This window comes from Xenopus laevis, chromosome 2L, assembly GCF_017654675.1.
Source record: "Xenopus laevis strain J_2021 chromosome 2L, Xenopus_laevis_v10.1, whole genome shotgun sequence".
NCBI classification, from domain to species: domain Eukaryota; kingdom Metazoa; phylum Chordata; class Amphibia; order Anura; family Pipidae; genus Xenopus; species Xenopus laevis.
Window position 1 is genome coordinate 52,472,393 of NC_054373.1, and position 143,898 is coordinate 52,616,290.

General features: G+C 38.7%; 3 protein-coding genes and 3 non-coding genes across 6 annotated transcripts; 3 read left to right on the forward strand and 3 right to left on the reverse strand.

The window, feature by feature from the left end:
• The first annotated feature begins 1,361 nt into the window (after positions 1 to 1,361).
• On the forward strand, positions 1,362 to 1,433 carry trnap-agg. The gene has a single exon. It is a non-coding gene; the product is annotated as a tRNA-Pro (tRNA).
• Positions 1,434 to 8,220: 6,787 nt separating this feature from the next.
• trnap-agg lies at positions 8,221 to 8,292 on the forward strand. The gene has a single exon. It is a non-coding gene; the product is annotated as a tRNA-Pro (tRNA).
• Positions 8,293 to 10,510: 2,218 nt separating this feature from the next.
• trnap-agg lies at positions 10,511 to 10,582 on the reverse strand. The gene has a single exon. It is a non-coding gene; the product is annotated as a tRNA-Pro (tRNA).
• Positions 10,583 to 23,328: 12,746 nt separating this feature from the next.
• On the forward strand, positions 23,329 to 77,728 carry XB5951253.L (provisional ortholog of Mov10 RISC complex RNA helicase L homeolog). The gene is made up of 22 exons (XM_018246336.2): positions 23,329 to 23,844; positions 28,296 to 28,395; positions 29,947 to 30,101; positions 32,146 to 32,381; positions 34,114 to 34,360; positions 39,673 to 39,807; positions 46,666 to 46,825; positions 49,387 to 49,541; positions 50,360 to 50,533; positions 50,791 to 50,938; positions 54,290 to 54,451; positions 55,558 to 55,661; positions 59,231 to 59,328; positions 60,418 to 60,537; positions 62,122 to 62,224; positions 64,937 to 65,054; positions 66,457 to 66,648; positions 68,619 to 68,684; positions 69,852 to 69,977; positions 73,094 to 73,182; positions 76,379 to 76,497; positions 76,764 to 77,728. The coding sequence occupies exons 1-22, from the start codon at positions 23,711 to 23,713 to the stop codon at positions 76,826 to 76,828; spliced, it is 3,006 nt and encodes a 1,001-aa protein (XP_018101825.1). The 5' UTR covers positions 23,329 to 23,710; the 3' UTR covers positions 76,829 to 77,728.
• Positions 77,729 to 95,305: 17,577 nt separating this feature from the next.
• On the reverse strand, positions 95,306 to 99,432 carry LOC108707461 (olfactory receptor class A-like protein 1). Its single transcript, XM_041581244.1, has 2 exons — positions 99,429 to 99,432; positions 95,306 to 96,255 (listed from the first exon to the last, which is right to left on the reverse strand). The coding sequence occupies exons 1-2, from the start codon at positions 99,430 to 99,432 to the stop codon at positions 95,306 to 95,308; spliced, it is 954 nt and encodes a 317-aa protein (XP_041437178.1).
• Positions 99,433 to 117,853: 18,421 nt separating this feature from the next.
• LOC108707462 (olfactory receptor class A-like protein 1) lies at positions 117,854 to 118,951 on the reverse strand. Its single transcript, XM_018245466.2, has one exon. The coding sequence runs from the start codon at positions 118,790 to 118,792 to the stop codon at positions 117,854 to 117,856; it is 939 nt and encodes a 312-aa protein (XP_018100955.1). The 5' UTR covers positions 118,793 to 118,951.
• Between the last annotated feature and the right edge of the window lie 24,947 nt (positions 118,952 to 143,898).

Consider the following 143,898-nt stretch of genomic DNA (forward strand, 5'->3'; position numbering starts at 1 on the left):
TTAGTGTAATGTGATACAGCCTGTACTGCACATATGGCACAGAGCTACAGATCTGGACCTTTGCCCATTAACCAGTTAATACCATATTTAAAAAATTTCCCTACTTAAACAATATAAAAAAATGTTTAGACATTCTTTGAAAAGTTTTTGCCCTATTTACTAAAGTTTTTTTTTTGGATTTCAGCATTCATTTTTTACAACAAAAATGTTAAACAGGAACGCTGCAAACCATTTTCTGTATTAAAATATTATCACCAATAATAGTAAATAACTGAAAACGCATAAACATTTTTCCCTCTGCTTAGAAAGAGTTGAGAAATGTTATGGCTTTTTATTTCTTTATAAATTCGTACCTTAAAAACAGATCGGTGAATCAAGAAACATGTTGCTGAATATTGCGCATATGAGATTGGGCTTGGTTTTGTTGTAATTCAAAATTTCTTGCTTCAATTTTGTTAACAAGATGTTAACTTGAAAACTCAAATAAATGGAAAAAGTAGCATATAAACAACGTACCAATTGCTATGAGTGAATCTTGGATGCTTTTAACTTCTCAATATTAGCAAAACGCTCTGTAAGAAAAACTTCCCATGGATTAAGGATTTTCTATAGTCTTATAGTTTTTGAAGTTATTTTTAGATTATATCATTTACAGGCAGAATTCCTTTCTGCACGGCTTTCTCTGTATCACTCCTGCCAAGACTCCATTTGCTAAAGTAACTGCCGGCTTTTTCATAGGCCTGTTAATCAGCTAGCTTCTTCTACTGTTTATATAGTCAGAAGCAGCAGTGCACGCAGCAGCCAGGTGCAAATGCAGCTTTCAGTAACAACCCAATTTACGAATAATTTTAAAACCATTGAAAAATTGTATCTTACTGCACATTGCTATTCTCTGCATTGCTGGTTCTGACTACTTGAACAGTAACAAATGCAAGCTGCTTAACAAACCTATCATAAAGCATACATTTACTGTAGCTAATGCAGTCTTGGCAAGGCAAGAACTGATATGCTACATTCTTGAATCCATATTGGAGGCAAATCAATCCGCTTGGCTTTATTTAATATTTCAATTATTTTTAACAAACTTAACGATGAACCAAATTACAGAAATACTGTATCCCTTATATTTCCCTTACCTTAATACCTGGAAGGCATTCCAGATAATAGATCCTATACCTGTATCATAGAAAACTTTAGAAGGAAGCATCTCACTCTCCTGTAACTTCTTCTGTGCAAACAGTTCCAGCTTGTGCTATGTGTGTGTGTGTAGCTGGAAGCACTGTAATCTGATGCAGCTCTGTTCCTTGCTGATGTGGCAGTCAAACATCTGGAAGGTTTCCTTTTACTTTTCTAACATCAGTGGCTCGTTGGTCTAGGGGTATGATTCTCGCTTAGGGTGCGAGAGGTCCCGGGTTCAAATCCCGGACGAGCCCTTCTTTTCCCAGCTATTTAGCACTTTTGGGTGACTATCATAAGGGGCATAAGTGATTTTGGGTGTTTGGGTATGTGTGTTTTGGCTTCCAAAATGCTGCTTTAACAACATGAAAGGCACTTTGTCAGCCTTGGTGCAGATAGATAGAAATGTGTGCCATGTGTTTGCACCCAAGCAAACACCGTGCCCATCATTGTGCCCATCATTGCAAGCAGTGCAACTAGCAAGTGTAGGCCAGCAGATTGGATGTCTCTCAACCTGCTTATAAACAAACTATACTATACAAATAAACAATTTACAAGCAAAAACTTATTGCACACTCAGAAGAGTGACTTTCAATGTGTATGCATTGTCGTATTACCTGCAATCCATCCATCTCTGTCCCTATAGGGTGTTACACTGGAGTTATTCAGCCATTCCTTCATCTGGTTCCATATTGAAATGATTCTGGGACTTGAAGTCCATCTTATCTACAGAGAATCTGAGCACCACCAGTCATGGAATACAGAGCGATTTCAGGCTCAAAATGTTGAGGGAAGAGTTAAACGACTAGGCCAGTCTAAGGGAAGGGGGTGAAGAAATGATCCCTGTATGGTAGATTATCATGGCTCCTTCTCCATCTAACCTGTCCTAGTAAAAAAAAAAAAAAAAAATGGTAATGATTTCAAGTAGTTGGACAAATAGACCTTTGCATACATTTCCAGACACCCAAGGCACAGACAGTTAAATACAGTATTTAAAACTTTTCCAAATATGAACAAAACACAAAATACAGAAAATAAAATCCTAAACCTGTCTGTCTCTACCTAATACACAAGTTTCTTCCGTTTCACAATGGTTAATGTACACTATGCACAATTTAATTTTGCAATGTAATATTTATAGTTTTATTACATTTCTCCCTAAAATCATCTATGTATGGTCCATGCAATATATTCTATATAGCCATCCAAGAGTCACCTATAGTTTTCTATGTTTCCCCAGTTCTCCACTGGACACTTGCAGCAGCAGAATCTGACAGCAAGGCTAAGAGAGAAAGGATTTACTATTCTACTACTGATCAGATTATGCAGCAATGCATCAATCTTGCGGTAGAGGGATAATGCTAGCAGAGTCCTAGATTGAATCAATATATGCTTTATTTTCTATTAAAATGTGTACCATATGCCCAAATGTGTCCAGGCATGTTTTTAGCCAAATGTATTTGTACAACCCATCAACGGAAGATGTCCTTAGATGTAACAGTCTGAGTTCCTAATTGTCTTTAGAAATCAGAAGACGTCACAATAAGAACTATTTATAGGGATTTTAGAAGTGTTCAGAAGCAAACAAACCCAACTTTATCATGTGCAATGCCAAGTCTTGTTTGAGTGGTGACCACCACCATTAGACTGGAGCAATGGAAAACATTTCCTTGAGTGATGAATGAATCACACTATAGCTGCCAATTTAATGGACAAGTCAATATTTGACAGTTGATAGTCTAAATGCATAATGCCAACTGTAAATGTAAAGTTTGTTGGATGATGAATAAGGGCACAACATTATGCTACATTCTTGGCATTTCTGTGTTTCTTACTGTGTGAAAACAGTTTTGGTAAAGCTCTTTCCTGTCTCAACACAGTAATGCCCTAATGTACAAAGCAAGCCCCTACCTACTATCCAAGTTAGTCCACCCTCCCTGCTTCCCCCCCGCATAGTTGATAACCCCCTGAAAGTGTCCCTAACACAGTACTCACATATTGGTGAAGAGGAAGCGCAGCAGAGCTCATGGGCGCATCTTCTGGGTCTTTTGTATTCTTCCATAAATGAACGCTGTATTGTGCCTTCCAGTTTGTAGCAACTGTGCATGCTCCAAAAGTGGCGTAAATTGCTGAATGGAAGGAAGAAGACCCGAAGAATACCGATGAGCCAAGAGTGCAGGTGGTTGACTACATTTTAGGGCTATTCCACACGGGGAGATAGCCACGCGTTTGCGGTCGCGGCGACAAAGCGCCGCGCCAGTCGCCGCGACCGGCGCAGGCGACAGTTTTGTATGGGCGCCTATGTAAAAACGCCTGTGCTAACCACACGAGGCGATGCGCTTTTCAACAGTCGCCTGAAAATGCCTCGCCAGGCTTTTTCAGGCGAAAAAAAAAAGCGCATCGCCTCGTGTGGTTAGCACAGGCGTTTTTACATAGGCGCCCATACAAAACTGTCGCCTGCGCCGGTCGCGGCGACTGGCGCGGCGCTTTGCCGCCGCGACCGCAAACGCGTGGCTATCTCCCCGTGTGGACTAGCCCTTAGGTGTGTGAAAAAGTGGATAATGGGAAATATACAAACTCTGGCAGGGGGCATTGAGGGTGTTCTCTTGTTACTTTTTTTATTGTTGGTATTTGGACTGACTGATTTGACTCGATATAATCAGTGGTGTTTCTGGGGCTACTGCCCCCTGAGGCAGCAGCTTCGCCCCCCCCCCCCCTCTGCTCTGTGCTTAAAACTTTAGCAACGAAGCGGGTGTGATAAAACAGCTTATTATATAGCATTTTGCTTAAAAGTATCTTAATACCCCCCTGCCACATTGCTCCAACAAATGGTATGCAACTGATAACCTTTGCCTTATCTAATGTTAAGGGTAGCCAGCCCACATTCTTTGGTATGTGACCCTCACTGTGAAGACAAATAAATTCCAGACCAGGCTCTATAACACAATACACAGTTGTTCCCAAGAGCTGTGCCCTTTCTTGTTTCTGTATGCAGACTAAACTGGACATGCTCACCAAATGGCACCCCATTGGCCCAGCAGTATTAGCTGTGATAGGGGCTGCTCCCTTTCTGGCTTACAAAGCTGGCTACCAAGAATTCCAAATTGTCAGTCTTTTTATACAAATGCAAGATCACAGAGACTGTCCAGCTGTAAACCACCACAGCTGTAGCCACATGTTCCAGTGACCAGCAGTAGCAGTGCCTAATCCTGGCATATTTCGCAGGCAGAACCACTAAGTGACGGCTGGCTAAAATTTAGACTCTGAGGAAAATCTGTGATGTTGAAGTTGCATGCTACTGTACAATAATGAGCTCATTCCCTAAAACGAGTTGTGTGTGAGTCCTACCCTATGCCCATGTCCTCTCACAGCTTTGTGCTGTTACAGCGGGCCAAAGGGGAGTCACATCCCTAATGCAGGTAAAGTTGCTGTACGGTGTTAGCCAGTAAAAATGTTACAGGGCAACCCCTTTGAAATAAAAAATAACAAACATGGTATAAAGGTGATACCTTTATTGGCTAACTAATATAATCATAGCAAGCTTTCAGAACATTTTAGTTCCTTTTTCAAGCTGATTACAATGAAGCTGTGGTATTCTCTGATATATACACAACATTCAGCTCATAGGTCAAGTGGCCAACAAAAAGGAATATCAATCTGTGTGTAAGGTTTCAAAGTAATTTACGAGGGGATCTGCAAGAGACAAGCAGATAAAATACAAGATAATGTGGATCAAAGAGGCTGAGTATAAATTAGGGCTGAATTATTGGAGTGTAGAATCAAAGGAATTCCATATGATAGTCCATAGCCAGACATGTTGGTATGTCTGACCTGGTGCAGTCCTTTCTTAGTCCACTTAATTAGCCATAAATTCAAGGCTCAGGTTTAGTCCCTCCCCCAGAGAATTGAAAGTTTCCATTAATTTGTATTCTCACACTTTTCTATCATCTGTTTTAAAATTGCCAATAAGAACCAATATTCTTGGAGTGATGAGGGACATTGAAATTATTTCCTATTGGCGTGTCCAGTTTTTTATTGGTTACAGTGAATCGGTGGTGTGCATTTCTCCTTCTCAGACTTTACCTAGTCTTTCCTATATAGAGTCCCCCTGTTATGCATTTAGTGCATTGTATTAAGTACACCACATTGGAAGAAGAACAATTGTAGTGACCATGGATGCTGTACTCCTCTAATGTGTCCGGACTTGGTATTTTGTCTGAAATCAGGATGTTGAAGGGTTAACACGCCTACATGCCGACCCTTGTAGGAATCTGTACTTGTTTTTCTGTACGCCCCTTTACTTGCTCTTCTTAGACAACCTTGCACAAGTATCATCATGTACCATAAACAATGTTATCAGCTTGCCTCAGCCAAAATGTCTTAGCTAATACGCATGCACATATTTGTCTCTTTTTTTCCTCTCTTGTCCATCCTGAATGCTGTACTTGTTACAGACATGTTTTATGCTAATACGTCACTATATTGGGATGTCTTTACTTATAACCTATATAACCATATGTTTGGGGCTTCTATAAACGGAACTTGTTATTCTGATCCACTTGTTGGTGTTTCTTTGTGCAAGTTCCCCGGATCCGGAATACGAGGCATTGTTGGACAGCTAGAATCCAAGGTTCCAGTGGCAGTCGGTTCGTTTCCCCAACAGATTTGTGGGCAGGTATTGCATTCTTTTTTTGCCACAGGCTCAAAAGCATTTTTCCATACCCACCACTCCTACCATTCAGACAGCCTCCCAACCTAAAGTCACTAATTACAAGAAGTGCCTTATGGTACCTCATCAAAGATGGAACATACACCTGTGGCAAAAAACAATGCAAAACAGATGTGACTTACAGCTTTAGGAAATAGTTATAATTAGTGATGGGCGAATTTATTCGCCAGGTGCAAATTCCAAGTTTCGCCGCGAATAAATTCACGAAATTGCAGCGAAAATATGCCGGCAAAATAATGATATTGCTGTTAGTACATGTATTATGTACCATTTTGCTTATTAGTATTAACTGAGAAGTTATAAAAAGTTGCACATGTTTGCACGCTGTTTCTTCAGATACTGACTCCCTTACATGTGAGTCAATAAATATTATATCAAGCATCACAAACTCTCCAGGTCTGCCATGTTTGAAGGTTTATTGCCTTATCAGAAGCATATCATTTGTACCAGGAACTGTACTAAAGACAGTCGCTAGCAAAAAGAACAATCTATTTGAATCTGTTTTGTTCAATTATTGGAAATGCTTGCAACCTGGGGTTTTCCAGATAAGGGATCTTTTTGTAATCTGGATCACCATACTGTAAGGAAGCTAAAAATCATTTTAACATTAATTAAACCTAATAGGATTGTTTTGTGCCCAATATGGATTCATGCAGCTCAGTTGGGGTCATGCAGCTCAGTACAAGGTACTGTTTTATTACATTAAAGAAAAAGGAAATAATATTTATAAATTAAGTTATATGTGTAAAACTGACTCTGGATAACAGGTTTCTGGATAAGAGATCACATTCCTATACAGTATCTAAAATTATTTAATCTTCTCTGTCCTCTTCACAGCAATCTGTCTCTCTCATGCAGATTTGTGTTGGAGTTGGTTATTTTGAAATAAGACATTTAGCTCTAATAAATTGTCTACGTTAGGCAAATGAAGCACATACCAGTGTATCTGACCTAACTGAGGTATTGAAGAGCAATTTGATTACAGAAATGATGGAGATTCATTACTTATGGAGATGAAGCTTATATTAAGTTTTCATGTTTGCCATAGCTGCTCTATAAGTATTATGTAATGTATTACAGTTGTCTGTTTCTTTGGCCTCCAACTACTTATGGAACTTTTTATTCAGAATGCTCGGGACCTGGGGTTTTCCTGATAATGGATCTTTCCGTAATTTGGATTTTTTCCTTAAGTCTACTAGCATATAAACAGTAAATAAACCCAATGGGCTGGTTTTGTTTGCAATAAGGATTAATTACAAACAGGTATTGTCAGGGCCGGACCAATCCAGCTGGGCGCCCCAGGCTGGCCACATTGCCCCTTCGCGCAAGCCACTACATGCGCGCCTACACGAGCGCACGCATGCACGCCTACACAAGTGCACGCCTACACATGCACGCTGACCCACAGAGTCACCCCCTCCCGGTGAGCGCGCGCATGCACACTGACACACGCATCATTCACTGGCAACAGCAAAGTCGGATTCAGAGGCCCGGACTGGGGTAGGCAGTAGAGGAAGGTACGTACCTGGTGCCCCCCAAGCTTTGCACCCTAGGCAGATGCCTACTCTGCCTACCCCTAGTTCCAGCCCTGGGTACTGTTTTAGTATTACAAACAAAAATAAAAATCATTTTTAAAAATGAATTATTTGGATAAAATGGAGTATATTGGAGGTGGCCTTTCCATAATTCAGAACTATCTGGATAATGAATCCAGGGAGTGAAACATTTCCAGGGTGTGAAAAACAATATATACTTTGTTATCAGTGGCGGAACTACTGGGGGAGCAGGGGGTGCGCACCCCCTCAGGGCCCCCCGGCAGTCCACGCAGTCCGCGCGCCGCTCTGCGGCGCATATTCCCGGCCAGTTTCCGGGTGTACGGAGGGGGGCGGGGGCCCGGCTGCGCCCCCCTCTAGTTACGCTTCTGTTTGTTATGGGTGACAAATGCCCCATGTTTACTTGGCCCTAAAAAATGACTTCTAAGGGTGACCCAAATTAGCTATTTTTATTTAGCATTTACTGATCACCCACATTAGTAGCATACCATCATAACAGCACACACATTAGAACAGTAGCATGCAAATAGTGTTAAAAGACTGATGTTCATATTTCATATACTTATATATTTTATATAGTGAGTCTGTCTTTTTATTTACCTTGCTTAACTTCCTTAGAATACCGCACTGTATGTTTAGTATACTATGAAACAAAGAAAATATCCCTGTCATTTCTACTCCAATAACCTCTAACTGTGTAACAGACTATGCACTGCTGATGTGGCAGTCAACTAAACATCTGTAAACATCAGGCAAGCAGCTGGCTCGTTGGTCTAGGGGTATGATTCTCGCTTAGGGTGCGAGAGGTCCCGGGTTCAAATCCCGGACGAGCCCTTGATTTTTAAGATACAGTATACTCCATTTGTAAAATTCATGCCATTTGTACAATATATCATGCTGTATATTGGTGTTGTTGTTTGCTTTGTTTCAGCTAATTCTTTTCTTTTTTAATTATGTAGATATATAAAAAAGAAAATAAAACAAAGGAATACATACAAATACGATGTAAAATTACATTATACAAAGCATCTCCTGAAGATGGAAATGATCGGAACATTCAATGACTAATGTGGATCAGAAAAGAAAGTACAACAAAAAATCCTTTCCTATTGTTGGATTTAATAAAGATTCAATAAAGAAAAGACCAAGTTTGTTGCAGAACTGATTTCTGTTGAGGCTGGAGTGATACAGGTGTGGGACCTGTTATCCAGAATGCTTGGGACCTGGGGATTTATGGATAATGGATCTTTTCATAATTTGGATCATCATACCTGAAAGTGGACCTGTCACCCAAACATAAAAAGCTGTCTAATGTAATAAATTCCTTTGCAAATCAAATTAAAACATCTATACCTGTTATCAAGGTGTTTAAATATCTGAGCTGTCAACCATATATTGCTCCACCTCTATGCTTAATGTTCGACTAAAGCTGGCCATAGAAGCAAAGATCTGATCGTACGAATCATCGTATGATCGGACTTTCCCATCTCCCAACCTGCCACTAACCATTCAGATCAAATAAAGTACAAAAGAACAGCTTAGCCGATGTTCTGCTCCTGACAGCAATCGTACGAAAGTTATGTCCGACCAAAGCTAGTGACAGTCTCCCTCTGAAAATCGTACGATCGGCAACACATACAGAGATATTATCGGCAGTTGACAGATCTCCGCCGGATGAAAAATGTAGGGACTCTCCACACAGTCTGAAAATCATACGAATCCTCGATTCGTACAATCAGATCTTTGCGTCTATGAACAGCTTAACATTATAGAAAAGGATTTGGAATTATTTCTTAGGGTGGCAGGTCCCCTTTAAATCTACTAGAAAATCATGGAAACATGAAATAAACCCAAAAAGCCAACTTTGCTTCCAATAAGGACTAATTATATCTTAGTTTGGATCAAGTACAAGGTACTGTTTTATTATTACAGAGTAAAAGGAGTAAAAGGAAATCATTTTTAAAAATTTGGATTATTTGGATAAAATGGAGTCTATGGGACACAGCCTTTCTGTAATTCAGAGCTTTCTGGATAACAGATTTTCCAGATAACGAATCACCAATTCATAGATGACATGCGAGTAAATCTCATTCATTATTTAGTGTAAGAGTTGGTGTAACTACTTGTTTCAAATAACTTGTTAGTCTAGAGGCTGTAAATATGTGAGTTTCCGTGGATTTTATTGTGTACAGGTATAAAATCTCTAATCCGGAAACTCATTATGCAGAAAGCTCCAAATTACGGGAAGGCAATTTCCCATAGGGTCTATTTTAAGAAAATGATTCTCATTGTTAAAAATTATTTACATTTTCTGTGTAAAAAGAAAACAATAATGTGTACTTGAAGGTAATTAAGTGCGTGAATCTATATTGGTGGCAAAACAATCCTATTGGGTTTCAGATACGAAGCAGAGCTCTGGGTTGTAGTGTAAGGCAACAGCCTTGGACTCACCAACACAAAGGCCCCACCCTGATTATAAGAACAGGGGTGCGTGTGAAGAATAAGCAAGCGTGCCAAAAGATTGAATTAAATCAGAGTTGACAGGCCACAAGTCAATGCAGGCAGCGATTAGCAAGGTCAAATTCAGGCTGGATTAAGGCAGATGGCAAGTATCAGAATCTTGGTCAGGCAGGGAGTATTAAAGTCAAGATTCAGGCCGAGATCATACCGGGAAATCTCTTTAGTCAGATGTGACGATTATGGCGCTTCCAGCTGCATGTGACACTAGGGGTGGCCATTGGGTCACTAACTCAGTCTCTCACACACCATGCACACAGGTTAGACTAGTGCAACAGCACTCCACAGACCAATCAACACCCACAAAACTAATACAAAACTTGCTGCTTCCACATACTTTACATTGCTAATGTAATTGTCCATGATATGTGTTGTATGTTTTCCTTTATTTTATTTTAATTTTGTATTTTTTCTCCAATAAAAAAAAAGAAAAGAATTAGCTGAAACAAAGCAAACAACAACACAAATATACATCATGATATATTGTACAAATCCCATGAATGTTACAGGTATTCTGTACCTTAAAAAAAAAGAAGGGCTCGTCCGGGATTTGAACCCGGGACCTCTCGCACCCTAAGCGAGAATCATACCCCTAGACCAACGAGCCAGCTGTTTTCGTGAGGTTTCAAGATCTTCAGTTGACTGCCACATCAGCAGTGCATAGTCTGTTTCAGAAAGATTAATAACGTAGAAATGACAGGGATATGTTCTATGTTTCATAGTGTAGTAAAACATACATCCTGAATCTTGACTTCAATATTCCCTGCCTGACCAAGACTCTGATACTTGCCATCTGCCTTAATCCAGCCTGAACTTGCTTGCCTGCATTGACTTGTGGTCTGTCAACTCTGAATTCAATCTTTTGGCACACTTGCTTATACATTACACACATGAATCTATAATGGTGGCAAAACAATGCTATTGGGTTTCAGATGTGAAGCAGAGCTCTGATTGTAGTGTAAGGCAACAGCTGCAGACTCGCCAACACAAAGGCCCCTGATTATAAGAGCAGGGGTGTGTGAAGAATAAGCAAGTGTGCCAAAAGATTGAATTAAAGGGGAAATGTCACCTAGACATGAAAAGCTGTATAATAAAAGTAATTTTCATATTAAACATGAAATCCAAATTCTTTCTTTTATTAAAGCATTCATAGCTGTTGAAAACTCATTTAAAAATCTCAGCTGTCAATCAAATATTGCCTGCCCCTCTTCTATGCCTTAGGCAATTACTTTCAGTTTCCATTCAGCACTTACTAGTTTCCCCCGCTCTTTTGACCATTTGATTGTGTAACCAGTGCATGGGGATGTACATCAGGTCTCCCCATTCTGGTGCACAAACACGATTTTGAGATGAGCAGACTTGCCTTAATAACAGTGTCAACAAAATCACTCCTACCTGCTTGCTATAATTATGAATTCCGAACTGGAAGGAAACAAGATTCAAATCATTTATATAGTGTAATTAAAGTTCATTTTGCTTGACTAATGTGATAAAATAGGATTTGGAGTATTTTTTTGGGTGACTGGTCCCCTTTAAATCAGTTGACAGGCCACAAGTCAATGCAGGCAGCAATTAGCAAGGTCAAATTCAGGCTGGATTAAGGCAAATTGCAAGTATCCGAGCAGTGTCGGACTGGGACACCAGGGGCCCACCCAAAAACCTTAGAGCAGGGGCCCACCAATTAATCTTAGACCAGGGGCCCAATCTTAGTACTATTTTTCTTCCTCTGCTTACTCAACCTCTATTCTCCTAGTCTATTTTCTTTACATACTATACTCTATTTTTCCAGCTATTTAGCCTCTTTGTTCTCATAAAAATATGGAATGTCCATGAAATAGGCCAAATGTTTAGCAGCATGAGGGCCAGTCCGACACTGTATCAGAGTCTTGGTCAGAAAGGGAGTATTAAAGTCAAGATTCAGGCTGAGATAATACTGGGAAACCTCTTTAGGCAGGTGTCACGATTATTGAATTTCCAGCTGCATGTGGCACTAGGGGTGGCTAGCAGGTCTCTCACACACCATGCACACAGGTTAGACTATCGCACAAGCACCCCACAGACCAATCAACACCCACAAAGCTAATACAAAATGTGCTGCTTCCACATACCTTACATTGCCAATGTAATTGTACATGATATGTGCTGTATGTTTTCCTTTATTTTATTTTATTTTTGATGTATCTACAAAATTAAAAAAAAGAAAAGAAGAGAATAGAATAAGATGAAACAAAGCAAACAACATAAATATATTGTACAAATGCCATGAATTTTACCAATGGTGTATTCTGTTTCTGTACCTTAAAACTCAAGGGCTAGTCCAGGATTTGAACCCTGGACCACTCCTGACCAAAACAAAACTCATACCCCTAGACCAACAAGCCAGCAGTCGGTTCCAGCATTAAGGTGGCCATAGACGTAACAATTACGATCTTTCTTGGAAAAGATCTTTCCAAGAAAGATCGTTCGTTTCAATACACACATGTAGACCTGAATCGTCAGATATACAGGTAGATATATGGGAAGAAACAATAGAATTTTACCTGTATCTGACGATTCAGCACTAGCAATGGGCGATGTTTGGGTCCCTTCAAAGGCACCCGATCCAAATTTTCCGTCCAGCCCGATCGATGAGCCGACCGATATCCAAGTCTTCTGCCGATATTGGTCGGCTCTTTTTCCACCATACACGCAACGAATATCGGACGAAAATTCATTTCGTACGATATTATCTGTGCGTCTATGGCCACCTTAAGACATTAATAGAGTTGAAATTACAGGGTTATTTTCTTTGTTTCATAGTATACTAAAACATACAGCCTGAATCTTGACTTCATTACTCCCTGTCTGACCAAGACTCTGATACTTGCCATCTGCCATAATCCAGCCTGAATTTGACCTTGCAAATTGCTGCCGCAATTGATTTGTGGTCTGTTGACTCTAATTTAATTCAATATTTTGACACATTTGCTTATTCTTCACACACATCCCTGTTCTTATAATCATTGACCTTTGTGTTGGTGTTTCCTTGCACTACAACCCTGAGCTCTACTTAGTATCTGATACCCAATAGGATTATTTTGCCACCAATATAGATTCATGTACAATTCCATGTAAAATATTCCTAGAAGTCACAGCAGGAAGGCACAGTGGCAATTCCATGTAAAATACCCCTAAAACTCATAGCAGGATCGCACAGTGGCAATTTAATCTATAAATACTTCCAAAACTCATAATAGGATGGCACAGTGACAAATCCATGTAAAATAACCCCAGAACTCGTAACAGGATGGTACAGTGGCAATTCCATGTAAAATACCCCCAGAACACACAGCAGGATGGCACAGTGGCAATTTCATGTATAATACCTGCAGAACTGTTTGCTTACCAGAATCGTATTATTAAGCAAGATTCTTTAGACTAACTGAGTTATTATTAGACAAAAATTGAAATCTTGGGAAGCTTGTTGCAATGTCACACTTAGCAAGTATGACAAGGAGAACTTCAAATATCACACTGTTCTGTCCAAGCTGTGTGCCAGTGGTTCCTAGCACCCGACCCCCTTGCAAGTGCATCCCACCCTTGTTAGTGTCTGCATGTACATGCGCCAGTTCGAGGTGGGGATTACACATGCAGCAGTGTTAAAAGGCTGCAGGTCGCCAGGGCTCTTAATAAAACTAGAATGCAGCTGGGCAGTGTGCCACTCCTTAAATTTTGCCTCCCTAGGCCCAGGCCTTTGTGCCCTTTCCACAAATCCAGGCCTGCATATATGGCAAAGAGATTTCTGCACCAGGGTAGGGACACATATTTCCCAAGCTAACGATTTCCTGAGTGCAAATGGAGAACAGCATGGAGTACATTCTGTTTGTGGCTACAGTCTTGTTTGTACTTTAGTTTAAGATAACTTTTTGACCTCTGGCAGCATGGTCTTGACATTATATGAGCACAGCCTTATATTATCTTAGTAGGCCACCATTAACTCGTTCCTGCCCACCTGCCCTATCCTTGCCTTTTTTGGGGGACTAGCAGCTCAGTTATTATTTTCTATGATTTCCCTTTGCACAGACAAAACCCGTCAACAGTGGGTTGTCTCCTTCAGAACTCATAGCAAGATGGCACAAGGGAAATTGCATGTAAAATACCCCCAGAAATCATAGCAGGATGGCACAGTGACAATTCCATTGATAATACCCCAATAACTCACAACAGGATGGCACTGTGGCAATTCCATTTATAATACCCCAATAACTCACAGCAGGATGGCACTGTGGCAATTCCATTTATAATAACCCCCGAAACTCACAACAGGATGGCACTGTGGCAATTCCATTTATAATACCCCCAGAACTCACAGCAGGATTGCACAGTGGCAATTCCATTCATAATACCCCCAGAACTCATAGTAGGATGGCACAGTGGCAATTCCATGTATAATACCCCCAGAACTCACAACAGGATGGCACAGTGGCAATTTCATTTATAATACCCCAATAACTCACAACAGGATGGCACTGTGGCAATTCCATTTATAATACCCCAATAACTCACAGCAGGATGGCACTGTGGCAATTCCATTTATAATACCCCGAGAACTCACAACAGGATGGCACTGTGGCAATTCCTGCTGTGAGTTCTGGGGGTATTATAAATGGAATTGCCACAGTGCCATCCTGTTGTGAGTTCTGGGGGTATTATAAATGGAATTGCCACTGTGCCATCCTACTATGAGTTCTGGGGGTATTATGAATGGAATTGCCACTGTGCAATCCTGCTGTGAGTTCTTGAGGTATTATAAATTGAATTGTCACTGTGTCATCCTGCTACAGGGCCGCCATTAGAAATCATGGGGCCCCGTACAACAAAATTTTTGGGGCCCCCTGGGCCCCGCCCACACTGACGACCAAGCTCCACCCCATATCCCGCCCACTCCACATCGCAGTTAAAAGACCACACAGACATCAGCGCTAAAAAAGTAACCCCCCCCACACAAGTTGTAAAAAGCTATTGATGGTCAGGGCCCCCTTATAAAAATTGGGGCCCCAAAAAAAAAAAATTTAAAATTTAAAATTTAAAAAAAAAAAAAAAAAAAACATTGGTGGCAAGGGCCCCCTTATAAGTTAAAAAAACTTGGGGCCCCAACAAAAAAAAATGTAAAAAAAAAACTAAAAAATAAACAAACATTGGTGGCAGGGGCCCCCTTATAAGTTAAAAACAAATTGGGGCCCCAAAAAAAAATTTGAAAAAAATAATAATTTTTTTTTGAAAAAAAAAAAAACATTGGCGGCAGGGGCCCCCTTATAAGTTAAAAACAAATTGGGGCCCCAAAAAAATTTTTAAAAAAAAATTTTTTTTTTTTTGAAAAAAAAAACATTGGCGGCAGGGGAACCTTATAAGTAAAAACAAATTGGGGCCCCAAAAAAAATTTGAGAAAAAAATAAAATTTTTTTTGAAAAAAAAAAAAAAAAAACTGGTGGCAGGGGCCCCCTTACAAGTTAAAAAAAATTGGGGCCACCAAAAAGAAAATTAATTTTTCTTTTTTTTAAAAAAAAAACAATGGTGGCAAGGGGCCCCTTACGAGTTAAAAAAAAATTGGGGCCCCAAAAAAAAAGTTTAAAAAAAAAGATTGGTGGCAGGGGCCTATAGAATATTAAAATAATACATTGGTGGCCAGGGGATTAAAAAAAAAACAAAACACAAACTGGTGTTCAGTAGGATTGAACTCATGGCTTCAGTACTTCAACTTCGCCTCCTTTCGTGACTTCGGGTCTTTTCACCGCTTCAGGACTTCAATTTCGGCTGTTTTCGTGACTTTGGGTCTTTGCGCTGCTTCAGGACTTCAGCTGTTTTCTGTGACTTCGGGTCTTTTCGGCGCTTCGTGACTTCGGCTTTTTCCGTGACTTCGGGTCTTTTCGGCGCATCGGCTTCGGCTTTTCGGCACTTCCGCATTCGGCAACGCAAGAGGCAAGACGTACGGCTCGGGCACTCGTAAGGGGGGCCCGGATCTTCAAAAAATGCAGCGCTGCCGGGCCCCCCTTCATGCCCGGGCCCGGTACGCTTGTCCCCCCTGTCCCCCCTGTCCCCCCCTGATGGCGGCCCTGTCCTGCTATAATACCCCAAGAACTCACAGCAGGATGGCACTGTGGCATATCCATTTATAATACCCCCAGAACTCACAGCAGGATGGCACAGTGGAAATTTCATACATAAATACCCCAGAACTCACAACAGGATGTGGGAAGTGGCAACATCATATTAAAAAACCATAGAACTCAGTGTAGGATGGGGCAGTGACAGATGTATAATACTCCCTGAACACAATATAAGGTAAAAACAGCCATTTTCTTTAAAATTACCTCTGCACATATATTAGAAATGCCTGTTCTGTAGTAGCATACCCTAAAGGGAGGCAGGGCTAAAGGTAGTGATGTTCCTCTTGCTACATTCTTGCTACACACTCTTCTCACCAAGTGTTTGCTGCGCCAAAGCTTTACTTTTCCCTCCCCTATGTGACGTAATTTGTGTGCACACATTTGTGCAGCAGGGGTTGCATATCACCCCTTTAAAGTAGGACACTTATTGAATACACATGCTGCAAGTTGAATGCATGGCTGCATGTAAATCAAGGTTTGGTTTGTGTGCATTAATGCATCCAATTTGCAGCATGTGTATTCTATAAGTGTCCTACCTTATTGAGGACTGCCACCCAGAAACAAATCCAACTTGATCTGTATACTGTATATTTATTCTGAGATTATAGGTAAAAAATGTTGACTATAATTTTGGGATGATGTTTAAAATTTTCATTTAACCAAGAATATGGTCTGTAGCTAGACAGTAATGTATAATATTAATCTTCACTGTGTATATTTGCCCGGAAACATTTCATTAGGAAACATATCTCACAACTGAATGCAAGTATATTATTCTATTCATTTCAGGGCCAATATTTGAAAATAAATTCTATGTATAGATACATAGAATAATCAGATTATCTGGCCTATCATTCTGTAATATTTTCACAGGCTTGCATTCAAAATTTGATATAAGTAAATGGTAAATAGTACACACTCCATCCACATTTCATACTTACCAGATTTTGAAAGGCATACTGGGTGACAATAAATGGGTTTATTTTATGTTGCTAAGCTAAATGCCACATAAAAGACAAATAAAGTGGACAGCAGGGTAATGTCATATTACTTTTCAGTTAGTGCTTCTCTTAGGTAAATAATATGGCAGTGGTGCAATGTTGGCAGTTTTGGTGCTATGTTACCTGATTTGTTATTGTCCCTACTCACTACTATAAATTGTTCCCTGGTTGCTAGGTTTGTTAACCCCCTAGCAACTAGATAATGAGTTCAGTTCCAAACCTGGACACAGCAAAACAAAAAACATAAATATTTCAACAACTAAAAAATGTAGACAAATTGTCTTTCTATATGAAATCAAATGATAAGAAATCACTGCTATGCTCAGCTTTCAGTACAATGCACATTTGTGTCTAATTATGTCTTCAACACATGTGATTGCAAGTGGGTCAAACATAGTTAGAACACCTAGTTAAATGAAAAGTTTTTACTGTAGTGACATACAATGTATTAATGCACCTTCAAGGCAGAGTTGCCTGAAGGCTAACCTTGGGGTCCACTTGCACCCTGATATACACACTCATTCTTCTCCTCTTTGTATGTCTGTCATGTGCAAGTTGCCTGGCACCACAAATCTCCATGTTCACTAGACTAACCTGAGTTCACTGCTATTACTATATAGAGACATGCTTGCTTGGGTCTATACCCCACTACATTTCATTATTAAAAGCTGCTTTATTAAGGGCTCTTACTGACGAGTGGTTGAAGCTGCGTTCCGTTTTTCTGCGTTCAGCCGCAGGGGAGCACAGGAATAGACGCATTTCGCTTTTTTCAATGGGGCTGTACTCACACAGGCGCGTGTAGGCGCTGAACGCAGGTTGAGACGCAACATGCTGCATTTTTCCTGCATTCGGCACCAACCGCCTGTGTGAGTACAGCCCCATTGAAAAAAGCGAAATGCGTCTATTCCTGCGCTCCCCCGTGGCTGAACGCAGAAAAACGGAACGCAGGGGAGCGCAGCTTCAAACGCTCGTCAGTAAGAGCCCTAATAGCTGCAAGCTAGCTTTCCTAGACAGTCTGCACCAGCAGGCCAGAGAGAGCTCCAGGTGTCTTTATTCAGTATTTTCTGTCAGTCCAGAGAGGTCCATGCCCCAACATTGCTTATATAAGATGAAAGCATTGAGAATCCCCCCATCCTCAAATGGAATCTTATAGGAGAGTTCTAATAAAGATCCAACCTTAGAGGCTTGTGCCAACTAGTGCTAAAATTAGTTTCTGCAAGCCTAAGCTGGCCATAGACGCAAAGATCCAATCGTTCAAAACCTCAAACGATCTAACATCCCCATCTCCAGACCTGCCACTAACCTTTTAAATCAAATCAAATAAAGTAGTAAAAGAACAGATCAGCTGATGTTCTGCCCCTACAGCAATCTTACAAAAGTTATGTCCCAAAAAAGCTAGTGACAGTCATCGGATTCGTACGATCGGATCTTTGCGTCTATGACCAGATCTGCTGTCTGCAAGATTTCGTGTTACTGATAGTGCACAACATTGTCTACAAAAGGCAAAGATTACAGGGTCACACCTGCAGTTCTCCTGTCACATATATTGCTTTTTTGTTTGTGTGTGAATGAGAGCAGCTTTCACAAAACTCTGTATTTCCTACATAAATAAACCATCAGTCTTGTCTCTAAGTCTTGCCCTATAATAAGGTTTTGGTTAGGTAGGTAAAATTATCAACATTAGGCACATTAATGTCTCTAACGTCACTGCCCAGCTACCTTTAGGTTGCACCCTTGTATTATTCTTTTGGGAATGCAACAATCCTTGATCTGTCAATAAAAGCTAAAACAGTAACATGAGCACATAATTCAGTTACACCAGCAGAGAGTTGAGCAAGTTAAAAAGTAACTGTTCCTTAAATATGGTATCTAGGCAAAAGTTCATTTTGTTACAGATCAAAAGCTGCTCAAATATCTAGCTATCCTGAAAATTAAACTTGTTTATTTGCTTAATCAAAATTACATCTTCACATGGCCCTTCAGAGGCAAGGTTATATTGATTTTCCAGTTATGCTCTTTTACCCTAAAGTTACCTAAATTATAGCATTTTAATTTCATTAAGAGCTAATTTGCAAGTTAAAGTAATATACATATTCTTATATGTTAGTAAAGTTCTTATAACCATATCAGCAGCTGTAAGAAATCATAAAACTCTATACAGGTACGGGGTCCTTTATCCGGAAATCCATTATCCAGAGAGTTCAGAATTACAAGAAGGCCATGTCCCATAGACTCTATCTAAATAAAATAATAAACATTTTTAGAATTTTTTTTCTGTAATAATAATGCTTATTTGCAAGTTAAAGTAATATACAAATACTTATATGTTAGTAAAGTTCTCAGAACCATATCAGCAGCTGTAAGAAATCATAGAACTCTATACAGGTATGGAATCCATGATCCAGAAATCCATTATCCAGAGAGCTCAGAATTACAGGAAGGTCATGTCCCATAGACTCTATTTAAATAAAATAATAACAATTTTAGATTTTTTTTTCTCATAATAATAATGCTTATTTGCAAGTTAAAGTAATATATATATTCTTATATGTTACTAAAGTTCTTATAACCAAATCAGCAGCTGTAAGAAATTATAGCATTCTATACAGGTACGGGATCTGTTATCCAGAAATCCATTATCCAGAGAGCTCAGAATTAAAGGAAGGCCATGTCTCATAGACTCGATTTAAATATTTCCGATTTAAATATTTCCAGGTCAGGCTGTGTGTTTCAACTCTGTCTACCTAGCCAAAGGGTCACATTTCCTATAAAACATTTTATCTTGACGTGTGCGGATAGGTTTAAAGGGGATTTATAATTAACAATGAAAAAAAAATGTTCTGTTTCACACACATAAACATATCACATTTACTTTTGTTAAAAATATGCACCAGCTTCCCCATGTGCCCTTAGGGCTGTTCATTACTATCTTCTGACAGCCGCCAGCTGTGCTGTTTAGAAGCAATGTTGGGCTCCACAGTCCACATCCGGGAAGGGTGAAAGCTGCACCGGTCTTTATTTCTCAGCAAAGCTTCTGTTGTAAAGCCAAACAAAATCAAATGTCATCCTGTCTGGCAGTGGAGCACGGAGCCACACAGTCCTTTCACAACAGCATGGCCAGCCACTGTCCAGAAAATAGCAAGGGATGACTCTGAGAGCACACGCAGAGAAAATGTATCTGTTATTTTTTAAACTGTGCACATTTTTTAATACAAGCATTTGCTGATATATTATTATAAGGAGCCATAAGTTTAAAGGCCCCTATGACTTCATTCCCTACCAGTGCCTAATTTCCTTGTTGCTTGGTAAAAGACCATATTATCATTTGTAATTATGTACATACCCAGTTTATTGTCCCTTAGGTTGATGACCATTTTCTGCATCACTGTAACATAGTGCTTTTCAATGGGTGGTTCTTTCTCTTTGGCCTGCAGCAGTTAATCTGGGTGGATGTCCATTGAGCCTGGGATTAACAAAGCCCCAGAAGTGTTAGGCCCTAAAGGAACAACCCCTTTAGAGAAGGTGGGAAGCAGAAACCCTGCAAACGAGGTTAGTTATTGTACAGGATAGCAACTGTTACAGCATTCGCTAGAGAGAGTGAGTCAGTAAGCTTTAGTTAGCAAGAGCAGCTTTGAGCTCCACCAAGGAGGATAGACAGGAGTACTGTAGCTCTCCCCAGGCTTTGATTTCTTACAGTGAAGTGACCACAGTACTGACAAGTAGTGATGGGCGAATTTATTTGCCAGGCGCGATTCGCTGCTGGCGAATAAATTAGCAAAACGGCTGCGAAAATTCGCTGGTGAAAATTGCCGGCATCAAAAAAAAATGTCGCCAAAAATGAGACACCGGCGCAGTTTCGCAAATTCGCCCATCACTACTGACAAGGGAAACAGGTTATTGTTCTAACCCTGTTCCACGTCTACTGTAGGGGATCTGAAAGAGGGTCGAATGAAATCCATGCTCTACTCTACTAGTTGGTATTTGCCTTTTTAAGCCAAAATAGGGTTACATTATTTGTGTGTGGAATGTTTATTATTTTTATTTACTTTAGACCCCCTTTAATGGTTCACTTACTAAGGGAGGCAAGATGCAAAGAACAAGGTACAAACATGACTTCATGATTTTGCCTACATGATTTTGCCCCAGATAGTGTGTAAAGAGCTGTGCTGGTTTGCCTGCATAGAAAGTTCTGATTCATGTCTAGAAAATGTATTTAATTTGTTAACACCTGTACTTTTGATTGATATGACATTCTTTAACCATGCCTTGAATTAGTATAGAAGGTGTGAATCATGCACCATTTTTGTGTGACATGATGGACAAAGATAGCAACCTGCAAAGAGAGACCAATATTCTGCAGAAAGCACATGTACTGAAATTAAATAGGGGCTTACGGTGGTCATGTCCTTAAACAACACAAAACCCTGCACCAAGTCTGCTAGCACAATGAATTACTTAACCATGCTGATATACAAAGTAAGGTTATTACCTGTAGTCTTAAGCTGCCCATAGACGCAAAGATCTGATCATACGAATCAAGGATTCGTACGATTTTCGGACCGTGTGTGGAGGGTCCAGGACAGGTTAAAATATTTCTGGCGGCTGCCGATAATATCTCTGCATAACTTTCGTACGATTGCTGTCAGGGGCAGAACATCGGCTGATCTGTTCTTTTCTACTTTATTTGATCGGAATGGTTAGTTGCAGGTCGGGAGATGGGGAAGTCCGATCGTTCGATGATTCGTACAATCGGATCTTTGCGTCTATGGCCAGCTTTAGAAAAGCAAGGGACCAGGTCAGTACAAAGCAAGTCCTCAATTTATACAATTCCTGCACTTATCTCTTCCCACCCTGAAAAAAAATGTAACTGGACTCTTTCTTATCATCAGGCAATTGTACCCCAACTCCTCCATCTCTCAGGCATTTGTGCCCTAGCTCCTCCCTCTTACCACATAATTGTGCACAGGCCCCTCCCATTTTGCAAGCAATTCTCTTCTCTGACTCCTCCCTTCATCCCCCAACTACTGTCACTAGGCATGCAACTGTACTGAGACCCTTTCTACCCATCAGCAGGGTTGCCAGGTTGGTGAGTTTCCAGCCAAATTGGACTACTAATTTAAAGCCCAGACGGGTTTTGAAAGTACAAACGAGCCAAGGAACAGATTTGGGCTATTTTGTGGGCCTTGTAGTTTGTACTTAGGAAACCAGCTAAGGTTGCCACCTGTCCAAATAAGGAAAACCGGGCAGGATTCCCTTGATTGACACGGCCCGCACCTTGATGTCACAGCAACTCCCATCTATGTCATGGCCCCGCCGACTGATGTCACGGACCCACCCCTTGCCCGGTCTCAGTCGTATGGAGAGGTGGCAACCCTAAAACCAGCCAAAGTTTTTTGTTTAACAATTTTCCGACTGCCAAGTTTAATTTAAGTTTAATGTAAGACTACAATACCCAGCATGCAATGGGACAGAAGTCGGGAGTTAGCAGATTTTTGGCTCTCCCGTCCCTCTTAAGCATTTTTGCGTTTTTTGGTGACTTTTCTCAATTTCAGACTCAATTTCAGACAATTTTGGGGCAAAATTCTGCAGGCCACCAAAATGTCTATACTGTAGGTTGACCTGTTTTACCAATATTTTTGTTAAATTGTTTATGAATTAGGGCCTCATGGGGCAGTAATGTTCCTAGAGGGGGGGGGGGCCTGGTGCGTGACGCGCAGCCGGGCCCTGCCCCCCTCCGTACGGCCGAATTTTAGTGGGGATTTCAGTGGCGTGCGGTGCTGTCGGGGGGCCCTGAGGGGGTGTGGGCCCTGGCCCGCTCGCACCCCCTGCTCCCCCGGTAGTTCCGCCACTGTCATGGGGTCCCTATACCTCCTGGGCTCTTCCTCTGTAGTTACACCCCTAGTGACGGGTGAATCTGTCCCATTTTACTTCATGGAAAAATTTGCAAACCAGTGAGAATTTGACATATTTCACATATATTTATTTTTTTAGATTTTTTTTCCCACTGCACATATTGTGCTGTTTTTGGGCTAATTTTGAAGTGACTCTTGGCTAGTTTTGTAGCTGATTTTGGCTGGTTTTGAAACTTAGACCTGGCAACCCTGCCCATCAGGCATCTGTACTAGACTCCTCTCTTCTTGTTACTTTACCCTTCCTCCTGTTTAGTCAGTTATACACTTCCTCACCAGGCGATTGCACCAGACCAGGAAATGCATTATCTGAAAAAAGGGGAAGCTGCTGAATGGATTTCTATGCACTTATAAATCACGTGATGTAATTCTGCCAATACTTTTTTCTTATATAAATGCCTCCCTATTTGTCTGTAAGCAGCTGTATATGGATGGGCAAGTCGATAAAAGCTCAGCTGTAGCCGCCTAGAGGACGTAAGAGCGAGACTGAGGCAGCAGAATTAGTATTAGTGACAGGAAAGCGTTAAGCCTGGCCAGGCACATCTAGTTTTACTTTCATTTCTGCTTAGTGGGAGGGGCCTGAGTGTCCGCGGCTCCCATTTACCCCGCTGGTTTCAGAGCTTACTATTCGCTCGGTACTTTGGAAACCAACGCAACAGGCAGCGCGCACGGACTTATAATGGGACAAAAACGGGGGGTCAGAGAACTGAGGGAAACCGGGGAGCAGTTCCTACAGTATCTCAGAGACACCCAGAGAGACGCCGTTACTAATAAAGACGAGCTGAAAGTCATTTATGAGGAATTTAAGAAGAGGTGAGAGAAAACTGACCATATAGTAATTGCATTTCATCCATGTACTGTCCATTGTTACTTGGTTACTTGGTGAGACACTTGGTACTGTCCATTGTTACTTGGTACTGTCCAGTTGGAGGGGAGATAATGCAACAGCCAGGGCACTTACAGCAAGGATTGTAACAAGTACTTCTCTGCTGTCTTGTAGTCTAATAGTGTATTGCTGTACCTGGGAGATAACATGCCCTAGTATTGCCCAGTGACAAGCTAACAATAAATACAATACAGCAAAATACCATCTCTTATTATCTGTGGGGGATAAATACAAACTGTATGGAATATTCAAGATTAATCACAACAGTCCCATTGAAAGGAAATTCTACACACACACAGCACCCAGCCTTATTCTTAATAATCACGCTGAAAATATAACTGCATACTAAGGCAGACAGATACCTATTGTTTTTATTATAAGCATAAGGTCAAGATAAACTCCTTAAAGGGGCTGTTCACCTATAAAAACACCAAGGGGCACATTTACTAAGCTCGAGTGAATGATTAAAATAAAAAAAAAATTCGAATTCGTTTCTTTTGGCTACTTCGACCATCGAATTGACTACTTTGACCTTTGACAACGACTTTGAATCGAAAGATTTGAACTAAAAATCGTTAGACTATTTGGCCATTCGATAGTCGAAGTACTGTCTCTTTAAAAAAAACTTCGACCACCTACTTTGCCACCTAAAACCTACCGAGGGACAATGTCAGCCTATGGGAAGGTGACTGTTGGGGAAACAAACCGACTGCCACTGGAACCTTGGATTCTAGCTGTCCAACAATGCCTCGTATTCCGGATCCGGGGAACTTGCACAAAGAAACACCAACAAGTGGATCAGAATAACAAGTTCCGTTTATTGAAGCCCCAAACATATGCTTATATAGGTTATAAGTAAAGACATCCCAATATAGTGACGTATTAGCATAGTACATGTCTGTAACAGGTACAGCATTCAGGATGGAAAAGAGAGGAAAAAAAGAGACAAATATGTGCATGCGTATTAGCTAAGACATTTTGGCTGAGGCAAGCTGATAACATTGTTTATGGTACATGATGATACTTGTGCAAGGTTGTCTAAGAAAAGCAAGTACAGGGTCGTACAGAAAAACAAGTACAGAGGCCTACAAGGGTCGGCACGTAGGCATGTTAACCCTTTAGTCCCCATAGGCTTTCTAGGCAAATCGTTCTATTCAAAGGATTTAATTGTTCGATCAAACGATTTTTCCTACAAACGAATTGCGGTAAATCCTTCGACTTCGATATTCGAAGTCAAAGGATTTTACTTCGACGGCCGAATATCGAGGGTTAATTAACCCTCGATATTCGACCAATAGTAAATGTGCCCCCTAGCCTAGTTGGCTGTAAATTGATACATTTACTAGATACATTTCTTATCTTTGTCCCTGCTGAGCAGAATCCCTGAGTTTCATTACAGGCAGCTGTTAGAATTGATACAATAGTTGCTAATACTCCAGAGATGCTGCTCAGAAATGAATGAACTTAATGTATCAACTAAATGTTGCAAAATTATAACAGTTTAGAGTCTGCACCTGAATTACTGAGCTGCCAGACTCAAAGAACAACTTAAAACTTAGATTTTGGAAAAACAGTTAAAAATAAATAGATCAAAAAGTCCCAAACCAAGTGTAGTCCCAGTTCAGTAACATGTAGGTTCTCTCCAACCTCCAAAGTCAAATACAGTTCCAAAAAGTGGAACTGATCGTACCTCAAAAGGAAATGGGGAAACCAGAAAATATATATAGTGTAGCGTTCTTTTTGAACAGATTCACACTTCTGTGCACAAACAAACACATTATCAGTGCTGTAATATCCACCCAAGGTTTTACGTGCAAGTGAATACATTTCAAACATACTTTGACACCATCAAATACTGTGATTATGAAAGGGAAAAATTGAATGAATTGGAATTTTGGCTTGTAAATTTGTAGTTGATATCGAGATTCCTCCTTTGGACAATAAAGAATAGCATGTGCGGAAACGTTTTATGGTTCTTAAATAGTAAAAATGATTGCACTCACAATGTTCCACTTTAAAATGAGTTTTAAAACCAAAGCCGGCTCTCTCTGCGGCGTTTCTCAGTCCTCACTGCGCATGTCCGTGTAGCTTTCATTTTAGTCACAGCTAACGCATTTCGCCGAATGGGCTTCTTCCTTGAGTGATGACGTGTGCTGCAATTGTTGCAATCTTCTGTTCATTCAATTTGTCCCTTTCATAAACACAGTGCACTTATTTGATGGTGTCAAAGTATGTTTGAAATGTATTCACTTGAACGTTAAACCTTTGGTGGACATTACAGCACTGATAATGTGTTTTTGTTTGTGCACAGAAGCGTGAATCTGTTTAAAAAGAACTCTATATATATTTTCTTGTTTCCCCATTTCCTTTTGAGGTACGATCGGTAACACTTTTTGGAACTTTAGTAAAAAATAAATAATGGAAAGTAATTGAAAACAACTGAACTGAAAAAAGTGTTTGGAAGGTGAACAACCCCTTTAAACGTAGATTCTGAAAAAAATCTCGACCCAACCCTAACATCACTACTGCAAAGAGCAGAAAATGTAAATGGCAATAACAGGAAAGCTTCTCTTCACCTTCTTATTTGCCAAAGCACTGGCCAACAAGTTGCATCAGCAAATGAAATTTTCAAACCTGCTGGATCCATGAACCATCCTATATCATTTGGTGGGGATTGGCAGATCCCTGCACACACACAAAATTTTGTTATAGTTACATTGTAGAATTTTCATATTTGAGTTGATGTTTAGATGTAAATTCAGTCGTTTCTACATACAATAATTAACTCTTATTTGTTCTTATCAAAACCTTGGTGCTTCATTTTTCCTACTTGTTACCAGATATTGTTTATATCTGGTATTTGTGTCTTCGCACATATAGCAGGCCATCTATAAAGGAAAGAAACCAAGCAACCCACAAACACTCCTACGTTTGTGGTTTTGGCCTTAATTTTGAGTTTATATTTTTAAAATGACCATAAACGCTATATTTGCACACAACGACCATGCATGGTGGCTCGTACAAACACCCATCTCATTTGTGAATATTTGTGCGAAATACACATCTAACCACAATTTGCAAAAAAAAAGCTGGTCACTGAAGTGCAATATTTGATTGTTTAGGGGCAAATAGTTTGCAAAACTACCATACACATTGACAAATGACCCACCAGTGTCTCTTATTTTGCTGGGTCACATAACTTATATTGCTGAGAGCACGTGATGGGACATTGTGTCTGTAGTTACCAGAATCAAGGGTGACACTAGTTGCTGGGAGTCATTTGAGTCACTGTTTCATTGGTTACTGATGGTTAACATGCTGATATTTATGTATCTGGAGGTGTGGGCCCTTGAAATCAGGTTTTTTGGTGGACCCCAGGGGCCCCAGTCCGACACTGCAGGCAGGCCCGGACTGGCAATCTGTGGGTTCTGGCAAATGCCAGAGGGGCTGCTATAAGGTCCCATAGAAAGTCAGTATTTACCAGGGCCTATTTTAAATGCCAGGGCCTATTTTAATTCTCAGTCCGGACCTGACTGCAGCCATGGCCCATCAGAGGGCTCCACACATGGGCCGATAAACTGCCAATAGGCAGTGTCCATTAAAGTCAACAAGAGGCAGCACAGGTGGTTTTGGTTATTTTCTCCTGACTGGAATACAGTATCTCAGTGACCTTCTTGTAACCTTGTGACCAATTGCTCTTTTTTCGATCATAAGTATTGTTCTTTATTTTCATATTTTTATTTTAGTTCGAGTTGGTTTGGTCGTGTACAGGCTCCCATAGACTCCATTTTATCAAATGAATCCAAATTTTTAAAGTGATCCCCAACCAGTAGCTCGTGAGTAACATGTTGCTCTTCAACCCCTTGAATGTTGCTCTCAGTGCCTTCAAAGCAGGTGCTTATTTTTGGATTCCAGGCTTGGAGGAAACTTTTGGTTGCATAAAAAACAATTGTATTGCCAAATAGAGCCTCCTGTAGGCTGCTAATGCACATAGGGGCTACCAAATAGCCAATCACAGCTCTTCATTAGCATCTTCGGGAACTATGTTCATGCTTATGTTGCTCCCCAACCCTTCTTACATTTGAATGTGGCTCACGGGTGAAAAAGGTTGGGGATCCCTGAGCTAGAGTCTATTAACCAGGGTATAAGGGAATAATAATGGAACTTATTTCCTTTTTAAAAATTTAAAAAAAAATTAAATATTTCTCGTATAATGTCTCGTATAATCTAATGCTGTGAGCACTCTAGAATGTTGGTGGCAAATGCATGGGCACAACTGGCAGAAATGTTGCACATCGTTTTTTTTTTTTGAAAAGTTACCCAGATTTAAGTGGATTTTTCAAAACTGTAACTATTTAATCTTTGTTTTCATTTCTAGAGATACTCAGAAGAAACCAAGTTTTTCCTCTGCAATTTATGGGCTTAAACTCTCAGGAAGGGCTCACGTGAAGAAGAATACAGTAACATTTTATGATGAGGTTTGTTTATTTCTGTCTTTTGTGTGTTAATGTTTTTGAAAAGAATCACTGTAAGAGTCAGAAACATGGTGATCAAAATACTCTTAAAGGACCAGTAACATCAAAACCACCAACACAAATTAAACTTTAAAATAGCAAAGCTTTTATTAAGAAATAACTTACCGAAACTCCACTTCCCCTCCTCTTCAGAAAAGGCGACAGGGCGACCATCCATCCTGCAGCGCTCGATTTCTCCTCCTGGCTATTGTAGTGACAGCATGTGAAGGAGTCCAATTTCCAGCTGTGTGGAGCTTTGAAAGGAGATGTGTCCAGCTCTTCTTCATCCTCCTCCCAACCGAGGCCAAACCGGTGCTTTTGAATGGGTCCTTTATTTGGCAACTTTCGGTGACTTTTTTTCTGCCTCCCCATCAGCTGGACCACAAGGTGCTCAATGAACGCACTGCCCTGGTCCAGCTGATGGGGAGGCAGAAAAAAAGTCACCGAAAGTTGTCAAATAAAGGACCCATTGAAAAGCACCAGTTCTGCCTCGGCTGGGAAGAGGATGAAGAAGAGCTGGACACATCTAACAGGGGGCACAGCTGGAAATTGGACTCCTTCACATGCTGTCACTACAATAGCCAGGAGGAGAAATCAAGCAACGCAGGATGGATGGACGCCCTGTCGCCTTTAATGAAGAGGAGGGGAAGTGGAGTTTTGGTAAGTTATTTCTTAATAAAGGCATTGCTATTCTAAAGTTTAATTTGTGTTGGTGTTTTTTTTTCAATGTATACTAATGAATTTTTAAAAATTTTTTTTTGATGTTACTTACTGGTCCTTTAAAGCACAACAAAGGCTTCTCTATGGTTTTACAATTTAGATCTTGTAAAAAAAAGTCTTTGAGGGCAGCTCCCATTGTGTATTATTTTTAGGATGGCAATGACCCAAAAGTAGTAGCTCAGCAGCATTCTTTGTAGCTGCCTCTCGGGTTTTCCAATTACCACAAACAACTTACTGTAGTACTTACCTTGGGACCTGGGGTTTTCTGGATAAGAGATCTTTCTGTAATTTGGAATACATCATTTAAGCATGAATTAAACCAAATGTAAAATTTTTAACATAAAATCACAATGTATTTTTATCGCAGTTACTAAACATATCCTAACTCTGCCTTTAGCAAAAATGGGTACTGATGAAACTGCCTTTTTGATCTGCTTATTGTAGAGAGATTGTAAGGTCAATGGGGTACGAACTGTTGATGAAATATCAATATGTCGGCACTATATCTATTAAGCTTACTAATTATTGCTTTGCATACGTGTTACAGTATAATTATAGTCTTTATCTAAGGAATGGTAGAGGAGCTACATTGTCTGACTTTAGCATAGTAGTAAATAACATTTTCGTTCCTTGTTAAGTATGAAAAAGTATTATAAAACCACCTATCTTGTGAATTTAATTACGTTGTCCAGTGCTTCTTGTTGCTTGAAGGGATTTCCCACACCATTAACAGTTTACATTTCGGGGACAGATTTTATTCAATGACTTAAAAGACTAATTTTTAATCTTTCTCAGGGCATGAGCAAAAAATGGTCACCTCTGACAGATCAGTACTTTGTTATGCGTAGGAGTAAGAGGGCTGAACCTGTCTCTGAGAAACCACTGGATAATGGAAACAACTACAGCAGATCTGAAGCATGGAGGATCTCTAAATGGATCAAGAATAACAGGTTCATATATCCCAAGAAAGATTTTATGCACATATCATATGCAGAGATTTTTGGGATTTTCTCTTCAGCTGTGTAAATTTAAATACCTCCTCAGATATACAACATTGTTGCTCAAAGAGCCTTCTAAAATGCGGCCCAAGCTTTTTATGTTATTTCATTCCTTACTTTAGCAATAAAGTTATCAGTTCTGACAATGTTTTTTATGGTTTATGTAAATGTGGTTAAAACTTCCAAATATTGAACTCAAGAACTGAGCAAATAATTATAATTATATATATATAATTATCTATAGTATCCCTTCCCTATTATGCATGTGGCTCCTCTTTGGATAGCTTTGGTCCATTGAGTCACTTTGGTCTTTCTTGTTTTCTGTGCTCTCCATGCCTGCCTTATTTGTATATGGCATAAAGCTTATTTTTCTATAAATGTTTGAAAACTGTTTTTGGTTATTCTGCACATGAGGATATTATGTAGAATGCTATAGCATTGGCCCAATAGTCAAGCACAATAGTGGGCTTGTCTAGCTTTAAAGGGGTGGTTCGCTTTTAAAAGAACAGTTCAGTGTAAAAATAAAAACTTGGTAAATATATTATTTACAAAATAAAAAATGTTTCTAAAATAGTTAGTTAGCCAAAACTTAATGTACTTTATAAAGCCTGGAGTGAGCGGATGTCTAACATAACAGAACCCAACTTCCTGCTTTTCAGCTCTCTAACTGTGAGTTAGTCAGCAACTTTAAAGGAACAGTTCAGTGTAAAAATAAAAACTAGGCAAATAGATGTGCTGTGCAAAATAAAAAAATGTTTCTAATATAGTTAGTCAGCCAAAAATGTAATGTATAAAGGCTGGAGTGACTGGATGTCTAACATAATAGTCAGAACACTACTTCCTGCTTTTCAGCTCTCTAACTCTGCGACTTGAAAGGGGGGGCACATAGGACATAAATGTTCAGTGAGTTTGCAATTGATCCTCAACATTCAGCTCAGATTCAAAAGGAACAGTTATGACCAATGTGCCCCCCCCTCAAGTCACTGATTGGTTACTTCTTAGTAACCAATCAGTGGAAACCAAGAGAGCTGCAAAGCAGGAAGTAGTGTTCTGGCTATTATGTTAGACATCCACAGGGCCAGAACTAGGGGTAGGCAGAAGAGGCACATGCTTAGGGCGTAAAGTTGGAGGGTCGCCAGGCACAGTACTTCTTCTGCCGGAGTCCCCCTAATTCGGACCCCTGTGCCCCCATCTGCGGCAGCTCGTAATACGATACTCTACGCATGCGAATGTACGCATTGTTGGTGCACACATGCGCACATGATTGTTCGTGAGCGGGTCCGTGCATGTGCACGCAAGTGTTTGTACACACTCGACTGTTAACGAGCGCGCATGTGGAGGGAGGGTGCCTAGGGCCCCCAGCCAACTTGGCCTGGCACTGGACATCCAGTCACTCCAGTCTTTACAGATTACTTTTTGCCTAACTAACTATATTAGAAACATATTTTGCACAGCCTATCTATTTACCCAGTTATTATTTTTACACTGAACAATTCAGTTCAGTGAGTTTGCTTTTGATCCTTAGCATGCAGGGCAGATTCAAAAGCAAATAGTTATGACCCATGTCCCCCCCTCAAGTCAGAAATCTGGTTCCTAGGGTTCAAATTACCCTAGCGACATGCATTGATTTGAATAATCTTTAGTAGACTGTAATATGAATAGTATGGAGACTGAATAGAATGATGAACAATAAGAAGTTGCAATAACAATAAATGTGTAGCCTTACAGAGCATTTGTTTTTTTAGATGGGGTCAGTAACCACCATTTGAAAGCTGAAAAGAGTCAGAAGAATAAGGCATTGTTTCCAAAACTATAAAAAAAGAATTCATGAAGGCCAATTGAAAAGTTGCTTAGAATAAGCCACTCTATACCATAGTAAACATTAACTTAAAGGTGAACCACCCCTTCAACTTGTCGATTGTAGTCAAGGGGTTAATCATAGCATCCCTTTATGTGTTATACAGATTTCTGGATATTAATCGTATTTTTATTACAGATCTCAATTCACTGGAAAGAATGACATTCACATTTCTTCAGCCCATGATCGAAGCGAAGGCCGTATCCGCTTTAAGTGCACGCTAGGTGAAGAGTTTATTTTCCCAGTTCTGGTGGAGAATAAGTCAGCTAAGCCTGTGACCTTTACTCAGTACACAACGCTGCAGAAAATGAATATATTTTCATTTAGTGATGCACAGAATGTGTCCAAAATGGCCCCTTTAATTCTAAACCCAGGTAAGCATAGTATGCCTGCTTCACAAGGTATTTATAAGCATTTAACATAAAAGTGTTGTTGGCTGGTGTACATTTGTTTATCCACTCTAAAGAGGTGCTGTTCCAGTGGCAAATTTATAATTTATGAACTGACCATGCAATCTGTTTTGAGTATTGGCAAGAGTGTGTTTACTCTATATATTATGTACATTGTGACAGTTTAAAATACTGTGGAATATAGAAACTCATTATAGCATTGTGTTTTTTAAAAACCTGGCATGTATATAGTGAAAAATTTACCCCCTACTCTAATTTATAAAGATACTAGAAATCATGTGGCTGTATAAATCCCCGTGATCTTAATTTCCTCATCATTGAAATTCCTGTTGTGTACCCTGTTTTACGTTAAGTGGTGCTGATCCAGCCTGTAAAATCATTAGATTATTCCATTTATCCTTGCGTCCTCAAACTCCGTAACACCATAATTCTGAGGTTATACTTTCATTTAGTAGTTAGGAAATGATAGTCTCAATATTATTGCATAAATACAGAAGGGTACAGGGAGTTGTACCTAAGGTCCCACATTTCTCTTGCCGAACGACCGATTTTAGTGAAGTCCGACCAATCTTTCGAAATTATCATGCGAATTCCGGGCAAATTGGTCTTTTTAGTTGATGGACAAATCACATGATCGTACGATCTCAACAACTATGGCCAGCTTTAGTGGCCCACGGGGCAAATCCTTGGTAAAGGGAATCTCCATCAAAAATATGTTTCTGCAGAATGAAAGAACATGTAATTGTAAACAAATTTCAAATAGTTTTAAAGTTCTTTGTAAATCTATATCCATTTGAAATCAGTGTTTGATTACCCTTTTCTCTGGGTCTGACTATGGAAACAATGCAGCAGAAGTTAGTTCTCCTCCAGGTGCACTGACTTCTGCTACACAGTTTCAGACAGAAACTGTTTTTAATATGAATTATAGGTACAAACAACTGTAATACTGTTGACAATTTTTAATCAGTGTATATTTAAAAAGTGGTTATTTAACTATACTATACTTTATCTATTCTCCTACAAGCAGTAGATGTTTTAATACATTCCAGTGCAGTATTTTGGCCTGGTGCTGCTCTAGGCACAGTATATAGTAAAACAGTAAAACTCACAATACAAGGCTGATTAGAAATAAATTCAGATTTACATTATATGGATATAGAAACCATTTAAATCTGCATTAGAATTGATTATTAATCAGTCCTGTAGCATCAGCTTCTATGTCAGATGAAACTCATTTTGCTAATGTTTAGGTGATTCCTATTTACCGCTATGCTTAGCATCTCAACAGCCCAAAGCACATTAAGCATTTGCAGTGCCTTTGCCACTCAAAGGTGATCTAAGATGATCCAAGATGGGGAGCTGCTAAAGACAATTTTGAAGGCATGTAATATAAAGCTGTTGAACATCTGGCCTGGTACAGTAAGTTCAGTATGTAAAATACAGCATTTCTAGCCCATTCCGTACTTAGGTTTAATTAGTATGAACCTTTAATTTAATTGTGCATATAGTAGAACCCCCATTTTACATTTTTCAGGGGACCAGAAAAAAATGGCGTAAAATCCAGGAAATTGTAAAATCAGGGAAATGTATTATGCATACTATATAGGTGGGACCACAAAACAACAATGTAAACTGAGGCACATTTTTAAATCAAGGGATTTAAAATTGAGGTTTCACTGTACTCTCTAAATTTTAGGGGACAGTTATGAGATTCGTGTTTCCTGTACACCAGCCTATTATGGATATTTTCCTGTCACCTTGGTATGTGAGTCCATGACTGAAAACGACACCTCTAGTCGGGGGATTGTTGGTAGATTCATATCAGCTGTGTGTACCAGTAAGTTGATGGATGAGCTAAAACCAACATCCAAATATGTTCCATATCAAAAAGACCTCTTTAAGCCATCCGAGAGAATTGAAGAAGATGGATTTCCCCTTGAACAGTAAGATTTTTAAAAAAAAAATTCAAAGTACGGGAATGGGATTGGTTATTAAGAATGCTTGGTACCTGGTCTTTTTTCTGTTATTTGAATCACTGTGTCTTGTACCATGAAGTACAAGGTACAGGTATGGGACTTGTTATCCAGAATGCTTGGCACCTGGGGTTTTCTGGATAATGGATCTTTCCATAATTTGGATCTTCATACCTTAGTCTACTAGAAAATCATGTAAACATTAAATAAACCCATTGACCTGGTTTTGCTTCCAATAAGGATTAATTATATCATAGTTTGGATCAAGTATAAGCTACTGTTTTATTATTACAGAGAAAAAACTAATAATTTTTAAAAATTTGGATTATTTCATTATAATGGAGTCTATGGGAGACAACATTTCCGTAATTCGTAACTTTCTGGATAATGGGTTTCCAGATAACAGATCCTATACCTGTACTGTTTTTTTATTAAAGAGAAAAAGAACCAATCTCAAGTATAAAGAAGGAATGTTGTATTGTGCCCATCTGCAAATATCTTGTTGTACAAACCAATAAATTAAAACCTTTAAAAAAAAAAGAGAAAAAGAAAATCATTAGAAAAAATTGAATTGCTTAAAATGTACTCCTTTCTGTAATTCTCAGCTTTATGAATATTGGGTTACTGATAGAGATACATACCCACAGATGCTACAGAAATCAAAATCATTTTAAAGGGATTCTTTCATGATATTTATGGTGTAGTTTTTATTTCTAAATAACACTATTTACTCAGTTGTAATATTGGTGTGTATGTTTTGCATGATCATGTGCTTTTAGAAAGAACCGGTGCTGCACTATGGAACTGCTTTCTGACAGCTATTGTTTCTCCTACTCAATGTAACTGAAGGAGTCTCAGTGGGACATGGATTTTTACTATTGAGTGCTGTTCTTATATCTACTAAGAAGCTGTTATCTTGTGTCAGGGAGCTGTTATTTGGTTACCTTCCCATTGTTCTGTTGTTAGGCTACTGGGGGGGATGATATCACTCCAACTTGAAGTGGAGTAGTAAAGAGTCAATGAAGTTTATCAGAGCACAAGTCACATGACTGCGGGCATCTGGTAATCTGCCAATATGTCTAGCCCCATGTCAGATTTGAAAATAAGGTATAAAAAATCAGTTCTCTTTTGAAAAAAGGGATTTCAGTGTAGAATTCTGCTGGGGCAGCACTATTTACTGGTGTGTTTAAAAAACATTTTTTTCCCATGACAGTATCCCTTTAATGTTATAAAGAGGCCAGTGCCAATGTTCTTTTTTGCAACAAAATGTCACATTCTACTTAGGGCTTCCAACATGTGCTTTGTACACATTGTACAGATAAATCAGACTTCAAATGGCAGTATGAATGAACACATTGTAGAGGGACACTAGTTGCAACAATGTAAATAGGTGTGTCAAAAATGTGTCAAAAACCTTTGTGAGTCAAATCTGCAGTAAAACCTCCTCTGTCTGTCTAATGAATATGTTTTATTCTATTCAGCATGCACAAAAGCATGCCAATTTTAAATAGGCTAAAACAGTCAGAGTGGGTGTGTTTGTTGGGAGGTGTGTTTGTTGCGAGGTTATGATGCAAAATAGATAATTTATTAAAGTGAAAGCAAAGGTATAATTAGGGGGTTGCTGATTTATTAGCCACCCTTAGTGACTGTAATTGCTTACCTGAGACCCCAGGCTGGCGCTCCAATTTGCACTGGCTTGGGTTACAATTAAAAAAAGTGCAACGTCACCATCTTCTTCTGTCTCCCAGGGTTCCCTTGTGTCTGATATGAGCATGCGCATCCCACCCAGGGCTGTAAAGGTATCCACAAAGAGGAAGACGATGGCCACATGTCGCTCCTACTGTAGTAACCTGAGCCAGTGCAGTTTTCATTTGGACAGGATCACTATAATAAGCAATTACTGTGGTGTTCCTAACACCTACTATTCCTTCTTTAAAAGCCATAGGGTCAAATATCCTAACCTCCGAAAATTCGCCAGCGTCAGCTTCTCGTACAGCACAACACTTCGCCAGGCATAGATTTGACAGGACAACGCTAATTCACTAAAATCTGAAGTTGCGCTAACGTTACTGCGCCAAGCTGTAGCAAATACATTACTACACTACACAAGCCCAGGGAACCTTAATAAAATAAAATAGAGTTGTTATAATGCTCTACACATGAGCCCAGTGTATAGTTGATATGCCATATGTTAGGAAATGTAGGGGGGAAAGCCGCTTACCCCAAAAAAAAAATTTCCACTATTTTTCAGCCTATCACCTTGAAAAAGGAAAAGACATAAAAATTTTCAACTATTTTTTGAGGAAATCCTATCTACTCTATTGCACTTCGCAGTGGCGTAACTACCGGGGAGCGGGGGGTGCGATTGGGCCAGGGCCCGCACCCCCTCAGGGCCCCCCGGCAGGTCGCGCCACTCTGTTCTAATGCGACCGTTTCCGGCTGTACGGGGGGGGCGGGGCCCGGCTGCACGTCCAGCGCAAGGGCCCGCCCCCCTCTAGTTACGTCTCTGGCACTTCGCCTGCTCTGAAGGCAAGTCTGGCACAAGAGGTAACGTTCGGTAAAATCCGCATCTTAGCGAATTTGCGTAGTTACGCCCATTTGCCAGAGCACCCCAGGCATTAGGGAGCGAAGTACCACTAGAGTCTATCTCCTTCGCTAGAGGCGTTAGTCCCTTCACCCTTTAGTAAATTTGCCCCATAGATGGGTCCTCCTCTTACGCTTTGGCACTCAATGTGCAATACATTTTACCATATTTAGTAAATACTGACATTTATTTGCATTCATGTTGTTTTTAGCAGTTTTTAATTATTTTTTGCATTAACAAAATGAAGAATAGGGGGCATGAGAATGGAAGAGTAGGAATTAAAAAACAGACGTTACTAGGAATTAATTCATATACTGTATATTCTTTCCACCTTGAGTTCAGTTCCCGTCATAGTTGCTGTCAGTTCTTCCTTTCACATCATGTTGCACCACTGCAATTCTGGGAATTATTGTTTTTTTCCAACCTACATGAAATAAATAGAGATTATTTTTTATAAATTTTAGTGATCTTGGAAGCATGGGAAATAATGTGGCTGCTGACTCATTAAAAGATGCTGTCTTTCTTTTTTAACATCTCAGTTTTCAGAGAAGTAGTTTGTTGAAACATCAAAGAGGTATGGGACCTGTTATCCAGAATGCTCGGGACTTGGAGCTTTCCGGATAATGGATCTTTCCATAATTTGGCTCTTCATTCCTTAAGACTACTAGAAAATCAAGTAGACATTAAATAAACCCAATAGGCTGGTTTTGCCTCCAATAAGGATTCATTATATCTTAGTTTGGATGAAGTACAATGTACTGATTTATTACAACAAAGAAAAAAGGAAATCATTTGTAAATATTTGGATTATTTGGAAAAAAATGGAGCCTATTGGAGACAGCCTTTCCGTAATTCTGAGCTTTCTGGATAGCGGGTTTTCGAAGAATGAATCCCTTACCTGTACAACATTGGATTATCATGTATATTGAGAGCACATCAGATCAAGGAGCATTTTCAAATATTTTATTTTTTATTTATTCTGCATGATGCTTTTTACTCTAGGTCAGGATATACAATAATTATAATTTAATGAAAGAAAATTTAAATCTAGTAAATTGTAAAGTAGGGTTACATCTCTAATTCCAGCAAGGATTCTAGCTCATAGTTCCCCTAGTCTTTAGATTTTATCAGTGGTGTAGCCACTGGCATAACTAACATACAGCAGACCCTGTGGTCATGGAGGGGCTTGGAGTACAAGGGTTATGTTGTATGGTAGTTTCCCCATCCCCACCTGTTTTAAACTTATCACTCGCATTCTCTTTTGCTGTGGACAGTGGCAGTTGGGGACCTGTGCTCCAATAAAAATCTTCAGAGGGTGGGCCTGGCATGCATGCCCTCCCCAGAGCTTGAAATTACCAAATGTGCTCATCGTAAGCAAGAACCAATATCTGGCTTTATTTGGATAAGATGATCCAATGCTGTTACCCAATATAGAGTCCTGTGCGGGTCCATTTTTGGAACCCGACCTGTACCTGCAACCCGGACCCGCAACCCGCATTCTTACCCGTTTCGACCCTCAACTCGACCTGCAAGTACCTTATCCGCAACCCAGACCCATGACCCGTTGACCATCAAGAATCAGGAAGTGCTGTCATTGTAAACTGGAAGTGACATCATCTGAAGTAGGCGTGATCAGAAAAAAAGGAGTAAAACAGTAAGTGCTGTCGTAAACCAGAAGTAGACATGATCAGAAAAAAAAGAGTAAAAATCGATATTGAGAAGACCCGCGGCGCAACCCGTGACCAGAAAACCCACAGAACCGCTGACCCACGTCTATACCAGCACCCGGAACTTCTGCCCCCAACCCGCAGTGTACCACAGGTTTTCCCGCAGCAGGACTCTAACCCAATAGACAAGTTAGTGGTGATGGAATTGGCATACCAAGGTCACCAGCCAGAGATGACAGATCAGACAGAGGGCAGGCCCAAAGCATAGGAAAAAAAGTCTGCAGCTGAGGAGTTACAGCAAGGACATTCATCATTTGGTTTTTCAATTTTGCAAGAGTGTTTGAATAAGTGTTCCTGGGACCATTGACCAGTAGAATTTGAAACAACCTTTTAGACCACTTGGACGTATTTGTTATATGTAAAATATCTTCAGAGCCAAAGCACTGGAGTTTTGAATTCAGAACTGAGCTTTGAAGACATGCCTTAATTGAAGGAATTTCTATGGGGGTGGGGGAGTTGGGTAAGCTCAAATTGCATATGAGAACTCCCTTGTACCTTGTGCTAGATTTTAAATCTGTTGAAAGGTACCAACTGCAGAAAATGTTACTCCCGGTGCAGCAAGAATTTTCATGGGCCTTCAATAGTGCATTTTAGCACCAATGCTCTTGCACCTCTGGGCAAATGGAAAGTAAGCACCTTCTATTATTCCTCATTGATAATCTCAATTTTACCCTAACTTAAACAATATTTTTACTATCCCAAGAACTCAAAATCCATTTGACTTTTCCTTTCATTAACACTTTATCATAATTTGCCACATAAATATCCCTGTCTCCTGTTTTACAACATTTACAAAACATTTGCAAAACTGCAGAAGTGGAATTGTTATCTGTTTCCCTATATTACAAAGAAAGATGGGGTAGCTTTTGGACTTGTTGCTAGAAGTCCAGTTAAAAAGGAAATATATAATTAAAAAAACATATAAGTTGTATAAAATCAATTCATATATAATTTCTTTTTTATTTTTCTAGCCCAAGGAATTCTTTACTAGAAATGGAAATTCCTTTAGGAAGATTCCCTCCACCTGCACATCTGAGGGACAGCATTAAGGCAGGTGTATTCTGCAATGGTGCAGGTGATAAAAGACGTTCAGGAAACCCAGACAGGTAAGTCTTGATTACATAGCACTAAAAAGGCCAGCAAGGAGTAAGAACTCATAATACAATCTGTCCTCATCCTGACTAGTCAAAGCCTGCATAACAGTCGAAAATTACTACAGACATCTGTAATTTGGCTTATAATTAGGTATGCAATGAAACCAGAATTTGGCTCATGCTCCAGCTGAATAACACTTTTTGAAGGATTTGGGTAAAGCATGACAATTTTTTGGTTACAGATAATTAAGTTTTAATTTATTCATATAGGGTTTGTTTTTGGTTTGGTAGATTTTTCTACCAATGCATCCTTACCGGTAACATGTTTGAAAAGATGAAAGCCAGTGAGGGGAAGATTTATAAAAATCCCTAAAGGATTCCCAGCAATGATATTTTATTTAATGTATTCTAAATACTGACCCGTCTGTCAGAAATTATTTCACATTATATCACATCATAAAATAGGTTAATGAAGTGACACATATCAATACAGATATTTGTGTCACTGCATTACTGAATGGTTGATTCCCAAAAAATGTAACGCATTGCATTAATATGGGGTTAACAATTTGAAAAGTTCAACATCATTCTAAAAATGTATACTGCTCAGTATGAAATACCAGTACATGATAAATCTGTCCCTGGATGTATCCTCTATTTCACTGCTTTCAAGAGAATCCACCCACTACATAAGGCACTTTTTTGCAATGGAACAAGATATAGGAAAATTGTTTCATACTTCGTAATTTTCTTTTCCTGGTCATCACTATGGCAGCATAATAATAACCTTTTGGTATGCTCTCTCCCTGTTGGATAAGCAGAAGAAAACAACACACCTCCCATACCCATAAGTACCTCCTCCTCCAACTCCCCTTGTCTTAGTACTAAGCACAAACAAGCTAGGGTGGGTATGCTGCCATAGGGATGACTAGGAAAAGAAAATTACGATAAGTATGAAACAATTTTCCTTTTTCCTGGTCATCCCTGGCAGCATAATAATAACCTTTGGGTAATACCACAGCAATAAAACACAAAGGGAGGGAAAATAACATGCTAAATATGCTTTAACCAACAAGCTGCAAGGACAGACTGTCCAATAGAATCTCTGAAAAATAAAATTAATTTATAATGCTTACAAAATTATGAGATGATGCCCAGGCAGCTTGCCTCTGAAGAGACTTCTGCTTCTCCTGGCCTTCATAAGTGTTTCAACCACCCGATCAGAGCAACCCTGTTGCTTCAGTCAAACTTTTCAATCTCTATATTGAGGGTTACTGGATCCGTGTGCAGGCACGATCTCTGAATTAATAAGTCTTGAACCACTGGCAATTTCAAAGGTGATTGGATCATCAGACACCTCAGTAGTGGGCCTCTGTGGCCAATATGGAAGGATTACTATGGCATCGATCTGAGAAAAAAAATATCTTCTTCAGGACTCTGGAATTAGTGGAAGATTTTCCCAACTGTGATAGAGCATCCACTGCTCTTGTTGATGGAAAATGGGAGAAGAAAGTCTTGATCTTGGTCTTGAATCCGAGGCCATCAGATCTATCTGGGGAGGCCCCAGTGAGCCACAATCCACTGAAATGAGTTCAGCTCCCATTCCACCTTGTCTATAACTATCCGACTCAGAACATCTGCCTGATAGTTCAAGGCTCCTGGAATGTGGATGGCTGTGATGTCCATTAAATGGGACTGCGCCCAAGCCATGATTGGAATAGTTTCTTTTAAGAGCATGATGCTGCCATGATGCTGCCTGTGCCTCCCTGCTTCCTTATATATGACACCGCTGAGGCATTGCCCAAAATGATCTTCACTAACAGGCCCATCAGGATTGGCATGAAAGCAGTCAATGCTTTCTGAATTGTTCTCAATTCCAAAATGTTTGATGCCAGGCGTTACAAATCTTTCTTCTGTATGGGCTCTCCAGCTTGTGCAGGATGCATTGGTAAAAACCTTTATCCATTAAGACACCACCAGGGGAAAACCCCCTGCAAAAATTCACTGGGTCTCGCCACCACACCAGATGAGACTTGAACTAGAGATAGATTTTCCAGTGAAAAGTCATAGAATGCTTAGATTCCAGTGAGCCAGAAATCACCTCTGAACAGGCCTCATTCTCCACCTTGCCCACTTCACAAGACTGATGGTAGAAGTTAGAAGACCCACAAAAACTCAGGGAGTTCCCTGGCTTGCAAAGAATTGAGATTCTGGAGACGCTTCACCTCGGAGGTAACTTGAGAATTCTCTGCTGTGGTAAAGAACCAATCCCAGCCTGGTGAAGAGAGCCCCCAGGAATATAATCATCTGTGTGGATACTGGTTGACTCTTCACTTCATTCAGGACCCAACCAAAATGTATAAGAGTTGACCTCATCAACAGTACCTGGATGTCTTGCTACAATTAGAAGATGAACTTCCAACTCCTCTTTCCTCCGTTTGGTAATGAGCACCACTAACACCTTGGTGCAGGTTCTTGGCAAGGTAGAAAGGCAGGCAATGAAATTGAAAATGAGACCTTCCCAGCGAAATACTAAAAGACGCTGATATTCCTCTGCCACAAGAAGGTGAAGATATGTTTCCTTTGAGTTGAGAGAAGCTAACTAATTACCTGTGTGGAATACCAACTTTATTGTGGCAAGTGACTCCATCTTGAATTTCTGATGTGTTCATACGTCTTAATCTAGAATAGGCCATAAATCTCCTGATGCCTTTGTAACAAGGGGAGATAACGTCTAGACCACATTGCTGAGGGGAAACTGGCAAAATTGCCTCCTCTGCAAGTAGGGATGCACCAAATCCACTATTTGGATTCGGTCGAACCCCCGAATCCTTTCGGTGCATCCCTATTTGCAAGTAGCTGAGATATGTAGTCCTGAAAAACTGAATAATCAGCTCCACTGTTGTTTCTCCCTGAAGAAATGAAAAATTGTCTTGACTTTTGAAAAAGTAGGGCGAGCCTCATCTCATTGTGGCTTTGGTTGAATTTTAGGGGATCTGGAATTCTTAGCCTTAGAGGCATGAAAAAAATCACAACTGACCAAAATGCCAGGCAGACTTGTATTCCTTCCCAGGCCTGGTCAATTATGTCCTTCATTCCTAACAGCTGAATTAGGGAAGGAATCAATTAGTCTCAAACATCCTGAACTTTCAGTTTCCTCCTCAGAGGAATGGGATTCATAATCCTTTGAAATAAGGAATCTTAAACAACAGATGTAGAACAAACAGGTTCTTTAGAAACCATAGGTTGCCTTAGTGTATCAGCATTCTTGATCCCCTGCATAATAGACTCCTGATTGAAGGATATAGTAGAAGTGGAAGCAGACTCTCTTTCTTAATTATGCACAGCAAATTCCTGAAAGAATGTCTGGCAAAGTCTCTTATGCTTTATAGCAGGATTGACACATGCCCTACAGGGTCTGAAATCTGCATTCTTCTCCCTCCTGTGCCACTTTTTAGAAGCAGCACGGACATAACAAGAGTAATAATAAATGAACAGCTCTTTTCGCAGAACCCTAAAATAAAATATAAGTATGCTGGTTGGGAACTCACCCAGTAGATTGTAAGGCAGCCTGATCCATGTTGTAGCACTGTAAGGACTACATAGGCACAGAACCCTGAAGCCACGCTGTTTGAAATCAAAAGACCTGGCAGTGACGTCACTTCCGGTATTGATTGCAGTTGGCACCAGAGCACCAAAAAGGTATGTATACAAACAAGCCTGCCCCAGCTGCAGGGGCCTCTGCACAGTAATATATCAGCAGAGATTCAGGTGGAGGGAGCTGTAGAACTGCACCCGGTGATTGGATTACAAGAATCCATGAGTGCCCTACCTGCAACTTCTACTTACCCACAGAATTAAACAAAGATGAGGGGAGTTGGAGGAGGATGTACTTATGGGTATGGGAGGCATGTTGTTTTCTCCTGCTTATCCAACAGGGAGAAAGCATACCCAAAGGTTATTATTATGCTGCCAGGGATGACCAGGAAAAGGGAACATTACTGTATAAATAACTGGTTCCAAGTGTTGCCTTTAACGTGCCTTCTGCCCTGCCTTTGTCCATAGAAGGCAAATATATTAGTATAAGTGAAGTAGAGCCAGGCACTTGCAGATTTACTGCAAAAAGTTTTATTTCACGACATGTTTCAGGCAAACTTGATAAAGGTAACATTACACTGTGAGCCTAAGGGTGCGAAGGAATCGACCCAGAGAGCACAGACATAGTATAATGATTTCCTTTCAATATCTGGAATGAGATACATCTGTAAAAAAAATATATCTATAAAAATGTAAACAGATAGTGTTTATGCACCTTCTTAACAAAGGGCCAACTGAATGAGCTCATGTCAAAAAGGGGGCATTTTCCAAAATAAAATTATTCAAGTAATGGTTAGAAACAAATATAGACTGTTTGCAAACTAAATGTATTAAACATCCAGTTCCAATTTAAGGGATCTTAAAGCCAGAGACAAAAACTGTATGCTGCAAAACCATTGATATACAACAAGATTTGCACCTTACCAAAACTACTGTTTCATTATTGCAAAAATAACAAAAACTGTCATGTATGTTCATGTATGTTTTAGGATTCAGAGGCAACAAACTGTATTTTATATATAATTTATATTGATAAATATGCAAAAATGTAAGCTTACTGTCCTGTTAATGAAATTGATGCCATGGAAGACACTTATTTCAACATGTCATGTAACTGGGGGCACATAAAGGATTGTAAACAACTAAATCCTGGCAAAGGAGTTATTGATTTTCTAAAAAAAAAAAAAAAGATTGAACTTATTAAATAGTAACTTGTAAATTGCATGCACATACTGCAATAGGTCACTTGTAATTCATTAGTACAAAGAGAAGTGACAGGGAGTGAGGGACATTTTGTCCAGCAGTATTCTCTGCCTATGGCATTGGCAAACAAAATGCGTTAGTGACATGGTCTATCTGTAGTTTCTTTGGTAGGACCTTTGGGGCAGGTTATGAATATGCATTATCTAAGGCAGTGATCCCCAACCAGCAGCACACAAGCAACATTTTGCCCTGTGTTGCTCCCCAACTCTTTTTATTTTTTAATGTGGCTTACAGGTACAAAAGGTTGGGAACCCCTGATCTAAGGCTTCATTGATCAAAATATGACTTGGTTTAAACATCAGATAAAAGTTGTCTGAACACAGCAAAGTTAATAGCAAAACCTCCAATAAAAAAAAGAACTTTGAGATGCAAAAAATACATGTAAAGCTAATATAAATAGCACATTAAGTCAAACATAATATTATTTGGCATTACTAGTCCTTTAAAGCAAAATAATCCTCCTTAAATTCTTTCATAAATTTATTGGCATATATAACTCCTCTTGGCCTTGGTGTTATCAGTACACATTCTCATGCCTGTGCACAAATTTAATTTTGTAGGTTCTCAGCTCTTAATATGAAAGTTTTACAGCATTGTGAACCATTTCCACATTGTACACAACCATTAGATAATTTGGGTATGTATATGATGTACTAAAGGGAACATTGTGTTTGTATGTAAAGCCTGAATTAAAGCCATGCGCTAAAGAAATAACAATAGCTGGCACTGGTAAGGGTGTAGAATCACTCTGGGTAGAGATTTTGACTGGGCAAGAGGTAACAAAAAGAATTATCATTGGTGTATGCTATAAACCACCTCGTATAAGTGTCGAGTATGAAGCCCAGCTACTCTTGCAGATACAACGGCTTCACAGCTGGGTCAAGTTGTTGCTATGGGTGACTTAAATTATCCAGACATTGATTGGGGTAATGGGGTTGCTAAGACAGAAAAAGCTAGTAGGTTTGTAAATATGCTGAATGACAACTTTTTATTCCAGCTCGTTCAAGAACCTACTAGGAATAACTCTCTTTTGGACCTTGTAATAACTAACAATACTGAACTCATCTCTAACATTTGTGTGGGTGAGCATTTAGGGAATAGTGATCATAACATGGTCTCCTTTGAGATTCTGTTGCAGAAGCAATTCTATAAGGGAGTAACTAAAACACTAAATTTCAGACGTGCAAACTTTGACAGTATAAGGGCATCTCTGCAACATATTAAGTGGGAAATGCTTTTCACAGGGTTAAACACAGAACAAAAATGGGAAGTCTTTAAAATGCTGTTTAATAAATATACTTGTCAGTATATTCCACTTGTAAGCAAGGAACTTCGCTGCAAAGCAAAACCTTTTTGGTTCAATAGAAGTGTTGAGGTTGGTAAGAAAAGACGTGCTTTTAAGGCTTTCAAGTTAGCTGGTACAGCCGAAACATTTATAAGGTACAAGGAAGCCAATAAATCATGCAAAGAAGCTATAAGGCAAGCTAAAATTGATATAGAAAAGGATATTGCAGCAAGCAGTACAAAAAATCCAAAATTATTTTTTAAATATGTTAATAGTAAAAAAATGAAGCAGGAAGGGGTGGGACCCTTACTATCAGAGGGGGGTCAGCTGGTTGATGAAAACAAAATAAAAGCACAGATTCTGAACTCATATTATACATCTGTCTACACAAATGAGGAACCAGTAAGTGAAGGTTTCCTTCTTAATAGTACCAGTTCTAGTAATACAACTAATGATGCATGGTTCACACATGAAGAAATTCAAAAGAGACTAGAACATGTTAAGATTAACAAAGTCCGGGGCCAGATGGTATTCATCCCAGGGTAATTAGCAAGCTTAGCTCTGTTTTTCGCTTACAGGAAAAACTGAAACCTAATGCAGTTAAGGGGAAATCATTTTATTGCCTTTTGGCACTTACTTTTTATTTGATCTTGGCTCCAGATGTAGGGTAGATGCAAACTAAACAAGAACACATTAGGGATTTAATTTTGTCTCTACCACATCAGAGATCTGCTGAGAAACCCCTTGGACTTTAATAATTACAAGAGATTCCATCTACTTCTGTACCTTGAGGAAATTCAAATGGAGGTTGACATCAGGAAATATGATCGACAGAACCAAACAATGGAGGTGGATCCTGATAACAAAAGGCTCTTAACATTAAAAGTATGTTGAATCATGCTACTGTACCTCTCGACAGCAAAATCTTATTGAAAAAATGTTATGAATGTTCTGTTGTAACTCTCAGGTAAAAAATATTAACTATAAGGATATTTGAAGTAGGTATCCTATAGGTCAGTGATCCCCAACCAGTAGATCGTGAGCAACATGTTGCTCTCCAACCTCTTGGATGTTGCTCTCAGAGTCCTCAAAGCAGGTACTTATTTTTGAATTCCAGGTTTGAAAGCAAGTTTTAATTGCATAAAAACTAAATATAGTGCTAAGTAGAGCCTCTTGTAGACTGCCAGTCCACATAGGGGCTACCAAATGCCAATCACAGCCCTTACTTGGCACCCCAAAGGGACTTTTTCATGCTTGTGTTGCTCCGCAACTCTTTTTACATTTGACTGTTGCTCACGGGTAAAAAAGGTTGGGGACTCCTGCTATAGGTGTTCCTATATAGCTTGATTAAAATATTTCAGAGCTAAAATCTTCTGGGATTTCAGCTCTTTCAGTATTTATGGATATAATAAGTTTCCACAGTGCCCTTTAATTGTAGGCATGAATATGTAGCTAAGCAGCTAGGTGTAAATATCCACTTTTTTTTTTTTTTTTATTAACATACAACATATATCTTCTTAAAAGAGCAGTATCTTTCTTGCTAGAGAGGTGGGACAATAGGTGGGAAGATATCTGAATCTACAAATAAATATTTATTTAGGATTGAATTTATAAATGAATTATAAATGCTATAATAAAACTAATCATTGAATTAAATACAAAAGTTAAACTACCCTGAAAATCAATCACATACGATCACTTAAGTTCAAAGTGACTTCTAATATTCCTTTACATGTGATCATAGAAATCTAATTGGTATGCTTTCACTTAACTTTCTGTTTTGTATTAATTCTTACATTTTCTTAAATATACTTAAGAATTAATGTAATACAATAATTTAGAATATGAAACTCATCCTACACACATATACCCAATATGTTATCAAAAATCAGTACATGAATATGTTATAGTAAATTGTAATAAATATTGAAGTTTATTATTATAGCATTTGTAATAAAAGTGCAATTGACGTCATGTTTAAAAACATACAAATATGTGGACTTAATTCCAACCATATGGGGACAAACTGTCGGGAGTTCTGGAAGCTGTTTAGCCCAGTAGATCTCAAGTTTTTGCCACAGTAGATTTGATCATTATTATTCCTGGAAGTTCACATAAGAATGCAGACTGCATAACACTGAAGGAGAGTGTGAAAGTGGGGGTATATTTTTCCTTTAAGGGTAATGCCACATAAAGCTATGAAGGGAGCCGATAGACACTGGGTCAGCCTGTGTACACACATGGAGCAGATTTCTACTTGGAAAAAAAAACATACCTTTGTGTTTTTGTGGCAAAATTTACTGAATGTGTGCACATAGGCTGACGCAGTGCCTGCAGATATGCTATAGGCAGTTTTTTTGTCATTAGTTTAATTTTTAATTTTAAAGGGGCTGTTCACCTTCCAAAATTTTTTTTAGTTCAGTTGTTTTCAGATTGTTCCAGAGAAATAAAGACTTTTTTCAATTAGTTTCCATTATTTATTTTTTATTGTTTTTCCAAAATCTAAGTTTAAAGTTGAATGTTCGTGTCTCTGGTGCTTCAGTCTGGCAGCTCAGTAATTTAGCCACAGACTCTAAGGGGGAAATTCACTAACGGGCCAAAATTCGCCAGCGGTGGCTTTGCCGCCTTCGCCACACTTCAGCAGGTGCAACTTTGCACAGACAACGCTAATTCACTAAGTTGTGAAGTTTCGTTGCCGGCGCCGAATGCTTGCGAAGTTTTGCTAGCGTTACTACGGCAGGAACAGCGAAGTTGCGCTAGCGTTAGATAATTTGCATATGGTGGGAAGTTAAAGTACAATGGACGTATATGTTGCAGCACATACATTACACTACACAAGCCCAGGGAAACTTAATAAAAGAAAATAGAGTTGTTATATTGCCCTATACATGAGCCCACAGTATAGTTTATGTGCCATATGTTAGGAAATGTAGGGGGGAAGGAGGGTACCCAAAAAAAATGTACAATCTTTTTCAGCCTATCACCCTGTTAAAAGGAAAAACCACCAGTGTTTTTTGGGACCAAGTCCAATCTACTCTATTGCACTTTTCTTTATTGCCTGGTCTGAGGTAGCGAAGGCAAGTCTGGCGATAGAGGTAACGTTCAGTAAAAACAAAAACGTTGTGAATTTGCGTAGTAACGCTCTTTCGCCAGTGTGAAAATACGCCTGGCGTTAGAGTGCGAAGTTGCACTAGAGTCTATCTCCTTTGCTAGCGTAATTACGCCAGCACCCGTTAGTAAATTGGCGAAGTGCAGAAATGACGTCACACTCGCCAGCATTAGCCACTTCGCCCTTTAGTAAATTTGCCCCTAAACTGTTACAATTTTGCAACATTTAATTGATACATTTTTTAGCAGCATATTGGGCTGCCAATATCGCATAAACATACTTAATTAACATGGCAAAAAGTAAAAAAATGGATAGTTGAATGAATGTGTTTCTTCAGGTTCCTGGCGTAGCTGAAAACAGGCCTTCTGTGCTGAGAGGAGATCACCTGTTTGCAACAAACTCTCATGAACGGGGCAAGCCTAGAATTATCAGCTACAAAGGTTGCGTACATGGCATGGAACTGGAGAGAGTTAAACTTGGATTTTCTCAAAAGTGAGTGCTTTGGGACCTTCCTTGATTAAAAAAAATCCTCACATTTTCAACAGGGGGTACTTTATTATATTACACTAGCTTCAGTGTGTCGTGCCACACAGAGTTTAGTAGTAGGTGCTCACTTGTTACTTAGCTAGTATGGGCAAAATGTTGGCGTTATAAAGTATCATATATACTGTATGGTATATATCATATATGACAGCCACAGTTCAGATGTCCTTTAAGAACCTTTAATAGTGGCAGCTAATAGTTGTTAAAGGGGTTGTTCACCTTTGAATTAACTTTTAGTATGATGTAGAGAGTCATATTCTGAGACAATTTGCAATTGGTTTTCATTTTTTTTTATTTGTGGCTTTTGAGTCATTTATCTTTTTATTCAGCAGCTCTCCAGTTTGTAATATCAGATGGTTCCAAGAAAGAGCATTTGTTGTTTAAATGGAGTCAGTGACCCCCATTTGAAAGCTGGAGAGAGTCAGAAGAAGAAGGCAATTAATTCAAAAACTACAAAAAATAAATAATGAAAACCAAGTGAAAAGTTGCTTAGAATTAGTAATTCTATAAAAAAAACAAGGCCAGATCATAATATCTTCAAATTGTAAAAAGGACATCCCCCATTGGCACATACATGACCTCGACAGGTTTGAGATGGCGGATTTTCAGAATCTGGGTATTATAAATAATTTTTTTATTATTTCCCTCGAAAAATTCGAGTTTTTGTCAAAAAAACCTCAACCAGAAAAAATCGAGGTTTAGCAAATAACCCCTTACAGTTCATCAATGAACAAGACTTTATTACTCTTTCTTGTGTTCCCTTCCAGATTTAGGGATGTTTTCCTTCCTGGCATGCTCTTTGATGTCACTTTTACATTTAGTCTTCTACCGCTGAGAATCCAACACCGAGCTGTGGATTTAGTTAAAGAAAATTCCTTGAAAGAAGTCATTTTTCCAACAGGTTCTTACGGCGAGCTCATGATTGATGTAGGAAAACTGTGGTAAGCTTAATACAGTTGTAACTAATTTATTATTCTTAGCAGATAAATTGTTTCTAGTTTTTTTTATTTATTTTATTTTCCTTCGATTAGTTACTGTTTTGAAGCCTCTTAAAGCTGTAGAACAGTTCTGTTTAAGAAATTGCTAAATAACTTATTACGTGCCAACCAACATGTATTGTTCAGCTGAGTAGTACAGGAACGGATGTGTTGTGCTTCTGAAACTATATTTGCTAATATGCTGTTTCATATTCTTGCAGCCTCTATGACCGAAGCCTTGAAAGTAACAGCGAACAGTACAATGCCGTAAAGCACATTTTATGTGGAATGTCGAGGCCTGCTCCCTATATAATCTTTGGCCCACCAGGAACTGGGAAAACTGTTACATTAGTAGAAGCAATCAAACAGGTATGTAAAAAAAGCTCTATTTCACCTTTCCTTTTCATATTTTTTCTTTCCTAGTATTTATATAGTGCCGACACATTTCTGTAGCACTTCTACAGAGATTATACATCACTGCATCAGTCCCTAGCTTCAAAAGAGTTTTGAAATGTCATTTAACAATGCCCCTATTCAAGCACTAGTGGTGTATGTGGTGAAAAAAGTCTGGCACAAGGAAAAGAGTGCAACATTTGAGGGAGTAAGGCAGCCCTTTGCACTCTACACCCATAAGCACTCATTAATTTGCACATTATTCAGATGCTTGAGTTAGGTGATGGGTGGAAAGCTGGATGGGGACACCTATGTGACTCCCCCAACCCAGCGCCAAATGAATGCAGTACTGCCAAACACATGCAAAGTTGTATTCATCTGGAAAATACAGATCCTGTTAGCTTTTGGAACATTTACTGTTCTGGGTAAAATTAATACAAATTAAACTAAAAAATGCCAGTTGCTAGATTTAAAACAATATTTCTATTCCACGGTCTGCTGAAAGGGATGTACAGCCATTAAGAAAGATGGAGACTCTGTGGTTTAAAGAAAATTATTTTGGACTGATCTGTTTATTACAGAAAATGTCTCTGGCTCAGATTGAAATGTTGGTGATTGTAGTCCCCAGGGGGCAGCTATCAACTAGAACTTTTATAATTTGGTGTTATCCTTAGTATTCATGCAGAGAGTAATCTGCAGTTGAGAGTAACCTGCAGCTAATCATGCTTGCAGAAGAGTGCGTCTCCTCATGAAATTCAACTTTAGAATTCAAAAAGCCCTGATACAGGGTATATTTTCTTTTAAAGGAAAATGTGAGTTGCACATTTGTAGGTTTTCTTATGACCATGCAGTACATTCCCAGAATTAGCAGCAGCTTTAGGCACTTGTCTCCCTGTCAGCCTTCTGTCAGTGGGTCAGCAATTACCTTACCTCCCTTGCAGCACTGGGCATTGTAGCATTCTGATGTGGGCTCTGTTTGCTAGGAGTTTATTAGACCTGTGTCTTGAGTTGGTTTCCCCCATACGAGGGAGGTTAATTGGCTCCCAATTAAGTTGATGTAATTGGCTCCTGAAAATTTGATGTTAGTGTGTGGTAACATGGTATATTGTAAACACCACCTGGGCAGAGGATGATGAACAGTAGTATATAAAAATGTATATATAAAAATGCACACAGTACACGGATCTTATATAAGGGCATCAAGCTTAAGTGCTATGTGGTAGGAAGAAGGTCCCTGCCTCATAGAGCTTACAGTCTAAATGTGTGGGTGGCTTACATAAAGGCACAAAAAGGAGGGGGGAAGTGCACAAAATGGCATTGTATAATAGGTTCCAGGATTAGACTAACGTTCTAGTGTTCCAAATAAAAGAAGTTTTTTATTGAAGAGAGAACACTCCTTACAGAGGAAATGGATGCCAGAGGTAAGGAGCAGCAAGATTGAAAGGTTTAAGACAAGAGATGGCAGTGGAGTGTATAAGTGTGAGTGTGAAAAGAAGCTGGCTTTGAAAGGAGTGGAGGAGATAGCTAGGAACATACAGTGAGACAAATTAAGAAATGTAGTGAGGAGCAGAATAGTGAAGAGCTTTGAATGTTAGAAGGATATTATATGCCATTGTTTGCTTAAGTGGCAGCCATACTAAGGAATTTAATTGGGGTTGAACATGTTCCCTCTATGGAGAGAGTAGGAAAATCCTGGAGGGGAGAGATATGGGAGTCAGGAAGACCAGAGATTGCAGTAGTCTAAAGGGTTAGGATAAGGGCATGGATTAGTGTTTTGGCTGCTATGTGTGAAAGAAAGGGACATATCTTGGCTATGTTGCAGAGGAAGGAATAGCAGGTTTTGACAGTACTATTAATATGATTAGAGAAGGAGAGAGACTGGTCAAAGATAACCTCCAGGCAGTGTGCTGAATTAACAGGGTAAATAGTAATGGTGAAAGGAAGAGATGGGCTAGGTTTAGGTGGGAAAACCACAAGCTCTGTTTTAGCCAGGTTGAGCTTGAGATGGTATTAGTTCATCCATGAGGAGATAGCTAATAGGCAGTTTGTGATCTTGGTCTGAACATCAGTGGTTAGTGAAGGAGTGTCTAAATATACCTGGATGTCATCAGCATACAGGTGATATTTAAGGCAAAATTAAGATATTAGGTCCCCTAAAGAGAGAGTATACAAGGAGAACAACAGAGCACCAAGAACAGAACCCTGAGGCACACCCACACTTAGCTAAACACCAGGGGAGAGGATTTGTGAGCAAAAATAACAGTGGAGTAAAGGTAGGAAGAGAACTAGGATGCAGCTTGATACGAAGTGAATGGAGAATTTCTGGGATTGTGGGCCCGCTGCATTGTGACTGCAGAGGGGCATGGGTATTGATAGCAACAGACAGAACTGAGTTGTAGGTATTTATCAGGTAATCAGGATCAGAGGAAGCACTAAAGGAGCAGAGGCTAGAACTAGAGAGAATTAGATAAAGCAGTTATATCAACATTACAGGTGAACCAGAATTTTTGGTTAAGGGTTAGCAGAGGGTGGAGTGTGCGAATGAGTCAAATTTGTGAGTCAACTTCAGGCGACTTTGGAAAATGAAGCGCGGTGAGTGCCATGCCGCAGGCAATTTCTCATTCTAACAGGCAGAAGACGGGGAAGTCATTCGGGGAGATCATTCGCCCCAAAGAAAAGGTGATTATTCGCCGGGCAACTAAATATCCCCGAATCTCCAGGTGTGACCTTACCCTAAGATCTGTATAAAGGTTCAACTCCCTGATAGTATTCCACAATTTTGTGTCCCCTAAAAAAAGACCTGAACATTTGAAAGGCCAATAAATCTAACAAGTGAAAGGCCAAAAGGTTATCTCACATTCACAAAGCAGAACAAAACAAGATCTTTGTTTTAATGTGTTTAATGTGTTGTCACTGACTCCAGCTGCCAAAAATCCATTGTTCTGGGCAGTTCCATTTTTTCTGTTATTGTTATAACTTAGCTTTCTGTTCATACCCTCTCTTCTTCATCTTCCAGTCTGGCATTAAAACTGCTGCCTGTTTGCTAGGGTAAATGGTGTATCTTATAGCACATAATGCTTCTCCCTGTTTTCCCTGGGAATTTACTTTTCACCAGTTCCACTATGGACAGTTTATATTTGTGTTCTGCATGGATGTTTTATTATCTTGCATTTAAATGTTTCCCCCTATGCTTTCCTAGCAACCATGAGTGTACCTGTCCTATCAATTTCTTCTGGATGAAGACTCCAAATATGAACTTTTTTTGCAATAACTCTAATTATTTAATTCACAATTGGTGGCATATACTAATGTAATTGGTTTTTGCAGGTCTTAAAGTTAATCCCTGATGCCCATGTCCTTGCATGTGCTCCATCAAACAGTGCCTCAGACCTACTCTGCGAGCGCCTTCTAAAACACGTGAACCCCAAAGACATTTATAGGATTATAGCTATGAGTAGAGACATTCGTACACTGCCTGAAGATATAAAGGTAAAATAATTCTGAGAGATCATTTCAGTGTTGGCAATCTCCTAATATATTTGTTGTAACTGCTAGATTCATACTAAATATTCTAAAGAGCATTAAAAATTATTAGCAGACCTCTATAGGGGGTTATGGTTTGGGTAATTACAAGAGTGGGATCTTTTGTCCAGAAATCCATTATCTAGAATTCTCAAAATTATAATGGATTTATTTTTCTCTAATATAATAAAACAGTAACTTGTACATGATCCCTTGTACATTTTGGTGGCAAAACAATTCTAATGGGTTTAAATGAATTTTAGCAGACTTAATATGGAGAAAGACCCCTAATCCGGAAAAATCTGGTTGCCAAGTGTACCGGATAATATATCTATGGATGCACCAAATCCACTATTTGGGATTCGGCCGAATCCCCAAATTCTTCATGAAACATTCTGCCGAATACCGAACCAAATCTGAATCCTAATTACATATGCAAATTATGGAAGGGAAAAAGTGGAAAAAAACTTTTTTTATTTCCTTGTTTTGTGACAAAAAGTTATGTGATTCGGTTTACCCAGTATTCTGGGATAACCATACAGAACTCTGTGGACTGAACTACATGTCAGACTTTGGTCAGATAGATTCATCTTTCCCATAAAACCTTGCAGGATGGGACACGTTGGTCTGAGATCATCTAAGAAAAGCTGTAGTGTAGTTCAGCACTTAGATGTCTTCTTATATAAATATAAATAAAGTGGATGCTCACTTATTAAGAGAAGACAATGTGCAATGCTACCACATAACTTTCTACAAGTTGTGTTTGCATTATCTCTGCAGCATATCACCATCTATACATATAGTACTGTAACTGCAGATGGAGTATAGTTTAAAGGCATACACAGTTTGCACCATTCATTTAATTGTTAAAGAGGCTGTGGCTGTGTGCGCCAAATACTAATAGTCAGTCCTACTTCAGCAGTTTATAACCACATTTAAACCTGCTTCACCTGTGCTTTCCTGCCTGAACATGGTATATCTCGTTGTTTTCTGTACCAGAGAAATCTGTATACTTTATTCATAACTAATCCCCCGAGGGTGTTCGGAGATTACCCACATTCTTTTATTTGTAGATTTGCAGTAATTTGGACAGCAGTAGAAAGAATTATATATACCCTTCTAAACAAGAACTGAAGAAATACAAAGTGATCGTTTCAACACTTTTAACCGCTTCAAGGTGAGTTGAATTCAGTTTTTGCATTGTTATTATTATTATTATTAATAATAATAATAATGTATATTGAATTTTAATTTTCTTATTTGAGGGGTGTCTTGTTCTGGTCCCCCATAAACCATCCCATCTAACTGGTATCATTGGGAAGCACATGACCAATATTCACTTATAAGGGGATGAAACTATAGCAGAGGGGATATGGATCTTTTCCTATAATCCATCTACTTTTCAGGTGTGTCACTTTTCCACAACCCCCTGCTGGAATATCTTATTAAGGGTGTCTTTGTGAGCCTGAGACCAATGGGTATATTTATCAAAGAGTGAAGTTAAAGATCGCCACCAGGGGCGTAACTACAGAGGAAGCAGACCCTGCTGCTGCAGGGGGGCCCAGGAGGTACAGGGGGTCCCATGAGGCTCTCATTGATGAGCAATTTCAACATATATTGTTAAAACAGGACAAACACTGGATATGTTGGGGGCCCTAAAATTAATTAACTGTGGGGCCCAGCAACATCTAGTTATGCCACTGATCGCCACAGTCCTCTAGAGTGAAATTTCGCCACTCTCCATTCATTTCTATGTGATTTTGAAAGGCATATTTATCGAAGGATGAACTTTCAACTTCACCCATTGATAAATACTCTTTTAAAATTCCATATAAATGAATAGAGAGTGGCGGAATTTCACTCTAGAGGAGTGTGGTGATCTCTAACTTCACTCTTTGATAGATATACCCCCAAATTTTGCTAGTGTTAAATGCTCTAGCTTCCTCTGTTGTTCTGCCCCTGGTCAAATGTTGTCCAGTTCAATAACCATTAGAAACCATTAAGCAGTTAAGAATAACAGAAGGCCAACTAGTAGGACAAGCACAAGTTTGCCCATGTTGGTGCACAAATCTTTTTTTTGCACCCAAGGCAGATCATAGACGAATGGTGTCTCATTGGTGCCTAATCTCTCATTCAGGGGGCACCTTACATTGGCTTCACCCAGATGCATGTCTCCAATTCTCCAAAATGTAACATGTAAATGGAAGTTGGCAAAGAAATAAGTTATAGTTTGTCCTAACTGACATTGTACTATTGATATGCCAAATGATACTATGCCAAAAATTAGTCATACAGTCAGGTCTCCCCTGCATAAATCACTCCACTATTGTATTGCATGGAAACTGCAGGTAAATGTGTTTGCTTTAGATAAAAAGTCTTGAGATTTTGCTGCCACAAATTTATGCTGCCCACGCAGAGATCATGGCAAATGAATCATGCAAAGTTCGCTAAGGGGAACTGATTTATTATTAACTCCATAAATGCTAATGGTTAGTGTCAACATGATCCTAATATTTTCCACAGCCATTAGCAGTCAGATGGTTAATGCTGAGGTTTGTGACCTATATGTCCTTTAAAACTTCTTTTCATGGTGCACTGTACTTTTCATCAGTTTACAAAGAAATCTCGGTTACATCAGACATGGAGTAAAGTTTCTCAGCAGAATCATAGCAGGGTTCTGTATGCTATTTTGGGAATTTGACATAAGTAGCATTTTCAGCACACAGTCACACAGCCAGTCCATTCAATCTTTCAACTAGGTCATACTGCTCAATATTCCACACTAACAATCATCTTGTACTGGGAATGCCCTATGCCTTTGTAATATGCCATATGCAGTTATATTTCTTGAGTTAAGACAAACCAATGCAAGCTGTTTCTGGGGGTTGTACATACCCAATTGTATTCCTACAGATACTTACTGCATGAACACATACCATATACTGTCCTTACAGGAGTTTATTCAGCATAGGGCATGGCCTCTTGATGATATTACACCAACAGATCAGGGCATTGTGATGATCTCTCACTAAGGACAGAGCAATGACATTTGTTATGGATTCACAGTTTCTGAATCATTTATTGGAAGACTGGGTATATCCAAAAATAAGCATACAACAGAGCAGGAATCTCAGCAGTTCTTTATAAATACCTATAAACCACCACATCACTCACAATAATGTTGTCACGGCCGGCATCCGATACCAGAACAAATGCCAAGCACCCTGGTCTCGGCTTGGCTTCACCAGTAGTGTGACCACCGTTGGGCTTCGGGAGGAGCCCTCAGCTTACTTGGGTGCCACCTGGACTTAACGAGGGGTGCAAGGCGAGATGTTCTGGCTGGCGAAGGGGCACGGCTGTTAGCAGAGTCTTTTGGGCCGAAGGTGACGGTACAAATGGAGCAGGCAAGAGAATCGTCAGACAGGCTGGGTCGAGGCAGGCAGATATCAAGAATCGTCAGGCAGGCAAGGGTCAAACCGGGTTGTCAATCAAGGGGTTAAGCAGAAAGAGTTGTCGTAGGCAGGTGAGGGTCAGGATACAGAATGCAGAATAGTCAGGAACAGGCTGGGTCAAACACGGGTAATCAAACAGACTAGATTCAGAACAGATCAAACGCACATGGCTCAGGAACCACAAGAAACAAGTTCTATCACGGGCATCAGTCAGCAGTCTGAATGAGCCTTTTATACTATTTGAATTTCGCGCCTTTGCACGCTGACGTCACACGTCAGCGCGCCTGCGCCTTTAAATATCACAGAGGCGCGCCACACACGCCCTAGAGATTCTGCGCCTGCGGCCTAACGTGCGCCCACGCGATCCGGCGCCTGCGGCCTAACCGAATGTGCACGACGCGTCCCTGCCGTCCCCCCACTAGACCACCAGGTATGTCTCTTACAAATGTGTAGAGCATAAAGACATTTAAAAATTCACATAAATGCCTAATTAAAAAATAATATTACAAAAAATCTCTCCAGTTTATATACAACTAAAACACTTATGCAGTCTTTTATTATTTCCCATTTTGACTACTGCATGTGTTCAAGCATATCACCTTTCCCAAATCCAGAGTTACACTGGGGAGCCAGGGGCCACCGGGCTTCTGCATCAAGAGCGCTCACATCGCCCCGTGCCCCCTGCTCCAGCTGCATCCCCCCCACAAACATGTTGTGTACCATTTCTCTTTGCAGTCATGATCAGTCTCCCTTGAAAGTGATAGAAGTGTGTCTTTGTTGTGGGACCAGACCCTGTTCTGGACTTTTTCTGCATTTCATAAATTCTACTTTGTTCTCTTTATACAGTGTCCTTCTGCTTCCCTCTTTCATCTTATTTCCACATGTGTACGTTTCACTTCAATAGATAAAACACACAAAAAAAAGACCGCTACAGCTCACCGTTCTTCCCTTAAATCCAGGTGCTCTGTCAACAGTGTCCCCACTGTAGATACGGCAAAACTCAACAGGCAGACGACACTTCTGGGGTAAGGTTTATTGGGGTTACTGCTGTAGAAAACCTAACGCGTTTCGGGAGTATATCCCTTAGTCATAGGCTAGTATATAATAATAAACCTTACCCCAGAAGTGCTGTCTGCCTGTTGAGTTTTACCTTTCAATTCCTAAGCTAGATATTTATCTTGTTATGGTTAAATTCTTTGTTTGTTCTTGGGATCTGCCAGTGGAAACTGTCTTATATAACAAAACAAAATCACTAGTTGGAATTCTGCTTATGCTGAATCCAATTTCTTTTCAGGCTAGTGGGAGCAAACTTTCCTCATGGCCATTTTACTCATGTCTTTATTGATGAAGCAGGCCATGCTGTGGAACCTGAGTGCGTGACAGCCATTGCAGGTACAGTATTTATAAACAACTTATGAAAAACAATGCAGGATTAAAAATATAATAGAATAAATACAATGCCAAAAAAACATACAAATCAATAAAATTAGAAAATAATTGATTAGACAGTGTGATTAATTATTAACATACCTGATTCACCAGTCGCACTGGACAGTAAAAATTTTGTAAGGAACAAAAGTGTGTGTATGTCCTAAAGTTGTGTATGTACCTGAGTGTGCAAAAGTGTGAATAAGTGTACATAATAGAAAACATACAAAAAGAAAAAGCAGGAAGGCCTCTGACAGATGGGATCAGTGTGTGGAGCAGGAATTATGTGGCGGTGGAGTTGGGGGTTGCAGGAAAGTGACCAAAAGGCAAACATACCATTGTTATATGTCTGCTGATCAATCCTGAACCACCTGGGTCCATGAATTAAGTGGAAGCCTACATATGGCCGAAAAGGAAATAAGGAGACATTTGGCTTCCACACAGCTCTGCTGCCTGTGACTGAACACAGATCTTATTAAAAGTTGGAGAGTGGTCTCTATTTCTCCCAGCCTGCAAAAAAAGCCTACACGTCTGTCCTTGCACTTACCACTATATTGCAGAAGTATACTTCTATTAAATATACAATGATAAGGGGTCTTGCAGAATTGCCACTTTCCTCTACTTTCCTCTAGCTTCAGATCATCTTTGTGGCTACCCCATTACATGGAGCTCATTATGTATTCAGAAGAGCTGCATTCAAGAAGTTTTGGTGGGAAAGTCACATAGATGTCCCCCCATCCAGCCCTCATTTTCATCTTCATGAGGATGCAGTCCCTGTGCTTATTGTCTGAACTGTGGCAGGTGGTAAGGACAGGGCAGACTGGGGCCCATGACAATGTGATATGTACCTAGTGCAAGAATTTTTTTTATTCAGTGAGGTGCAGACCACAGCCAAATTGGGAAAATGTGCTTGCTGAATGAGTACGAAGGGTACTCTTCCCCTCTACTGCACTTTTCCCATGGTCAATAGAAAATGGCCCTTAAAATATACCTGAACAACAGAAGTTACAAGACAGAGACTAACAATATTTCATGCCATTTTGTATTTTAAAGGAATTGTGGATGTGATGGATAAGCAAACTAACAACTGTGGAGGACAGGTAGTCCTGGTTGGTGACCAGCAGCAGCTTGGGCCTATACTGCGATCTCCAGTGGCCATAAAACATGGACTAGGTCAGTCAAGAAGGTTTTTATTTTCCTCTTCAACAGTGTGAGCTTTATTAGTCACTGCAGGTAGCACTTTCACAAATTATGTTATTGTACTTAGATTCCTTATACCTATGCTGCCCCTAAATTGGCTTAAATATAAATAACACTTTTTATCATGTGTAAATTAAAGTTCAGAGCCATTTACTCAATTTTTTCTGCAATTTAACTTAACAATATCTTCTATCCTTCAGTCACAAAATCAAGTATAAAGAAAAGCATCCTGATATAAAGGGTCTTGCTTTGTTCCATAAGAATTTTGAAAGGGTTCGCAAGGAGAGCAGAAAGCCACCAAAATGCAGATGTTAGAATATGAAAAGATTGGAAAAGGTTAAATCAGGCAGACAGGTAACAAGGTACTTATAACCTGTACACTACATGATAGTGACACAGCAAAAAACCTGCTGAAATAAGATATATACAGGCTGCCATATTCACTAAAGTGTGAATTTTCACTCTGGCAAAGTTTATTGCTGATGAAAATAGGTCTTGCTATTACACCAGCTTGTATTTCCAATATCTAAATGGTTCCAGTAATAAATTTGTATCAGCAAGTGATTAATTAACCTAAAAAATAGCTAGAGTAGCATATAAGTGCTCACCTTTTCACCAAAAAATTGTAATAGGTAATGATGAATTACAGAATGACGTATGGGGGGGCAAAAAAAAAAAAGACGTATGAGGGATATTACAGGAAGCTGTAGCTAATGAGTTCCTCAAGTGGCTGCTGTATCTTTAGGGTAAGGTCACACTGAGCGTTTCGGGGAGATTTAGTCACCTGGCGACTTTGTGAAACGGATCGCCGCATGTGATTATCCCGGCTATTTTTCATTTTAGCCAGCGCAGAGTGAGAGAAAGCATTCGGGGAGATTGGTCGCCGCAAAGACGAGGCGATTAGTCGCCAGGCGACTAAATCTGCCCGAAACGCTCAGTGTGACCTTACCCTTGGTATTTCTTCAGCCAGACCAGGAAAAAATTTCTTTTGATGAAACACTGTGTTTGTGCTGTTGATAAATTGCTATGTTTTCTAACATGTTTTTCAAACAGGAGTGATTATGCCTGGACTTTAACGTTCACAAAAACATATCTAGACTTGTCTCAGATGGATTACCACCTCCCGTGGTGCCACTTGATTTAAACAGATAATTACTATCCTATTTCAGCTATCACCTGTAATGAGGGCTAGTGTGATGCAGTATAAACGCAGGCCAAGAACAGCTGATCCACTCACCTGTGCTCATTCATCTGCCTGCACTGATAGCCACTGAGTTGGCTGAAATCTGCTCTGTGTATGTGCACCCAGGCCAATGCAGTGCTTGTCAGTGCAGACAGAAGTGTGAGCGTAAGTAAGTAAGTAAGTAAGTAAGTAATGAATCGCCTGTTTCTCAGACTGCATTTATACGCAAACCAAGAAAAATCCACATGTGGCTCTAGCTATATGTCACCATTAGAAAAAAAGTGTGGCTCCAAGAGTTATCCTTGCTCAAGATAATAGCACACTTTAAAATGCTTTGTTTTTATACTGCAGAGTTCTGTTTTTAATCTATGCAGGTATTTCTTTCCTGGAAAGACTGATGACACAGAATCCTATCTACAGTAAGAAGGATGGGATGTATAACCCACAGTTTGTCACTAAGTTGCTGAAAAACTATAGGTCAGTTGATCATATTTTATAAATCAATGAAATATTTCTGATATGCATCTGATTGAACATGCACCTATTTAAGCAGTTCTAGGAGAAGCTAGCACAAGACTAATACCCATCAGTATTAAACATAAAATATAAAAGAGAACAAGTCAGATGGTGCCACTGTATTGTCATTGAATGCTTTATTACAGTCAGATTATGAATCTGAACAGAAGGACAGGAAAGCGGACAGAAGAATTAGGAAGAGAAAAATAATTAAGGGAACGAATAGTATAGGAAAAAATACACTTAGCATAAGATAGCTTTGAGCATAGAATATTATAAGCAGGTGGAAAAGACAGTGAAGTACCTAGGAGACACTGAAACCAACACTGAAAACTTTTGGGTTTATGTTCTCTTTTTACAAAGAATTTATCATATTATTACCAAGAGGTTATAATCATCAAATACTGGAAATAGCATACGTCAATAGCACTTAAACGTCAATTAAATGTCTTTTGAATAATATGGATATATGTTATAGTCATAAATATTTTAACAAGTCAGGAGAACATGTTTCAAATATACAGATATTCTTTAAATTATTATAATTAGAACATAACCATAGTTGTCCCAAACATACAATCTAACATATCTGCTAACTTGCTCTCTGAACTTTTTTTATCATGTAAAAGATTTTCCCTTCCTGCCAGACCTTCCAATAACATCATCAATCTGCCAAGGCTGTTCATTTGGTTGATCAGCATCAATGCTTTCCGTCCTAGGAAGGTTCTGTTAACACAAGTTGTCATAGAACTTTCTGGTGTTGAATCAGAGTTCAGTTAAATTTCTTCAAGATAGTTCTTGTTAGTTACTATGGCTTAGGGCAATATGAATTAATAAAAAGGATTAAGATTAATCTCTTTCATTTATCTATATTGAGCTCAGATGTATGATCATTGACAAATATGCCCGCAAGTGATTACATTAAGCATTCCTAAGGCCCTTTCAAGGCAAGCAGTGGTAGCAGTGGAAATGTTAAGGATGAACTTTTAGTTGTTTAATTGTATTGCTAAATTTAATGTAGTGCTTAAAGGGGACCCGTCACCCCAAAAAAATTATCCAAATCCTATTTTATCATGTTAGTCAAGCAAAATGAACTTTAATTACCCTCTATAAATGATTTGAATATTGTTTCCATCAGTCTGGGAACTCATAATTATAGCAACCAGGAAGGAGCCATTTTGTGGACACTGTTATTAAGGCAAGCCTTGGATCATCTCAGAATCTTGTTTGTGCACCAGGGGACAGGGACCCAATGTCTATCCCCATGCCCTGGTTACACAATTAAATCGTTAAGAGGGCTGTCGGAATGTAGGGAGAGCGGTGACATCTAGGAAGTGCTGAATGGAAAGTGAAAGTAATTGCTTGCCCCGCCTCTATGCCTAGGCATAGAGGCGGGGTAGGCAATACTTGATTGACAGCTGATATTTTTAAATGAGTTTACAACAGCTATGAATGCTTTAATTAAAAAAAGAAATTGGATTTCATATTTAATTTAAAAAGGACTTTTATTATACAGATTTTTATGTCTGGATGACGGGTCCACTTTAAAGGGACTCACGGGAAAACATGTTTTTTTCAAAATGCATCAGTTAATAGCATACCTCCCAACTGACCTGTTTTTCGCGGGACAGTCCCGCTTTTGACAGATGAACCCCCAGTCGTGAATTTGTACTGAAATGTCCCGATTTTCTCTTTGATCTCCTCTGAAAGATACAAAGTCTATAACTTAATCGGCTTTTGGCAGAGAGCCCAGAATAGATACTTTTGTAACAGTTTTAGATAAGGAGGTCTCCTTAGAGAACTAAGACTCATAAATTACCATAGCAACTAGGGATGCACCGAATCCAGGATTCGGTTCGGGATTCGGCCTTTTTCAGCAGGATTCGGATTCAGCTGAATTTGCATATGCAAATTAGGATTCGGTTCGGTATTCGGCCAAATCTTTTTCAAAGGATCTGGGGGTTCGGCCGAATCCAAAATAGTGGATTTGGTGCATCCCTAATAGCAACCATGCTTTGATTTGAATATGAGACTGGAACATGAATAGGAAAGGCCCTGATTAGAAAGATGAGTAATAAAAAAAGTAGAAATAACAATAAATGTGTAGCCTCAAAGAGCATTTGTTTTTTTTAGATAGGGTCAGTGACCCCCATTTGAAAGCTGGAAGAAGTTGCTTAGAATTACCCATTCAATAGCATACTAAAAGTTAACGTTAAGGTGAACTGCCCCTTTAAGGCTTTCTACAGTACTATTCATATTTCATTTTGTCTATAAAAAAACACAAAAAATAAAGACATCGCATACTGTCTTACAATGCTTCTGCCTACCAATAATAATTCATATTCAGGTAAAAAGGATTCCTCTACTGTTGTATTTAGTAAAGTAATTAAAAGTTCTGTGCCTATGTTTTTGTGACACGGACAAACTAGAAAGCTTCAAAAGTGTTCAAGCATTTTAAAATTACAAAGAATAAACAACTGCAAACTTCAAAACATGCAATTGTTGCTTAAATATAGGATTCTTGTTGCAATGTATCACAATTAAATGCCATTCCTATACAAAATATAAGACTCCTCTCTAAATATATATGTTTGAAAGCCCATGAGCATAGCTGGATAATAATAAAAGATATGGCAGAATAGCATTTATTTACTGTAATATTTACTTTATTAGATCCCATCCAAGCATTCTAAAGATTCCAAATCAGTTATTTTATGATAACGAGCTCCAGGCGGTTGCAAATGAAATGATTACACACTGCTACTGCAAATGGGAGATGCTTCCAAAAAAGGTAACACACTGCATACTGTCTTTTAACTCCGGTTCTATGGCAGATGGTAAGGAAAGGGCTGTCTTGCACCCACCAGTGCTACACTATACACTTGTGCCTTTTTATTAACAGCTATAATACACTGTCATCTAAACAAGTAAATGGCTATGATCCCCATGTACTAAATGTAATAAATCACCTTTCTACCGAGGTATTTGTGAAGAATGTATGTATACTGTACATACAATATTCTACAAAAAAAAATCTTAATTGGGTGATAAGCGGTGGTTTCCTCTAAATTTGTACTTATTAGGATGGCGACAGACGTGGCTACTCGGGGAGATTAGTCGCCCAGCGTGAGGGCGACTTCAGAAAGAGCCAAAGTGATTCAAGTGCCATTGTGCCGGTGATTTACACTGTAGCCGGCAGGAAGGCATTTAGGGGAGATAAGTCGCCCGAAGAAGAGGCGATTAATCGCTGGGTGACTAATCTCCCCCAGTAGCCACGTCTGCCACCACCCTTAGAGGAGATCTGTCATGGGTGACTAATCTCCTTATGGACCGTTCCCTACAACATCATTGCTGTGTTTATACAACACAATTTCTATAATCGAATCAGTTTTGTACATAGACAAGTTGGATGGATAAACTGAGCTGAACAAGTCAAAAGCGATCTACTGAAGTAAGAATTGTTAGTTTAAATAAAATATCATTAGTCCATAAAGTAAGTCGGGAGTCCACCTATTTTCCACAGGGTACATTTGGAGATATACAGGCTCATTTACAAGCAGGGAGGCAGGGTGCAAAAAAATGCCATGTTACAGGACAGAGGAGCACATATAGTAAGATTATGGGAGATACGCTAAAAGGTTTAACTGTAAGGGCAATTGTCCTTTTAAAGCCATATAAAATTTATAACTGTCAGCCCACGTGTGACATATGAACTATTTTAAATTTTTTTAAAGGCCAAACTGGTGTTACATATTTTTAATTGGGCTCTACCAGTCCTTTTAAAGAGGATACAATATAATTCTTTCTCATATCAATCTGCTTTCAATCTTACTGCTTCTTACTGCTGCATTTGTTGCATAAAGTTTATTATGAACAGACACGCCTAGGTCCTTCTCACTCAGGGTTTCAATCAGGGTTTATGCTCTTAAAAGTAGACTGCTTCTTTTCCAAAATCTCAGATAAACTGTGTTTATGCACCATCAAGAATGACACATACTGAATAGTTTTATCGGATTTGTTTGCATAGTTTTATATCAGTTATAAACAGATAAAATACAAATGAGCGCAATATAGAACCATCAGCACAGCCTTTAGAACCATGTCCACTTAGAGAATGTAATGCTACTCTCTTGCTGAAATGTACAAATGGAATCTCCACCACCAATCTTTGACACTTTTTTATTATCTTTAAGGACTTCCCCATTATTTTCCATGGTGTGTTGGGTGCTGATCTGCGGGAGGAAAAGAGTCCATCTTTCTTCAATCTTATTGAGATTCAGGAGGTTATATTTTACCTTGAGGAACTGCTAAAGACACAGGGCAAGAAAGGATTGGCTAAGATTTCCCCAAAGGAAATTGGCATAATCTCTCCTTACAGAAAGCAGGTAATGCCTACTTGGATTCTCCTTTTGGTCTAAAAGTACCCTAAATGATTTCTCTGCTAGAAGTTTATCTCATAAACTTTTAGTAGTTTAAATATGAAATTATTTGGTGAGCCTCAGCATGGGTAAAATACTTGCAATTGTGTTAGCAATCTTGATATGTCACTAAAGTAAAGATTGTTTGTTTGATTCAGTGAGCTCTAAACAGGGTTACTGTGGGGAAGACAAGACACCATTCTCAGATACAATTAGTTGCATTTGTCAGCTTCCTGCAATCATCATAATCACAGTAAGCATGCAGTGGCTAAACATTCAGTATGCTTCTCTGTTACCCTGCCCTCTACACACCTTAAACTGCATGTGGAACATCCCATTATAGCTGAAAGAACACATTTGCCCAATTTTAATAGGACAGCCCTCCCCCCCAATACATTTTGATTAAAACAAATTAGAATTGTACAGTATAAGGAACAGGGTGCTTTCAAGTCTGCATTTTTAATTGGCCTAAAAATTCAGAAAACACAAACATATCCCCGTTACTTGCATGCATGTACCTCTAAACATTTCTAAGCAGCCTAAGCATAGAAGGAAACTTCTCAGTGTTCTTTGCCAGACATTATTGCTTTTTAATTATTATTTTATAACTATTATCCAGTCAATCGTTTACTGTTGGCTATTTCCTGCACATCTTTCTCTGTGGTTAAAAAAAATACTTTTATCTTCAAGTCAAAGATATTTGCACTGCCTGGTGTCTTATTTCCTGTTAGTTTATGTGAAATGCATCTGCATATTTCAGCAGTTTCATAAATGAAATAAAAATGATTAAAACAGAAGTAAAGCTTAAATAAAGAAGTAGCTAAAATGTTGTACAGTATATTTTGGGCTTCTGTACCAGTCCAAGGCAAACCACAGCCCTTTAGAGGTAAAAGCTGTGTCTCCAAAGATGCCCCAGTAGCTCCCCATCTTCTTTTCTGCTGATCCACATGCTCTGTGCTGCTGTCACTTACTGAGCTTAGGGACCCACTCACAATATACAGTACCTGTAGAATAAAAATATAACAAAATAAGGCTGATTAGTAATTAATACAGTAATTAATACAGATAATTACTACATGGCAGCACAGAAACCAGTGCAATTAGCATCAGAATTTAATAGTCACCCCTGTAGCATCAGCTTATATTACAGACAAACCTCATTTTCTGCTTGATAATTTGCCACAACCCCTAATCTTAGCTTCTCAACAGCTGCTCAGAGCCCACTGAGCATGTGAGTGTCACAGACACTTTCCAAGATGGTGACCCCCTGTGACAAGTTTGTAGTCCTGGATCATTGCTGCTATTGAGAAGCTGAAACTTTAGACTGGTGCAATAAGTTCAGTATATAAAATATGGCATTTTTAGCCATATTCATTTTTAGGGTTTATTTGTCCTTTAAGCAACTCTAATTTTAAATATAAAGCAAATTAACTTATTTAGTTTTTATTAGTTTTAGCACGTCCAGTTGCTTTGCATTTACTACTGCTCAATACTGTGTCAGGGGTCCCCAATCTTTTTTTTTACCCATAAGCGACATTTAAATATAAATGTGCTGTCGGTTTGCCTAAGCAAGTTTACTAGGCTCTTTATGATGAAGTGTTACTATATTCTATCTTTACTTGTCCTTTAAAACCAGAATGATGCTCTGATCCTTTTGCACTCAAGCTGTCTTATCCAAACAGAGTGGCAGTCAAGTGAAATTGTTGCCAGCACTCTAGCTAGTGCATTAGAGTGGCTTTTACCTGTGGGATACGATGAATTGATTATGAAATGAATAGCTTATTGATTTTAAAAATAACATATACTGGAGAAAAAAAATCTGGAGTATCAATTATCCACAATTGGTTATACTAACTAAGCAAACTTTGGTTGTGAATTTAAAGTCCGTTAATTAAGTTTGATGTAAATGGAATGATTTCATTTTTTTTTTCCCTCAGGTGGAAAAAATTAACAAAGCTGTTCGTATGACATTTTCACATGTTCCTAATATTAAGGATTTAAAGGTAAGCCAACATTATTTTAAGTAATATCATCATCGTTTATTCATATAGCGACAACAAGTTACGCAGTGCTTTACATTAGAAATATGAATAGCATTATAATCAGGGCAGATGCTTCTACACAAGTGGAGGTGTTTTGGATCACAGTCCTTTTCTTAAATAAGTGTAAACATTAGGGCAGATTTGTTAAGGGAATGTTGTAATTAGTAGCAGTGTGATGTACAGGTATGGGATCTGTTATTCTGAAACCCGTTATACAGGAAGCTCCAAACCATGGAAAGGCCATCTCCCATAGACTCCATTATAATCAAATAAATTACATTTCTAAAAATGATTACCTTTTTCTCTGTAATAATAAAACAGTACCTTGTCTTTGATCTCAGCTAAAATATAATTAATCCTTATTGGAGGCAAAACAGTCCTATTGGGTTTGATTACTGTTTAAATTATATTTTAGTTGACTTGAGGTATAGGGATCCAAATTATGGAAATATCCTTTGTCTGGAATACACCAAGTTCCGAGCATTCCGGATAACAGGTCCCATACTTGTATAGAATGTGTATATGTATGTTGGCCATACATCAACTGATACAGGATTACTTTAGTTTTATTACCTTACTAGAGAAAGGCAAAGACAATTCTGTAATGTCAATTCTTTGTGAAGTGCAGTGTCAGCTGTATACAGTGCTAAGAACAACCAAGATGCACAGAACCCTTATAACATACACTATATACTCAAAAAAAAAAAACAATATATATATGTATATCTCATACTCAATATAAAAAACAAAATAAATCCATTTTAAATGCAGTTAAGTTTAAGAAGTGCAATCTTTTGTTGCTCCCACTTCATAAAGGGGCTGGAGCCTGGAAATGTTGTACTTGTTTGCACTATTAGATGTGAAGCATAATTCTGGACAGAAGATGTCACTGTTGCATATTCACTTTTAAATTTCACAGTGAAATATTTCAGTCCTGAAAATTAGTTTGAGAATGTCCAATTTAAAACCTTACAAATAGCAATTTCTATCGGTCCTTAACCAAGGGGTTTAACCAAACAATATCCCCTAAATTCACACTGGAGTAGGACTTGCTACTAATGCAGCATTTCACAGAAACAAAATCTAAAGACCACATCTTGCAACTGGCTGCTGTTTTTTTTCTTACAGATCGGCTCAGTGGAAGAATTTCAAGGCCAGGAGCGAAAAGTTATCATTATATCTACAGTTCGTAGCAGTAAAGAATTTGTCACATTTGATGAAGACTTTAGCCTTGGTTTTGTGAAGAACCCTAAGGTAAAAGAATCTGTTTTGGGGGATGTGTATTAAAGCAGGAGTCGTCCAATTCTTTTTACCTGTTAGCCTCATTTAAATATTAATAAGTTGGGGACCAACACAAGCATGAAAAATGTTCCCAGCGGTGACCAATAAGTTATTTAGTAGCCTTATGTGGACTGGCAGACTACAGGTGGGTCTGTTTGGCAGTTCACTTGGGGGCAAATTCACTAAAGGGCGAATATTCGCCATCGACCGATTCGACACACATTACTCCACTTCGCCAGGCTCAAATTCGTTACCACTACGCTAATTCACTAAAATGCAAAGTTGCGTCTCAGCAGCCTAACGCTGGTGAATGTTCACTAGCTATACATCGGCAAATTTCATAGTGAAGTTTCGCTAGTCTTCATTTCTGCCTAAAGAAACTTTGTTAGTACTCTTACGCTTAGGTCAATTTGAATTAGGTCGGGTACATAAAAGTCGTATGGACGTTTTTATTATTTTATTTTATATTTGTTATTATTTTATGTTGGTGCAAATGCTTGAACTGGACACTTTTCATTACAAATGTCCAAGGAACCTTAATAAAGACAAAAGAGATCCTCTAATGCCCTAGAGATGAGCCCACCCTAAAACAAATGTGGCATGCCCCTCAAATGTCTGGAAAAAAATGTTAACAAAAATCTTTCATAGGACTTTTGAAGGTAATCCCGCTGTGAAAAAGTAAAAAAGTCGCCAGCGTTTTTTACAACTGTTATGATTTGCGGCAAACAGGATATGATATCACTGACATAAGATTAGAAGAGGAAGATGTAGCTTTGTTTTATCAGTTCGCCAGGTGGCGATGTAAACTCTGGTGAAATAGGTAACGTTGAGTAAAATTTGCACTTGTGAATTTGCGGTGTAACGACCTTTCGCCAGAGAAAAGTCGCCTGCCGATAGGGTGTGAGTGTACGCTAGCGACAGTCTAGTTCGTTATCGAATTGTCCTCTGTGCTTGTTAGTGAATTGACGCTGTCCCTGTGGATGGGATTTTTGGCGAATTGACGCTAGCATTGTCCACTTCGCCCTTTAGTAAATCTGCCCCATGGTCTTTATGTCTCCAAAAGTCGCCTACAAGTCAGAAATCCAAAAATTTGCACCTGCTTTGCGGCCACTGGGAGCAACACCAAAGGACTTGGTGAGCAACGCCAGGACAATCAGATTACCCCCGATATAGCCATGCTCATTAATGGCATATCGGGGAAAGTTTCGCTCGTTTGGCGATGTTACCAAACGAGCGGATCTTTGCGTCTATGGCCACCTTAAGTACCTAAAATTGCTCTATTTCGAGTGTTACTTCCCCAAAATCTTAGTGACAGGAGGAATTCATTTTTTAAAGTTTCCATAGATGACGTGCTTGAGCATTATTTCCCTTTGCATTTACTATATTTTCACAATACATTATATTTTTCACTTGTGCATATGTGAGTGGTAGCACTGTCATACTATATAAATAACACTTTGCAGGCACACTGTGCTTTCAGTGGTGACTATATTATACTGAGGCAACCACTCTTTCTAATTTGTTCCTTGTACAATCATCTAGGTACAGTGTATATCAAAATGAAGAAATTCATTGCCGTGCATATTAAGGGTATTTCGAGACTATATGAAATGGATAGTGTACTGTGTGTGTATACAGATCTAAAGCTCTCTAAGGGGCATATTTATCAAGGGTCGAATTTTCGAGTATATGGGAGTTTCTAAAAACTCCCATAAACTTGAAATTCAGAAAAAAAACTACCAATCGAAATTTATTTAAAAATTATAATTTTTTTAAATTCAGGTGAATAGGATTGACCTGCAAATTCGATTTGAGTTTTTTCGCAACAAAAAAAATACATTTTATTTTTCAAAAGTACACCAAACGACTCCAAATTGATTGTAGGCGACCCCTCATAGGCTAAAACATCAATTGAGCAGGTTTTAGATGGCGAATAGTCGAATTCGAGGGCACAGGTTTTTTTTTTTAACTCAAATCTAATTTGGACTATTCCCTAGTCACTAAAATAAACTCGAAATTCGAATTCGAAAATTCTAATTTTCGATTTGACCCATGATAAATCTGCCACTGAGTGTCATGTATATATTTACAGCTCTGTCACTAGGCTGTTATAAGTTTAATGACAATAAAGACTTGTACTCATACTGACTGGAAATGTAGTGATTTTTGTAAAAGCACAAAAATAACTTTATAATCATGAGGTTTTTGCAAATATAAAATAATACTTTCATGAAATAATTTTAAAGCATAAATTGCACAGTGCAGTTATAACTTGAGACTGACGTGAATTCACTGCGCCACACTGAGAAAGAAAAGCACTTTAGCATGTACTGTATTTGTGGATATACAAAATTCACTTACTGTATTAGTCAGTAATTCCATTGTTTTGGCACAAGACAATATTAAATGGGTATCTGGTTGCTATAGTCAAAATTACCCTAGCAACCATGTGTTGATTTGAATAAGAGACTGGGATATGCAGGAGAGGCCTGAATAGAAAGATGAGCAATAAATTAGAACGCTGGAAAGACTCAGAAGAAGAAGTCAAATAATTTAAGAACTATAAAAAAAAAGTGAAGGCCAATTGAAAAGTTGCTTAAAATTAGCCATTCTATAACATACTAAAAGTGAAATTTAAGGTGAACCACCCCTTTAATGAGCATGAGCGTTGTATTTATATGATTGCGATTTTTAACCCTTCAAACCAGAAACATGTAGGATTTATTCTTAGGTGTATTTGTTTTAAGAGAAAGTTCTTCTAATTTGGAACATTCAGTGATTAGGGATGGGCGAATTTTTTAGCCTTGTTTTGCCGAAAAAATTACGCCCATAGACTTGTATGACGTTGTGCGTCAAAATAAAAAGACGCCCAATTTTTTTGACGCCCATAGACTTTCATGGGCGTCAGCGACATTTTGCCGGCGGCAAATTTTTGGCGAAGCGAAACGGGTAAAATTCACCCATCCCTATCGGTGATTCAGAGCCCCAATTCATATTTAATATGTGAAACTGTGGGTGAGCAGAGATTCTTCTTTAAACACCTGTTTGTCTGTAAATTAACATCTCTTATTTTTTCCTTTTGTTTTTAGAGGTTTAATGTTGCCATCACAAGAGCTAAATCTCTCTTGATTTTAGTGGGAAATCCATTAATACTTGGTCAGGACCCCTGCTGGTCTCAGTAAGTAAAAGACATAAAGAACTTTTTTTTTTATTATTTATAATATGCCTTGTTACTGGACTGGGCAGATTTTGGAACATCCACCTCTGTACACAACACCTAGGGGCAGATTTATCAATATGTGAGATTAGTCAAGTCAAGTCAGTGGGGGTTATTTATAAAGTTCGCACAGCGCATATTTTTTTGCAAATGGTTGTATTGCCAATGTGTTTTCCTGAATGCTAATATATTGCACTGCTCTGCCCGTCTTTCCGGTTTTTGTGAATTCGGATTGAGAATATATTTTCGCAAATGGCGCACAAACGAGACGGGAGTTTGCGTGAGAGCACCCAATGTGCGAGGTTGTTGTGCGCGAAAATAGCGTTGACAGTAACTTAAATTCGCACTTTGCGAATATTTTCTCCACCACCAAAGTTGTGGCGTAATTCAGTCACAGAAATATTTGCAATTTGCAAATTTTTGACATATTTAAAAAGCTCTTATAGACATTCGCGTTATGAAAAAAAATTTGCAATTCTGTTTGCACCACACTTATTGAGCTTTATAAATATAACCATGCACAGGGCAAATATATTCACTTTGCGAACCAATCTGCCTTGTGCTAAGTGTATAAATGACCCCCACTGGGGCTCATTTCTAAACTTCGCGCAGGGCAGAATGATTCGCACAGTGAAAATATTTGCCCTGCGCATAGTTATATTTATAAAGCTGGATACGAGTGGTGTACTTAAAGGAACAGTAACACCAAAAAACTTAAGTGTTTTAAAGTAATGAAAATATCACGTAGTGTTGCCCTGCATGGGTAAAACTGATGTGTTTGCTTCAGAAACACTACTATAGTTCATATAAACAAGCTGCTGTGGGGCAATGGCGGAAATTGAAAAACGGCTATATGGCACAGGTTAACGAATGGATATCAGATAACACCAATAGACAGACAGAGCTTATCTTCTATCTGCTATGTAACTTGAGCTTTTTCTCCTTTGAATGGCTGCCTCCATTGCTACACAGCAGCTTATTTATATAAACAATAGTAGTGTTTTTGAAACAAACACACCAGTTTTACTAGTGCAGGGCAACACTGCATTATATTTTCATTACTTTAAAACACTTATTTTTTGACGTTACTGTTCCTTTAATGTGCAAATAGAATTGCAAATTTTTTTCACACTGCGAATGTCCATTAAGAGCTTTTTAAATATGGGGAAAAAATGCAAATTACGAATACTCTACGTCTGAATTACGACACAACTTTGGTGTTTCACGAATTTAAAGGAATTGTTCAGTGTAAAAATAAAAACTGGGTAAATAGATAGGCTGTGCAAAATAAAAAATGTTTCCAATCTAGTTAGTAAGCCAAAAATGTAATATATTAAGGCTGGAGTGAACAGATGTCTAATAAAACAGCCAGAATCCAACTTCCTGCTTTTCAGTTCTTTAACTCTGAGTTAGTCAGCGACTTGAAGGGGGGCCACATGGTACATTTCTGTTCAGTGAGTTTGTAATTGATCCTCAGCATTCAGCTCAGATTCAAAAGCAACAGATATGACCCATGTGGCCCCCCCTCAAGTCTCTGATTGGTTACTGCCTGGTAGCCAGGGTAACCAGTCAGTGTAACCCAAGAGAGCTGAAAAGCAGGAAGTAGTGGTCTGACTGACATGTTATACTTTAAATCACTCCAGCCTTTATACATTACATTTTTGGCTAACTAACTATTTTAGAAACATTTTTTATTTTGCACAGCCTATCTATTTACCCAGTTTTTATTTTTACACTGAACAATTCCTTTAAATTCGTGAAACACCAAAGTTGTGTCGTAATTCAGACGTAGAGTATTCGTAATTTGCATTTTTTCCCCATATTTAAAAAGCTCTTAATGGACATTCGCAGTGTGAAAAAAATTTGCAATTCTATTTGCACATTAAAGGAACAGTAACGTCAAAAAATAAGTGTTTTAAAGTAATGAAAATATAATGCAGTGTTGCCCTGCACTAGTAAAACTGGTGTGTTTGTTTCAAAAACACTACTATTGTTTATATAAATAAGCTGCTGTGTAGCAATGGAGGCAGCCATTCAAAGGAGAAAAAGCTCAAGTTACATAGCAGATCGATATTCGGATTTTATTTCGATGGTCGAATATCGAGGGTTAATTAACACTCGATATTTGACCCTTAGTAAATGGGCCTCCATGTGTGCCAAAATAAAGTCATGATTGAATGTGTATAAGGGGTGAGCTTATCACAGGTTAAAAGGAGTAACAGAAGGCAGTACCTGTAGTATCTGACACATGGTAGTATTATTATATGTATGTTCACTAATGCAGAGAACCTGACTGCTAAAAATGGGCAGCTTGCTTTGAAGACTGCCATTGTTGATAGGGAATAGCAATAGGGAACAGTGAGTGGCTTTAATGGTTAAGATGCAAAACAGCATATAGATAGTCCTTACAAAGAGCATCTGTATTTAAAGGAGAACTAAACCCTAAAAATGAATATGGTTAAAAATGCCATATTTTATATACAGAACTTACTGTACCAACGTCAATTTTCAGCTTGTCAATAGCAGCAATGATCCAGGACTTCAAACTTGTCACAGGGGGTCACCATCTTGGAAACACTCATATGCTCAGTGGGCTCTGAGCAGCTGTTGATTAACTAAGCTTAGGGGTCATCGCAAATTATCAAGCAGAAAATGAGGTGTGTCTGTAATTGAAGCTGATGCTACAGGGCTGATTATTAAATTCTTATGCTAATTGCACTGGTTTCTGTGTTGGCATGTAGTAATTATCTGTATTAATTACTAATGCCTTATATTGTGACATTTATATTCTATGTGTACTGTATATTGTGAGTGTGTCCCTAAGCTCAGTAAGTGACAGCAGCACAGAGCATGTGCAGTGAATCAGCAGAAAAGAAGATGGGAGCTACTGGGGCATCTTCGGAGACACAGATCTTCTCTGCTAAAGGGCTGTGGTTGCCTTGGGCTGGTACAAAAACCAAAAACATACTGTACAACATTACTAGCTACTTCATTAGTTAAGCTTTAGTTCTCCTTTAAAGCTAAAATAGACATATGATGCTTTCATCATTAGTCTGGAGTCTGTATGGGGTCTGCTTCAGTCTTTGGGTTACATTGTTAAATACTAAGGACGGTATCAAGCCTGTCGGATGTATTGTCTTCTCATATTTTTGCCCAGGTTTTTGAACTATTGCTATGAATCTGGAGGTTACCGAGGCTTCAAGATTGAATCTAAAGATCTGGATGAGAATATTATAGGAATGTTCAGCCAACTGGATCTCAATAGTCCTCCACCAGGTAAGGAAACTGAACATAATATGCTATGTAACTGGTAGACTAATAGGTAGGGGTGCACCGAATCCAGGATTCGGTTCAGGATTCAGCCTTTTTCAGCAGGATTCGGATGCAACTCAAACATTGGTATGTGTATGAGCAAACTGTAGAAAAACATTTAGTTTGTTTTGTTCATTTTGTTGTAATAACATATTTCCAAAGAAGGAGACAATCAGACTTCTTATTATAGACTGTGTTTTTACTCACTGTGGAAATTCTATTCACTCCAGGAGAAGAGAGCGGAGAGAGCTTTATGCAGCAACAACTTGAACCAGCTTGGAGGCACGACCACTGAATTCTGCATTTTCCAACAATATAACAACTCATTCACACAGAAAAATATGCATTTCCGCTGTCCTATATGTCTTAGCTGACTAAATGAACAATATGTGGCCCAGCTTTCTTGTCTCTTTTCCGTCACTGGTAAATCAGCCACACACTTCTCTCTAAGTAGTAGCAAATAATAAAGCACATGTTTCATTCTCTTGTGAGATGCTCTGATCATGACTGTAAAAAGATTCATACCCACACTGGCAGCTAAACATTCAAAAATACCTTTGCATTGAAGAGAACTATGATTGCCATATCCTGACCAGTAGAATCATGTTGGCTCACAAAAATGGAGAAGCAGGCCTGTAGTTGTATTGCCAAGGATACAACAATTCCTGTTCTTATCAATGGAAAGGCGTTTTATGTGTTTCTTTATAAATAGTTGTCTGTTAGCCTTAACCTTACTATACTGACAGCGTAGAGATCCTTCATACTGTACATAATTTGTGGAACTACTTAGCGTTTTGAAAGTTATGTTGCCAATGCTATTTTTACAGGAACAATTTTGTATGTGTCTGGCAGGAGGTATGTGATACAGTACTCCTTTTTATTTCTAAATATGCTGTACTTCTTATATGTCATTTGACAGTTTTTATGCTTAAATTATTCAATACTAGTGGACTTAAAGGATAGCATAATGGGCAAACCACCTTTTGTTCAGAATGTCCAAAAGCTGTCTGAGCCACAACATGAATGGCGACGAGAATAATAGTAGTTTAAGATTCCTTTTCTTCTATATATTGTGATATGTATGTTACGGTATATTTCTGCTGTGACTCTTACTTATCTCTAGGATGTAAAGAACAGTCGATCTATGATAAACATCAACCTTTGCATTGGCCTATTTTTAGCAACGTTTCAGAATGATTTCCCTTTTTTATTCTTCCTCTTTGCCACAATTACAAATGATATCTGTTTGATCACTTATCTCTGCAACCAGAAATGCTGATTCTCTTTGAGGAGACATTGTTAGTTACTTTTATCATGTATCTTTCTAAAGAGGCCCTCTCCTATTCCTTTCCTATGCATCTTCCATTCTGATTATCCAAAGTACTCCCTGGCTGTAAAGGTAGCAGCTGAAATCCTACCCTAGAGATCTGCAAAAGTTAAATACTTCATCTACATTATACTAAGTCTAGGGCCAGACGGAGCAGATATAAGCCTGCTGACCCCGACCACTAGTCAAATGTTCTTGTCTGTTTTTTTCGTTTAGAAGCCTTTTGTTCTGCGTAAACAGACTTAGCAGATTTCAGCAGGCTAATTTCAGCCCTGTCTGGTCCTAGCCTAAAGGTTAATGTAATGGATAAGTACATAACTTTATATTAAAAACCCTATACAATTCTAAACAGTCCCCAAAATGACATACCTCTGTCCCAACACTGAGGGGCACATTTACTAAGCTTAAGTGAAGGATTAGAATGAAAAAAAACTTTGAATTTGAAGGTTTTTTTTGGCTATTTGGACCATCGAATTGGCTACTGCGACCTTCGACTTCGAATCGAACTATTCGACCTAAAAATTGTTCGACCATTCGATAGTCGAAGTACTGTCTCTTTAAAAAAAACTTCGACTACCTACTTCGCCACCTAAAACCTACCGAGCACCAATGTTAGCCTATGGGGACCTTCCCCATAAGCTTTCTTAACAATTTCTGATCGAAGGAAAATCGTTCGATCGATGGATTAAAATCCTTCGAATCGTTCAAATCGTTCAATTCAAAGGATTTAATTTTTTCGTTTGATCGAAGTAAATGCGGTAAATCCTTCGACTTCAATATTCGAAGTGGAAGGATTTTACTTCGACGGTCGAATATCGAGGGTTAATTAACCCTCGATATTCGATCCTTAGTAAATGTGCCCCTGAGTCTGATGTATCAACAACGGGCAAATTTGCCCATGGGCAGTCACCCATGGCAACCAATCAAATTGCTGCATTCATTGTTCTACTTGCAGCTGGCTTCAAAAATCTAATCACTGATTGGTTGCTATAGCTAACTGCCCATGGGAAAATTTGCCCAGTGTTGATAAATGACCCCCACTGTGTCTGTTTTTTTGCACTTTGCACATTGTCTAGGAATTCATAAATGACCCCTACAGAGTTTCACTTGTGGGTTGCAGGTTCATTTTTGGATGGTCCTTGTTGACAAACATGTGGACTGCGTTAACTGACTAGTGTTTGCATTACTAAAAAATAGGGGCAGCCATTCAAGCACAGGATACACAGGTGATAACTAGGGATGGGTGAATTTGACGTTTCGCTAAAAATTTGTTGCCGACGCCCATTAAAGTCTATGAGCGTCCAAAAAATTTTGTTGCGTGCCAAAATATTTTTTGACGCGCGTCTCTTTTTTTTGACGCACGCCGCCATACAAGTCTATGGGCGTCATTTTGGCGAAACAAGGCGAAAAAATTCGCCCATCCCTAGTGATAACAGATAAGTCTGAAGAATCCTGTTGTACGCTACATAACTTATCTGCTGTGTATCCTGTGCCTTTTCTTCTTTTCCACGTTTTACTTTAAGTTGAAGCTGTATCTGTTCAGTCTTGTAAGAATACATTTTATTAAACTAAAATAACCCAATATAATATATAAATACAATGCAGATTTTTTTTAAAGAGGCCCTTTAAATGTATGTAATGCAGAAAAGTGAAAGGTAATGCAATTAGAACTCTCTTTCAGCTCTACAGTACATGGTATAACATTGCAGAGGCCAGTTTGCCAAACATTCCCTATACTTGTGGCATATACTGTACACTTCATGACTTCAATTGTTGTTGTGACTGATTTCATTCTAAATAAAATAAAATGCCTATTTTGAAAGGTATCTGCGTTATTGAATATCATACTTGCAAATTAAATTGTACATCTGCAAATTAGCTGTCTGATCAAGCGTCCTTTATACAGATATGCATCATGTATTTTTTATGGTTATGCAGATACCAGTACATTTATATTTCCTCAATGTGCCATTGCTTAGTGCTGGCAGTTAAAGCTGGCAGTTAAAGCTCTGGTTCATTGTTGAAAAACAGAAAAGAAAACTTTAATACAGTGTTAGCAAGACTATGATACACTGGTTATTTTTGTCTCTAAAGATTTTTTCTTTCTTGATGGCCATTTGGCACACATTTTTGTGCTACAATTAATCAAAATGAGTGGACTTATAGCAGCAAAACTTGATGATAAAAAAAACACAGACTTCAGCCAAAATGGATGACAGTTCCTTACTAGATTTAGGGGGGTTATTTATCAAGGTCCGAATTTATCTCAATATCGGCTGCTACAAACTCCAATCTAAGCAGCTTGGGTTTTTAATGCTTATTTATTATTACATTCTTCCCGAAATTTACCTTTGTGGGAAAAGCTCTGATTTTCAAGATTTTTTCGTGAATTTTCCCCGAAAACTCAGAATTTTTAGAGTTTTCACCCAAAAGCTCTGAAAACATTGTGAAATTGCCTGAAACCCCTGACACAACCAAAAATCAATGGGACTGTTTTGGATATTCAGAGTTTAGTAAATAACCCCCTTAGAGTATAATAACAGAAGGCTATCAATCTCATGAATCCTGCAATTACTACTAGAGTGATTAAAGGTAATACCAGGTGAGGTCCCAAGTATAGTAACCAGTGTTAGTCGAATTATTCCCTTTGCAGTAAGTTAGCAAATGCTAAATGCTCACTGGTTGCTTTGGGTTACCAGTCTTAGGGGCATATTTATCAAGGGTCGAATTTCAAATTGGAAAAAACTTCGAAATTCGAATTCAAAAAGACCAACCAAAATGAAGTTGAAGTTTTTTTTGTCTAATAGGTCAGTTTTCGATCGAATAGATCCGTATTCGGGCGAATTCGAATTGAAGGAATATCGCAATCAATTGAATTTGAATCAAAGTCCACCAATTGACTCCAAATAGGTTCTAAGAGGTCCCTCATAGGCTAAAACAGCAATTTGGCAGGTTTTAGATGGCGAATGGTCGAAGTCTAATTTTTAAAGAGACAGTACATGATAAATTTCGATATTCTAATTTTTTGCAAATTCGAATCGAATTTGGACTATTCCCTATGCCTATGATGAGCCTATGATTAAGTGTCCTTGGGGGACACGAAATGCGTCAGGCTTTTATCCTTTATACATAATGTAAATGAAGACTTTTTGTACTACTTCAAAAAAATTTGGACTCCTGGATTCTACTGACTGATTTACTTTTGGTGTTCCGGAGTGGTGCCTGCCCACTTTTCGAAGTTTCTGTGTGTTGCTCCCTTTTGCTGAAGGTCTGGGGCATGAGCACCCCGGAACCCATCATGGAAAGCGGTAAGCTTGTCCTTTTACTCATAATATCCATGCTTCCAATGGTTTTCATTTGGAATATTCCCTAGTCGAAGTACACAAAAAAATAGCTTGAAAATTCGAATTTTTTTCATTTGAAAATTCACCTCAAACCTCACCTCAAATCTGCCCCTCAAACTACAGGTCGATGAAAGTGCTCTAGTGACCCTGTAAGTATAAATCACTGCTTTGCAGCCCACATCAGTTAGTACATCTGGAACCCCTATTCGCATCATTGAGAGGAACTCCTCTTGAGAGCAGCGAAACCAAGTTGACTAGAGATGACAGACAATGATGTATATTTTCTTTACGCCTGAAAAAAAGGCACCCACATACTAAAATGATTCCATTGGCAATAACTCCAAAGCTCATTTGCAGGAGAAAGCTGAGACCCTTCAGGAGATCTTGTATTGTATGGAATGGATACTAACCTAACAAAAACAACAATAATATTTAGTCACTCAATGTATAAGCCAACATTTATCATACAATAAGATTAAAGCAGTGATACCCAATTCCTACCATTACCACACCCTGCAATTACTACTAGAGTGATTAAAGGTAACCAGGGTTAGTCTAATTTTTCCTTATGCAGTAAACTAGCAAATGCTAAATGCTCACTGGTTGCTTTGGGTTACCAGTTTTAATGTTGACACCTTTCTCTTTACTCTTGGTTCCTATGGAATTTCAACTCATTCAGATCAGTTGAATATTGTTTTTATACTTGAAAGCATTTCTGGAGGTATTTAAAGGGGAACTAAAGTCTAAAATAGGATATTGCTAGAAATGCTGTATTTTGTATACTAAAACATAAACATGAACTTAGTGCACCAGAAGCCAAATAAAACAAATGATTTATGCTTTCAAAGTTGGCCACAGGGGGTTATCATCTTGTAACTATGTTAAACATATTTGCAAGACCATGCACATGCTCAGTGTGGTCTGGGCTGCTATTGGTTGGCTAAGCTTAGGGATCGTCATAAATTATCAAAATAGCACAAGTCAAATAATATCTGCCAGAATCCTATACAGCAAGACTGATTAATAATCAGAATATGCAGACTGCACTGGGTTTGTGGATATGAATCTCTATACGGTCACCGGCTGCTCTACAGGGAAACAAACAAATCTGCTCAAGCTAGGTCCTCCCCCCTGCTGTTTGAAAGTATGATTATTTCTCTGCAGAGCAGCTAGGGACTGTTTTCTATCTGCAGCAGCCAGGGCAAGTAAAACGAAGGGGGAATTTCACTGCATACAGTCAGGTTTCTTATAAAAACGTTACACATTTTTTAATTCAAGTATACTGGAGATAAAAGTACAAATGGAATTTAATTTTTTTGCCTTTACATTCCCTTTAAGAGTACTGTTCTTGGAATGTCTAATCTCAGAGATGCAATAATACAAGGATATACTGTATACCTGATCAACGGTTAATGCTGATCTCGAAAAAGTTCGATTTTCAGAAACATGACCTCTTTATTGTGTTGTTTCCTGCAAAGGTAAGGAGATATTAAAGGGGTTGTTCACCTTTGAGATAACTTTTAGTATGATGTAGAGAGTAATATGAGATAATTTCTAATTTGTTTTCATTTTTTATGATTAAAGGTTTTTGAGTTATTTAGCTTTTTATTCAGCAGCTCTTCAATTTGCATCTTAACCAATCTGGTAACTAGGGTCCAAATTACCCTAGCAACCATGCACTGATTTGAATGGGAGACTGGAATATGAATAGGAGAGGGCCTGAATAAAAGGATCAGTAATAAAAAGTAACAATAACAATACATTTGTAGCATTTGTTTTTTTAGAAGGGAGTCAGCGCACCCATTTGAAAGCAGCAAATAACTCTAAAACTATAAAAAAATAAATAATGAAAACAAATTGAAAAGTTGCTTAGAATTGGCCATTCTATAACATAATAAAAGTTACCTTGAAGGTAAACCACCCCTTTAACTGAATGCTTTTAAGTGCGCTATCTACAGCAAAACTAAGGAACATGTATAAAAGAACTTCTTTATAGGGATTCTGTCACAGGAAAATCTGATTTTTACAAAGTGCATCAGTTAACAGCCCTCTTCTAGCAGAATTATGCATCAAAATCCATTTTTTAAAAGAGCAAACAGATTTTTTTATATTTCATTTTGAAATCTGACATGGAACTAGATATATTTTTAGTTTCCAAAGTGCCCTCAGCAATGTGACTTGTGCTCTTATAAACTTCAGTCACTCTTTACTGCTGATTTAAATCGAATTGGGAGCAGAAGTAGTAAATACTATTCGTAAGCATGTTGGAGACCTCTAGTGACCAAAAAGAGGCAAAACCACAATCTCAATAATTTCTCCAAAACATGCTATTCAATAAAAAAATATTTTATTCACATCAGTAGTTAAAAAACATGTATAGTAATCCCTCTAACGCCTAACGCGTTTCATGCTTACCCAGCACTTAGTCATAGGCAGAATCCAACTAGTCTCTCTTATTTAGTTCCTTAAATACTAGCACATATAGTCCCTCCCCTTAGTAAAACCAATCACATACATATGTTACAAATGCCATATATCATCCAATGGACTACAGGCTTTGTTCAAATACAATGATCTATATGTTAGATAATACATGTTACAGGGCATATACGAAAGTGTAATTCACAAAAAGTCATAAGAAATTATAATTAAATATAGCAAGTCACATCAAATGTGTAATTGAGGCCTAGTGGCAACCTGGTCTGTAGGTGAAAGATCCAATATACCTCTCTTTTCTTTAATTTCGTCAGGAGGTCACCCCCTCTAATGCCTGTCTTAATTTGTTCTATCCCTTGTATAGAAAAATACTTTAAATTACTGTTATTACATTCTTGAAAGTGCCTAGTGACATTGGTTTTGCTGCTTAGTTTAATATTGCTCACTTGGTTGATGTGTTCCCTGATACGGTCTTTCAATGATCTAATAGTACAACCCACATATTGCTTGCCACATTTAGTACAGGTAATGAGGTAAACTATCCCCCTACTGCAACAATTGATATACTGTTTGATTTTGTATGTGGTTGTAGTCACAGTCGAATTGAACTCTCCAGAGACTTTTAAATATTTACATGTGACACAACGGTTGGTCCCACACTTAAAACAACCACTGTGTCTCAGAAAATCTTGTTTGCTGCTATTTTTCTCTTTGAATAGGCTCGGAGACAATGAGTCACCCAGAGTATAGGCCCGTCTTGCTACACAACCTATTCCTGGATCTAATACCTTACAGAAATCCCTATCGGCATACAATATAGGCAAAAACTTTTTTACTGTTTTGACAATTTTTTTATATTGTCTACTATATCGTGTAATAAAAGAAATTCTTTGACCAAATTCTTTCTTATGTGTTTTATTCTGTGGGGTCAGGAGTATCTCCCTGTCAGTGGTTTCAGCTCTAGTGTAAGCCCTCTGAATAGACTTACTATTATATCCCCTTTCTTTAAATCTGTCCCTCATTTCGTCTCCCTTGATATTAAATTCATCCAAAGTAGAACAGTTTCTGCGTAATCGCAGGAACTGTCCTATTGGAATTCCAGCTATTTGGCTCCTTGGATGGCAAGACTGTGCATGTAGCAGAGTGTTACCACTACAAGGTTTCCGATAAATAGTAGTATGTATAGTATTGGTTTTGGCCATCAATTTGACATCCAAAAATTCTATTTCTTCCTTAGAGAATGTATCTGTAAAGCTTAGATTCAAGTCATTGGTGTTAATATCCACCACAAATTCCTTGAACTTATGTTCTCCTCCTGTCCAAATACACAGCAAATCGTCAATGTAACGAATATAGAATTTTAGATGTTGGTTGCTGATTATTGTCAGATGGGTTTCTTCCCACCACCCCATATAGAGATTAGCGAAGGAGGGCGCAAATTTAGCTCCCATAGCCGTCCCGCACTGTTGCAGGTAATATTGGCCATTAAACAGGAAATAGTTGTGTTTCAATAAAAAACCTATAGCTTTTAGGAGAAAGTCTTTCAACTCTTCTGTATATTTGCTGTATTTATCCAAATGAAATTTAATAGCTTCCAATCCCTTATCGTGTGGAATAGAGGAGTAAAGCGAGGCCACATCAAGTGTGGCCCAGCTGTACTCCTCCCGCCACACAATCTTGTCAAGTTTGTCCAGTACATCTGTGGTGTCCCTGACATAACTAGTCAGTCGTAACACCAATGGCTGCAAGTGAGCATCTATCCATTCAGACAGGTGCTCATTCAGTGAGCCTATTCCAGATACGATCGGCCTACCAATTGGTGGCCTTTGATTTTTATGTACTTTAGGTAAATGATAAAATGTGGGTATAACAGGAGAGCTCGGTATAAGATATTCCTTGATTATATCAGTGATCAGCTCCTTTGAATAAGCCAGCTCCACCAATGTCACTAGTTTATGTAAAAATGTTTCTGTAGGGTCCCTTTCCAATAACAAATAAGCTCCTCTAACTTCAAGTTGCCTCAAGGCCTCATCTTTATATGTTACAGCATCTAGGACTACTACCATTCCACCCTTGTCTGCGTTCTTTATGACTATGGAGTTATCTTCCTGTAGTTCCTTAAGTGCAGCTTTTTCTTTTATTGTCAAGTTAGAGGACCATTGAGTATCAGCATTCTTAAAATGTAACTGCCAAAGTGCTTCTTCCACTCTTGTCTGGAATACGTCAACCAATGGTCCCCTAAATTGTGTAGGATAAAATTCACTACGATTTTTGAATCTAGAGGTGTCTATTGTTTCTGGGGGGGTTGGGATAGCCAAATCTCTCTCATTCTCTTCCCTTTGTGCAAAATACTTTTTCAATACAATTTTCCTAACAAATTGGTTAACATCTAACATTGTTTCAAAAATATCAAAATTCCTAGTAGGAGAAAAAGAAAGTCCCTTCGCCAAAACCTGTAGATGAACAGGGGAAAGACATTTAGATGACAAGTTCATTACTTTCTCGGTGTCTTCTTCCTCAGTACATAGCTTTCTCTGTCTTTGTCCCTTGGTGTCTCTTGTTCTTCCATAGGGTTTTTGTTTTTCCATAGGGATCTGTTTGTCTTGTTCTGTGTCCACTGTCTGTTTTCTGTGTTTGATGTTTCTTCTGTCCCTAAAAAAACCTTTTGGGCTTTTTCAGTCCTGTTGGCCTGTGAAGAGACAGGGGAAGAGCCAGCAAAAGAGCCTTCTGAAAGATCTTCACCCTCCATACTTGAAAAGCTAACCTTTTTTGGGGTACTCGTATTCTTTAAAATCGATCTTTGTGAATAGTTGTGTCCCTGTGTAAATCTATTCTCCCTCCTCCTTTGTGCCCAGGTATAAACCTGGTCTCTTCCATAATCTGTCGTATCCCTATTAAATTTATTTTTCTTATTCTCCATAATGTCTAATTCAATTTTATTTACCTTTTTCTTAGTGCTCTCATATGTGTCAATATATTGTGCATGCCCTTTAAACGACTCTAAATCCTTTTCCATCCTTCTCAAATCTAATTTGATTTGTTCATGTGCTTTACTCTTATACTCAATCATCAGTTCCATTAATTTAAATGAGCAATCCGACAATATTTTGTTCCAGCTAGTAACAAATACCTCGTCTTTCTCCACAAAAGAAGGGAATTTTTGATTCTTAAACCACGTGGTATCATTTGACTATCCACATATTTTTCCAGAGAAGCTATATCCCACCATGTATAGAGTTCTTTTATGGAGAGACGTTCCAGGTCTCTAAACATTTTGATTAAATTCAGACCATCCTGTGAGGTAATTATGCTGGTACAAAATGTGCGGTTTGCTTTATCCACCCGTGTGGTGCAATCCAAAAATTCCTCCATATTGAGGAAAAGAGCAAAAAGTAGAAAATATTTAGTGTATATAACAAATGATAAAGAATGTGTATTTTTTTTTTTTTTTTTTTATATTACAAAGTACTGAGTGTATATTATAAGTGTCTATACCAATGTGTCATAAATCTTAACAACCACATTCAGCAATATGTAATATAGACAAGTGTGTGTATAACACCTTAATCTAACATGAGAATAAAAAATACTAGTACCCAATACGTTAATTAGACAATATACTAATATTCCTAGAGGTTTACAGACTCCAAGGTGGGAATGAGGGGAAGTTATACAGATCTCCTTAGACACACCCTCAGAGCACTAAATACAATTTACAGATTCAGAAAGGAGAAGTATTCTAAACAATTGCTCATAAGAATATTAAGCCAAGAAAGTTAACCATAGTAAGCAAAATATTGTTTTAGTTGTGATAAACTTGGCTCACCAAGTGTTTGTTGCGTCCAGGTGCTAATCTAGCCCCGGACGTGACGCTTGATGTGAGTCAAAAGACTTTACTGCTAGCCCCACAGATATCTTATCAATAAACAAATACTGCTCACCCGAGCCACGTGGCGCCCAGGTGCTGTTAGGCATTTATTGAATAGCATGTTTTGGAGAAATTATTGAGATTGTGGTTTTGCCTCTTTTTGGTCACTAGAGGTCTCCAACATGCTTACGAATAGTATTTACCACGTGGCTCGGGTGAGCAGTATTTGTTTATTGATAAGATATCTGTGGGGCTAGCAGTAAAGTCTTTTGACTCACATCAAGCGTCACGTCCGGGGCTAGATTAGCACCTGGACGCAACAAACACTTGGTGAGCCAAGTTTATCACAACTAAAACAATATTTTGCTTACTATGGTTAACTTTCTTGGCTTAATATTCTTATGAGCAATTGTTTAGAATACTTCTCCTTTCTGAATCTGTAAATTGTATTTAGTGCTCTGAGGGTGTGTCTAAGGAGATCTGTATAACTTCCCCTCATTCCCACCTTGGAGTCTGTAAACCTCTAGGAATATTAGTATATTGTCTAATTAACGTATTGGGTACTAGTATTTTTTATTCTCATGTTAGATTAAGGTGTTATACACACACTTGTCTATATTACATATTGCTGAATGTGGTTGTTAAGATTTATGACACATTGGTATAGACACTTATAATATACACTCAGTACTTTGTAATATAAAAAAAAAAAAAAAAAAAAAATACACATTCTTTATCATTTGTTATATACACTAAATATTTTCTACTTTTTGCTCTTTTCCTCAATATGGAGGAATTTTTGGATTGCACCACACGGGTGGATAAAGCAAACCGCACATTTTGTACCAGCATAATTACCTCACAGGATGGTCTGAATTTAATCAAAATGTTTAGAGACCTGGAACGTCTCTCCATAAAAGAACTCTATACATGGTGGGATATAGCTTCTCTGGAAAAATATGTGGATAGTCAAATGATACCACGTGGTTTAAGAATCAAAAAATTCCCTTCTTTTGTGGAGAAAGACGAGGTATTTGTTACTAGCTGGAACAAAATATTGTCGGATTGCTCATTTAAATTAATGGAACTGATGATTGAGTATAAGAGTAAAGCACATGAACAAATCAAATTAGATTTGAGAAGGATGGAAAAGGATTTAGAGTCGTTTAAAGGGCATGCACAATATATTGACACATATGAGAGCACTAAGAAAAAGGTAAATAAAATTGAATTAGACATTATGGAGAATAAGAAAAATAAATTTAATAGGGATACGACAGATTATGGAAGAGACCAGGTTTATACCTGGGCACAAAGGAGGAGGGAGAATAGATTTACACAGGGACACAACTATTCACAAAGATCGATTTTAAAGAATACGAGTACCCCAAAAAGGTTAGCTTTTCAAGTATGGAGGGTGAAGATCTTTCAGAAGGCTCTTTTGCTGGCTCTTCCCCTGTCTCGTCACAGGCCAACAGGACTGAAAAAGCCCAAAAGGTTTTTTTAGGGACAGAAGAAACATCAAACACAGAAAACAGACAGTGGACACAGAACAAGACAAACAGATCCCTATGGAAAAACAAAAACCCTATGGAAGAACAAGAGACACCAAGGGACAAAGACAGAGAAAGCTATGTACTGAGGAAGAAGACACTGAGAAAGTAATGAACTTGTCATCTAAATGTCTTTCCCCTGTTCATCTACAGGTTTTGGCGAAGGGACTTTCTTTTTCTCCTACTAGGAATTTTGATATTTTTGAAACAATGTTAGATGTTAACCAATTTGTTAGGAAAATTGTATTGAAGAAGTATTTTGCACAAAGGGAAGAGAATGAGAGAGATTTGGCTATCCCAACCCCCCCAGAAACAATAGACACCTCTAGATTCAAAAATCGTAGTGAATTTTATCCTACACAATTTAGGGGACCATTGGTTGACGTATTCCAGACAAGAGTGGAAGAAGCACTTTGGCAGTTACATTTTAAGAATGCTGATACTCAATGGTCCTCTAACTTGACAATAAAAGAAAAAGCTGCACTTAAGGAACTACAGGAAGATAACTCCATAGTCATAAAGAACGCAGACAAGGGTGGAATGGTAGTAGTCCTAGATGCTGTAACATATAAAGATGAGGCCTTGAGGCAACTTGAAGATAGAGGAGCTTATTTGTTATTGGAAAGGGACCCTACAGAAACATTTTTACATAAACTAGTGACATTGGTGGAGCTGGCTTATTCAAAGGAGCTGATCACTGATATAATCAAGGAATATCTTATACCGAGCTCTCCTGTTATACCCACATTTTATCATTTACCTAAAGTACATAAAAATCAAAGGCCACCAATTGGTAGGCCGATCGTATCTGGAATAGGCTCACTGAATGAGCACCTGTCTGAATGGATAGATGCTCACTTGCAGCCATTGGTGTTACGACTGACTAGTTATGTCAGGGACACCACAGATGTACTGGACAAACTTGACAAGATTGTGTGGCGGGAGGAGTACAGCTGGGCCACACTTGATGTGGCCTCGCTTTACTCCTCTATTCCACACGATAAGGGATTGGAAGCTATTAAATTTCATTTGGATAAATACAGCAAATATACAGAAGAGTTGAAAGACTTTCTCCTAAAAGCTATAGGTTTTTTATTGAAACACAACTATTTCCTGTTTAATGGCCAATATTACCTGCAACAGTGCGGGACGGCTATGGGAGCTAAATTTGCGCCCTCCTTCGCTAATCTCTATATGGGGTGGTGGGAAGAAACCCATCTGACAATAATCAGCAACCAACATCTAAAATTCTATATTCGTTACATTGACGATTTGCTGTGTATTTGGACAGGAGGAGAACATAAGTTCAAGGAATTTGTGGTGGATATTAACACCAATGACTTGAATCTAAGCTTTACAGATACATTCTCTAAGGAAGAAATAGAATTTTTGGATGTCAAATTGATGGCCAAAACCAATACTATACATACTACTATTTATCGGAAACCTTGTAGTGGTAACACTCTGCTACATGCACAGTCTTGCCATCCAAGGAGCCAAATAGCTGGAATTCCAATAGGACAGTTCCTGCGATTACGCAGAAACTGTTCTACTTTGGATGAATTTAATATCAAGGCAGACGAAATGAGGGACAGATTTAAAGAAAGGGGATATAATAGTAAGTCTATTCAGAGGGCCTACACTAGAGCTGAAACCACTGACAGGGAGATACTCCTGACCCCACAGAATAAAACACATAAGAAAGAATTTGGTCAAAGAATTTCTTTTATTACACGATATAGTAGACAATATAAAAAAATTGTCAAAACAGTAAAAAAGTTTTTGCCTATATTGTATGCCGATAGGGATTTCTGTAAGGTATTAGATCCAGGAATAGGTTGTGTAGCAAGACGGGCCTATACTCTGGGTGACTCATTGTCTCCGAGCCTATTCAAAGAGAAAAATAGCAGCAAACAAGATTTTCTGAGACACAGTGGTTGTTTTAAGTGTGGGCACAACCGTTGTGTCACATGTAAATATTTAAAAGTCTCTGGAGAGTTCAATTCGACTGTGACTACAACCACATACAAAATCAAACAGTATATCAATTGTTGCAGTAGGGGGATAGTTTACCTCATTACCTGTACTAAATGTGGCAAGCAATATGTGGGTTGTACTATTAGATCATTGAAAGACCGTATCAGGGAACACATCAACCAAGTGAGCAATATTAAACTAAGCAGCAAAACCAATGTCACTAGGCACTTTCAAGAATGTAATAACAGTAATTTAAAGTATTTTTCTATACAAGGGATAGAACAAATTAAGACAGGCATTAGAGGGGGTGACCTCCTGACGAAATTAAAGAAAAGAGAGGTATATTGGATCTTTCACCTACAGACCAGGTTGCCACTAGGCCTCAATTACACATTTGATGTGACTTGCTATATTTAATTATAATTTCTTATGACTTTTTGTGAATTACACTTTCGTATATGCCCTGTAACATGTATTATCTAACATATAGATCATTGTATTTGAACAAAGCCTGTAGTCCATTGGATGATATATGGCATTTGTAACATATGTATGTGATTGGTTTTACTAAGGGGAGGGACTATATGTGCTAGTATTTAAGGAACTAAATAAGAGAGACTAGTTGGATTCTGCCTATGACTAAGTGCTGGGTAAGCATGAAACGCGTTAGGCGTTAGAGGGATTACTATACATGTTTTTTAACTACTGATGTGAATAAAATATTTTTTTATTGAATAGCATGTTTTGGAGAAATTATTGAGATTGTACTCTTTACTGCTGCACTGAAAGTTGGAGTGATATCATCCCTCTTACTTTCCCCCTTATCAGTCTACCAACAGAACAATGGGAAGGTAACAAGATAACAGCTACCAGGCACCTGCATTGCTAAGAATGCTCCCATGCCCCTAGTGGTAGATATTATAATGTCACTCAATAAGTAAAACACCCAAGCCCAACCGCACATGTTTCTAAAAGCAGAGGATCATGCACAATGACCTTAGATAGGTGCCTACACACTAATATCACAGCAAAAAAATTATGAAATATATCGGTTCAGGAATAACATTTTAAATGGTAGACTGAATTATTTATAAGCTGCACAGTGTAATTTACTAATGAACATGAAAACCACACCATAAAAATCATGACAGAATCCCTTTAACAGAGTTAAAAACCAGTTCAGCTCTACAGTAAACTATTCAAGGCAAAATGAGTGCTCCGATGATTTATTTTTTATTAAAGGGGATGTATAGTTCCCCGCTCAGAAATACATATATTAGCATTTTGCTTGTCTTTAAAATTTTCCACTGTTAAAGAAAAAAAATACACTTTCTCTTGCTTCCCCCCCATGTGCCCTCAGAGCTGTTTCTTACTGTCTTCTGTCAGTGACAGAAATCATTTTTTGATTATATATATTCTCTATAAACTAAAAACGCATTTATGGAAAAAAGGCACCAAAATAGATTTTGAGATCATGTGTTTTTTTCTTTTAAATTAGTAAATCTACCTGCCCTATTTATTAAGGTATGCTATAAGTAAATGTGGCCTTTCTTGGCCTAAAAGTTTCTTGTCCAGCTAGTGATAGTAGGACATTGGTTACACTGGGCCAGCATTGAACTGAGCTGATGGGGCGTCTTGGACTTCGGTGGGCCCTGCCAGCTCAGGACTGCATCCAGCCTGGGACTGTGGCAGAGGTATAAATGTCTGGTCATGGTGGGACATTGAGAGGGCCTGCATCAGGAGTATTTGTGATAGGGGTAGTGGGTGCATGTCTAGGGCCCTGAGATGGAATTATATTTAGTCATATAACTCCCAACTGTCCCAAAATACGCAGTCAGATATAGTCTTGGATTGAGCACAAAAATGTACTCTGCCCTGTGGAGATGGTAGGTTTTAAGCTACACCTTTAGGTCACAGCTAGTTATATAGTTCCCCTCCAGTGGAAACTGTTCAAGGTTCAATATGCAGAGCCTGAATCCCGTCAGCACTGTGGTCCTTTCACTTTAGTCTTCTTATGCCAAAGAAAAGATACCTCTAGCTACAATCCTTTGCTGGAGCACAAAGCTACTCTTTATACCTCTGCCTTACTAACTTATATTCTTAGAATACTTTGACATTATGGCATTTAAAAGCCAGTTGGGATGTGGGGTCTTATCCCATATGCTGTTTGTAGAAGTTTCCTGTAGATTCCTAGAGGAAGTACAAATCCTATTCCTTTGGATGAATAGAATTGTAACCTTTTTTGAGAAATACAGGTTGCATCTATTGATGTTGGAGCGGGGCCACGAGAGGCAGTAAGTAAGATGACATAAAAGGGACAGGTCAGTGATGTAAAAGTGGGTGTGTCTGTGACTTGGGCAGGACAAGAGAGAAAAGGCAGATCTGGAGGCAGGATTAGGGGTGAACCAGGGGATAATTACAAATTTACCAGCAAATTCATACCTCCTGATTTTCGCTGGACAGTCCCAATTATTGAATTGCTCTTTGATCTCTGTAAAACTTTGTAATTTTCTCTGGCTTTTTTAGTGCAGCTTGAACAAAGTTAAAGGGGAACTCCACAAAAACATAACTTAAGCTTTTTGAAAAGTAAACATAATTTCAAGCAACTTTGCAATATACATCAATTTAAAAACATGCAGACTTTTCATGATTTTTAATGGTTTCTGACAGTTCTCTAAGCCTAGTCCCCTGCTCTCCTTCTGATCTCTCTGGCTACTTTGCTGAGCTGGCTGACTACTGTTACTTTGTATCAGCAGCCATTTGTACGGAACGCATTTTAGCACACATGCTCCTGCGTGTGCGCTCCTAACGAAGAAGTATGCAGGCTCACCTCTTATTATTTTCACTTATCCCAATAGGCTGCAGTCACACCTCTGTGCTTCCCACATATGCTCTCCATCCTTGGTCCTCCCTCCTCAGCTCTCAGCCCTCCCTCCTCAGACCTCAGCTCCTAAACCAGGCTGAGGAGGGAGGGCTGATGGCTGAGGAGGGAGGACTGAGAATGGAGAGCGTTTGTAATGAGGGCTGAGGACGGAGAACTTTTGTACTGAGGACCGACGAGTGAGGGATGGCAGCTAATGCGTGAGGAGGGAGGGCTGAGGAGCAAGAGCTAATGGCTGAAGACTGAGTAAGGAGGACCAAGGACCCAGGATGGAGGTGCGACTTTCCTTTAGGAGATTGCTTTAGGAGATTGCATGCGATTTCCCCTGAGGATGTCCTAAAATGCTTTCCGTACATCTGTCCTTAGCCTGTATGCTCCAAACACCACAATTCCCTGCACATATGATTTCAATAATGAAAGGAACATCACAGTGCAATGCATTGTGGGTTATGTAGTTCCTGCATGCTGTCTGTAAGCTGTGGAGAAGTTGTTACAATTTGTAACATCAGTGTTTAGTCCCTCCTTCCCTGCCAGGATTTCAAATGGTGCAGAAAGAGAAGAACTGTTACACAGCCGGATTTCAGCATAGAAAATGCCATTTATTCATACTTTTTGACGAAACCGATAACGGTGATGGGTATATTAGGGGTTTCTGTGTTATGTGGGCCTCTTTATCAAATTTTGGTTTCAAAGCCGGAGTTCCCCTTTAATGAGAGAGCCCAGAATATCAATACCTGCACTTAGATACAATTGTAACTAATAAGATAGGACAAGACCAGCTTAAATAGGAATTTCACCTTTATTAACAAAACTGTAACAACACATAAAGCATGGTCCTAAGACCCCCAGAATTGTGTTCAAATAACATAACCTGCCAAGTTAAATGTGTAAAATGGGCATGGAATTGGATAGACAGTATTTATTACAAGAAAATACATTGCAAATCAATCCTGCTATTTATATATAGTTATCATCCAAATATGAAACATATTTTTAACAAACATTGGGACATGTTATCACATCCTTCGTATACTGTGATTGAGTTTCAGGATACCCCCCATGCCATAATTTAGAAGACTCTGGGATATACTAATCAAAGTGAGTGTTGGGACTTTGAAAAAAGCCTGGTGCTTCCAGTCTGCTATATGACTGATAGTAAAGACTGGCCTGGCTTGTACCGCCTGCCACATTTTAAATCAAGTCCAGCTGTTTTTAGATTTACCTATACTAGATATACCATATACTAGATATACCATTTACTAGATATACCATGACCTGGATGAATGAAAATCTTCATAGTCATTTTAAATCAACATTTAACATTTAATAGGTGCAGATCACAGCAATGCTAAAAGTTCAATGAGCCCTAGAAAGTTTGACACAGTGTTAGCAAGACACATGTGATACACTGGTTATTATTCTTGATTTACATTCTCTGTTCCTGAATGGCCATCTGGCAAACATCTTTTTGCAAAAATGAATCAAAATGAGAGGACTTATAGCAGCATAACTTGAAGATAAGAAAACACGGACATCCACCACAATGGGTGAACCGTCTTTCTTATATGTGGCGTATAATGTCAAAAAACTATCAACCCCATGAAACATAACATACAGGGAAACAAGAGAAATAATTATTTTAGAAGCTCTCACTTCTACACTTTGCGTTGTGCTCTGGAGATATCTAACTTGCTGGCTGTGCCTCTTCAGTATAACTAACATGGTGATACTACATAATGTCATAAGAGCTAGATGTAAGTAGTCTATGCCTGTAGTAAACATGGTAATGAGAATTTCAGGTATATAATCTAAGAATGTTGCATAGCAGAAACCCATATTTACAGCCCTTTGAGGTATGGTGTTGTTCACTGGAGCACCCACAGTTAATGGCATGATTATATAGGTGGACATATGGAGGATCCAGAAACCTACAAATGAGTGAAGAATGTACTTTGATACTAGATTTTTAAATATTCCCCATGGAGTTACTGTGGGAGCTATAGTTGCTAACTGAAACACGCTCAAATTACAGGTTGATGATATAGAAAGTGCTCTAGTGACCCTATAAGTATAAATCACTGCTTTGCAGCCCACATCAGTTAGTACATTTGGCACCCCTAAAAGCATCATTGAGTAAGGAACTCCTCTTGAGAGCAGCGAAACCAAGTTGACTAATGTGAGATGACAGACAATGATGTCTATTTTCTTTATGTCTGAACAATCTGCAACCAAATAAGCTGCTAAAATGATTGCATTACAAATAACTCCAAAGCTCATTTGCAGGAGAAAACCCAGACCCCTCAGGAGATCTTGCATTGTGTTTACTGGATGTTCACCTGAACAAAAACAATAATAATGTTCAGTCACTCAAAAAACAACATTTATAAGGTCAATAATGGCCACTTCTTACCATTACAAACACCCCCCTCCCCATCCCTGCAATTGCTACTACAGTTACGGGACCTATTAACCAGAATGTTCTGGACCTGGGCTTTCCGGATAACGGGTCTTTCCGTAATTTGGAGCTTTATACCTTGAGACCACTAGAAAATCATGCAAACATTAAATAAACCCAATAGGCTGGTTTTGCTTCCAATAAGGATTAATTATATCTTAGTTGGGATCAAGTACAAGGTACTGTTTTATTATTACAGAGAAAAGGGAAATCATTTTTAAAAATCTGGATTATTGGATTATAATGTAGTCTATGGGAGACGGTCATTCTGTATTTCGGAACTTTCTCGATAACGGGTTTCCGGATAACGGATCCCATACCTGTACTACCATGGTTACATTACACACTTACACAAATACTACCATCCAACCAAAGTTGAGTAATATCAATTAGGTTTTGCTCCCACTATTCAAACTGCTACAATTTGGGTTACTACACCTGAATAGGGATGTAGCGAACTGTTCTGCTGCGAACTAGTTTGCGCGAACTTCGACCGTTCGCGTCCGCCGAATGTTCGCGAACGTTTGGGAACGTTCGCATTTTGAGTTCGCGTTCGATTCGAATACAAGTCGTTCGACCATTCGACCATTCGAATTCCTTCGACCGCTAAAATCGAACGATTTCCATTCGTTCGAACGATTGTAAGCATTCGATTCAATGAAAAGCATTCGATCGAATGGCTTCGATCGTTCGATTCGAATGAAAATCCTTCGATCGAATGATTAAAATCCTTCGATCGTTCGAATCGAACGATTTTAGCGGGTGTTCGAAGTTCGCGAACTGTCCGCGAACGTTCGAATTTTTTGCCGGTGTTCGCGAACGGCGTTCGCGAACACCAAATCGGCAGTTCGCTACATCCCTACACCTGAATAATGTTGCCGTCTTTCTTGTTTATAATGGAATTTGAAGTCATGTAGATCAAATGCAAATTCACTTTTATAGTTCAAAGTTGAGACTGTAAATGTTTTTTTGATGACAATAATACAGGGGTAATCAATGGCCAGGGTTGATCCCTCCGAACAAATTTGATTTTGTAAACCATGTTGTGTCTTTTCCTGCAGAGACATAAGATTGTTTTCAATTAATTCCCAAAATAACTTACACGTGTATAGGATAGAAAATACCTATAACTAGAGGTTCACTTATACTTATGTTACTGTAATTCTATGTCAGCATCTTTTGCATGGATAAAGGAGTACAGAAGGAATAGAGTAAAATAGAAACTGAAAACAAATACTGAGAAAATTCTGTGTTTTTAACCTAAAAGATCTGAAATCCTCAGACACAGATCATAGGTGGCAGTACAGACAGAATACAACAATTCTATTTTATACTGTATATAATTTTTAAATAGAACATAACCTAAGAATATATGCTGTGGGAAGATTAGCTTTTATAATAGTAGGCAAATGGGTTTCTTGTGCAGAGAAGAGAAAGTGCTGCTGAAAATAGGATGTTGTACAGTATTTACCTTATTCAGCTGAAAAACACATCAACAAGATGCTTGTCTTCATATGACATCGAAACTATATAAAACAGTCTCTCTTACAGCTGAGACTATAGTCTTCCTGTCTACCACAGGGCCTCTCCCAGACTCTGAACATCACAAGGTTGGCACTCCATTACTCAGTTCAGAGATAACTTACCTCAATTAGTCGTGCCACACAGGCTACTTCCAAGTTAGCTTTATCATTGCACTTTCCCAAACACAGGCCCAGTCACAAGCCCCCTGGCTCTCTCTCTCTCAATCTCAGGCACCACAGCCCACTTGGGCTTCTCAGGCTTCTTCTCACACATTGGGAACAGCCAGAACCCCCATGTATTGGAGCACACCCCTTTTACCTTTATTTGCCATCCCTGGTAACTGACCGCTCCAAGCCGCCTAAGGCAAGGTTTTCACCTTGGCTCATGGCAGGAAAGGCCCTGCCAGTATCCTCTAGGCATCCCCCTACAGCCTATATCAGACAGTTTTAAGTCTAAGTTAATCACATCCACTGCCATCCCAGAGTCGAGGTCTCAGCTCACCTTCTCATAAAAATTAAATTAGTCTGGCAAGATCTATTATGCATAAAATTATGCTAGCACAAAATCATAGTATTATTATTTGCTCCAGATGATCTTATTTTATTTACGTCTAGTGATGGGCGAATCGGTGGCTTTTCGGCGAAAAATTTGCGAAACGTCGCCTGCGTCCGTTTTTGATGCCGGTGTCCGTTTTTTGATGTCGGGGCAAATTCGCTGGCGAAAATGCAACGGCGTCCAAAAAAACGGATGCCTGCTTCCATTTCTTTTGACGCCAGCGAATTTTCGCGGCAGTTTAGCAAATTTATTCGCTGCCGGCAAATCACGGGAACTTGACGCAAATTTGCGCCTGCCGAATAAATTCGCCCATCACTATTTACGGCTTTTTCTCACTTATTGCAAGAACAAGGTCTATTTTATTCACTTATTTCATCTACAGAAAAATAGCAAACACTGCTTTAATTATGAACATACAGCGACGGGAGGTTTAATTTAGATTAAGATTTTGTATTCACAGAAAAACTAAATTCAGCATTTGCAAGTGCAATCTTAGACCACTGAAAAATCACAAGAAGGTAGCCTCTGGATCTGGAAATAAACATGCGTTGTAAATGGCTACGAGAGAGCTGGGCAAAACTGGCACACTAGTTCCTTTGACTTGATTTTACATATATGGCAGGCAGACATTTGTGCTGAATGTAATGTCTAGTAAATATAATGTATTATATATTAAATATATTGCATTGTTATGTAAATCCATTAGAGATCAGAGGGTAGTCTGTGCCTGCCTATTCATCAGCCATCAGATAAGGCAACCTAGCTGCACCTGTACTTTCCTTGCAGGGGAAGTTCAGATGCAGCTACGTTGCCTTATCTGATTCCTTCATAATATAAATTAACAAATCTGAGCATGGCTCCCTGGTACATTCTTCCAGATAAGAGTTAAGAAAACCAGAACATCTTGCTCAGAAAATTAGGCAAACTGCTCTGCTGTCTTCTTAATCGTGAGATAAGAATACTGCACATACTTACCCATGTCCTTCTCTTGTGCAGCTGGTGGAATGTAGCCGCCTTTACTTGTTCCTATATATTTTTGCTTTATATACAAAGTGTTGTTGTCTCTAGAGTTATCATGTTGCACTGGGTATTCCTTTACTCCTGTGGCCAATTCTTTCAGTTAAGGAAAGTAGGTTTGTGACATGGTTTGTGTCTACAGATAAAAGATTTAGGGGTCATTATACTTTATTACATTTTGACATGGTGTTTTTATTCCACTATTCAAGGCAAAAAAGTAATCTCTAATGTGTTTTTTTAACCTTTTTTTTAAACATATTTTTGCTTGTATTTACAATTTTACACTACATTTTCTCTTACTTCCCCCCCCCCGTGTGCTCTCAAAGTTGTACTCCTTCTATCTTTTGTGTAGTAATACAACTAATGATGCATAGTTCACACATGAGGAAATTCAAAAGAGACTAGAACATGTTAAGATAAACACAGATCTGTGGACGGATTGTATTCATCCCAGGGTACTTAGCGAGCTTAGCTATGTGATTGCCAAACCTCTTTAATTAATTTTTCAGGAATCATTGAGTTCTGGCATGGTGCAGAAAGACTGGCCAATTGCTAATGTGGTGCTGCTATTCAAAAAGGGATCCTGTTTACAGCCTTAAAACTATAGGCCAGTTAGCCTGACGTTAGTGGTAGGAAAGCTTTTAAAAGGGTTAATAAAGTATAAGATACTGGACTTCATAGCAAATCATAATACTATGGGTTTGTGCCAGCATGGTTTTATGCGTAATAGAGCTTACCAGACAAACAAATTCTTTTTATGAGAAGTTGAGCAGGGACCTTGATTCTGGGATGGCAGTGGATGTGATTTACTTAGACTTTGCTAATGCATTCAATACAGTGCCACACAAAAGGTTACTGGTTAAATTAAGGAATGTTGGCCTGAAAGATAGTATTTGCACCTGGATAGAGAACTACAGAAGAGAGAGACTACAAAGAGTGGTGGTAAATGGAACATTTTCTAATTGGACTAGTGTTGTTAGTGGAGTATCACAGGGCTCTGTACTAGGTCCTTTGCTTTTCAACTTGTTTATTGATGACCTTGAGGTGGGCATTGAAAGTACTGTTTCTATTTTTGCAGATGATACTAAATTGTGCAGAACTATAGATTCCATGCAGGATGCTGCCACTTTGCAGAGTGATTTGTCTAAGTTGGGAAACTGGGTAGCAAACTGGAAAATGAGGTTCAATGTTGATAAATGCAAGGTTATGCACTTTTGCAAAAATAATATAAATGCAAGTTATACATTAATTGGCAGAGTGTTGGGAGTTTCCTTAACTGAGAAGGATCCAGGAGTTTTTGTACAAGTTATTTAATTCTAGGCAGTGTCATTCTGTGGCCACTAAAGCAAATAAAGTTCTGTCTTGCATAAATAAGGGCATTAATTCAAGGGATGAAAACATAATTATGCCTCTTTATAGGTCCCTGTAAAGGCCTCATCTGTAGTATGCAGTGCAGTTTTGGACTCCAGTCCTTAAGAGGGATATACATGAGCTGGAGAGAGTGCTGAGATGTGCAACTAAAATGGAAGAATTCAATTATGATGGTAGACTGTTAAGGTTGGCGTTGTTTTCTCTTTACAAGTACATCAGAGGACATTATAGACAAATAGCAGGGGACCTTTTTAACCATAAAGAGGACCACATACCAGAGGCCACCTCTTCAGAATAGAAGAAAAGAATTTTCATTTGAAGCAACTTAGGTGGTTCTTCACAGTCAGGACAGTGAGGTTGTGGAATGCACTGCCGGTTGATGTTGTGATGGCTGATTCAGTTAATGCCTTTAAGAGTGGCCTGGATGATTTCTTGGACAGACATAATATCAAAGGCTATTGTGATACTAAACTCTCTAGTTAGTATAGATATGGGTATATATAATTTATGTGAAGGTTTTGGCCTATCTTGGCATAAAAGTGCCTTGTCCAGCTAATGATGGTAGGACATTGATCACACTGGACCAGCCTTGAACTGGGCTGATGGGGCATCAGGAGAAACCCAGTGGGCCCTGCCAGCCTAGGACTGCATCCAGCCTGGGACTGTTATAGAGGTATAAAACATACAAATACATATTTTTAACAAACATAAGGTCGTAATCACGTGCTTATCCTATTGTAATTGAGTTTCAGGAACCCCCCCGATGCCATCATTTAGAATGACTTGAATAATGAAGTCATGTAGTTCAACTGCAAAGTCACTTTTACAGTTCAAAGTAGAGACTGTAAATGTTTGTTTGTTGACAATAATACATGGGTAAACAGTGTTCAGGGTTGATCTCTCAGAACAAATTTGATTTTGAAGACCAAGTCCTCTTTGTTTTGTCTTTTCCTGCAAAAACATAAGATCATTTTCAATTCCCATAAAAGCTTACACGTGCATAGGATAAAATATACTGTATCTATAACTAAGAGAGGTTCACTTATACTTATGATATTATATTTCAATGCCAACAGCTATGGTATGGATAAAGGAGTACAGGAGAATAGAGAAACATAGAAACTGAAAACAATTACCGAAAAAAATTCTGTGTTTGCAACCCAAAAGATCTGAAATCCTCTGACACAGATTATAGGTGGCAGCGCAGACAGAATGCACACTATTTTGTGTATAATTTTTAAATAGATCATAACCTAAGAATATATGCTGTGGGGAGATTAGTTTATATAATGGTAGGCAAATTGGTTTATTGTGCAGAAAAGAGAGAGTGCCACAAAACAGCACAAAAATAGGACTTTGTATTTATCTTATTCAACGGAAAAACATATTGCATCGAAACTATATAACAGCTGTCACAGCTGAGAATATAGTCTTCTCAACTACCCCAGGGCTCTCCCAGACTCTGAACATCACAAGGTTGGCACCCCCTTACTCACAGTTCAGAGATAACTTACCTCTATCAGTCAGGCCACACAGGCTACTTCCAAGTCAGCTTTACCGTCACACTTTCCCAAACAATGCATTTCTCCAGGCACAGTCTCAGGCCCCTTGGCTCTCTCTGGCACCACATGCCCCTTGGATGACTCTCAGGCTTCTTCACACACATAGGGAAGATACAGAACCCCCATGTTTTGGAGCACACCCCTTTACTGAAAGCTCCACTCTCTCAGCTGCCACCTAATTATCTGAATGGTAACCCAATATCCACTAGGCATCTCCCTTCAGCCCATATCAGACAGCTTAAAGGGGACCTGTCACTCTAAGAAATAATTCCAAATCAGTTTCTATCATGTTAGTTTAGCAAAATAAACTTTACTTACACCACATTTATTATTTACATTTTTGTCCTTCAGCCTTGGAATTACACAATCACAGTACATGGGCAGGGGCCATTTTGTGTATACTGTTACTAAGACAAATTGTGTATCACCTCAAAATATTGTGTATACACCAGAACGGGGGACCTAATGCCCATACACAGAGCACTACACAATTAAAAAGTGTTAGGAGGGAGGGGGAATGTGTGCAGTGCAGTGACATATAGAAAGTGCTGAATGGAAAGTGAAAGTAATTGATTGCCCTGCCTCTATATTTGATTGACAGCTGAGATATTTAAACACCTGTTTAACAGGTATGGATGCTTTAATGATAAAAATAATTTGGGTTTCATGTTTAATTTGCAAACGGCTTTTATCACACAGCTTTTTATGTGTAGGTGACAGGGCACCTTTAAAGGCACACTTTCTGTACATTTTAATGTCAGACACACTGTCACAATGCAAAAGTAATAATACATGTGTGGTATACTAACACCATGGATGAAGTGGAAGTTATGATATTGCAGGCTTATTGCAATAATATTTTGTTCCAGGCCAATATTCCTCAATTTAATCAGTAACTGTGTTGGTTCAGGAACTATTATTCAGCTGTGAGGCTCCACTGCTGGATACTATAACCACTCTAAATAAAAGTTTGATGTTCTAACCAGTGTGAGTTTACAAAATAACACAGTAACCTTCTGTGTGGTACTGTATTAAATGCTTTAAATCGATCACATCCACTGCCATCCCAAAGTCTAGGGTTCTGTTCAACTCTGCATAGAATGCAATTCAGTTTGTCTGGCAATATCTGTTATTTGTAAAACCATGCTGGTACAAACTCATACTCATACTCATACTCATTATAGTAGTGTGAAACAAAATATAGTCCATCATCTTACAATATATATTACATACTCCAAGACCACAGAAGTCAATCAGTCAATATTTTTCGGGCTTAGAACCCATAAAATAATGGCACAACATTAGCAAACTGACAATCGCTGTAAACCATGCTAGACATCAAAGAATCCATCAAATATGGTTTAGCATCACAGAGCTGAGCTATTTAAGTACCGTGGGGTAAATACAATCTGACCCTGAAACTTTGTTTACTTTCAAATGTTCTACTGTAGCAAGTAGATTATTTGAACAAGGTGCCACCCTAATGCCCCATATATTAATAAAGCATCTACAAAGAAATGGTGCACCTAAAAAGATGGACTTGAAAATAAAAGCAATAAAATTGTTTATTAAGTCAATGTTTCAGTCTTCCCTGGGACTTTTCTTAAGACAAGAAAGGTTCCAGTGAGGACCGAGGAATGAAACGTTGACTTATAGGGATACTGTCATGGGAAAAAAATATTTTTTTCTTCAAAACGCATCAGTTAGTAGTGCTGCTCCAGCAGACTTATGGACTGAAATCCATTTTTCAAAAAATGATATTTAATTTTGAATTCTGACATGGGGCTAGACATATTGTCATTTTTCCAGGCACCCCAGTCATGTGACTTGTGCTCCGTTTGAGTGCCGGTCGGCCCTGCTTTTTCTTCATATTCCACTGTGATTAGGAAGAACAATAGCCTGTCACAAAGCAGGTCCATTGTGCAGCACTGGCTCTTTCTGAAAGCACATGACCAGGCAAAATTATGTGTGTGCATATAAATAAAGATATGTATGTGACACATACACAGTAGGCATAATTTACTTCAGATGACAGTCTGGTTTGGTGCCTAGGATGGCACCATATGAAAATACAGCCTTAAGCTGGCCATAGACGCAAAGATCTGATCGTACGAATCGAGGATTGACTGGTAAGACTTTGATCTGAATGGTTAGTGGCGGGTCGGGAGATGGGAAGTCCGATCGTACGATGATTCGTACGATCGGATCTTTGCACCTATGGCCAGCTTTAGACTCACAACTTAGACAACAAATGATTCTCTGTGAAATCAGGGGGTCGTGCAACTAATCTTCCAGATCTTCCAGTACAGATGTAGCACACAATGTTTTTGTAGATTTTTTTTTTTTTTTAAATGAAAGGTTTCCTCTCAGAGAGGTGCAGATGATAGGGTTCATTTGCAAACCCAAGTGCAGTGTGTGAAGCCCAAAATAAAGCCTACAATTGTATGCAGGTCTTTAACCTTGGTATAGGGCATTAATACAGAATCTTGGTTTGCTGCTGTGTGTCTGTCCCTTAAGGGAAGGTTAGTGAGGTGTATTGTGCGTGGCAGCAGTGGAAGTGACATCACTCATAGCCAAGAGTGACGTCACATGCAGTAGTGTGGGTGGCATCACTTGGGGGGTGAATTTATGTCTGGTGCCTAGGGTGGGCATCTTAATCTGGTTACTCAGGTAGTTTAAAAAAAGAGGGAGCACTCCAAGGCCAAAAAAAATACAATGGAAGTGCAGCTGACCAGGCCAGGATAGTCACAAACATACAAAAAGGAAAAAATTGATCAACTCACATTCCCTGGTCCCCTGTTTCACAAATGAATTTAGTTTCTAAGCTATGTATTTTGCAAAACAGGGGTTTTTAGTCACAAAATTATGATCATAAAATTGATAAGCCACCATGCCACGTCAAGGTAAACCCCATCTGGTGGTCCTAACTGTTTACCTCTTGTCAAGTTTTTTATGGGTTGGCACCTCCCTGCATAACTGCATATCGCTGGGTCAGTGTCTCCAGACCAAGGCATCGGCTTAAATGGGCTTGATCCTCCCCCATGCCAGTAGCATTTTATAAGGGGAGAGGTTTGCCAGTACCAAAGCATTGATTATTTACTCAGGCTTGTTCCTTCTTCTCGTTTAGGGCTTGTAAAAGAGAGTAATTGCCCAGACCAGCACCAAAGTACTGTGCTAACTGGGCTTTAACCTCTCCTATGCCACAGCACTTATAGGGGAGAGGATGTCTTGATCTAAGCAATGGTTTAATACGTTTGTCCTTGTCCCCCGCCAGGGCATTTAAAAGAGAGTGATTGCCCAAACCAACACCTATCTTTAAAGCCATAAGACCACCATTAAAGGGACAAAAGTGGGGGTGCTACAACCACATGGAAGTCTGGCCATTCTTCCTGCCGTAGAACTCTAGGCACTCTGCTGAAGTATACATAAAAGTGAGACATTTGGTAGCACTCTATAAAAATACAATGGAAGTGCAGCTGATCTGGCCAGGATAGTTTCACACATACAAAAAGGAAAAAATTGATCAACGCACATTCCCTGGTCCCCTGTTTCACAATTAAATTTAGTATCTAAGCTATGCATGTATTTTGCAAAACAGGGGTTTTTAGTTACATTATTAAATTATGATCTTAAAGTTGATAAGCCACCATACCCCGTCAAGGTAAAACAAATATGGTGGTCATAACTGTTTACCTCTGGTCAAGTTGTTTTCAGGCAGTTTTTTCAGGCAGTTTAATTTGGCTTAATTAATATTTGTTCATAATTGGTGGTGGCACTTATTTCCCAAACCCACAGATAGCAGAGGCTTGGGATCTGTTAGTAATAGTTAAACTTTTCAACTATAGATTAACTATGAAATCGGCTCAAGATAACATGAGTAACAAGTTATTTTATGCAGACACAATTAAAAGGCATCATTTATATATGGCTTTTATCACATTGGTTGAATTTTTTAAAGGAAAAAAAACTTGGATTTTTAGAATTTTATTATACTCTTAAAAATCCAATTCCAAAAATACTCCAGCTAAAACCTGTCAAGGTCATGTAGATAATTGGATGATTCCAAGAAGTCTGGGGTTTTCGACCAATAATCGTGAAAATTCGATAAAATCGAGTTTTTGGAGCGTCAATCGTACAATAAGATTCACATAGTTTTAGTAAATACCCCCTAACTGATTTGTTCAGCATCACAAGGACTTTCCACTGATATCTGTCTGAACAAATGCCATTAGTATTAAAATTGAATAAAAATTTATACTTAAGAGATATTTATTATGGTATTAGTATTTGCAAAGTGCTGATTGCATTATTGCATTTGCCAAGGAAATATTCACAGTGACATCACTGTGTAAAATTATTCTTTTAAATATTGTATATTTAGATTTACTGCTAACAATGTGACCCATTTAGTAAGGTATTCCCTAGGGAATGCCCTGTATTTGTCCTTTTCTCTTACTAGATGGTAATAGTAACATGACCATAGCAATCCTGGGAAATGTACTATACTCCTTGATGCAAATAGCTTTTTCTTCTTCATCTTTGTCGTTTTAAAGATATATTTTACAAAACTGTCTTTTTTTTTACCAAAAAACGACAAGTGCCAGTTGATTCGACATTTTGGCAGACTTCTGTTTGTGAATATAGAGATAGCATTTTATTTACTTGAAAAAAAAAATGCAATCTCAATCACAAAGAGTGATATCGCAATTCAACCTAGGAGTGCAAAGGCAATTTGCATAAAATTGGAAAGAAATTATCTTATGAACCAGAAATTATTTGGTAATGAACATTTCCTACAGACTTTGTGCAAAGAGAAAGGCAAATATATGAACAGTAGGCGGTACCTAAACCACAGCAATATGTTACATGCAATATAGGGATAGTACTGCCATACCTCTAGCAATGTATCACTTCCCATGTAAATCTCAAATATGTCCATATAGACTAGCAATCAAAATGTAACAAAGCTTTGAGGATTTTGCTACCTTGGATGCTCTTCTTTTTACCTTATTTCAGTGGGAATCATATTTCTTGCCTTTCTCTCATAAACTCTCTCTCTCTGCAAGTAGTCCAGGAAGTAATTAGCTTGCAATTAGCTTGTTCAGTCTTAGGGGGAACTTGATATTAGCTGCATATGTTTTGATTTTCTGTTTTGATGATTTCCAGTGGCTTCTAAACTTAGCATCTCAAAAGCAGCCCATACTGAGCCTGTGCTGTGCCATGAGATGAACTAATAAGTTTATAAAAGATCTTTTGAGGTCAATGTTGAAGGCATGGGTTATTACAATTATAGGGCTGCTGAATGTAGCCTTATTCTTTCAGGAAGGGACCATAACTTTACCAAATTTCTCTTCCCCTTCAGACTTTGTTAGTTAGAGTTGCGTAACTAAATATTACTGGGTCCCACTGCAAATTATTTTTCAGGCCCCTTTTTAGAGGCAAGCAGCATTTTGTTGACAGAGTAATTGAAATGCACTGAAAACATCCTAGCAAAGAAGTAATGCTAACAGACAAAGCCCTCCTTATACAATAAAAGTAAAGGCTTATTTGGCAGAATATGTCTCCATACATCTTCATAAGGCCAGTTGTTTGCAGGGTAATTGGAATGCCCCATGTTAAGATGACTAGAAGGTTACATTTAGCAAGTTTGGCAAGGATAACTTCTCCTATAGTGACTCTCCCTTGGTTGTGGAAAATGTGAAGGAAGGCAAATAAGATGACAAGGTTACCAGGGATTCCTATGATGTCCATAGAAATAAAATCAGTGGCATACAATATAAGCCAGGCTGCCATATTTGAACTTCAAAATAGAATGGCTTGTTTCTCAGTTTCTTGTCTGAAATGCAAAGGGATTCATTTTAATCAAACATTATAAATATTTATAAGTAACATTTACTTTTTCTATTGTCATAAACCTTAAATCATAAAGACATACATTACTGAAATATCATCAACACTGCAATAAAAATGCTTGTCTGAGCTGTTACATGAATGATTGCTTTTAGTGGATTTTGAATTAAACATTTACATTGTTAAAATATACTATGCTTGTCAATTACAAAAAAAGTACCGTATATACTCGAGTATAAGCCGACCCGAGTATAAGCCGAGAGACCTAATTTTACCTACAAAAACTGGGAAAACTTATTGACTCTAGTATAAGCCTAGACACAACTACAGCCCTGTCTCCCAGCAGCGCACATTCTGCCAAAGCGTCCCCCCCAGTGATCAACCGGACTTCTTTGCAAAGTTGATGATGACAGAGAATTGCCAAACAGATTACTGTGTGCATTGTCCCACTGTCCCACTACCATGTGCAGAGGTTGCTGTGTGATATTGGCATCACTGTTAATCCTTCATATAACCAACAGAGGGCGCTGTGTGATATTGCAGTCACTGTTATTCTTTCATATAACCAACAGAGGGCGCTGTGTGATATTGCAGTCACTGTTATTCTTTAATATAACCAACAGAGGGCGCTGTGTGATATTGCAGTCACTGTTATTCTTTTATATAACCAACAGAGAGCGCTGTGTGATATTGCAGTCACTGTTATTCTTTTATATAACCAACAGAGAGCGCTGTATGATATTGCAGTCACTGTTAATCTTTCATATAACCAACAGAGGGCGCTGTATGATATTGCAGTCACTGTTATTCTTTCATATAACCAACAGATGCCGCTGTGTGATATTGCAGTCACTGTTATTCTTTCATATAACCAACAGAGGGCACACTGTTATTATTTCATATAACCAACAGAGGGTGCTGTGTGATATTGCAGTCACTGTTATTCTTTCATATAACCAACAGAGGGTGATGTGTGATATTGCAGTCACTGTTATCCTTTCATATAACCAACAGAGGGTGCACTGTTATTCTTTCATATAACCAACTGAGGGTGCTGTGTGATATTGCAGTCACTGTTATTCTTTAATATAACCAACAGAGGGCGCTGTGTGATATTGCAGTCACTGTTATTCTTTTATATAACCAACAGAGGGCGCACTGTTATTCTTTCATATAACCAACAGAGGGCGCTGTGTGATATTGCAGTCACTGTTAATCTTTCATATAACCAACAGAGGGCGCACTGTTATTCTTTCATATAACCAACAGATGGCACTGTGTGATTTTGCAGTCACTGTTATTCTTTCATATAACCAACAGATGGCACTGTGTGATTTTGCAGTCACTGTTAATCTTTCATATAACCAACAGAGGGCGCACTGTTATTCTTTCATATAACCAACAGAGGGTGCTGTGTGATATTGCAGTCACTGTTATTCTTTCATATAACCAACAGAGGGCGCACTGTTATTCTTTCATATAACCAACAGAGGGCATTGTGGGATATTGCAGTCTCTCCCCAAGTGAACTGTTGGTATAAGAATGATTAAAAGTGACTGCAATCTCAGCTACTGCCCGCTGACCCGAGTATAAGCCGAGGTAGACTTTTTCAGCACATTTTGGATGCTGAAAAACTCGGCTTATACATGCGTATATACGGTAGCTTTGACAAAATGTTCGATATATTTCCCATAATGAATATTCCTTTTGGATATATTTTAAAACCACATACCTATTAAATGCATTCTCTGCTGGGCTAATTAGAACTCCCTAGTGCACATTCCATGACTTTGTAGAAAGAGCCTCCAGTACTCATGAGAGCTGATTTATAATCTACACTCATGATATGATATGATAGTAGGTTTTGCTAATCTAACCTGCAATTTAAATTCCTAAATATCCTAACAACTAACCTTGCTGCTTGAGGCTTTATACAGGTGTGGGATCCATTATCCAGAAACCCTTTATCGACAAAGCTCTGAATTAAGGGATGGTCATCTCCCATAGACTCCATTTTAATCAAGTCTAATTTTTAAAACAGTTATAATAAACAGTACTGTAACATATTGTATCCCAAAATCCAGAGTGAACCCCAAAGTCCCGATCTCACACTTCTGCCTATAGCAGCCGCCTTTGGCTTCGAGAGGAGCCCTCCACTACTCAAATGCTGCCAGGACTTAACGCGAGAGGACCAGGGGCGAAGCTCTGGGCAGGCAAGGGAACCATAACGTATAACTGGAATGGAGAACAAGGAGCGAGGTCAAGAGACAGGCCAGGTCAATACCACGCAGACAATACGGTACCGAATCAGGAAGCTGAATCGTAGTCGAGGTGACAGTCCAAGGTCAAACACAGATCAGAAGCACAGCACCAAATCAGGATCCAAAGAATATTCAATCACAGGCTGGGGTCATTTCAGACAGCAGGAATGCAAAGGTCAAGATCAGGCAGTGGTCAATAAACAGAATCAGATGATATAACGCGCCCAGAAACAATGGAACATAGACATATACTGGGCAATGAATTACAACAGTAAGGGAGTAAGGGGTTTTTTAGCCAGTCAAATGGCTTGCACAAATCCCTTGTGGCAAGATTGGCAACAGGTGAAACAAGCCATGCTTACTAGCAATACCAAGCATAGCCATAGGAGTGAACCAGCACCTTAGCTGTCTGCTCGCATAGAGCAGTGGCAATGCAGACAGCATGGGAACACCAGGTACCTGGTTCAACTCCAAGCAGGTTATCAATAGTACTGTACCTTGTGCTTGATCCAAACTAAGATATAATTAATAGTGATGAGTGAATTTATTCACGAGGCATGGATTCGTGGCAAAGAAAAAGTTGCACGTATAATTATTTTTTTTTTACGCCCATTGACTTTAATGTATCTAAAGTGAGAAAAAATTGTTGCGTGTTTGGACAAAAAAGTCACCAAGACTAAAAAATTTTTAGACGCCCATTGACTTTAAAGCATTTGGGAGCAAATTCACTAAGATCCAAAGTTGCGCCAGCGACAGCTTCGCCGCACTTTGGCAGGCGTCGTTTTGCCAGCGCTACGCAAATTCACTAAAATGCGAAGTTGCACTCAGGGAGGTGAACGATAGAGAAGTTGCACTACCGTTACTTTGTCAGTCAAAGGGAAGTTACGCTAGCGATGCCTAATTTGCATACGGCGCAAAGTTAAAAAAGTTACATTTCAATGGACGTATTTGCTGCAGCAAATACATTACACTACGCAAGCCCAGGGAATCTTTAAAAAATAAAATAAAGGTGTTCTATTGCCCTACACATGTGCCCACTGTATCGTTGATTTGCCATATGTTAGGAAATTTAGGGGGGAAGGAGGGTACCCCCCAAAAAAATTTCGATCTTTTTCAGCCTATCACCCTTAAAAAAGTAAAAGACGCCAGCGTTTTTTGGGACTTAGAAAAAATGTCAACTTTTTTTGAAGCAAGTCCTATCTACTCTATTGCACTTCACCTGGTCTGAGGTGGTGAAGGCAAGTCTGGTGCAAGAGGTAACGTTTAGTAAAATGCGCAAGTTAGTGAATTAGCTTAGTTACGTCCCTTCGCCATAGCGCATGGGATGGAAATAAATGTCTTTTTTAATAACAAGTATTCCTCATTCAGAGTATATTGACAATATATCACAACAACAAAACAACTGTCTTATGTGTCCTAGAGGCTTTCCCCTAATCATTTTTGAGTTTACCTTAACCTACTGATTATATTCACATTCACCCTCAGTGGTAATGTAATAAAAAGGTGTACGTTTGGAACCAATCAATAGTTAGAATTTAGTCAGTTATTTAAAAAAAATCTACTTGACTGCTGCTATGTGTTACTAGAACTGGGCAGACTTTGTGCTAGTTATTATATTGCCCTAAAGGCAGACAGACTCCATGATACCTGTGCCATACAGATCTGAAGGGTGAGGAACCTGCTTCTTTTTTCACTTCTGGATGAAAGATATGTAGATATCAAAGTCTTTAAAACAAACTGACTGTAATTGCATCACAAATCAGTACAGGTATGGGATCCGTTATCCAAAAAGATCAGCATTACGGGAAGGCCATCTCCCATGGACTCCATTTTAATCAAATAATTAAACATATGGAAATTAATTTTCATCTCTGTAATAATAAAACAGTACCCTGTACTTGATCCCAGCTAAGATATAATTAATCCTTATTTGGGGCAAAACAAGCCTTATGGGTTTAATTTATATGTACATTTTTTTATTAGTAATTACTGGAAGACCCCTTATCCGGAAAACCCCAGGCCCCTGGCATTCTGGATAAAAGGTCCCATACCCCCATCCAAAAAAAATCCGCACTCACTGCGCCGCACGCCGCACTCACCGTTTTTTCCCCGGTGTCCTGTCGGTCCAGTTCGACCCTGTCCAGAGGTTGACCTGTTTTACCAATATATGTTGAAATTGCTCTTTATTTGGGCCTCATGGGCCCCCCTATACCTGCTGCCCCCCCTGCAGGGTCTGGTTCCTCTATAGTTACACCTCTGGGTACTGTGCATGTGATATATCAGCCAGCCTTTCTACAAGATTGCTGCAGCAGCAGCTTCATCTCTGTCCCATATTCACACTGCCTGTTTTCTTATGTTTTATAAAAAATATAATATAAAAAAACACAATGCAACAATTTAACTTACGAATTATGCTGCTGTGCAACAGATATATCTGTGCCTGCAACGTAAGACATTATATTTATTTACTTTCCTGAATATGTGACCTAACATATTTATCCTTTACAACTGCCTTCAGGAATTTGTACATCAGAATTGCAGGCATTTTATAGATATGCTTGATAAATGTCTGCCTGTTACATTTGCACTGGACTCATCTATTACTGCTGACAACCTTGTAAGATGTATTGTTCCTTAAAATGGCAGCATATAACTCTTTTTTCTGTATCTCTCGTTTTTTGTAAAAACAAAAGGAGAAATTTGAGAGTTTTAATATTTGTCATAAATATTGCAGAAATTCTTAAAAACATTAAGAAATTGGATCTATTCTTGGGAACCCATTATCTATAAAGCTCAGGAATGCTCTATTATTTCATTATTTTCTTTTTCACTGTAATAATCAAACTGTATTGGTGACAATCCATATTGGTGGCAAAAACAATCCTATTGGGTTTATTTAGGTGGTTATTTATGTAACCACAATTTTTTTTGGTTTGGGTTTTTTGGGCATAAACTTTTTAGTGGAGAAAAACCTTGAATTTTTCAAGATTTATTATACCTCAAAGTTGCAAAACGTCTGAATCCGAAAAACCACCCTCTCAAACCTACCGAGGTCATGTAGAAATCAATGGTAGATGTTGATATCATGGTTTGCACTGGGTTTTGTCAGATAACCGAAAAAATCAGGGTTTTTGGGCAATAACCTGAATAAAAAAAAACGAGCGATTCGGGTGTCAAATACGAAAAATTAGGGTTTCCAACCCAGCTTTTTGAGTTATTATATTGATAAATAAGATAAAATCATGGATGGGAGTTTGTTTGAGTTGAGTTTAATACAAATATAAGATAAAATCGAGTTTTAGTAAATAACCACCTTAAAGGGATTCTGTCATGATTTTTATGCTGTAGTTTTTATTTCTAAATTACAGTTTGCACTGCAAATAATTCACTCTACCATATACAATGTAATTACTGAACCAGTAATTGTATTTTGTTTTAGTTGTTATATTGGTGTGTAGGCAGCCATGTCATGGTCATGTGCTTTCAGAAAGAGTCAGCACTTTAGGATGGAACTGCTTTCTGGCAGGCTGTTGTTTCTCCTACTCAATGTAACTGAATGTTACGCAGTGGAACCCTATTCATCCAGAGGCTTCCATCGGAGGGGATATGGACCACTAAAGGGTATCTCAGAAAGGAGAACTTGCCAAGGCCATCTTCATAGTGATGTTAGTGTTTTCTGCTCCGTGCATTATTATTACTGCAACCTCTGTGTGAGTACTACCTCTTTGTGTTTAATAAACTTGTGTTTATTGGTTAAGAACCTCTGGTGTCCATTATCCTGATGGTCACTCCCTTCCTCAACACACTAAAGGGCAGATTTATTAAGGGTCGAATTGAAAATTCAAATTTGAATTTTCTTTATGGGCAAGACTCTCAAATTTGAACTGTGAATTATCCAAACTCGATTCAAATTTTAATTCGATTTAGATTTTCGAGATTTATCAAATGCTGGCCTGTAAAAATTCAAATTTGACTATTCGCCACCTAAAATCTGCTGAGTTCACGTATAAGTCAATGGGAGAGGTCCAGGCATCAATTTGGACATGCTACTAGCAGTGGCGGAACTACCGGGGGAGTAGGGGGTGCGAACGGGCCAGGGCCCGCACCCCCTCAGGGACCCCCAGCAGTCTGTTCGCCGCTGAAAATGCGGCCAGATTCGGGCATATGGAGGGGGGTGGGGCCCGACTGCGCGTCACGCACCAGGGCCGCCCCCCTCTAGGATCGCTTCTGGCTACTAGTGCCAGTACCACCTCCTTAAGGCAGGAGCTAATTCCACAGTTGCTCTTGTTCCCTACTTTGCACCTTACATGTGTAGGGATGTGTAAACTAGCCATCCCCAGTATTATTTAGCAGGCAGTTTACCTAGTGTTTTAGACACCTAACTGGGTCCTAAAATAAAGTTAGGAGGGGTAACTGTTTCCTATTCCTGCTTTAAGCGATGCCCCTTGTTTTTTCATACAGTGACCAGTAGATGGCACTGTGTTAAAGTATAAAAGACTCTAAAGCCATGCTTTCAGTGTCCATCTTGTGCTGGCTCTAGCCTGAGCAGGCAAGCAGAGCTCGAGTGGAACCTAAAATCAAGTCCAAAATTGTGAAAGTCCCGGTTAGTGTGTTCCAAAGTCCAGCAAAACCACAGTCGGGCTCTCCTCTTCCCGTTTAAAAGATAAATTCAATAAAATGAGTTGCTGTGTTCCTCAAACGACAAGTTGTTGAGGATGGAACAAAACAGGTAAAATAATATAGTGTAGTATTTCTTTTTAAAATATTTTAAACACCCTTGTGTTATTAAGTGATTGACTTAGTGATATTACACTTCCAAGAAACAGTGACTATACGCGATGCACTTAGTATATATTGCATAAGTTGCCACAATCATTCATGTGAATTTTTAAAGGATCGTGTTACTGTGTTGACGATTGTGCAACTTCCAAAACATAAATAGTGACTTAGTGTGCGTTAATTAAACACATAATATTGTGAAAACCATATCGCTGTGTTAACAATTTTAGTAAAAGTAAATTTGCTTATTAAGCCAGGTGAATTAAGGAAAATGAATAAAGGTGATAATTAGGTTCAAATAATAGTCCCCCAAAAAGCAGCAGGAGCCTCTAGTGGTATATTATACTCACAAGAGGGAATTTAATTCCGAGCAGTGTAATTAACTCTTTCTTCAATATGGATCTTCTTGAATCAAAATTCGCTTGATAAAAACATATATAGGGTATTCTGGAGATCTCACTGCGCTGCTTCCAATGTTAGCGTCTTTGGTTGGCCGCTGCGAGTCTGCAAATTTGCTTCTGCCGTCTCCAATGATTCAAACTGTCTCCACTAACGCGTTTCGCCTGGGGACTAAGTGTACAGACCTAGGGTAGAGAGTATTCCCCTCAGGTTCCACTTAGGGAAAAGGCTAAAAGCTGGGTGTACCTCCTCAAAGCTGCATGCATTATTCTTGTTCACGAGGAGAATCATATTGACCAAAAGGTGCTGTGAGTATTGCCTATCCAATGTTGATCCTGTATGTGCTGATTGTACAATCCACTGAGAATTGTATATTGTGTCTAATAAATCTGTTCTATGGTTAAGTTATAAGAACCAATTATTTGCACCTTGAATACAGTTACAGTTGTACTACCCCCTGCCTCCACACTGCTGCGAGGGCACACTCCCTAAGTGGAGCTTATAGTAGAGTAAGGTGCACTCAATTTACTATAGCGTTACACATGCAATTCATTAATGCAGGCAGAGGGAAAGATGCACATATATATATATATATATATATATATATATATATATATATATATATATATATATATATATATATATATATATATATATATATATATATATATATATATATATATATATATATATATATAGCCACTAGGTCCCTTGTCAATAACTTTTTTGTACTTTGCAATTGTAAGGAAGCACTCGTATCGTATGTGTTTAGCCAAATAATTCACTTTTATTAAGGTTTGATATAGAAATGATTCTACATGTATGAATTACACATAAACATATGAACATATGTATTCCCCACTTTTTTACATTTTACCATTTTACATCTTTATATCCTTATATTTTTATAATAACCAAAATACAGAGACATTTGTTATTCTAATTTTAAAGAAGCAAAGCCCTGATGTGATTTCTTAATTTAAAGGAGAATAAATGGTAGAATTAATGGCGCCAAGTTGTTAGACATCCCCCTGGTGTTTCTAGTTGTTGGCTTCCTACCCTCAGCATGGTCAGTCCAGGGTCATATTTCTGTGAGCACAGTGCTGCTATATACTGTAGCTCCAGTGTCCCTGGCATCCCATATGAGGTCCTGGAGGATTTCATGCACAGCACAGAATTTCTGTATAATGCATGTCTACATGAGGGAGCATGGAATGCCTGGGAAAGGTAAAGTACCCTTGGAGGAAGAGGCGCACTGGAAAGCAATCGAGAACAAACAAGTTATTTGTAAATGTAAATCCTTCTGAAAGCACTATTTGTCCAGCTGTTTATGTTCTCTGCCTTTCTAGTTCTAATTACTGGAGCCTTAGAAGAAAAAAAAAACAATAACCTCACAGAGCTGCTGGGGTCAGTGACCTCCACTTGAAATATGGAAAGAGGCAAAAGAGGAAAGAAGTAATAAAAAATAAAAAAATGAATACAATGCACTCATATTAAAAGATAAATCAAAGGTGAATGGTACCTTTAATGATACCAGGTCAGCTCATACAAAGAAATAAGGTCCAAACTATTCATAATGGTTTGTTCTTTCCTCAATTTTATATTTGCTCAGATGTTTCCCTGATATTTATTTCATTCTTTCCTTCTAAAAGTGTAAATACAGGAAACACAGATGTGATCCTTGATCATTAACATTCTAGACATTTCACTTAAAAGGGTTGTTCGCCTTTGAGTTTCATTTTAGTATGAAGATATTCTGAGATGATGTGTAATTGGTTTTCATTTTTTAGTATTTTGAGTCATTTAGCTTTTTGTTCAACAGCTCTCCTAGCTCTCAGCAATCTAGTTGCTAGGGTTCAAACTACCCTAGCAATCATGCACTGATTTGAATAAGAGACTGGAATATGAATAGGAGAGGCCCTGAATAGAAAGATGAATAATAAAAAGCAGCACTTGCTATACATTGCTATTTGAAAGCTGGAAATTGTCAGCAGAAAAAAATTCAAATAAAAAAAAAATGAAGAAATGAAGCCCAATTTCTTAGAATTGGCCATCCTATAAGATACTAAAAGATCACTTAAAGGTGAACCACACTTTAAGGACACAATGTTGTAACTTAGGAAACCTCAGTCCTGGTAGAAATAGGTGCTTTTATTGCTGCTTATATATGACACACATAAACTTCTGGCTGGGACTTCTTCCTCTGTCTGAATGAACATTTTAATGCGTTTTGTATCTTTTTGTTAGATATTACAATGAATATTGGGCTGAAGGATGCATAGCAAGAAGAAAAGAAAACTCTCATGTCTGTAACAATGGAAGGTACGTCTGTCACTGTCAACATATTAATCCAGATAATGTTATCCAGCCCAAAAAAGATGACATACAGCATGACAAGCCTAAGAACATCTTTAGCAGCCTTCGTTTCAGCGGTGGTGTTCTGAGCACTTGACCGCCTTATGTTCTGCACCTGTCTACGATGTCTGTAGAGAATCCTTAGGATGTAAGCACTGGAAAATATCATAACCCCAACAAAGGCAAAGTCCCTAAAGGATACAGCAAAGCCATTGATGATGTAGCTCACCTGGTCAGGAAAAAGAACATGACAGAATCCTAGATTCAGCGTAAATTTTGAGATCTTGCCTGTAACTGGAACTTTAGAAAAAAACGGAGCTGCTATGCACACAGCCATGTTGATCACCCATAGAGCAATTAGTGAGAGACTTAAGTACTTGATTTCTTTGATCTTGGACCATCCTTTAACAGGTGCAATGATGACAGCCTGCAAGACGCTGAGCAAACAAGTTACGGAAACAGACAAGGCACGCACTATCCTGTAAGAATAGACCACGATTTTACAGCCGGTATCATTGAGTACGTGTTCCATCTCAAAAACAGACATTGTTTGAGGAATGCCTCTTGTCAATAAAACCATCAAATTTACAAATGCTAAGTGAGAGAGTACTATATCAACTGGCATCAGTTTTGGACCACGGCAGAGCATGTTTGCATAAGATATCAATATAACAGAGTTACCAAAGACACCAATACTGGTTTGGATAAAAAATGAGACACCCTTTATCATCACGCATAAATCCATTTTTATAGCATGCTTGTTCCTTTTGGCTATGATATGTGTAAAGTACTAAGACTGATTAAACAATTTGGCCTTTTGCTTAGCCAAGATAAGAACCTTCCAGATATGTGTCACCTCCTCTTCAAATGAGAATAGCAATTTCAGCATGCTTTCCTTTGCCTCTTCTGTACAGCCAAGATCTGCTTCTGAAATTTTACAGACAGGAACATTTATATATTTTTTATTTAGGTTTGAATGGTAAATTGGAATTTTGAATTTTCGAGTTGTTTTTTTTGGTCAAAACTCACAATTTCAAGTTTAAAACCACCAACTCAAATTCGAAATTCTAATGTAAATAAGAGATTTATCATTCCCATACCCTGGAAGTAACTCAAATTCGATAGGTCGCCACCTAAAACCTGCCAAGTCATGTAGAAGTAAATGGCAGAGGTCTGCTGGCCTGTTTGAAGTAGTTAATAGCCTTCCTGACACTCGAGTTTGTTTTGGAGAAAAACTTGAATTAGCTTTTAGTTTTCGGGTCGGTAACATTTGATCGAATTTTTTTCATAAATAACATATCATTCGAGTTTTCATTCGAGGTAAAAGAAACTCAACCTTTGATAAATATGCCCCAATATATTAATATTTTGAGAATATAGGAAAATAGGTTTGTTTTGCTTCCAATAAGGATTAATTATTTCTTAGTTTGGATCAAGTACTAGGTACTGTTTTATTATTACAGAAAAAAAGGAAGTAATTCTTAAACAATTCGATTATTTGGATAAAATGGAGTCTATGGGAGATGGTCTTCCCATAATTCAAAGCTTTCTGGATAATGGGTTTCCGGATAATGTATCCCATTGCTCATCCTCTGTAAGAAATTGATAAAACCTTGTTTAAAATAGGGATCTTTTTGATGACGCATAAAATTCAGTGCACACCTTTTTACTACTTTCAGCTGCTGTTGTGCATTTCTATTGATCATTTTTCAGAATTTCAAAACTCAGTATTCAAGGAAGTACATTCCCATCACTGTATCTCTGAGCCCTAAATGAACCGCATCCCATTTTTAAAAAAATCTCTGTAATTTCTACTCTGATTTCAAGCAGAAAAGTGCATTTCACTTTGGAAAGGTAATATAACATAAGCAAATGACAAATCTTGAAATCAATGCATTTTGAATTCAGCAAAATCAATAAGACCGCATACATAAATGCATAATGACAAAATCCATAAAAACTGAAAAATTATGAAATATTTTTTACAAACAAATAATCCTATATTAAAATTGCAATAATGTAATGGTCCATGATATGAGGTTGAATGAAAAAGGTAAATACCTTTTCAGTTAGCTTCAGAATCGATGTTCCTTAAACCCAAATATATTTAAAACAGTTGTATTGTGTAAATAAATCAATGAGACATATACAGGGGGTTATTTACTTAAATCTGAATTTATCTAATTTTTTTATCAAACAAAGCTTGTCCAAACTCCCATCCAAAATTTTATCTTACCGGTATTCATCAATAAAATAACTCAAAAAATTTGGTGGGGAAAAAACTCGAAATGTACAAATTTTTCAGACTTTACACCTTTTTTTTCGGGTAATCGCCTGAAAACCCAGAATTTTTCGTATTTTCTGGCTAAACCTAGCGCAGACCACTATATCTTCAAATTGGAGGGACATCTGCTATTGACTTATACATGACCTGACAGGTTTGAGATGCAGGGTTTTTGGATTTGGGATTTTGCAGCATTGAAGTACAGTATAATAAACCTTGAAAAAAGAATCGAGTTTTAGTAAATAACCCCCAAATTGTATACTTAGCACTTCATCTAATCTACAGGTATCTCAGAGAAGATCAAGTATACAAGTTATGTGTCTCATGAATTTATTTACACAATCAAACTGTCTTAAATATTTGAATTTGAGGAATATCAGTGCTCAATAATGAGGCATATATTTATATTGACACAAACAATTTTAATTATTTTTATCGGTGGTATTATTTAATTTCATACCTGTGCAAAATTTCCAATAGTTTTAGTGAATGTTGTATATGCACAAAATTATGGGGAAGTCCTGCAAGTTCTTTTATATTTTAAAAGGTCGCTGCTTGAAAGTAGAAAAAAGTAGTAGAATTTTCCTAGAAACAAAGGTTACAGGTATAGGTCTGATATACAAAATGTATAATTGTTTCTGCAAATGTTAGGTAGCTCTGGCGTTAACATAATAACACGTATACACTTAGCTATATGCATATATATAATGATTTATCAAAATATACATATAATAATACAATGGACATGTAGATGATGCAAAACTGTGTAAACTGAGTCAATATCAAGTCAGTACTAAATGATGCTCTTAAGCAATAGAGCATTTTAAGCATTACAGAAAAGTATAGAAATGGCAGTAACAAAATAGTATTATTTAGGAACATTTTGTAACTTATTCCCCTTGTTTCTCTGATTATGTGATTGAAATATATATACAGGTATTGGATCTGTTATCCAGAAACTCATTATCCAGAAAGCTCTGAATTGCGGCAAAGCTGTCTCCCATAGATTCCATTATAATACAAATTTTAAAAATGATTTCTTTTACTCTATATTAATAAAAAAGTACCTTGTATTTGATACCAGCTATGATATTATTAATCCTTATTGGAGGCAAAACAATCTTTAATGTTTAAATTATATTTAAGCAGACTTAAGGTATAGAGATCGAAATTATGGAGAGAACCCTTATCTTGAAACCCCAGGTCCTGAGCATTCTGGATAACAGGTCCCCTACCTACAGTATATTACATTATAACTATGCAGACAAGATTTTGTTGTGTAAAACAAGTATAACGTCATTACAAATGGTTTTTTTCATCTCGTAATATTTTCTTAATATGTTCTGATATCTTATCTATTACTAACATATACTGTTATGATAATTTGCTCTGAGGAGCATGGCACATGTAACTGGTTAGTGGCGATGATCAAAACAGCACCATTTACCCCATACTGCGTTTCTTTCAGTTGAATGGAAAGACAGCGCCTGCTATAAGTACTAGTAGTGGATGATGAGTAAACAGCAGGGTTTCCTGTTCAACAGATTGTGAAATGATTTGGGTAGAGTAAACCATTTAGATCAAAAGTAGCAGCATATAAAATTCTATGGGGGGGGGGTTTACTAAAACTCGATTTGATCGAATTTTTTATATTAAAACAAAATCGACCTAACTCCTATCCACACATTTAACTAATTTATCAAAAAATCAGCTTGAAAAGTCTTGACAAAATTGCATGGCAATTCGAATCCTTCGACTTTTTAAATTTTGCAGACCAAATTGTACAATTTTTTCGAGTCATCTGAAAAATGTGGCTTTTTTGGATTATAGTACTAAAATCAGCGAAGATCACTACATCTTCAAATTGTAAAAGAGACACCTGCTATTGACTTCTACATGTCCTCGACAGGTTTTAGTTGGAGTATTTTCAAATTTGGATTTTTAGCAGTTTTGGTGTATAATAAATCTCTAATTAAATTGAAGTTTAATAAATAGACCCCTATGTGTGCATACTTTAGCATTAATTTTTTTGCACTTTGGTGTATAATAAATCCTCTAAAAAATTTAGTTTTTTTCCCCCTCTAAAAATTTGAGTTTTCCCCTTTGAAAACTCGATCAGAAAAAATTGAGGTTTAATAAATAGACCCCTATTTTGCATTCATTTTTTATGTTTTGCAAATTTGTATTTAAAGCACTATTTGTCTACACAGCGCTGTACATAAAGGGGGTTATTTACTAAAACTTTCATTTATCTCATATTTTTATTAAAACAAGCTCAACCAACCTCCCATCCATGATTTTATTGTATTTATCAATATAATAACTCGATTAAATCAAGCTAAATCATTAATTGTACAAATTTTTTGGACTTTTCTCCCGAATCGCTCAATTTTTCAAGGTTATCGCCCGAAAACCCCAAATTTTTCAGTTTATCTTGCTAAACCCAGTGTAGACCACAATATGTTCAAATAGGCATATGGACATTTCCCATTGGCTTATACATGAGTTTGACAGGTTTAAGATGCCAGATTTTTCATTTCGTTTTGCCTTTTTGCAGCAACAGGGTATAATAAATCTGATCAGATAAAAATCAAGTTTTAATAAATAACCCCCTTCGACAATATTTAACAGCTGGGCAACAATAAAATACATGCTATATGCAGCATATATGATAGCATTAAACTTTATGAATGCATATTTTGTACACTTATCCTCAGTATAACTTATTATAAGGAATATTACCACAAATATATATATATATATATCTACACACACATATGCGATTTTACTAAGTAGAAAAAATCTCTATGGTCTTATTGTCATATAATTATATAATTACATTATATAATGTCATATAATTATACTTACCACATAGAAAGTCAAGCTCTTTACCAGGTAAAACAATAACTGCCTATATGCCAATAGACATGGGTACATTTATAGGCATGTGCTTTGGTCCCTTGCCACCTGTGTTTACACTCTACACCTCATAATTTTAACACCTGCTATTATATTTAATTAGTTTTTTTGTCTGTAACTAACCAGGCTACATGTGCAAAGCCAGGGATGTTGACTTCAAAGCCAAATGATTCCAAAAATGTTACCTGAAGGGCCCTAGATTTCCTTGGAAAAGAGAAATAAAAAAGCACAAATGAAAGGATTGTAAAAATGTTTAATTCTCTCTCTTACAACATTTGGTTCAGATTAGCAAACATGCAGTTATACACATTGATTCGATTGCAATTAGGGACTTATTATTTAATTGAAAGTATTACAAATGCAGCCACAATTGCAGTTGTGCGGAAAAGGTCACAAATGTTGCGCTTATTGATGCCATTTATTAAGGGTCCTCATTCAAATATAGTTCTTGCACTTCCATGTATTTCACAAAGTGATATTGGGTCCATCCTGCCTCTAGGCCTGGATTTGTGGCAAGGCCACAAAGGCCCGGGCCTAGCTTGGCAAGATTTTAGGGGCATGACCTATTGACCTTATGGAACTCTGGAGCTACTGTGGAGTAAATCCAGACTTCCTGCAGCAGGTTATGTCGGTAGCACAGTGACAGCAGACTTATGGCTGTTATTTTAATGGTGAGCAACAGAAGTGACACAATTTCCAATTCTAAACATTTTAGCTCCAACTTGCATCGGATTTTCTTTCATCTAATTGCCTGATAAATTCTTAAAGTGGACACCAGTAGGAAAGTTGTGGTGATCAAAAACGACATTCTCAAGCATTTTTGCGCAGGAACAAAAACATGCCACAAACAGTAAACACTGGTACTGGTAGATCATGATCTGTCTTCCGGTCACCCCTGCAATTTGTGAATCCAACTTGTCAATGTTTTTCACATTAAATTATCCATTTGTAAGTAAAAATGAGGCCTTCCTTCTCGCTATAGACCTTACACATATATCTGCAGCCTCTTAATTACTGCTTGTGGGCAATTCTGAACTCTGACAGCCACTAGTGATGGGCAAATTTGTCCCGTTTTGCTTTGCCTCGAATTTTCTCTGCGAAATTCGTGGAACGAGGGAAAAATTTGCAAAACACAGATTTTGATACTGGTGACACTTTGCAGGCGTCAAAATGTGCACTGGCATCAAAGTTGACGCCGGAGCCCAAGTCAATGGGCATCCGTTAATCGTTGCTGGCAGCAAATTCGCAAATATATTCGCCGATGGTGAAATGCAGAAATTCACCGCAAATAGGCTCATCACTAACAGCCACAGATGAAAAGTGCCTTCTAACAATTTTAATACACGATAGGGGAAAAGTTATTCAATAATGCGTAAAGGCATTAATTCTTTGTAAATGCTTTGTTGCTTAGTAACCATTTCAACATTTTACCCTGAGCATCCTACCACAACTTTTTTTAACAAATGAATATTAGGTTTGCTTGACTTGCCTTTTATATTTCAGGCTTAAAAGCTAGCACATGTGAAAAACATGATAAAACAAACACAAATTTAGGATACATACATATAACAGGGTTCCATCTTCTTAATGGATAATGTTAGTTGATATTTTTGGTCACTAGAGGGCCTTATAAGCTGCCCCGAGCTACTGCCCCCACGCTAACCTTTACAGGGGATCCATAACAGTTCACTTTGGGTAATTACATTGTGGTTAAGATATTTTTTGCTCTGCACTGGCAAATACATTGGCCTATTGTAGTTCATTACACAATACAACAACAGTTCTCTGCAATCATTGGCTCCCATGTTGACAGTTCCTTCTAAACACAAGGCCTGTACAGCTCCCAAGATAGACGGGGGGGGGGGGGGGCTCCAATCTGACGTCAAAGGCAAGGGACAAGTAATAATGAAATTGGTGGAGTGCAATAGATAGTTTCCACAAACATTTCTGTCACTGCACTGGCCCAATAAGTTTGTTTACCCCTAATGCTTGTTTATTAAATATAACATTTTTACTTTAGAACTCTTGTACAAATCCTTCCCATGACTGATTTCTGGCTTCAAAAACTGTGATTTAATACACAGTTCATCTGGCAAATCATCACAGTACAGACAGCACCAACAGTATATGATTATGCTATTTTTGAAGTAGCTTTTTAAGGTATTTCTGAACACATATAATTGGTTATCTTCATGTGTCAAAAGATCTGTGGAATTGCACACCAGAACATTTTTGAACAAAACAAACAGCAACAGGCTTTATTCTCTTAAAGAACAATCAGGGTTTTCACTCACAATCCTTTGAGGTTTATCACATTCATGTCAGGTAACATCACAGAAATTCAGAGCCAGCACCTTGTGATATTCCTGTGGAGATAGCCTACCACATTGATAGATGAACCCTCAGGATCTCTGTACCATTACCTGGATCAGGGAAATCACTAGCTCTAAAACCCTATTAGGCTGTAATCCCTACAGTACAGGCCAGTCTTGCCTGAGGGGAGAGCTATCCCCTTGCTATCAATCCTAGTCAGAGCACAGGTTGCTCTTGCTCACAAGTTCTATCTGCCTCACTTTTCCTAGAAAGTGCTGTTACAGAGAACTACCTTGTCCTAACAAAACCTCATTCATGTGTCCCTGACTTCACCAATGGCCTCACCACCCTTGGGACCTTTCCATTACTGGGCCTAAACTCCAGGCTCCCAGCAGCATCTACTCACTCCTGGAGTCAAGTGACTGGCAAAAGGGGAAGATCCACCCCCTGCCCAGCAATTAGGAAATAAGGTAGTGTAGGGATTTAAAGCCATAGGGGAATTTTAACCCTATGGGTCTATACATACGGTTAGGAAAAATACAAGAATACTTGCTTCTGGCATGCTCGTCTTTTGTAAAGATAATCAGAATTAGAAAGAGACATCGTCTGTTTTTAGCCTGTTGGCCAGTGAAATCTATGTGATATTTCCCCAACTATGGGCTGAGGATCACACAGGGCTATGACAATCACTGATGTCTGCACCCCAAATAACTGGATCAGCAAAACTTGTCCCACCAAATCTGCAATTATTTATCTGTTATTCCCAACATAACTCAGGGTGCTCAGCCATCAATGAATACACAATATACAGAATATGCACTGAAATCTGAACAGGCTTTAAGATAATATAAATATCCTGCAATATAATTATTTGGAATTCTAAAAAAAATAAAATGTTTTAGGGTGGTAGTTATTATCATTGCAAAATCTGGTATAATTGATTATATTACATAGCTATGGCAGTATAAGTAATGTTGTAATTGCAGGCACAAAGACAGCCCTTGATTATAGGAATTGGAAAATAACAGATGTAATAGGAAGTGTTAATTAAGGCAAATAAAAACATTTAAACAGACTTCTTAATTTTCTTATTTTTTTTCTTATAAATGCTTCAGCCTTCATGCAAATAGATCTGTTAAAACATTTGCCGAAATGTTAATTATTCTATAAAGGTCAAGAGGCCTTCTCAAATGGCAACAGAACACTTACAGACTCAAAAGTCAAAACTTTTTCCACTGAAGACACTAACTTTTGGTTACTGTAGGCAGGAAATTCCTGAAAATTGAAAGTAAATGTTGGGTTCTCCTGCTTTGTTGCAGAGGACAATACACATCTATGACCATGAATCCCTACCCCACACACCTGAGCAGAGAGGTTCACGTTTACTCTCTGTACATTTTCTGAATACTCACTGATGGCCTTTAATGGGGTGGTTCACCTTGAAGTGAACTTTTAGTATTTTATAGAATGGCCAATTCTAAACAACTTTTCAAATGGCCTCATTTTTTCTTTTTTTTTTATAATAGTTTTAGAATTACTTGCCTTCTTCTTCTTACTGTTTCTCGTTTTCAAATGGGGGAATTGTTATTGCTACTTTTTATTACTCATCTTTCTATTCAGGCCTCTCCTATTCATATTCCTGTCTGTAACTTGGACCCTAGCAACCAGATTGCTGAAATTGCAAACTGGAGAGCTGCTGAATAAAGAGTTAAATAACCACAAATAATAAAAAATGAAAACTATTTGCAATTGTCAGAATATCACTTTCTATATCATATTAAAGTTTAACTCAACGGCAAAAAAAATCATTTAACCAGGAGGTAAAAATTGAATATTCAAGTAGAAAAGCATATGCAGTTTCAACCATTTGGACCAAGGGCTCCTGTTGCGCAAATGAAAGTGTGAGGACGCAGTGGGTGCCTGAGCTCTAGTTTTTAGGCTGGAAATACACGGTGTGCGTCCTTCCGATCCAACAAGACGAGAGAAAGCACAGGCGTCACGTTGAATGCGCAGAATCTAATGTAAGTAATACAAATGTCGCATCTACAAACTGATTGCATCCGAAATGACTGTCGATTGTGAACACTACAAGTTGCGTCTTCATCCGACAGTTGAGTCGTGTCGGATGCAATCAGTTTGTAGATGCGACATTTGTATTACTTAAATTAGATTCGGCGCATCCGACGTGACGCCTGCGCTTCCTCTCATCGCGTCAGATCGGAAGGATGCGCACGGTGTAGTTCTAGCTTTATTGGTGAGTTTTATTTCCCAGTGTAGTTACAAGATAGTCCAAATATTGATTGTGTCAAATATTTAAGGAATGCAATTCAGCCTTATTTCTATTATTGAATCTCTGGGTAATGTTCCTGCATGGCGATTTAGTACAAGCGGGCTGTAAGATTAATAATCGAGTAGTTCAAATCAAAGCAAATAAACAAAAACAAAAAAATATTTATACACATTTCAGCCTCAGCCTAATTTACTGCTGCTGTGGGAAAATGCAAATGAGTATAATGTATTTATAATGTGTACATTAAAAATAAAACAACACACATTGTACCCAAATTAAATTTTATGATCAACATTATCGTTTTTTCTGTAGTAGCATTAGCTCCATTAAAATGTATAATATACACAATGGCCACATAACTTGGGAACTCCGCTCCCCCTCAGCCCCAAAAGCTAGCACTTCAGCAATAATCTGCTACAAACGACAAACCGGCTGGGGCGCAGGATTCTGTGAGCGATCACGTGGGCCCCCGTACCTACTGGCACAGTAACTTGCCTTACCACAAAGACCTATATGGCGGAAGGCCTTAAGGCAGCTTAGGTACTCCCCTTTAGGACTGCAGATTATAAAGACAGGGAAAGCGGTGCCTACATAAACTGCATATATATTCCCCATGCTAGGAAACTTGCCCATTGACATTGAATGGCTCTGTAGGCCTCACCACTTAAAACATCACGCAGGCCTTGGTGGGGGTAGCACTCTCAGAGGGTGCGTGTCTGGGTCAAACATCCAGGGAACTTTTAGGTCTGACAACGTTAATATTTTTCCTCAAGACAGACAGACGTCTGCCAAGGGGCATTGACACAGCTCAATAGGCCTCAGCACAAAAGGCACTTCACAGCTTGAAAGCCATCATATACAGCTACACTCTAAGGGTGTTAAGAGAACGGATCACCGCTCAGGGAACAGTAGCACCAGGCACTATACAAAACCTCTTAACACCCTCCCAATGACGGGGGGCAAGAGTAAAGCGTGCTCTGCTGACCAAGGACCAGACTTTAAAAGTAGAACCGCAACTAAAAAACAGCCTACAGGTTCCCAGGGTGCAGAGTCATCGGACCAAGAATCATCCAATGCCTCCTGCACAAAGAAGGACATTCAGAAACTAAAAAAAGTTCTTATGCGGCTTTAAAGAAGATATTCAATCAGAACTTAGGAACTCATTAGCAGAGATCACCTCCAAACTCTCTTCCCTGGATCACAAACTCCAGACAGTCGCTCAAGATCAAGGAGATATTCAAGAGAGGCTAACCAACTCAGAAACCCAGATTCAAGATCTGCAATTACAACTTAAGGAGCTCCAAGACTCACAAGAAGACTTAGAGAACCACTCTTGACGCAAAAATCTACGCATCAGAAATGTGCCTGAAACGGTTCAACTAGAATCCTTCCTGAAATGATACTTTAAACAATTACTACCGAATATGCAGGGGAGCAACCTATTGATGGACATGAAGCTCATAGAGTACTCAGAGCAAGATCTAAGAACAATGTGCCCCTAGCGATATTATCGTGCGTTTTCACTACTTCCGCACAAAAGAACCGATACTCAATGCGGCCAGGGAAAATCAGTTAGAACTCGATGGAATTAAACCTCAACTCTACACAGATCTTACTCCATCGACTTTACAAAAGAGAAGAGAGATGAAACCACTTACAGAGACGCTGAGCCTCCAGGGCATTCCTTACAAATGGGGTTTCCCATTCAAACTCATCTACACTTGTGACAGCATTACTTATACTTATATGAGGGATCCGACGGACATTGCTGAAGCTCTTAAACATCTGGAAGGACATCAGGAGCCGACAGCAGAAGGAGAACAATAGGCTTCCCAACACCTACGGAACCATTGGGGCTACTCTTACAGCTGAGCTGGACTTGGACTAAATCTGCTCTGCAGCCTTTGTAGACTTTATAGGGTATGAAAAAGATACCCAGCTTTTGGAGCTGTTTGCAAGACTTTCAAGTAGAGACTAGTGATGGGTGAATTTATTCGGCAGGCGCGAATTTGCGGCGAATTCCCTTGATTCGCGAATATTCGCCAGTGTAAAAAAAAATGGATGCCGGCGCCGTTTCGCGTTCGTGGGAAATTTGCAAATTTTTCAGCGAATCGAAATGCCCCAAATTCGCCCATCACTAGTAGAGATCCAATTTACTTTTGAAGCACATTACATAGGAGGACTTGGTCTGATACCTATCTACCTGGAGAGGAGACATAGCTGGCGGACAAGATTTCCTACATACAGATGGCAGACCTTCAGGTTTTTCATTTAAATTTAAATGTTTGTAATAGTTAACCATTCAAATTTTGCTGCATAGTTTACCTGGTGCATAATGGTGTGATTACATAATGTTTATATTTGCATACAACTAGGGCTGGGGGGAGGGCATACCCAACAGACAATCTACTAGCCTCACTCCAATTATTGGGTAACCCCAGTGGATACAACTTAATTTGTACCCCGATAGTGGACCCTTGTGTCACAGTACAACTCAGGGTCTCCCCCCTCCTCCTTTTTTCTTTGTTATTATTGTTTTTTCTTCTTAGGTTAAAATTTCCCTAGTTATTCCCTCACCTGCACACACAATGGCAGAGGAGCCAACCGAGAGTCGCACTGGAGACCATGAACAGAGTCACCCGTTTCACTTGAAAGTGATAACACATAACTTTAGGGGGCTCAACTCACCAAATAAAAGGAAAACGGCGCTTACTGATTATGCTAAAATGAGAGCAGATCCTACTACAAGAGACTCACTTTTCACACACTTTATTTCCGAAGTACATGGGTAAGGCATACCCCAACTGCTATCTATCAAATGGAGACACAAAGTCGAAAGGGGTGGCCATCCTAATACATAGACGTGAAATTTCAACTGCAACGAAAACTTATAGACGAGGAGGCCTACTACAAAATCAATTGGTCACTATGCACCAAATACAAAAAAGACTACGTTTTTTTCTGACATTCTTTGAGAAGCTGGCAGAGGTAAAGGAAGGAAGGTTGATAATAGGGGGAGATTTAAACACGGTCTTACAGAACAACTTAGACAGAACCAGAGATACTCTTGCAGCAACACACCCCCCGGAAATTTCATCTGATACCAAACGCTTAACAAAACATCTGAGGAACCGGGCACTGGTGGATATATGGAGGGAAAGACAGTGCACAACTCATATTCATGTATTGATTTTTCGTTTACTAACTCAACTCAAATTGCTATAGTGGGGACAGCCAAAATACATGAGATAACATGGTCAGATTATGGGATGGTTGAGGCTATCTTTGATAGATGGGACGTAATAAGGGGCAGAAGTAAATGGAAACTAATTGATTCACTTTTCATAGACCAGGAGACCTGTGCAAATGTGAGAAAGACCCTGATAGACTATTTTAAAGAAAACAATCCCAAGGACACTTCCTTGGCTACTAGATGGGACCCTCATAAGGCGGTAGTGAGAGGGGTACTGATCAACATAGCAGCAAGGGCAAAGAAAGAACAACTCAGGAGGGTCTCTGCAATAACAGATGAACTTCATAGGTTGTCAATACAACATAAACAACACCCCGCTCCAGTAACCTTGTAACGTGTTAACCAATTGAGAACAGACCTGACACAACTTTTAGCAGATAAGGCAGCCTTTGCCTTAAACAGAACTAAACAGAAATATTTTGAATATGCCAATAAACCCCACACTATGCTAGCGTGCAAGTTAAGGGACTACAGCGCTGCACGGGCCATACACGCCATGGGGACACATCACGAGAGATACGCTTAAGATAGCAGAAATGTTCCGCAAATTTTACATGAAGCTATATTCAGATGATAAAGCCACCCTAGCAACACATTCACTGCAGTCTCCATTACTCTCAGATTGGACTAAGCCCCTTTCACCTGCTCAACAAGAACAGCTAAAGGCCCCCATCACACAAGAGGAAATTCAGGAAGCAGTCAAAAATGCTAAATCAGGCAAATCCCCAGGACCCGATGGCTACTCTGCAAGATATTATAAACAATTTGTTTATAATATATACCCCTCAGCTGGTCACATTCTTACAATCTTTTAATGGAAGGACGGCCCCCTACACTTCACATGCAAGTAGAAACTATATGCATGATCCACAAACAAGAAAATGATCCGTTATATTGCGAAAGTTATCGTCCAATATCATTGATCAATGTGGACATGAAGTTGTTTGCAAAAATTCTAGCTACCAGGCTGGCTCCCCATCTACCCTTGCTGGTATAACCGGACCAGGTGGGATTTATCCCAGGAAGACAGGCAGGGGATAATGTTAGGAAAGCCATCACCCTGACTTATCTGGCAGAGAAACAATCTACTTCCACAATGCTACATTCGTTAGATTCTCAAAAAGCTTTTGATAGCCTAAACTGGAAATACATGATGACGGTACTGGAGGAGATACAAATGCTGCTTCTCTTTCGGCGTGGAATCCAACAACTGTACAATGCCCCATCTCGGAGGAGATTAGAATAAGGGGGGGACAAGACAGGGATGCCCACTCTCCCCTCTTTTGTTTGCCCTTTCCCTAGAGCCATTAGCCAATGCCATAAGAAACCACCCGCAAATAAAATGTATCAGAGTAGGTGAAACAGACTATAAAATTAGCTTATATGCTGATGACATTCTCTTGACCTTGAGCTTGAGCTAACCCCAGACCTTGCTTCCACATCTTAACAGGCTGCTCGAACAATTTTGCCTCATATCAGGGTTCAAGATCAACAACTCCAAATCACAAGCAATATCAATAAAGATGCATCCTCTGGAGAAAAAACTATTACAAACCAATTTTGACTTCTGTTGAAAATGCGGGCCTGACCCCGTTGGCACTGGATCAGATCATCTGGATCCCTGAAAAAGATCGGAACCTACCTGACCATCTCCCCCCTACAACAATGCACACAATTCAAATATAGGTACAAATACAAAGAAAAGCTACATCTTTCCTCACGCAACTCAATATTCCTCGGAAAGTAAAAAATTTCCACCAGGGGTGGAAATACGAAATTTCCTTCCCTGGACTGCCAATAAAGCCTATCTATGTACAACCTTAATCAAGGGGCGAAAGATATGTACCTTTCAAGATCTCAAAGACAGTCTCCATGTAACGGTCGGCACCCAACACCAGAACAAACACCAGGCACCTTGGTCTCGGCTCGTGCTTCACCAGTAGTGTGACCGCCTTTGGGCCTCGGGAGGAGCCCTCGGCTTACTTGGATGCCACCTGGACTTAAACGAGAGGTGCAAGATGAGGGTTCTGGGTAGGCAGAGGGGCACGACTGTAGAGCAAAGTCTTTGGACAGAAGGTTGTAGTACAAGGCGTGAGGCAATAGAGTAGTCAGATCAGGCCGGGTCGAGGCAGGCAGAAAGTCAGCGTAAACAATTCAGGCCGGGTCTGGGCAGTCAGCGTTCAAAGCGAGGTCAGGCAGGCAAGGGTCAAAACCGGAAGATCAATCAGAGGGATACAGCAGAAGAGGTAGTCGAAATTCAGGCAATGGATCAGGATACAGAAGTCAGAATCGTCAGGAATAGGCAGGGGTCACAACAGGTAGTCAGAATCAAACACAGAATCAGAATAGCAACAGCTAAAGGCACCAGGAACAACCTATCATGGGCAACCATAAAGTAACCAATGCCCCTTTAAATATTTTTGAATTTGGCGCCATTGCGCGCTGACGTCATACGTCATACATCAGTGTGTACTATAATACTAGAGAAGGACTACAAACTGATATTCAGATGGTACTCTACCCCTTCAAAGCTGGCCCACCTATTGAGAAATGCCCTCTCCCCGCAATTTTTTGGGGGCTGCTGAGAGCGGGGCACATTTTATCACATGTGGTGGACCTGCGAGATAGTTAAAGCATTCTGGAAAATGGTAGCCCATACCTTGTCAGCTATTTTCAAACATCCCATTGAGCCCAAGCCCTTCTCATTTCTTCTAGGGCTGCCTCTTAAAACACTGAAAACCTCTGACTCAAAAAAAATAGCGACACATATACTCACGGGGGCAAAAACACTAAGGGAGGCCAAGGGGAAGAGCACCTCCCTACCAAATCAACAGGCCCTTCTCACTAAAGTGAAATGAATAAGAAATATGGAGACCATTAGAGCATATTTGCAGGGCAAAGGATATCAAAACGGACTATTATGGCTCCCCTGGGTAGAATTTGAGATAGCCCAGACAGAAACAAATTGACTTACGGACTTGGCTCCTCTGCATTCACCCTCTGACCTTCCCACCCCATTTTTCCCCCTTTCCCTTTCTTTTTCTATTAGTTCATTTCTTTTCCCCCCTTGGGAATTATAGAAAAGCTTTGTTAACAGATTAGGCAATACCAACCATGTAACACCATTGAATAAAAGAAGGCAGTGATAATAAAGACAACGACAGGTTTATATAATAAATATAAACTTTTATTTGTTGCATAGAGTTATATATACCAAAGTGCTTACAAATTTGACATGCCAATCTGTGATAATGTCACTAAAATTACAACTTGCATGATCATACGTGTGTTAACAATATACTTGTAAGAATTTTACAGAAAATAAAATCTCTAAATAAAGAAAAAAAATGTATAACAAAGTACAATAAAAGTTTTATGACTATCGTAAAATGTAATGTAGATGGTAGTACAAACAATTTCCATTACATCTCTTCATATATTATTTATATAATGACTTCAACCTCACAAAATAATCTCAGAAGGGATGTACTTGTTCTGTATTGCCAGGGAGTCATTTGTTGACCAGTTAATAACAGCTGACATTTAGGGGGTTATTTTTCAAAGGTCGAATTTGAGAGTTATGTGAGCTTTTTTAGACATCGAATGTACTCACAACTCAAATGGTTTACAATTTAAGAAAAAACTCCAATGGAAAAAACTCGAATCAGCGAGTTAGGAGTTAACAACCTGAAAATTTGAATTGATCGAGTCTTCCAGCAAAACTCACCTAAAAAAATTCGAACATCATGAAGGCTATTTAACATCTTCAAATGGTTCAAGAAACCTCTGCCACTGATTTTGACATGACCTCAACAGGTATTAAATGGTGTATATACGGAGTTGCTCGAAGTTTGATATTAGAAATACTGGGGGTCATTTATAAACACTGGGCAAATTTGCCCATGGGCAGTAACCCATGGCAACCAATCAGATTGCTGCATTCATTCTTCTGCTTGCATCTGGTTTCAAAAAGCTAATCACTGATTGGTTGCTATAGGTAACTGCCCATGGGCAAATTTGCCCAGTGATGATAAATGAGCCGCACTGAGATAAATTTGGACCTTGGTAAATAACCCCATGTTTAAATGCTTTTTAGCAGACTTAAGGTATGGAGACCCGAATTACGGACCCCAGGTCCTGACCATTCTAGATAATATATCCTATAATAGATAACTGACTAAATCATTCCACGTGTGGAGAAACTGTGACTGTGGCATATTACTCCTTTAAAATGGTGTCCACCATGGTGTCCCACCTGACAGGCTACCCATCCAGCGCTGCTACATGAACTAGTTCCCAGTTCAAGAAGGATGATCACACAGAATAAGTGAATTACTCCAAGGATCACCTATTCCTGAGCCTAACCACTGGAGTGCCTATATGGGCAGTGACACAACACGGTTCTAACCCTTCCTGGCCTCTTCTTTGGAACCTGATATACATCTTATGCAACTCCAACGCATCAGTGTTATGGTGGCCGTACACTGCCAGATATGCTTGTTTGGGAAGGTTGCCAAAAGAATGGATCCCTTCAGTTCATCTTAAATTTGACAGAAGGGGTAGATGTGTTATTATTCATGGTCCGTCCTGATACAAGTTTGCTGTAGTAATTCTTGCTAACAAATATCCCTCCTTAATATCAAAAGGAAACCCTTGTTCAACAGCTGTAATTCAAAATGCAGTTTTCTCATGCACTGGTGGTGACTGGTACCATTTTAAATTTAGATGTTCATAGGCTTTATTCAACTAGTCTGACCTAATTTTTAACAAGACTTTTAATACAATCCATCAAAACCCTTTACCTTCCTGGGGGTTATCAGATCATAAACCTTTATAGGTCAACCTGGACAGGTAGACTCTGCTAGTCACACAATTTAATCTATTTTAATATGGCTTCAAATACGAAACTATCTTGAGGAGCTTTACTTTATTTATGGTGGAACAGGTCCTAGGGGGTTATTTACTAAACTCCAAATGCAAAAATCACGAAAAAAAATCTGACTTTTAAAAAATGATGAATTTTTTGGAATTTATTAAACCCCGAGGATGTAAAAGTCTGAATCTGAAAATCCGGCATCTCAGACCTGTCGAGGTTGCAGATAAGTCAATGGGAGAAGTCCCAATGATTATTTGATGTGCGCTGGGTTTCGGGCAATATCATCAAACAAGAAAGTAAAATATTTTTTCCCAACTTTTCCTTTCCCTCCCCTAATTTGCATATGCAAATTACAATTCGGATCCGGTATTTGGCCAAATCTTTCACAAAGGATTCGGGGATTCGGCCGAATCCCAAATAGTGGATTCGGTGCATCCCTACTGGATAATGAATCCGATACCATTAGTATTAATTTAGGCCACAACAGAAATGTGTTTTAATACAATACTTTAGTACAATCTCTGCTCTTATACATTGTAGAAAAGTTTGTCCACTAAACTTGGGTTTAGGTGTTTAAGGTGGTTATTTACTAAACTCCGAATGCAAAAATCACAAAACATTCTTGATTTTATTTATATACAATCAGATTTTTAAAAAATCACAAATTTTTCGGAATTTATTAAACCCTGACGATGGAAAACTCAGAATCTGAAAATTGGCATCTCAGACCTGTCGAGGTTGCATATAAGTCGATGGGAGAAGTCCCAATGATTTTTTGATGTGCGCTGGGTTTTGTGCAATACCCTGAAGTTTTCTGTGTTTTCGGATGAAAAGTACGAAAAAATTGTGAAATTCATGAAAAGCAAAGCAATTTTTCAGGAAAATCTAATGATAAATAAGAGTAAAAAACCCAAGCGGATTTGATCAGAGTTTGTAACGTAAAATATTGACATAAATTCAGACTTAGATAAATAACTTGATATATGTACATCAAATGTCAGGAACTTGATGTACATATAGGGGCCGATTCATGAAGCTCGAGTGAAGGATTCGAATTAAAAAAACTTTGAATTTCGAAGTATTTTTTGGGTACTTCGACCATCGAATTGGTTAAATTCGATCGAATTCGAACGATTCGAACGATTCGAAGTAAAAATCGTTCGACTATTCGACCATTCGATAATCGAAGTACTGTCTCTTTAAAAAATACTTCGACCACCTACTTCGGTAGATAAAACCTACCGAAGTCAATGTTAGCCTATGGGGAAGGTCCCCATAGGCTTGCCTGTGATTTTTTGATCGAAGGATTTTCCTTCGATCGTTGGATTAAAATCCTTCGAATCGTTCGATCGATCGCAGGATTTGCGCAAAATCGTTCGACTTCGATATTCGAAGTCGAACGATTTTAGTTCCCAGTCGAATATCGAGGGTTAATTAACCCTCGATATTTGACTCTTGATGAATCGGCCCCATAGAAATCACTTTCATCCATTGTCAAAGTTTCTGTTATGTAAGATTAAATTTTTTTTAAAAAATTACACACATATTTATAGATGAATTTTTTTTTTATGTATATGTAATGTATTACATGTGTAATACATGTAATGTATGCGTAATATGTAATGTATGCGTAATATGTAATGTATGCGTAATAGAGCTCCCTTTTCAATTGTAAGCTCTTCAGTGCAACACAGTTAAAGCAAGGAAATTACAAAATTATACAGGTAAATGAAAAATACAAGACAACTTTTTTTTTTGTGTCTATGGTTTAATAAAAGAAACGCAAAGTGGCAATTAGCTTGTGCTCTGCCATATTCTGTTTAGTTGAAGTAGGAAAATCATAGAGCTCTAATTAAACGTTCACGGGTGACATAATTATTGAGTAATTATTGCATGTTAAAATATCCATCATCTTTTGGAGATTACTCCAGAGTTCAATTACACCTTTTCATTGAAAGCTAGGGAGCTCTGTGATGTAACAGTGATGTTTACCATCTAGATGCAGATCTATTAAACACGACTCTGCTCACTGGGAGTCTATTTAATTAATTGGTTGCATGTGAATTGGAGAAGTTTCAAATCTATTAATTTATATCTCTGGAGAAATAAGCTTGTATAGCTTCCTTGTGGCCTACAATACATTTCATGTTATGCCAGCACACAAGTAATACAAGAGTGGGGATGGCATCACTTGTGGCATGGCCTCCACCTATCACTCACTTGCAGCAGGGCCGGAACTAAGGGTAGGCAGAAGAGGCAGCTGTCTAGGGCACAATGATTGGGGGGTGCTAGGCAGTGACCGCTTCTGCCTATCCCTAGACCAGACTCAACTGCCAATTGGCCTGCTCAAGGGTGTGCAATGGGGGAAGGGACGAGTTGCCTAGGGTGCCCGGCCGGCCTGGCCAACCTCTGACTTGCAGCATGGCATCCATATGTCAGTGTACACACAGGGTCAATATCAGAGAAAAAACACAAAAGCATGCATTATCACACCTAGATCCATCCTGTGGGTACATCAGTGGAGTAGTTCAATCTACAGTGATTATTTATTTATATCACTGTTACAAAATACAAGCAAATTATTCATAAAAAAACCTAAAAGGTTGAACTTGTTGTGTCTTTTTTCAACCTTATTTACTATGTTACTATGTTACTATGTTACTATGTAACATTACTTTCTCTAATGCTCCCAAGCCCAGATTTATCAGACAAGACACTTTTCCAACCACAATCATTTCTAGTCAGTAAAACCTATACTGGACATCTAAATGACCTTACTTTGAAATAGGTGTCCTGCACAATTAACCACCTCTGTATTTGGGGTACTTCATTCAAATACAGCAGTATCTTATTTGGATCCCCATTAATTTAGGTCTGTTGTTTTAGGAAAACATCCAGTGTGGAGTCTGTAGTGTAAATACCTTCCAAGTTGTTAATACACCTATTTATAAATATATATCTGTTTAGCCCCAATATCTGTATAGTACCAACTGTGGTTAGTCTGACCCTTACAATTAAAAACAACCTAGTGGACCCATTCTGCAAACTGACCTGTTTTACTTGAACAATGTTTAAAATGTGTCATAGTAAAATATGTTGAAATACACACATCCATCAAGTTCGACCTTTTATGTCTATACAGTATATAACCTGCTAGTTGATCCAGTGGAAGGCAAATAAATCCCATTTGAAGCCTCTCCTATTTGGCTGAGAGTGGGAAAAATTCCTTCCTGACTCCAAAATGGCAATCGGACTAGTCCCTGGATCAACTTGTACTATGAGCTATCTCCCATAACCCTGTATTCCCTTACTTGCTAAAAAGCCATCCAACCCCTTCTTAAAGCTATCTAATGTATCAGCCTGTACTACTGATTCAGGGAGAGAATTCCACATCTTCACAGCTCTCACTGTAAAAAAACACTTTTCCCAAATATGTAGATGGTATCCCCTTTCTTCTAATTGAAATGGATGCCATTGTATCCTGCTTATACATTTACATTTAATAACAGATGTACAAGTATAAATGTGAAATTAAGTTTCACTGAATTTCAACAGCATCCAGTAGGTCTGTAAAATGCACATCCACATTGTTATTATGTTGGATTTTCACCCCTGCTGTGGGTTAGGAGAGCGGTGAGTGACTCAACTTTGAAACTGTATGTGGAATGTAAGAAAAGGTGGGTTTGGGGTATGGGCAACCGAACAATAGAAAATATTTGGTGAGCATATAGAAAAGTGATATAGCTGTTTAACTGGATAGCGTGAATGCCTGCATAACTCTGATTTTAAGAAATGCGTAAAGAAATAATTTCTCAAGTTTCAGAGCACCTAAAACTTGTTTTAAACCAACAGCCCTGTAACTTATCCTGAAACTTTGCTGGTGTCTGGGGTCTAAACCATGTGTTTTAAATAAAGGCTTTTTTTTATCATTCTACAAGGTTATAGAACAGATGAATAGCACTTCTTTAAAGGAGATTAGGGTGTCATAACTGAACACTTTTTCAGGCAACCCTAAACATCCACAATAAAGAATGTGAATTATACTAATAAGAGTAATGTGACTAGCTGTACCTATGTACTAAGGGAATCACTGTATTTGATATCTAGGCATGTTGCGTTTGGCACAGCCCCTTGTATACGAACCCGCCTATCATTTCTGACGCCAACAGTTGTTACACGTGACTTTTTGATGTGGCGACTTTTTTGAGGTTGTCTTTTTTGACGTGTTAAAACACCTATTTCTAGATGTAATTGAAAATCATGTATGATGTATTCAGCCAAGTGATGGCACCCTCTTTGCAGCCCTTTCTTCAGTGGTATTTCCAGTGGCAGCAATAAGCACGTTGCCGGTATGCTCATTTTTACTTAATTTCTACTTTATACCTGGACTGCAGTGTTCACAGAAAGAGGGAAGCTTGAGATCATATTGATGGCTCATGCCGTGCAATGATGAACTGGTCTATATTGCAGCCAAGTGGAGAGAGTGGGTGAAGCTACCTGTTGCTGCTTCCCCTTAGGACAGAACCTAGGGCCTAAAGAGATTGAGGCAGGTGCGACTTCTGCAGGGTCAGGCAGATCATAGAGTCTTGTGCAACAGATCAGGAACCTCAAGACTTAAAGTGGTTAAAGGGATTGATCAGTCAGGACTGGATGAGTGACTAAAGCTGACCATAGACGAACAGAAACAATATTTCCGGTGTGTATCATGGGAGACAAGAAGATTGATAACGACAGAAGACTTGGATATTGGTCAGCTGGTCGATCGGGCCAACCAAAAAATTTTGATTGGGTGCCTTTGAAGGCCCCCGAACATCGGACATTGTTAGTGCTGAATCATTAGATACAGGTAGAATTCTATTGTTTCTACCTGTATATCTGACGATTCAGATCTACACGCAGTGTCGGACTGGGACACGAGGGGCCCACCAAAAACCCTTAGACCAGGTGCCCATCCAAAAACCTTGAGACCAGGGCCCACTCAAAGTATTATTTTCTTCCTTTCCTTGCTCAACCTCTATTTTTCTTTACATTCTATAACCTATTATTCCATCTATTTAGCCTCTTTATTCTCATAGAAATAGGGAATGGCCATGACATAGGGCAAATGTTTAGAAGCAGGAGGGCCCACTGACACCTTGGCCCACCGGGAGTTTTCCTGGTATCCCGGTGGGCCAGTCTGACACTGTCTACACGTTAGTATTGAAATTGAAATAAACAATCTTTCCTGGAAAGATCGTAATTGTAGAATATATTCACAGGCTAGGACAGTACATCAGAGCCAACTGCATATGAATTCCCTGAGGATGTAGTCAAGGTAGTACAGCATACCTTCAGGCAGAAATACCTGACACCTGGTCTGGATCTCGCCCAGTAGAGTGGTTAGGAAAAAGAACCTAAAGCCTGATACCCTATCCACTGTGGTTCCTTCATTGTAGGCAAATCTTATAGCCTGGAAAGCAACTCCTTGCTACAAATCTTGATGGAGCACTCAGCTGCTCTTTCTCTCTTCCCTCACTATTTTACTCTCCTAGAAAGTCTATAACAGATAGTAACCTTGTCACTAACTAGCCTCGTTCACGGGGTCCCTACTCTCCGACTTATCTCTTTCTAGAGGTACAGGTCCCTCTAGGGAAACTTGGCTTTACCGGACCTTGTTGTACCCAGGCTCCATGGAAACATCCAGTTAAATCAGCAACCAGAAGCCAAAGAGGAAGATCTACCCCTTCTCGCTCACTATATCAAAGTGTGACAGAATGTGGTCACAACACCTCTTGGCCAATGGCACAGTTATGCAAATTACAACTAGCTATTGTACATGGGCATCTGGCCAGCAACTGGGGAGATCAGAAAGTGTAGGAATTTAAAGTCATAGGGGCACATTAACCCTATGTGTCCCTACAGCGACTAATATAAGCATCTCCATTATGGATTCTAAAAGTCCAAACCAAAATCATTTCAAATAATGTTTTCCCTTTTACCGTAAACCCATTACATCTTAATATTGGCTCTGGCACTATTACCGTTTTTGGGGAATAAAAGATATTGCTGTGCTTTTACCATTGGCGCTGAGCCTGGGTTGGATCTTGAGAGACACTTTTCCAGATAAATGATATGAGCAGGGCCGCTAGGCCAATGTGGCAAGTTGAGAAACTCACAGCATGGAGCTGCCTCAGGAAGGTAAGAATTGTCCCTGGATATGAGTTGCAAAACATTGGGAAACATTTATCTCAGGACAGCCTACCAAAGAATCATGTAAAATATAAATGAGAACTGTTTGCTTTAGGTCAAACTATGTTTCTCAAGTCTACAGGAGATTTATTTAGTCCTTTGCTACTTTCTGTATGAGAAATATTGTCATCGATATATCTGTAATGACTTCTACTGCATTTGTAAAGAGTAATCATATCTAGTGATAGGCGAATTTAATTGGCAGGCGCAAATTTGTGGCGAATTTCTGTGTTTCGACGTTGGCAAAAAAAAATTGTGAAACTGGCGTGGAAATGAAATGTGTCAGTGTCACTAGTTATGAAGCACTGCAATTTTCATTTGTAAGAAATATCCCCCAAACTGTCCCTGGCCCACCAGGATTACTGGTTCTGTCACTCACTCTGGCTAGTGGCAAGATGATTCTTCAAAAAGCTGGCATACTGTTTAAACTTGTGCTCCAGTATATGGAATAACCCTGTTTTCTTCAAGCTAAAAATGTATTTAAGTGTAGTTGCAAAAACATGAATAGGACTGAAGTGATGGATACAACAAGCATTACACTAATGTCATTAGCATCTAGATCCACATTGGACATGATAAAGGTTTAAATCCAAATTGATTTATTCATGGCAAACACGGACCTGTTATAAACAATAAGATGATGGCTCAAAAAGCCCTGTACTCAGTTGTCTTATACAGTATGTCCCATGTCAGAACTGGTAAGCTGTTATCTCCTAGTTGCACTCTCTGTGGCCAAATAATACTGGATGTTAACCCTTTAGCATCAAATTGTGTGTGGTTCCTACTCTGAAAATCAGCCATGTCAGAACTGAGCATTCCCTTGACTGAATTTTCATGGTGGAAAAGAACATGAGACATGTAGATGTTGCAAAGTGTCATAAGTAAAATACCTTTGGAATACAGATACCAAGACATTTATTAGGTAAGATTTATCATTCAGAAAATCAACATCACACAGATATCAGCATTACAATATACTTTATTAAGTGCAGTGTGAAAGGAGATGGAGTTCCATTGAGTAGAACAGGGTAGTATACAAGTGAAAGCTGCCATGATATTCACACTTTGCATCCCCTGAAAAATGGAGAGCAGGTCCTACGCCTTCCTGATGAATACATCACTGTCTGCATTGGCAGCACTGTATTTATGAGCAGCAGTCTAGGGGAATCGTGTAGACATCCCCTCTCCAACCCTCTAATTTGCAAGTTAAGCAAGGGAGCTTCAGTGATTTCATGGTGCTTAGGAGGCTCGTCTTCACTGCTTAGGACAGGGCTGCCTTATGCTTAACAACACCTACCCTCTACACAAGAAGCAAGTGCTGGGTAAATATGCACTAAGGATCACTGAAAGGCTGGAAAGGCCACACATTTTTTTCTTATCTCAACACAATTGGGGCTCATTTATCAACACTGGGCAAATTTGCCCATGGGCAGTTACCTATAGCAACCAATCAGTGATTAGGTTTTTGAAGCCAGCTGCAAGTAGAACAATGAATGCAGCAATTTGATTGGTTGCTATGGGTGAATTTGTCCAGTGTTGATAAATGACCCCTAATGTCTTTCAAGACAAGTTTTAGGTTTTACAAGATACCTGATAAAGACCCTGATCTGGTTATATACTAGGGAAACATCAGTTCAGAGCAAAAAGTGATTCCTATGGAAAGAATTTTCAGTGAATATTTGTACACT

What these genes read in the sequence shown, in the direction of transcription:
- XB5951253.L (XM_018246336.2), top strand. Translation starts at nt 23,711, where the DNA reads ATGGGACAAAAACGGGGGGTCAGAGAACTGAGGGAAACCGGGGAGCAG. An exon ending in CGTTCAGGAAACCCAGACAG is followed by an intron (nt 39,808 to 46,665) that starts GTAAGTCTTGAT and finishes CTACCACATCAG; the next exon opens with AGATCTGCTGAGAAACCCCT. An exon ending in TCTCAATAGTCCTCCACCAG is followed by an intron (nt 76,498 to 76,763) that starts GTAAGGAAACTG and finishes TATTCACTCCAG; the next exon opens with GAGAAGAGAGCGGAGAGAGC.
- LOC108707462 (XM_018245466.2), bottom strand. Translation starts at nt 118,792, where the DNA reads ATGGATTTATGCGTGATGATAAAGGGTGTCTCATTTTTTATCCAAACC.